At 40.0% G+C, this 128,180-nt stretch overlaps 4 protein-coding genes across 5 annotated transcripts; 1 reads left to right on the forward strand and 3 right to left on the reverse strand.

The window, feature by feature from the left end:
• Positions 1 to 24,981: 24,981 nt before the first annotated feature.
• Positions 24,982 to 56,887, reverse strand: NHLRC2 (NHL repeat containing 2). The gene is made up of 11 exons (XM_066190899.1): positions 56,439 to 56,887; positions 54,415 to 54,567; positions 50,552 to 51,007; positions 48,102 to 48,223; positions 46,880 to 47,009; positions 36,989 to 37,088; positions 36,329 to 36,560; positions 35,755 to 35,877; positions 34,470 to 34,679; positions 33,557 to 33,782; positions 24,982 to 32,701 (listed from the first exon to the last, which is right to left on the reverse strand). Exons 1-11 carry the CDS (start codon positions 56,599 to 56,601, stop codon positions 32,436 to 32,438), a joined length of 2,181 nt encoding a protein of 726 aa, XP_066046996.1. The 5' UTR covers positions 56,602 to 56,887; the 3' UTR covers positions 24,982 to 32,435.
• Positions 56,888 to 57,059: 172 nt separating this feature from the next.
• On the forward strand, positions 57,060 to 72,359 carry DCLRE1A (DNA cross-link repair 1A). 2 transcript variants are annotated; one of them, XM_066190900.1, is made up of 9 exons: positions 57,060 to 58,142; positions 59,655 to 61,145; positions 62,470 to 62,603; positions 63,726 to 63,844; positions 65,360 to 65,503; positions 66,374 to 66,519; positions 67,255 to 67,409; positions 70,831 to 70,972; positions 71,605 to 72,359. In XM_066190900.1, exons 1-9 carry the CDS (start codon positions 57,728 to 57,730, stop codon positions 71,769 to 71,771), a joined length of 2,913 nt encoding a protein of 970 aa, XP_066046997.1. In that variant the 5' UTR covers positions 57,060 to 57,727; the 3' UTR covers positions 71,772 to 72,359. The 2 variants fall into 2 exon arrangements, with proteins under 2 accessions (XP_066046997.1, XP_066046999.1); XM_066190902.1 differs by lacking the exon at positions 57,060 to 58,142 and adding an exon at positions 59,057 to 59,163.
• A 9,829-nt stretch (positions 72,360 to 82,188) lies between these two features.
• PLEKHS1 (pleckstrin homology domain containing S1) lies at positions 82,189 to 99,656 on the reverse strand. The gene is made up of 15 exons (XM_066190566.1): positions 99,582 to 99,656; positions 97,848 to 97,982; positions 97,336 to 97,427; positions 97,139 to 97,245; positions 95,709 to 95,843; positions 94,441 to 94,516; positions 93,645 to 93,749; positions 92,879 to 92,974; positions 89,725 to 89,838; positions 88,613 to 88,728; positions 87,096 to 87,302; positions 86,769 to 86,870; positions 86,250 to 86,385; positions 85,392 to 85,486; positions 82,189 to 83,412 (listed from the first exon to the last, which is right to left on the reverse strand). Exons 2-14 carry the CDS (start codon positions 97,900 to 97,902, stop codon positions 85,418 to 85,420), a joined length of 1,410 nt encoding a protein of 469 aa, XP_066046663.1. The 5' UTR covers positions 97,903 to 97,982; positions 99,582 to 99,656; the 3' UTR covers positions 82,189 to 83,412; positions 85,392 to 85,417.
• A 1,552-nt stretch (positions 99,657 to 101,208) lies between these two features.
• On the reverse strand, positions 101,209 to 122,791 carry CASP7 (caspase 7). Its single transcript, XM_066190903.1, has 7 exons — positions 122,675 to 122,791; positions 121,346 to 121,458; positions 106,517 to 106,665; positions 105,532 to 105,660; positions 104,874 to 105,049; positions 103,423 to 103,561; positions 101,209 to 102,863 (listed from the first exon to the last, which is right to left on the reverse strand). Exons 2-7 carry the CDS (start codon positions 121,456 to 121,458, stop codon positions 102,640 to 102,642), a joined length of 930 nt encoding a protein of 309 aa, XP_066047000.1. The 5' UTR covers positions 122,675 to 122,791; the 3' UTR covers positions 101,209 to 102,639.
• Positions 122,792 to 128,180: the final 5,389 nt, after the last annotated feature.

Consider the following 128,180-nt stretch of genomic DNA (forward strand, 5'->3'; position numbering starts at 1 on the left):
TGAATCAAAATTGATCTGATAGAAAACTATGGGGACTGCAAAAAGGCTACTCTGTGACTCAGTGTTTATAGGCACCGTCATTGAGGGGTCCCTAACTGCTCTCTACAACTACCGGGGAGGAGGTTGTAATAAGGTGGTTGTCAGTCTCTTCTCCATGTAGCAAAGAACTGGCCCCAAGTTGTGCCAGTGGAGGTCTAGATTGCGTACTAGGAAAAATTTCTTCACAGAAAGGGTTGTTAAGCAGTGAAACAGGATGCTCAGAGAAGTGGTACAGAAACCATCCCTGGAAGTGGGATGGTGTGGATGTGGCACTGGAGGACGTGGGCTAGTGGTGAACGTGGTGATAAATAACTGATGAACTTTAAAGACTTTTCCAACCTTAACGATTCCATGATTCTGTGATTCTAATGTCTCCATGCTTCCTCGATCTGAACTGCTCTACACAACTATATTTACTGACAGAAAGACTGTTCAGGCAGAACTGCACAGGTTCGTCCATGTCAGTCAGGCGCAGTCGCATTCTTCTTTTTCCTTTACCTCTTCTGGCAAGGCCACTGTGGAGCTGCTGTTCCTTGTGACCACGACATGGCTCTTTTGAGGTGGAAGCAAAGCCTACTCATCCCTGAGTCTGCTGTGGAATCTGTGGTCTCATAACTTAGCAACTTCAAACAGAAACAGGTATGGTCCTGCTCTTCTACCTCCAACAAAGTAAACAAGTGCCTGAATGGGCTGGGACTGGGCTGAGATAATCAGGTGCTGTGGAAAAGAACAGTGTCCTCTTTCGAGCCTTTCATTTCACTCTTTGATTTCCCAATCCCATCCACATTTCTATGTCGTCCAACATCTGATCAGTCTGTTAAAATATTTCTTGTGGATAAACAGCTCAGAGAATACGTTTTTAAGTGCTGTGAAGGATAAGAGCATGGAACAACAGACTCACCATTCCTGACGTTTCTACAGTCCTTAGCCACCTCTTGTCTTCCCATGTTTCTGTCTGAATACTGGCTTTTTTAGTCAGTCTAACAAAGTTGGAACTCAACTCTGCATGTGGTTTCCAGCACTACACCATTTTTAAATGCCCAATGTCTTTTCTCTCACTTTCCCTGATTTAATTTTCAGTCACCCCACGAGTGTTGCTGGACCAGTGAACACTGGAGCCCCCTGTGGAGGTACCACACCCTCAGTTTTTAAACTCCCCCTCTTCCTTGGAGTTCTTACTGACTACATACACGAGGCACACAAAGGAAAAGAAATGGACAAATGGTGAGCTCTGCAGTATTGTAGGATCATGTGTGAATTCAAGTCCTCAGTAGATCCTGCTTCTTCTTCTAAAATCCACTTTAATATTTTATTTTATTTTATTTATTTTATTTTATTTTATTCCTCTTGAAAGACTTTATTCAGCTCTGATGTTTCCAGCTGACCATAGCCCACTTTGTCTTTGCAGTATGAGCTGAACAAGTGGGAAGACCTAACCTGAGCTGAGAGAAAACTGTCACCTGCGTCTGTGAATCACACAAACATAATTTGCATTTCAAGCTGCCCTGGTGCATTTAGCTGCTTCCTAATGAGAAATCTACTGAAATGATGCTGTGTCTTCCTACCCAGCCCCCATGGCAAGGGGCTGATTGCATTGGGGATCAGGGTGAGAAGCTTTCTGCTGCATATTGAGATTCTTGCTAGTTAAAAAGAAAACACAAAGAAAACAAGTCTGGGCTTTTCATTTTAACTGAAATAATTGTTCCATAGAGGAAAAGGAGCAGCGTTGCTAGTCCTCAGAGCATATTTTGCCATCATACTTATTTACCCTTATCCTGCCCTTCCAGCAACAATGAAGCAGCAGGTGGCCTTGGATACTTTCAAGAGGGAAGGCATTTGGTGACCAAGAAGTCACTACATTTGGGAAACAAAGCTCCCATTTCCCAGAGGCTGCACTGTCAGGGCAGCAGTTTGGATGCCACCCCACTTCCTTATGGTCAAGGGTTGTTTTCATCTCTGAGACTTTGTTAGATTTACATTAATTCTTAATGGCTGGCTGGCTGTATTGCAGAAGATTTTTATCAAACATGCACATTTAGCAGAGGAGCTGAAGGATAAAAGGCAGGAAAACTGAACTTCCCTGTCACTCCTATTAGCATGGGCAGACAGAGCTGCCAAGAGAGGAGTGAGGTTTGGGCTGAAGGTGGCCCCAGCCAGGTCGAACAGCAGCAGACCTGAGCCTCCTTGGCTGTTCACTCATCACTCTTCCAGTAACTGCAGCCACCCAATTTCCTCCCTCAGGCCACAACCCACCGGGAGTGTGAGACGCTGAATTTGCACCTCTGAGCCTTGGTGGCACAGAGAGATGCTGAGGGAGGGCAGACACTTGCCTTGAATGTGCCAGTGCTTACAAAGGCTGAGGAAGGGGGGAAAAAAGAAGAAATCACTCAGGGTGCAGGGATACAGTCTGTCCCTACTTCTGGTTTACAACTGAGGTAGCTGTAAAACAAGAGCTGTAAAACTTCAGGAGGATGGTGGCTGAGGTATCAGTCAGCACCTATTTCTGGAACAGATGACTTTTAGGGGGACTGTAGCTTGTGTTGGTTTAGATTTTACCTCACAGCTGAAAAAGCTGAGCGGGGCTTTTTTACTAAATGTAAACACATTTTCCTTTGACAGGTTTTTAAATGAAATGTTTCCTCTTGGAAATAGGGAAACATTTTTTTTATTTTGATGTCTTCCAAGTGAAACTCACCCTTTTGAGAAACCCTACTTTGCTAAAACTGTATTTAAAAATAAATGCCTCAAAAGAGAAAACTGAGTAAACTCGATTCTTCAGAAAACAAGTTTAAAGAGGAATGAAATAAAATGTTTGCATCCCCAAAATAATGCTGCTTTAGTTTGCCCGTGATTAAACCACTTTCTTCTAACTTTTAGAATTGGGATACTGGGTGAAAAGACTTTTTATTTCACTACAGGAGTAAATGGCACCAGTAATGGTACAGAACATGAGTGGAGGTTAAACTGAGCTGAGACAGATGGCAGCAATAAGCCTTTCCAGAGACTACTGCAAAAGCACACCCTTGCCACTCTTAGATCATTCTGTTTGAAGAAAACAAAGTAAAATGGCTTGGAAAGATGATGTGCTGTGTGTCATTGGCAGTAGCAGCACGCAGGAGGAGATCAGCAATGGAAAATGTTCCTGCAGAAGAGGCTCCATCTGCAAGGGTTCTCTTCTCCTCACAAGGTAAGTGTTAATCAACACAGCCAGTGGTAAGGGCTTCACTCTCTGGGGTTTCATATGGTTGAAAAACTTACTGTAGTTGTGAAGCTGACTTGTAATGTACATGAGGAGGAGAGGGATGCAAAAGGCTGTGTGTTGTTTTTAAACTTACTAACTTACCTCAGAAAGTTTCTCCCAGATTTAACTGTGTATTCAGAGAGTTAGACTTAAGCAGAATTTGCCTTTTAATTAACCCTCAGCAGCAATAAATCATATGAAAACTGCAAGTTGAAGGCAGTGGAGTAGACCTGAGCAGGGCCAGGGAAATCCTGGGAGTCAGCCAGCCTGGCTGTGCCATACTCACTCACATTTCAGTTGGCTTGCTGTGCATGTCACATTTCAGTGAGAACAGTAAGTGATAGATCAGGAAATCTAGAGCTATAATTAATAGCACATGGCTAAAAATAAAAATTAAGCATGGCCAGTGTCCATTATGTAGGACTATAGATGGTTCAAACTCTTTTTCTTAGCAGAAGAATTAAATCACAGTGAGCCAAACAGTTTGTGGTTACTTGACAGTGTGGTCTTCTCCAGCAGAAACCAAACTCTTTTAACTGATGTCTGCTTTCCAGAGGAGAGTGTGCACTCTCCTACCTCTTGGATCTCACACAGGCCTGAACCAGACCACCAAGCACCATGAACTTTGGCTGGTGGCTGATATAAAAGCAGCCTCAAATCCAGATCTATAAATCCAGGAATAGGTTCCACCTCTGTTATTCCAGCAATCTGGGAGTGCATAAGCTCCAAAGGTTGTGGATTTCCATTATTTTCTCTAAAAAGCCTTGACAGGAACCTGGAATTTAAACACTGCTTCATATATACAGAGCAATGCAGGAGTAAACAGATTTCAGGAAGAGATCACAGACTGATCCTGATTTCTTAATCTTTATATTGACCTTCTTCTCAATTTGCTTTCTGTAATGAAAGAGAAAAAAAGATAAAACCTCATCCTCTGATCTGAGAACTTCTTGAGAACAGAAATGGGGATATAAATGGGGAGACGGGCACATGTTCATCCTTGCCTGGTTTCTGACATAAATAATCTGTTCTGCAGATGCACATCAACATGAGAATTCTTCTGAAATACAATATCTTCTTGTGAAAGGCAGGAGCAAGGTAGCAGCAGGAGCAGCCCAGAAACAGCCCTTCAGAAATCAGGTTAATTTCTCACTTGAGCTTGAGCATCACTTGTTTTCAGCCTCAGGCTTTAGAAATGTTATTGTCAGTTATACTTTCTTTTTACCAGACAGAAATGGAGAAGAAAATATGGATAATGATGGGATGAGCTCTGCAGCTTCAATACCACAGACCCCCACCCTAAAGAGAGCAGGTGGGAGCACAAAGCTCCATTCATCTGTGACCAGCAGAGTACCCACACGCAAAGGGAGTTTTATTAGGCTTCAGAATCCATGCCTGGTTGAGATGGAGTGGGACAGTTCACGCTTCTCAAGTTTTATTTCTTCTTGGCAGAGCTGGAGAAACGCCCCATCAAGCACTCAGTCACTTCAGTGTTTCTACCTAGATAGAGCCTGGGGAGGAGGAACCTCCTCCATTATATTCAGATTGTCTTCGCAACACAAAAGGATGTAAATAATTACTTCAGTTGGGCTCTTCAGAAGCCGATTGAGCCACTGGAGAAACATTAGTAGGGCAGTATCACTTCATCTAACATGAACACGTGAGTACAAATGTCCAAACAAAAAAAGGAAAAAAAAGATTGCTGAGTTTGCCTAATAAACACAAATATGTATGTTTTATCAGGGTGTTTAGATGCAAAGAACAGTAAAGAGGAATAAGACCTGGCTTTTCAAAAGGATTGAATTCAGCCTGTGATGGTTTGCAGACATATCCAGCAAATCTCCAGATAATTAAGCCTGTCTCTGGCATACCAAAGCAAAACGTTTACATCTTTTTCCCCTTAAAATCACATTATCTGGAATGCTTCCATTGATAGCAGAAGGACGAAGCTCAGAGGTACAAAATAATTTGTGCAAGACAACACAGTTGTAACAGTCTTTTCCATTCATTTCTGTGAACTTCATCCTTTTCCTTGGACAGGCTGCCAGGGGACCATCAGGCAGTTTTCAGCATGGGGATCACCTACCCCTGCTGCAGCAGCAATCTAGGGTAAGAAGCAGCTGCTTAAAAAGTACTGGTACATCTCTGTTCTCTCCCTCTGCCTCCTCAAAGCCCTCAAAATGTATTGTCACTTCCATTACTACTGAAAAGAAAACACAGGGCTTTCCTGCTTATGGAAAATTAATGTATTCCCATCTATCACAAGCCAAGCCAAAATTAGCAAGAACTTCATTTAATACCATGCTGAGATGGTTTTATTCACTGAGTCTCCTTGACTCAAGACATACTGCTGCCTCAGAGCAGAACTCCCACACATCCTGGTTTATTACCAAAGCTCACATTTTATTGGCAATTCTTAATCCTCATGTTATTTTGTTACTCAGACAAATTTATCTAAACCTATCTGCAAATTCTTGCAAATACAGACTGTGCCGTCTGAGGATGGAGGAGTTTGGGACTCACTGCATAAGGGAATCCAAAAATCATGGTTTTTATTTCCTTAGAAGTTGCAGGCCAGGAACCTCATTAAGCTGCTTGAAAACTCCCTTTGCTGCACTCATGGAGGCAAAGTCTGTCAAAATAAGGTCTATGAACCCCACATCAGGTTAATTCTCATTTCAGGAATTTCTCTAAATTTATAAAATGGAACTCCTGGTCTTTCTTCCCTACTGTTAGTTTTTAAATTTGGAAGGAAATGCCCAAAATTCTTTATAACTCAGTTTTATTACCTCTAAAATGATAGATCAACATGCATTTTTACCCTGTACCTCCTCAGATGTAGAGCATGTGACTTAGATCTCCCCTTGAGGTATGTGTTGACTTCTGGCTGATTTTCTCAGTTTACCACAGCTGAGGATCTGTCCAAAGAAGTGTCAAAATTTTTTGTTATAGCTCTTCCTTCACCAGCAATGCATCATTTAGGTGTGTCCCTCTGTTGTGCCTAAAAAAGGTAAAAAATTCTATGCTTTTTTCTATCAATTCAGAAGGATGCAGGAAGGGGGTGTTAAGAACAGATGTGAGTTGCTGTTGTCCATTTAAAAACCACCTAGAATTTCTCTGGGGTCTATCAGAAAGGTTGAAAACTCTGTCTAAGCTTATGCAGATACTTGAAGTGGAAGGCTTTCCAACATACAGATAAATAAATAAATATGCAGTGGAGAAAAAGAGAACTAAACTATTGCTTCACATTTTTTCAATGTCAACCTGCAGAAACTGCTCTGAAATTAATGGATCTGCACCTGCATGGCTGGAAGTAGAATCTAATTCCCAATCTATAATTTAAAGGGGGATCACACTGGCATCTTGCTATTTTCCACATTTTGGATTGCTCTAAAGTGCATTCTGAATCTTTAATGTGCATCATTGATTCATGGAAAAGGCATCATCATTAACGCAATTTGTTTCAGACAATTCTGTTCACCTGGAAGTTTCTATTCTTCATAGCCAGTGGGAAGAATAGAAAAAGAAAAAAAAAAAGTGTCTGGAAAATCAGGGACTTGATTTTAGCCATCACTTAATTATAGTGTGGGACTAAACCATCAGCTTTTCATCCCAGGCTTGTTCAACAGTGAAGCTGTAGAACAGCAGGAGGAGGAGAGTATGGTAAAAATAAGGATCTATATTGCAGATAGTCTCTTGTAAAAATATTCAAAAACAGTTAAGACATGGGTTTGTGTATAATCTGTTAAAAACCGCATAGGAGAATCTCAGCTCTAAGTAAATGACAATGCTCTGGGCTTTCAAATTTTCAGAGAATTATTTCTAGGCTTACATGAAAGTAAACATCATTATCTTTAATTTTCAAATGTGAGACACAGAGGTTAATCAAATGATACAGCTTTTAATTTTCCTCTTTTAAATCTCTATACAGCGCTTGTGATTTGCTATTTCATCTCTAACAGTCTGCCCACTGGGAATTGCTGCTGTGTAATGGGAGGTTGGATTCTCATTTTCAAACTTCAGAGTTGCCAAATACATACACAGAAAAGAAGCTGTAAAAGGAGAAATAATCCATCTGGTGCTGCTGCAGGTTTCCCACTCAAACTCTATAGAGATGGACCAAGAATAAAAATAGCATGTAATAACTAGTCTGGACTTCTTAGAGTAAAGAAGGGAGAAAGATCATATGAGCGTTTGAACTTCGAAAGCCTTAGGCTGAACTGCGATAAACTAGAAACAATTGAACCAAGTTTAGTCCAAGTGTGATGGAGGAAGAGGAAGCTCTCTCTCCTCTTATCAAACTCCACTTGCTCTTGTTGTTTATAGAGTTGCATCTTAGTCAAAAAATCTGACTTTAATCATCCTCTATGACTGACACAAAGGGTAGCATTTTCCTCATGTGGACTCAGACATTTCTGATAAAAAGACTGATAGGGCAAAAACAAGGAGTCAGTTCCTAATTAGTAAATTATGCTCAACTCTTTCATTTCCTGCATGTTGTCCAGAGATGGCAGTGGGGGGACTGCTCCTTCAGATGGCACCAGCCATCCCCTCAAACACACAGACGTGAGCCACGGAGCCCTGACGTGGGCACGGGCTGGATGCTCTCCCAGGTGAACAAAAGCTCACTCCGGAAAGTTACAGATGGTTTTAAGATGGAAAACTCATGGGGTGGGCCTGTCCCAATTCCAACATGGATGTCAGATACCTCTATGAGTGCTGATTTTCTGAAATGCCACTGCAACCTCCCACCTTCATGGACCATCTGCCTGCTCCTGCTGGTGAGCGCTGGGCCACCACCAGGGACAGGAGCAACCTCACAGCTGGAACACATCAGCTCCCAGCAGCCAAGAGAAAGGGGGAGGACGTGTTTTTCTTTACAGCAATCAATGCACAGAGGGTAGGAATCCTATGTGCAAACAGGCCGCTGGATGCAGCTCTGTGGATGAGCAGATCAGAGGAGCAAACAGCCCTTGACACAGCTAATGAGTCACTCTGGGCTGTGTAAAGGACAGTGGTTTTGTGGAGTTGCTATTTCACAGCTACTCTGCAGAAGATAAGATCTGCATTAAGCTAGATTTCTTTTGTTCTATGAGTCAGGGAAAGAAAAAAGTGCAACAATAAAAGGAAGGGCTGGAAAGGAGATAAGCATTCCATTCTGAATTCTGTTAAAACCTTTCTTTTTGTGAGACAGTTATTTTCTCCCTCCACAGCTCAGTGCCCGAGGTACACCTCTCTAGGAGAGCTACACCCAGGATACAGCTGGGGATTGATGCATTAATATTTGAAAAAATATTTAAATAGGTGTGAAGGACACATCTTCATATAAAGTAAAACATACACATCCCATTATTGCACTGATTATTGTTTTGTACACAAAAAGAATAGCATTTGTACTATTTTGTTCAGTGGGGTTATTCTGTATTTTCACTGTAATAAATAAGATTGAGATTCCATCTTGATGAAGAAATTACTGTAAGAATGAAAGGACACAACATCTAATTCTCACTCACTTGGTATAGAGATATATGGTTTGCCTGTAGGATAGTATCACTCCCAGGAAACCCTTCAAATGCATGATTCTGGGAAATTCAAACTTCCCTTTGTAACCACATGAATGCGTATGCTGTTACTCTTTTGGGGTTTTATTTGGAACAAAATGTCTATAGAAATGTTGCTGGGTCGTGTGACCTATAGAACTGAAGGTCAAGCCTTAAAGCTGAATTTAAGAAAGCCAATTTCAACTTGGTTTCTACTTCCTTAGAAAGCTGCCTTAGCTGATTTTTCCTCCCAAGAAAAATTGTAAAGTTCGTTTTTGATTTGTTTGTTTCTGCTTCCCTTACTGACACTGAAGGAAATTTGAAAAGAAATCATGGCAAGTTCAAGAAGAGAGGTAAATATTTCTGTCTGGGCTGCAGAACCACAGATTCTTTGGAATTGCTAGCAACAAGCCAGCAAATCCAGAAGCCAGAGAAAGAGCAGCAGTTTTACAATTTCTAAGCAGCTCTGACTATCCCTGGTAGTCAGCATTGCTCTCAAAGCAGCTGAGGATGGAGAATAGAGTGGCAATCCAAGAACCTTTGGCCATGCCATTCCTCTCAAGGTGGTAATGACCCACAAGTAAAGTGAAGATTACAAGTGTTACGAGCAAAGGGAACAAACCAGCTGTATAAAAACTTCCTTGGTAAATCTGAACTATGCACTGCTAGCTTTGATGTGAAGTGACTCCTAAAATGTGCACTGGTAAAACTTAAATCTTCAAAATATACTGTATTATTCACTGTTTGAAGTAAGAACTACCTGGAGAAAGACTCATTTCACTGGTGCCAGAACTCAGCAGTGGAAATGAAGAAGATGGTCCTGCATTGATCAGGATCACATTCTTTTGTATATTTTCTAATGCTTTGTTTAGCTTCATTTGAGCAAAGTGAATTTCCACATTACACTCATTTCCATACACCTCAGAAACAAAATATTTTTACATTTAAAACCATGCTCCAACAACAGAAAGAAAGAAACCTGTAAGTTTAATAGAAAATGTCTCTAGTGTCTAGAATATTCAAATAAAATGGCTACATTAGAGAAGTTAGTAAGGTGGTGCTTTCCTGTGCTCCTTGTAATGGAAAGTATATTTTTAGGAAGAAGGAAAAAAAAAAGGCACAGAGAGAAATAAAAAAACCAAACAGTCATAAAAACCAAAAAATCTATAACTGAGCTGGCAAAACTACATGCCAAGTTTCAGCTAAAGACATCGAATTTCAGCTGACTGGTTCATCTAATTTACTGCTTTGTTTTGGACATCAGGTTAAAATGCTTCAAAGGAAAGCTGGACCAATCCAGCTATGTCCTGAACTTTCCAAGTATGATGAGCTCAGTTTGGAGAAGGAACTGAGTATTTGACCCTACTCTGCACAATTTGGGTTCTCAATTTTCTTTCTTCCTTATTATTTTTAAAGGGTTATTAAACCATGTAACTTATCAAGAGAATATATTTTCAGGGTAAAGGTTTAAAGCTCAAGGAGGACTTGAGAGAACACTGAAATGAGGACTTGTGCTTAAGGGTGAAATTCAGACTGTGACTCAGGTGCTGTGTAAGTCTGGCCTTGGAGAGCAACCAGATTTCCTGCACCTCAGTGCCCAGCCAGGAGATATCTAAACGCCACATCCAGATTTGACTGCAGAAATCTCTACATTCATGTTTAGGCACCCATGGTGCTTGTGAGGGCCACAGTACTGAGGTGATGGAGCTCCCCTCCTCCTGGGATAGCAGACCCTGTCCTCCTGGCCCAACAGCCCAGCCCTGCTGGAGGACAGGGTCCCACTTAGGTCCCATTGGCCTTTCCTACAAGTGTATGGAGGTTTGGAAATCAGGGCCCAGGCTGTTGCCTCTCTGCTGCTCATCTCCTTGTCACAGGAGCCAAGATTTTCAGCTCCCAATGTCATAGCCAAGCCATAATGAGCAGCAGGACCTTGCAGCTCCAGTGACTTCTCTCTGCAGCTGATGTGCATCCAGCACAGGTTGGGCATTGCATCCTCAGTCCAACTTCAAGAGCACAGGACAAAGGGAAGTGAAGTTGCTCATCCAGTGATATTCTCTGCGGGCAAATGTCTTGAGGTGATAAACAGAAAAACCCAGCTGAAATTATTGGGAATGCTGCAGCATGACTGAAGTGCTCAGCCCCAAGGATTTCTAGTAACCAAACAGCAAATGATGCTGCAGATGATGACAGGTGAGCTGGCGGAACAGCCCAAGGTCTGTACACATTGTTGCCTAGCCATGTTTTTAAATCATTCCAGTTACCAAAATAGCCTAGAAAGTCTGCTCTGTCTTTCACCTTCCCAACATAAATAAAGTAATGAAAACTTTGGCTGGATTTAATTTGTGTACCTTTGCTTTCTGCACATTCTTTCTGGCTCGGAATAGGGACACTCCTCTCATTCACAGAACAGCCCCAGTTGTGGCAGCAGCAATTCAAGATTAACCAAATCTAGGTATGAAATATACTGCATAAAAATGTCTGTTGTGCTCTTTACACCACTATGCTTTAACTCAGCTCTGGAAAGACCTGCAAAAAGGCACTTCCCTTCCAATTTCCTCAGTATTTCTCCTTTCTGCAGTCAGCCAAATGCCAGTCAGCTTTGATGACATTTTTCTGGAGGCTGGCTGCATGCCCACTGAGAACAGACTGACACTACCTATAATGGATATTATACAGCAATGAAGTGGACAATTCTTGTTCCCTACTTGGGAACCTTCTGGCCAACAAATTTCTGGTTCGTGAACAAGCACAGTTTTGGCAGATGTAAGCTGAGTGAGAATGATATCTGTATGAATGAAACTCACCATATTAACCCTTCCAACTTGAAATACTCTAATTATTCTGTGAGTGTTTCTGTCCCCCAAATGCCACACACACTCTCAGATGTTTTGGTTTTACAGTTCATGGATATTGCTCCATATATATTGTAAACTCTCTATGAACTTTGCTTGTGGTCTTTCACTCAAGAATTGCAAGTGTGGTGATTTAATCAGATCCTGAATGTCATACCCACTATATATTTTCCCACAGCTTCAATATAAGTCTTTCATAGCTGGATTATTTATTTGCTTTTTTGTCTGCTGTATAATTTTATTGGTGTCACTTGCTGAAGAAGAAAAGCAACAAAGATCAAGCTTTAGCTGGAAAGCAATACAGTTTTTGAGGCACTCGTGATTGTTAGGGGAAGTAATATCAAAAGAGACAGTGAAGCGAAAATAATTTTTGGATTCCAAGGTGTGTAGAATTCACAGATCCATTCAGGTGACTTTGTTTCTGTTATTCCTGCCCCTTGAGGCTGTGGTTTTCTAGTCCACAGCAAACATAAAGTAATCTAAGTTACTATGGCCTTTGCTCAGATAACCCTGCTGGTGACACAAGCCACAAAATGGCCAACTGATCTTTCCAAGTTGCTATAACTTGACTCAGGTGTAAGATTTTTTTTTAATGCTGCCGTGATGTGCTGAGGGCTCCAGTCAAAGCTTGATCCCTGTGACACCGATTCAGAGATGTTCCCAACACACACCAAAGCTCCCAATGTCACACTCAGCCGTGGGTGAGGGGCAGGGTGACACCAAGCCCTTCACTGTGGTGGTGATTTCCAGCAGCCCCCGGGCAGTTTGCTGCTCACTGGAAGAGATTTCATTACTGTCAGTGCCCTTTAGTTCCAGTCTGAGCTCTTCAGAGGTCCCCCACAAACTGCTGACCTGTGAATGTGAAAAACTACAGCCATATCCATTCTGGAAACTATTGTCCTGGCTGTATAACCAGATTTAAGAAAATCACTGACAATAAATCTTCAGCATTTCCTTTGTGTATAAGGTGATATCTCCATTTCCCATTTCACCTCATACATTTTATTCTGTGATTTATATCCCATGCAGAAGCAAAGCTTTTTAAAATACGTAAGACCTGACAATTCCCAGCTGTTATAAAGGGTTTGCAGTTAAATTGTTGCCTCAGTTTATAGATAGCAGAAGATGAACAGCCATCCTTTGTAAATTAAATCCTTTGAGGAAACATTAAGTTGGGAATCCCAGAATTGAGTGCTTAAGTGCTTAAACCACTTAAAAATGTTTAGAACAGAGAGCTCACCTGACAATTTGGGAGCAGCAAAGTGCTCACAGAATTTGCATGGATGGAAGACTTTATGGTAGACTAGCACTTCATTGCCAGATTCCTGCTTCATACATAATTTAATCTTGAACTTAAAGCTGCTTACGTGATATCGTGACAGGGGAAAGAATTCTAAAAGAAAGGCCTCATCAAATCAGGCCTGCTCTGCTGAACTGCCAAAGTTAGCCTGCCACTTCTCCTAAGTAATTTGGAAGTTTCCGTGCAAAAACAATCTTCGTATGAAAATTCATTAGCATAAAAACCTATTCTTGGATTGAAAAAGAAATGCACCTGCAAGAACAAGGGATTTGTCCCATGAGAATCAGTAAAGAAAAGATATGTGAACAATACAAGAAGAGAGAGATCTGATAGACAAGTAGAATATCTTTTTCACTAACCAATAGAGTAATTGGCAAGAAAGGTATTAACCAATAAAGTCGCACACGAGGTCTGTAAAAACTGTATAAAACGAGTTGGGGAAATAACTGGATTTTCTTGCATGAAGAAAATGGAATCTCGGCTAACTTAGTACAATATCTGATGACCCGCCGCGATCGCGGGAGGCGACGGCCGAGCCCGCCAAGGAAAAGGACGCGGGCCAAGCCGAGCCGGGACTCGAGAGACGGAATAAGCAAAATCGCCAACGAAGAGCCCGCAGCGAAAGCGAATTCCAGCAGCGAATACACAAAGCAGCGAAAGGCTGCGGCTACAGCCAGCCCGGGACGGCACAGGACACACCAGGACAGGAACCGGGCGGAGCAGCGGGACCAGAGCGGGGAGCGCCCGGGGCCGGGACGGCACAGAAACACACAGAGAAACACACAGAGAAACACACAGAGAAACACAAAGAGAAACACACACAGAAACAAACACAGCTCCCGGGAAGGCACCGCCGTGGCGGGGGGAGTGAGCATGGACCGAAAAATGCACTGCGGCCAGCGAGGCGAGGGGAGAGAGCGGTCTGAAAAGCCGCGGGGAGTGCGCGGTCGGAACCGGAGACCTGAGACGCGATCGCCAATCGCGGGAACGGCCGAGTTTAAAAAGGGGCAAAATACGGGAAATCCCAGATCACGAATTTCAGCTGACGGAAAAGCGGTGATACGTGTGTGGGCACTTATATTGCTCAAACAAGGGATAAAACAAGACAAAAAGAACCCGCGAACTTTATCACTGTGGCGCAGAAAACAACGTCAGAGTACGTGTACAAAATGCCTTTTCTATCGAAAGGTGGGAGGAGATGGGGCAGGTTTTGTGGGCAGCGGCCATGGGGGAAGATATGGTAGCCACAAAATCGTTACCGACATGGTCTTTTATTAGAAATTGGTAAAAAAATTACAATCTGCTGAAGGGACGGCGGCTGCTGCGGCAACCGCCCCCGCCCCGCGGGCTCCAGAGACCTCTGGGTCAGTGTCTCCTGTGTCTGCAGGTCCCTTTCTGTTCCCTCTGCCCATGAACCATGCAAAAGTTACCTTCTAATGCCGTTTTGCATGTTGAAAGGACTATTTAAAAAACGTTATATCCACTTTGAAACTGCTTTCAGTCTAAGCCACGTGAAGACTCCGGCCGCACCAAAAGCCAGGAGGCGGAAGCTGTGCGTGCGCCGCTGTCAGACGGCTCCGGCGGGACACAGTGTCCCCATGGTGGCGATGCCGGGCGGCCGCTCCCGCTCCCCGGGAAGCCGCGGGGGCCGCGGTGACGGACGGTGGCCGCGGCAGCTCCGCGTGGGCGAGTTTTATCTTCCAGAAAACCCCCGAGCCCCGGGCACCGCTCGGTTCGCAGCTCCGTGCGGAACGCGCCAGCTCTGCAGACGGCAGCAAGCGGAGCACGTTTCCTGCGGCACAACTCCTTTCCAGAGGCGGTGGATTGGAGTCCAGTGGGGTTGGAAGTTCCAATCCCTTCCCTGCCGGGCTCTGCGCGGGATTTGCAACGGCCCCGCCGGCTCTGCCGGGATCGGCGGCCTCTCTCCGCGGAGCTCCGCGGGCTCCGGGGCAGGAGATGGGAGCCACAAGCGCTTTGTGCCTTCTTAACCTTCTCTGAATTTGTTTTCGGCGTTTCCCCCCCTTTTGCTATATGCGATCTTTAGAGGGGTCTTTATGTTGCTTTTCCCCTTTCTCCGCTTTTCTACGGCGGGTGTTTGAGGGCAGGCGGGGATGCAGCAGCCCCGGGAGGTGCAGAGTTAGGGATCTCATCCCTACGGATGTCAGAACAACACGGCGGCGTTTGTTTCTCCCTTTCCCCCGCGGCGGCTGCAAGGGGGCAGCGGCCGGAGTTTTCTTTCCCGTTCTCCCCCTCCTCTGTTTTTTAATTGATTCATTAACTTAAAGAGAAGATAGCCATGTGTTTCTATCGTCAGCGGGTTAAAAGTAGCCGTCTACTCGTTTGATCAGACATCAGTTGCCTCTGAGAAAATGAGACCCAGTGAGAAATGACCAAACCACTGCCCAGCCTTCATAACCAGAACAAGGTCAAAAGCAGCACTGCCAGAGCGCGGCTGTGTCTGGAGACTTACTGAGGAAACTTGTCAACCAAAGCCCTATGTCATCATCATGATATAGTGTTCCTACTGACCTCCAGCTATTCCCTCTTCCAGGCTCCCAAAAAGACATTCAGTGATATCAAAGATCAACATTTCCAGCTAATGGACTTTCTCCTGAGTCTCAGCTATTTGGACTTTAAAACAATGGTCACTTATCTCAATTTCCTCTACAGACATTGGACATTATTTTTCTCATTCTGTGAGACCCTGTGTCAGTGACATGATTGGATTTAATAAGTTTTGTGGATTGTAACTGGTTTTTTTGTGTATCTTGTCCTGTATTTAATAGATAACCGGTAATAGCCTTAGTAAGATGCAAATTGTTTTAAAATCAGAACATATGAGCTTTTTAAATTAGTAAAAGAAGAGGGAGATGCCGTGACAGGTGAAAGAATTATAAAAGAAAGGCCTCATCAAATCAGGCCTGCTCTGCTGAATTGCCAAAATTAATCTGTCACTTCTTCTAAGTAATTTGCAAGTTCCCATGCAAAAACAATCTTTGTATGAAAATTCATTAGCATAACAACCTATTCTTGGATTGAAAAAGAAATGCACCTGCAATAATAAGGCATTTGTCCCATGAGAATCAGTAAAGAAAATATGTACACAATACAAGAAGAGAGAGATTTGATAGACAAGTAGAGTATCTTTTTCACTAACCAATAGAGTAATTGGCAAGAAAGGTATTAACCAATTAAAGTTGCACATGAGATCTGTAAAAACTGTACAAAATGAGTTGAGAAAATAAAGAATTGGCTTTTCCCACATGAAGAAAATGGAGTCTCAGCTAACTTACTACAGTAAGATTATTTGATTTTTTTATTGTGTTTATTGAGGATTTGCTCTGTGAAAATATTCATATGTTTTAAAATCAAAGGAAAAGAGGAATTCCAGGAGATTAAAGATGAGAGCGTGTTAACCCCTGAGATTTAGGATGGCAGAGCATTGGACAGCAGACAATATCTTGCTTACAGGATGGAGGGTGTGTACTACCAAGCTGGCATGCATAAAAAATCTGACAATCAGCATTAACCACCTGGCCATACCACTGAAAGAATCTGTTTTAAGAAGTTGTGTAAATAAACTTTGATAGTTTGCATAACAACATATTCTTATCATCTCTGGAGCTGATGAGTTCAAACAGCAGGACACAGAGATTAGCAGCAGGAGCCTTTCTTTGGAAGTGAGATCCAAATTCATGAGCAGGCTGGAACATTTTTTGCCATGATGAGAAGCTCTCATAGACACAGACTTTTTCGCCCCCATTTTTTCCGTGTTTATTTTGCAGGATAAATGGTACCTACATGCTTAACTCAGGGCTTTTTATTCCTTTTTCACACTGCAGAAAGTTTTCATTAACAGCACAGAAAACGTAGTGCAACCTCATAAATATCAGGCTAAGGAAAAAACAATCTAGGAAATACTTTTTATGACAGGGCTATTTAAATATAATCACATATCTGTCATCACACAGGCCTGCTTATAACAGGCTGTCAGTTCTCTTGGAGAAGGGGTGATCTGCAGTCAAGGGTTTTAAATAAGCAAGTGCAGAATTTTCAAAACTTCTATAATTAACGTGCAAGAAAGAATATAGAAATTCTGGGGCAGGGGAAAGACAAGTATACTAGAAGGCAGTATATTAGTAAGCCAGTACCAACAAGGACAGTGCTTATTTATGACTGAGAGGGTATGAAACTGATATATAATCACTGAGAACTGAGTACTCTCTTCTCCCACTGCCATAAAGGACAAGAGCTGACTTGGGCTCTGTTGTGTTTGATAGCTTTGGTTATGCAGCCTTACATTCTTGACTAGAATATTAGTTTAATTAGTTGCAATTATAGGTTGTTTATTTTTTATATCTTGAAAGGTATTGTCCAACCAGGACAGGTATGTATGTGACTCTCTTCAGAGAGTAAAAGAAATAAACCAAAGTTAGAGAATCTGGAAAAAAAATCAAGATCCTAAGATAATATCTTAATTTTTGTGGCTGAATTTTGTCTTAGATGCATCTTTCCCAGCTTAATGACATGTATTAGGGTGCTTTACACTTCAAGCCCCTCCATTTTACAGAAAATAGAAAAGAGCAATTATTCCTTCCAATATTTTCCTTAGATACTCTATTACCTTTATAGAAAAATCAACTAGGGGAAGGCATGAAAGAGTTAAAAAGGCTGCTTTTATTGAAGAGCTGAGCTCAGGATTCCACACATACTAGAAAGAGGCTTTGCAAGTTAGTTTTAATAAAACATCAGAAAGCAAGGTTAGAATATCAGACAGGAATTCTTCAGGATTAAAGGTAAAAATAAACCAGACCAGGCCAGAAGATTTATGTATCGTGGCAGAACTTCCCCCCAAAGAGGGGCTTTTGACCATCCATATGTCAGGGTGGTTCCACTGGTGGTGCAGCTGGAATGTCCCGTGATTCCTCACTGACATGGAGGGATCACACAGCTCCATCTCAGGGCAAGGCTTTCCATCTCCTCTCATTGACCAGAGACATCAAACCTGGCAGATTGCTGCTCTCAGTTATTAATGCTTTGTTTCCTCCTGCCTGGGCTGCAGCTCTGCAACACTGAAGGTGAAATCACCACTTACTCATCACTTACTCCATGAACTGCAGCAAAGTCCTGGCAGTGGCAGCAGCAAATGAGAGGTCACCACATCTTCCTTCTCTGCTGAGAAAGGCTTCCCATGGAAGAAGTGCCCTCTGACTGGTGCTAACAGGGCTTTGACTGCTGCCTTTTCTCAGAACAAACAACCTGTGGCCCAAACTGCCAAGAGCCTCTCCCTGCCAGAGGGACCTGAGAGCCTGTGCCACTCTGCAGGAGCAGTGGGAGCACACACAGCAAAGGTTGTGGGGATGATGGGAAGCAGCTTCTGATGCTGAGTGGGGAGAAGTGTGGAAAGAACAGCTCATACAGAAGCGAAGGTCTGTGGCTGAGGAGATTAAATCTTTCTGCCCCAGTCTTGATCCTTCCAGTTAATCCAGGAAATTGTTCATGACCCTCCAGATGTTCAGTGCGACAAAGTCAGGTAGGTATTAAGAACGATCATTGATGAGTCACTCAGATGCCCACATAAGGTGCAATGCAGGGGACAGCCTGGTGGCTTTTCCAAAGCCATGGACTGTCGTTCTATGGGGATTAAACACAGTCACAAAACTTGCCTCCCAAAGACTGCAAATGTGCACTTTGCAGCAGCCCACAGAGGGAAGGCTCATCCCTTCCCTCACATGCGTAGGGTCTGCTGTGTTTTGGAGCAAGTCAGAGGTCACATTGCAGGATCAAACCTCACGTGTGATGCCACCGTATTTTTTATCGTCTCCTCATCCATTGGAGGAGAAAACAAGCCAAGAAATATCATGAAGGCAGATGCATCTCTAGCCAACTTCAACATTTTTCAGTATGTGATTAAACCTCCTTATTAAAAGCATGATAAAATCTTTAGATACTTTAGGATTTGAACCTGGACAGACATCCAGCTCAGCTGAACTCCTTGTGCCCTTCTGGAATTCCTGGACTAAGGACAAAATTCCCCCAGTTCAAGAAAATTTTTTAAAATTTCTTTTCCTATATGTTGCTTAAGCTTCAATGGGACAAGCAGTGGGAGATTTATCTACAAACACGTAGGCAAAATCAAGACATTGGAATGATGGAAGCAGAAATTAAAATTTTGTACAAGTCACCTATTTTATTCTTCTGGCTTCCAAATGGATTTTAAAAGCTGTTCTGCTAAGATTAAGCACTGCCAGGGAAATAAACCTGTCATACCAACTGTTATTACCATTTATATTACCACAGTTCTCAGGAAAAACTCCAAGGCACTGAGTGCTGTGAAAACACATGAAAAGAAAAAGTCCCATGTCCAGGGAGAGCTAACGCTGAGATTTTACAACTGTTGGACAACACCAGGCACCAAACGGCACAGCACAGCCAACAGCCAGTCTGGCAGCAAACAATGAGATATTATTGGTGCAGGAGTGAGTGATCTCAGTCCAGGAGAGACTAAAAGTTGATGACATTTCAATGTTGTAAGAAAGGCTTTGCCAGTGTTGATGAGGAAATCCTTTTGAAAAATTAAGGGAAGCCTCAGAGCTTAGCTGTGCAATATTTGGAAGAATAATAGTGGGTAATGGTGCAGAAAGATTAAAAAAGCCCAGAGGCTGGAGTTGGTGTCTTGAAAATGAATAGAATCTCACAAATAGGAAATGACCAGGCTGAGAGACGCAGTGAAATATGTGAAGGTGAAGCATGACTGATACCAGCAAGCAAGGAGAGCTGGCACCTGGATTCTAGAAAGTCATGTTTCAGTCACCAGCCTTTGGACTGTGAAGTCAACACCTGACAGAGTCACACTTGGGATAGGTAAGAGCAGGCCAAGATTCTGTAACTAACACCGATGTATTGCAGAAACTGAGACATGAGGTAGAAAACCTCAAACAAGTGTTCAGATTAGAGAGAGCAGAGAGAAGGTGGAAAAAAATCTGCGAACATTCAGATACTGTCCAAATGCAAGGATCCAGTGAGCTGTTTAAACTAAATGAATGCTGAACTTCTAAGGCTTCTCTGTTATCAGAATAATCTGTAACCAGATTAATTGTAATCAAGCAAAAGATTGCTTGCAAAAGGAAAGGAGTAACATGAAGGAGTAATGAACAGATGATGAGGAGTTTTCAGGTGTATTACATTTTATAAAGTCAAAGGAAGATAAATGGTAAGACTTCTTTAGTAGAAAGAGACCATTCTAGAGGAGAAAGGGAAGGCTCTGATTTCTCAGCACAGGTGGTTGAGGAACTTTGTGCCATCCACAGACAAATACGTGCAAAGAGATCAGGGAAAGAAGGGTAGCAGTCCACAGGAATTCCCACCAAACACTGGAGATGGGAAAAAGGACTATTCAACCAAGGACATGATGAAGGAGCAGTGTCTAAAGTGTGCAGAGAGTTGTAATAAAGGGAAATACAGAAGCAAACAAAATGAAAATTTCAAAACTGGAAGACTGTTTGTGTACATTGAAGGCAACTGCAGGCCAAGAAGACTGAAGATGGTTAGCAATGGATAATTAGAAACCTTGCTGAGAGCAATTTCAGTGGTCAGCATGGAGACAGCCACATTAGTGGGATGTGGTATAGAGGTGAAATAGAGGAAGCAGAACCTCTAGCAAATAACACATCTCATGAGAGTAAAAAGAAAAGGGAAGGGGATGCACAGGGTAGTAGTAATTTTTTTCTAATACAACAGCAACAAAATTGCTTTTCTTTTGAGAGAAAGAAGCTACAAGCAGATACTGGGCTGCAAGCCTTGGGAGAACTAATTACAGAGATGAATGTAGAGTGAAAAGGGTCACGTGATGGTCATTATGAAAAAAACTCAGCAGAGATTAATGAGAGGAGCATAGCAATGCAGGGATAGATACATCTATTTGCTGCCTGGGAGAAATGCATAAACTCCACTGCCCAGCTGGAAGCACGGAAATTTATTCCACCTGAGGGTTCAGCCTTCATGTGGTTTATATCAATACATATATATATACACATAATGTATATATAATATATACATATTAATGCCATCATTATTATTTATATCATTATTAATTATATAATAAGGATTTATCATATAATTAATAGTTCTAGTGGATTTTCCTTAGCTGGCAAAAACAAACAACCCCCCCAAAACAAAGTCCCAACAACAACAACCAGAAAGTATGGGATTATAGAATCATAGAATGACTTGGGCTGGAAGAGACTTTAAAGATTATCTCATTCCATTCCCCCGGCCATGGGCAGGGACACCTTCCACCAGGATGTACCATTGCTTACTGTAGTCCTCACACCGGTAAGGTGGCAAGTCAGAATTGCTTTGGGGTAACTTGATTCCTCCTTCTGAAAATTTCTTTGCTTGACTGCAAACATTTCTGAGTTTAAAACACACAAGTTTTCTAGGTTAACTTGTTGGGATTTTCTGCAAACAACAAATTATTTCTTTCCTGGGAGCACTTTAATTGTAAATACAATTTTCCTGTGAGACTGTGAGAAGTTGAGCATTAAATCCTGGTAATTTCTTGCTTGTCACTGTACAAGGTAGTCCATTAGCTTTCTGCAGGTTAGGAGAAGGTGGAAAACAGTCACTCTGACAGATTCATCTGAGCTAGGCTGTTCTTGGAAAACCGATGCATGCCTGCTGTCAGGTGCCTGTAACAAGGTAGTCTCTCTTACACTGTCAAGAAAAATGCTGTGAAATGAAGAGTCACAGAGGGTGTCAGGGTGATCAGGCCACCACTGTACGTGAAAGCAGGAAAGACCCTGTACCAAGTGTGTAAGAAAAACATACAATCTTGTGATTACAGGTGATACACTCCCGTAGACTAGAAATGGGTCTCAAAGCTGCTGAGACCTCCATCCACTAACATTTAAACCAAAATATTTTTTAAAAATCAGCAAGCTTGCTATATATTGGAAAAAAGGACACATTTCTATATAAAATATTCCAGCCATCCTATTCCACTTCTCTTGGCTAAGTTCTGTATTTCTTCTCTATTTTATGTACTTCCATGTAATCTAAGCCTCCTGTAAAGAGAATCGTTCTGTTCAGCAGCCTCAAGTAAATAAGAATTTTAATCCCTAGCTAGTTTAAATTCATAACTAATCCAGTTATGATTCAGTAAATGTTTCATTTTACACTTAGCAGTGAATTTGTGAGGCAAATTTTTGTCACTGTCTGCTAGAGACTCCATTACACCCTCTACATCTTCCTCATAAGCTCTCAGAAATTCTGCCACATGCACGTCTGATTTGAGTCTATGATAACAACTGCACTTTATAGCACTTCCACTGCTAAGAGCATGGCAAAAATGCAAATTAAATCCATCTTCTTCACTCAACTGCATAAAGGAAAGAAAAATTTAAATGATGGGTTTCTCAGTAGCCCCCAGCAAGTTTCCTTTGGATTTAACTGCCACTTAGGCATTGATGCACCTACACACTGCTTGGTGCATTTCAATATTCTATTTTCTCCTGTGGTTCCACTTTGCTGAATGTATTAAGATTCTGAAAAAATGGTTACATCTCTCATTCTTGGTGATCTCTGTGTCTCAGTATCAACCCCAGATAACTTGGAAAACATCATAGCTTTAGTCAAGTGTGTCAGTGTGCACAAAGAGGAGGAGGGAAGGCGCACAGACCTTGATGAAACCATTGCTTATGCTTGCTGCTGACACACATCAATGCTTTCATCAATGATAAATCATTATATCAATAAAAACATCAGTAAATGCTGACTCTGCTTTGCTGTGATTAAAACGTCACACTTTATGTGCTGTCATAGACATGGGATTCTCTTCACTACGGAAGCAATGTGCACTTCACTACGGAAGCAATGTGCTCGCCCAAGCCCTGCTGTCTGAAGTAGATATTAAACCTGATGTGCTGCCTTCTTGTTAGAAAATAAAGATGGTGTTAGAACAACTATTTAGTTCTCAAGGACAGTAATTGCAATGATAGCTTCAAAAATAACATTGCAGCTCCATGGTGAATGGATTTCAGAAGTTTTGCAGCACAAGGGCAATTTTTCTAGGCACTTGGGTTTAGTGAAACAAAATTTTCATTAATATCTAACTACTCCTTAATATTACAGCTTTATTCAGTGTTTGGAAAATATACCCAGAATTTACAGCCTGAGCTAGGAGCTCTGAGCAGTGGCATTACCATATAGTCTGCTTAAGGGAATGTCTGAGATAGTAAAATTATGGAGAGATTTAACTAAGGGTTATAACTTGCTAATGTTTTTCCAAAAAAAGAAACAGTATGTGCTGCTGCAGCAAGATTTTAGAAAGCTACTCCTTTACACGCAAGGGCTGAAATCCTCACCTCTCCTTTGATTTCTGTGCTTAAAGCAGAGGGCAAAGGAGCACAAACCCGCTCTAGAAAGCCCAGTTACAGCAAGGGTGGAACTTTGCTACCCACCCTGGCACATCAAATAGCCATCAGGTATTGTTTTCAGTTCCTGGTGGGACTGTGTGCACAAAATACCAGGGTGACAGGCAGAAAAGATAAAATTCAGATGAGGCAGCGGAGTCATGAGTTTGAACAGCCACAGGAAACTACTTCAGATGGGAAGGACAGGGCAGGGAGAGGAGCCGTTTAAAGCCCCATTTACCTAATCTCCGGATAAGTTGCTCTTGGCAGGAGATTGCAGAATCCCTTGCAATAACAAGAAAATATCTTGGCCCTGTTAGGGATTTTAACATGAAAGGCTCCTTTCCCTTGCTTTTAGAAACCAGCTAATTAATAGTTTCCTAGAGCAGTGACTTCGTGACCACAGAAATCTGCACCAGGCAATGCCTCCCAGGATTCTGGCAAAATGCACCAGCCCAGCTCAGTCCCACAAATGCCATTAGAAACGAAAACATCGAAGACTTGTTTGCATGTAGAATGTACAGGTCTGTGTTCACACAGGATTTCTGTTTTAAGAACACTGAGAAGTTGGGGGTAAAGGTGTCATTTCAGAGATGACAACTGAAAGCCAGTCAAGGTTCAGCTCTGTGATCGGTGGCAAACACTCACTAAGATGCTAAGAGATTGTGTGATCTGGCCTAAACTAGCTGAGTTTAGCTTGGCAGAAGCTTTTGATGAACTTTTTAGTAAAACAGAGAAATCCAGTTTGAGTGTCTGTCAAATCCAGACTTGCTGCATCAGGCTAAGCTGAATATATTGCATCTGCATGGAAATAAACTAAAGTTAGGTGAGTTTTCTACACACTACTGTTTGTATAAATATTTTAAATATTTGAACAGATTAATAAACACGAGGAATAATCTTTAGTGGTGTGGTGGGAATGACACAAATTCAACATGGTTACACTACAATTTATGAGGCTGAGCTACAGTAGATATTCCAGAATTTTTGTCACACAATGCTTTCAGTAATGAGAAATCACTGTATCAATCAGCACATGATGAACAGCACAAATAAAAGATCATCTCTGTGGGCATGTTGGTGTCCATCTCCACTTGTACTGGAGCACATGAGAGCCTGCATTATTGCCCTGTACCCACAGATTCTGGGCCAAAGCTGCAGAATTGTTATCTGAGTAAAACAGTCATTTTTAGACACTGGTGCTAAACACAGTTCAACCATAATTATAATTAAACAGGCACCCACATGCTGCAAAGTGTGGCACAGTCTAACCACAGTAACAAACATTGCTTCAAGTGGAGCTCCATGAAGAGGGATCTCTTCCTGAAGCTAAATTTGCTCTGGGATCTCTGCAATAAACTGAAGGATACAATCAGGCAGCCTGTGACTCATGCAGTGCACCATTTCTAATGCCTCTTATGTGCAGAAATGAAAATAAAAGCAGATCTCTTGTTCCCAGAGCCCTGGAGGGGGGAGTCCTCACGACTCACACTGTTTTACAGACCCTTGGTCACTGAAGGGCCGACTGACACCCACGGCTGCAGAGCCTGTGGCAAAGGGAGTGGGAAACAAACAGTACTTCTTAATTAGTGTTTTATTCAAGCTGCAACCCCTCAGAGCAGACACATTTCATAACTTCTAGATCTGTGTTCACACAAAGATTGACAGAAAAAGCCAGCCCTGAAAGAAAACATAAAATTTTTTAATGTTTATTTTTCCATGAAAAAGCTTTACAAGGAGAAAAGAGGCTGCAAAGGAGAAAGTGTACATTCTTTAATCACTGTTTATCTGTTGGTTTGATAGCCAAGGCTGACATTTCTTCTACAGTGTATTTATTTGTTCTCATAATATTACAGGACATTTGCCCTTTATTTATAAAGGATCATCATCTATGAATATTGTTAAGAACACTGTTAGGCAACACTGTCAGTGAAGAATTTACACAACCTAGATCAGCTGTAGATTAAGTGCTTTCATTTTAATTCTTCTCATATTTTGTAACAACAAATGTAAACCACATTTTTAAAATAATCAGACACGTGAAAGGCTTTGCATCAAATATAATGGAGAAACAAAGGTTTAGTGTCTCAAAGAACAGACAAAATTTTCCAAAACCTACAAAGCAACATTGAAATTCTCAAGGAAGAAAAAAAAAAATCTTATCTTTCCCCTTAAACCACCTGGAGACATTTATTAAGGTGTTAAGTGCTCAAATGTGAATTTCCTCACTACCCCTGGGACTTTCAGACATCCCAGCAGCAGAACCTAAATGAAGTTACAGGTTTTCACAATGAGATAACCTGACCCTTCTTGACTGCCCCTATGCACAACCTTTCGCTGTGTAAAGCATCTTTGCTGATTTGCAGGACAGATGAAAACAACTCCAAAACAAAGATCAACCCTCCAACCCTCAAATAGCAAGAGGCGTCACCTTTGCCCCTTTAGATCAGTGCATGTTTTGCCTTCCAGATCACTCAACCCAAAATTTCAGCAAGCTGTTTGAAGTCTCCCTGTACAAAAGAGGTAACAATAATTTCAAAAGTAAGCTCACAAGATGGAGAAACAACTGTGTTTTGAAGTATTTTGTAAGAAAAGGAGTTTGACAAATAAGCACCTTAATTTCAAATTAATTCAATAAGATGACAGAGAAGGAAAACTCTTCACAGTTTCAGAATTAGTAGAATTAAATCCCTCTGAAGCTTGCCAACCATGAAGGTCAAATACCTTATTTCAATCAGTACTCCTGTATTTCTGTAAAGAAACACTTTCAAGTATTGTTACAAAAGGCACTGATTTTTTTTCCTTCAGCCATCAAGATGTAATAAAAACACAGAATTTCTGTCACATTGGGCCAAACTCCTGGCCCTAAAGATATTCGCCACTAACCCTGGAGCACCTGGATTTCACCCAGTCACTGTTTAACAACTACCTTCTTTTTCTTTATTGATTTTCTTACAAAATCACATTGATCCATCATCCATCACAGGTTTAATGATACAATGATGAATGGTACATTAATGGTAATGACAGAGAGGAGAATGTTTTAGTTGTTCTGATGCTATTTTGAAAGTGAAAATGGACACTTCTGAAGTTAAAAGTTCAATAGATAAAACATTTAGCAAATTGTTTCTCCACTATCAATTCATTTTTAAAATCTGGAAACCAGATTTGGAAATCTGATTCAAGCAACCCTCAGGACAGACTCCTCGAACATATGGTTCAAATCGGGTATTTCAGTTTAATCAAAAACTTGGAAAATAGGCTTTTTTTTTTTTTTATGGATGTAAAGTCAAATTTTGCTTGTTTTGCTTTCTATGAAGTCTGACAATGACCAGATGGGTTGAATTTCTCAATCCTTAGTCAAAATGGGGAAGAATACAGTGTGGAATATCTCTCTTCTGAGGCATGTTGAGTACAGAGCATTAGGTTAAGGCAGATGTATGAACAGGTTTTCTTTAAACAGGATTTCTTAAGCTCAAAATTGTCAGTGTTTCAAAGGAACTAGGCAAGACTTAAAAAATACTTGCAATTCTTTTGCTTAGCCTTAGAGCCTGCAATTGGACAGAGTTCCCTGGTATGCTTGAAAGCAATGGACCACCAAAGAGGTAAACTTAGCAATATTTAATTATAGCTACACACACATTCCTCAACTCACACCCAAGGATTCCAGCTTCTCATCTGCAGCAGGAGTGCATTACCTGACAATAATTAAACAACCTGCAACAAGATAGAAAATTATATAATAGCTAAAATATTTAACCTATAGCAGCTAAAGCCTTTGATCTCTAGCATCAAAGTTTCCTGAAAGCAAGAGCCATCAGAATCCCTGCTCAAGTTTGATGGGATGCTCTGGGACAGCTACAAACAACTTCAGGACCTCAGTGGACAGGGCCAGAGGTAAAGGTAAAACTTCTGACAGTAGCTGCAACAGTGCAAAGCTTGAAGAAGCTGACCTGAGGACATCATCTTATTCTAATGCTATCTAGAATTACTTGCTGTTTACATCCCCATCCCAGAAGCAGAGGAGGGGCAAGGAGCTGGTGGAGGGAATTATCCTTCCTACTTGGATCCCTCCACAGTAACAAGATATGGGCTGCATTTCACTGTGGAAAGTACAGGAGGAAAGAAAGGACAGACCCAAAAAACCCCAACCAAAATCCCCCATAATTATGTGACAAAGAAACAAAGAAACTTGGAAACCCAGTTATAGGTGTGATGAGTCCTGAACAGGAATGAATCCTAATCCTAAATGAGAGTAGTGACTTCAACTATTAGAGTACAAAAATTATAAAATGTAGATCAGCTGCTTCTAATGGAAGACAGTAGTCAAATTTGGTTACATGAACATAATGGAATGTAAAATATGAGAATATTGTAGAATATTAGAATATTGGTTTTAAATTAATGATCCGTTGTTGAATACAAAACCAGATGCTATTTAATTAAAAAATAACGAGGTCTCACATTTTCAAAACTTATCTCCAATTACTTGTCACCATTCCCATATTTTGTTTGCTTGGGATATAGCGAAGCTCCTCTAATCCCTGACAAACCTACTTCAATGAAAATTGTAATGACAAATTCTGAATACTAGATGTTTGCTAACATAAATAAGTGATATTAATTGATTATGCAAGCAAGTGACCTGGCAGACTTCAGTGAATTACTGGGGGTGACTGATGAGCTGCTGTTGTGTGTGGAAAATTCTTAGGTAGCACAACTGCAGCCTGGAGAACACAACATGTCACAGCACACGTCACACATTCTACAACAAAGAAAACTTAATTTTGAGTTGACACTTCTGTGAGAGTATAGCCTCAACATGTCTTTGAGGTAAGTCAATGAATACCAGTGATTTTAAAAGATTACAGATCTTAAGAATGTACATAAATCTCTGCTATTGTCTGCTAAACTAAAACCATTTAAACCAAGATTTATCACTCATAACTCTATGAAGTCAGACATTTAAAGCTTCCATGTATGTAGAAAACCCTGTTAGGAATCAAATATTCAAGACAATTTGTGGTCAATAATGCCTCTACCTTTGCTAAAATAAATAGTCAATAATTAAAGGAACAAAAGGACATGGCCCTACATAAGAAGGAAAGTCTCTTCATTTTCATCATCCCCCTCCTCTGATCAAGAGGTAAGGAATATATTTTTCTTGATGTTCTCTCAACAAAACAGTTTTACCATGGTTTCAGCTACAATATTTTCCTACTGAAATAAAATCAGTGCATTAAGAATATATACAATATACTGGAAGCCATATGCACCTTTCCTCAGGATAAGCAGATAAGGCATTTACCTGATGCTATAAAACTACTTCCTCATGTATTACTCACCTGGTCTGTACTTGCTTGGTACCACACTACCACAGCATTATAGAAATATTATAGTGCTCTACAGGTGAAGATATGAGAGGTCAAACACAAACTGTGAAGAACTGCATCCTATAGAAAAGCTAAAAATAATGTAAGAATCTAACACAGAAATCAACTAAAAATATATGCATAAAATATGTGCCCATCAATAGGTTTACAAAGTCATCGTCTCTACCCTTCCCTGAACAAAAGGGAGCAAACTACAGAAAGGTATTACTGAATTCAAACAACATGAAAGAGCTATTAAAACAAATTATCCTCTCTCTTTGAAAACACATTATCTTTTTTTCTAGCCTAATAAAAAAATATTATACTGCAATTGAATAAAATTACTAAAAACATCTCATGGAACTATTAATACATCCATTCAAAACCAAAAGCTGTCCAGAAATGCAAACACTACAACTAAAAACTTAAAATGTCACTAAACTTGTTTCCATTATACAAATCAACCATGACCAATACTCTTCAGAGACTTGCTATAGCCTTTTAATGCTTTATTAAGTTCTGCTGCAAAACCTGTTAAAGCCAGTAAAAAGTCATGTTTGGAAAAGGCCTTGGATTATGAACTTTTACTGTGAGACACAAATCTGGGAGTGCTGAGCCATTCCAATCTGCTTAGAATTTTTTTTTTTTTATCAGGGAACATCAAAAAACTTAGTTCCCATACAAAGAGGTAGCAGCATCATTATATCTGATTTTTTTTTTTTTTAACAGAATAGTAAGATTTCCTATTTTTCTGCATCATATTTGGAAGATACTTTCTGGTACTTAAATTTCTTGTAGCTTGTACATGCTATTCAGTTTGCCTGTCTGGTGAAATTTATGGCACTTGTTGCTTTACTGTAAGAGTAGCTTGTAAAGCATTGGGGGAAGAAATGGAAATAGTATCCCTAAATATCATAAGCTCTAAAAACATCTGTGCTTTTCTAATCACAGAACATTCGAATATCTGTACACTACAAGTGAAATAGAAGTAGTGACTCTGGGAATGTGCATCCTTATCCCTTGGACAAACAAAACTTTATGTTAGACTATAGGATTAAAGGCCAATCACAGTGAATACAGAGACTGAGCAAGGAGAGAACATTTAGATCGAAAATGTAACTACAATATTGCAATTAAACATTATATATTATAGTTAAATAAAGTGAGGAATACAGTCTTTCCCCTACAGCAATATATTAATTGAAAGTGTCAATAACAAAACATATTTTTATTTTTTTTTTCTTTTAAATACTGGAATCAGGCATGACCTGATCTGATTGAAGTAGAAAAATATAATGTTTTAGCTGAAAATTTGAGTTGGGGTTGTTCAGCCTGGAGAAGACTGGAGAGACCTTCCAGCACCTCCCAGTACCTGAAGGAGCTGCAAGAGCTGGACAGAGACTTTTGACAAGGGCATGTAGGGGCAGGACCAGGGGGAATGGCTTCAAACTGAATGAAAGCAGACTTAGATTGGATATTGGGAAGAAATTCTTTACTGTCAGGGTGGTCAGACACTGGCACAGGCTGCCCAGAGAAGCTGGGGATGCCAGACCCTGAAAGTGCTCACAATCAGGGTGCAGCTCTGAGTCATCTGCTCTAGTGGAAGGTGTCCATGTCCATGGCAGGGGGTTGGAACAACATGGTCTCTCAGTACCTTTCCAACCCAAACCATTCGATGATGGGACAAAATGAGAGAGAAAAAATCCAGTTGATTTGTTACACGTTCAAGGTAACTGTGATGGTTTGGTTTGTTATTCTGTACTTCTGAACCTAATGCTTGTTTTTTTAAGAGCAACAGAAAATCTGCAGGCTATCTAGAAGCTGATTGAAGGTTTCCTGGCTACTATCCAAAGGTAAACAGACAAACAAAAAATTGTGAGAGACTGAGTTTTACTGAAGTGTAAAAAATAATAAAGGCCCAAATCAGTTTCTTTATCTTCATCCTTCCAACAGCATTTGCCATCTGTGAACAAAGTAGCAAAGCTTTTTCACTCTTCAAAATGGCATGTGAGAATTGAGAGGCTTACCCAAAGGAGCTGAAACAGTGAATTAGAAAAGTTGCTTAAAAACAAAAGTAAGAAAAATAACACTTCAGCCCTTGCTGACAGGTTAGATAAGAACCATTTCTGGTGCCACAAAGAACTCTCAGATAGACTGGCATTTCAATGGAAGGAAGAACCACATCAGTCCATATGGTTCCCTTAAACAAAAGCCTCTCGGGTTCATGACCAACATTTCAGTCAGCCTTTAAGTAAAAAAAAGCAACAACAACTGATAGTGGGGATTTACTGACAGGCATCAGGAGTAATTGTTTTAGGAAAGACTATATTAAAAAATCTTTCACTACTGCACTTTATAATACGTGTGACAATACTATATTTCAACTTAAAACAAAATCATCTTCCCAGAACTGATCATCATGACCAGAGCACAGGGTCTAACCCAATTACCACTTAAGCATGATGGAAACTCTTCCAGTTCAAGTAATAACCTTGCACCACCACTATCACCCTGCCCCTACTTATTATGGCAAATAGGGGGAATTCATTTGCAAAACACTCAACCACCAAGGGCAGAGTTTTGCAATAGAGTTTTAATGCATCTTACTCAAAGATTAGGTTACCAGTGTTCTAGTAAAAGATCAGAAGCTCTAAACATGAATGTAAATAATCCATTATCAAGTATACAATTCTGGTTCAGTGGCCACTGTAACAAAGCCAAGGACTAACAGTGACTCCAAAAGACTCTGAGTCAGACTTCAAGAGTGTAATATTCTTCATAATATTACGTAAATGCAAGATAGAAGTCTTCAGATTAGTCTTTGCAGAGAAATCATAAAAATGGGAGTGAATCACCCTGCTTGAAATGGTTGACATTTAATTTTTGCAGTGTAGATATTCAACCATTACCTACCACTTTCTATAAAATGCAAATTGGTATGTATCAGAAAAAGCTCCAGCACGGCTTTGTGGTGGTTATTTTATATACATATAGACATTGCAGAGAGGCACATTTTGTGTTAAAAATCAGCATGAAATTCTTCTGCGGGAACTCGAACGCTTCCTTTCACAGATGAACCTTTGCTCTTCATGTAAGGCGGTCATGTTGAGTTAAAGCAAAATGCTCAGTTTGCATAAAACTAGAGCTGCATCTAGTTTAAGGTGTATTTTCAACATACACGTGTCGTAAGTGTCATTACAGAAGAATAAGCAAGATACTTCTTTTATAGACTGGAAAAAGAAACTTCCTTTTGACATTCTATTAAAATGTAATAAGGGCACAAAAGGAATTTTGAAGTGTTAGTCCAAAATGATCTACTCTAACACTAATACAGTGCAAAGATCTTACAGTAACATCACCAAGTAACACCAGCTCTTTCAAATGGACTCTAAAAATTGTTGCTCACTTCTTAAGACTGGCAGACATCCAGTATGTTCACAATTGGCAACAGAGTCTACAGTATTACAAAGTTATTGCTGCTACTGTAATGTAAAGAAAGGTTGTGATGATAAATTTTCCCGTTAGGCTGTGGGGAAAACTACTTCATTTTACCAAGCATATTATTTCTTAGCTTTGTCATAAGCTCCAGGAAAAAAAACAGAGCAAAGTTATCTATTTGTACTTTCTCCCACAGAAATGGTGGGTAGCAAAACGAAGTGTGAAATCAGCTGGCTTTGTGTTAGTTGGTTACAAAGGTGTGTATCAGTTCCACTTGAGCTGGGCTGCCTTGGTCTGTGCCAGTGACCTGCAAGGGCTGGCTGAACGACACTCCTGCCATCATACAGGCACTGCTACCTTTGCTGCAGTAGTAGAGGCACGCTTTGATGGCCAGGGTGGCTTCAGCTGACACACAGCTCCCAGGCAACTGAAAGGGAATGACAGTTTGACAGGGAACATCCTTTATTTCTCCTGTCAGACACTGTCCTTGCAACAACCAGGTGTTATCTGCAAAAGGAGAACAGATTTTATCATTAGGTTATTTAACATCATGTCTGAAAGCCAAAGAAAACACTTATTGTACCTAGAGGACAACAAGGACGTTCCACATGCAACATTAGAGGAAATTGCCTTCCTGATTTTTCCAGTTGTGAACAGAAAAAAAAAAAAAAAAAAAAAAAAAAGGGAAAGTAATTTACAAATGTTTTATCAGTCATTTAAAGATGGAGAGATCCATTGCTTTGCATCAGTATTATAGGTGTTTATATACAATACATCTTATTTAAATGCAATGGAACTGCAATTTCTCCTATACAATTTTTAAAGGATATTAAAATTTATTCTGATATGCACAAGCAAGACTTCTTAAATTAATGGCTACCCTACATTTACATCAGAGATCTAATACACCAGGTAAGATATCTACCATAAATGCATTAAACTGTAGGTAAAATGATGGCATTTCCAAACAGCAGTGCTTGTCTTATAGGTGGGTTGGTGCAATTCAGCAATGTTCAGGCTGAGTGTTAGAATGAAACTTGAGTTTCACTGTCATTTATATTTTTGAGAGTATGTACGCTAAAAAACAACCTGTACACTACACACACCTAACTCATTGCACTGAGCCATAAAAACAATGCAGCATGGATTAATTCAAGCAAAAAGCAGTCTGCCGGGTATTTGGCTTTTTTCAATCTTTGCACTCCAGCTGTTAAATGAATCAACTGTAAATATCATGTATTGCATCATAAGGTCAAACAGGAACACAGGACGGGGAGGGACGTCTTGATTCGTCAGACTGAGATCTCCTGCACTGCAGGATGTGCTGACATAACCCACTTCCCATCCTAACCAGGACTTTACCTTCTGCTGTGATAAACCAGGCACTGGGAGCTTCTTCATTCAGTTTTGAATCCAGAGGAAGAGTCAACTTTAATAAAAACTGAATTGTCTGGCCAGGAGCTACAGTTAGTGAAGGAAGTTGAACATTTGGTGCAGATTTAGGCAGTCTTGGAAGGTTTGCTATTTTATCCTTTTGCACAGGCAAGTTATCTGGAACATCACATGCTTCTGGCTTCAGGATAGGCAACTATCAGGAGAAATCAAACAAAATATTTATTTTTATTCCTACTGAAAATAAAAGGGCTTTTACAACACAATCACAGTTTCAAAGTGACATCATATGGCTATTGGCCTAAAACTTTCTGACAGCATGCAACAATACTATGACAAAACAGAAAAAGGGAAGGAGAAAATGTTTTCTTAAAATGAAAAAATCCTGATTAATCAAAAATAAAGCAATATTTACTATGAAAGCCTTAAAAACTACAACCACTTTATAGTATCCCTTAATTTAAAATTTTTACAGTTGGACTACATTTTTGCTTTAGATAAACTGTAAATGTATTTACATCTAATTCTGGTATTAAACTGCATGCTTCAGTAATAAAATCCAGGATTTTAACTATGCATGTTGCACAGTAAAATAGAGGAGATTTTCCCAGAAAAGCCATTTTAATTACTGACATTTCTGTATTAACCTTTTCTAGAGAGTTGTCACTTTCTATTTTCATGCAAAAGTTGTCTTTCTGAAGACTGCGGCTTTCAGCTGTGCTAACAGGCAATGTTTATTTGCCTGATCATCACAAAACATCCTGTGGATACTGCTACTGTACCCAAAGTGAGCTGTCTCATTTTTATCACACTTGCTGAAGTCTGAAAAAGTAATTTGTATCAAGAAACACCACTATCAGTCTGTTTAATAAGTATTACTTGCCATGGAAAGAATTTTTGTTTCCAAATCCAGCACTTTAATCTGATGATTATTTGTGTCTGCAACATACATTAGGCGGCCGTTTTCTTCAACACACAAACCTCCTGGTTCATTGAAAGCTGACTGGGTAAAGCTGGAACCAACAACATTGCCTGCTTCTCCTGTGCCTGCCAGGGTAGCACAGTTCTTCATCTTGGGATCCACAACCTTAATCTAAGATCAACAGAGACACAAAAAGCTTCTCTGAGAAAACCCAGCAGGATTTAGACGTTCTGTATTATCTCATGTCCCACATTTCCAGTAGCCAGCACTGCTTTTTGAGTACCTTAGCTACCAGCTGTGCATCCTAGATGTTGTGTTATCCCTCTTTACCAAGTGACATGTCCCATCTTTCCCTCTCCCCACTCCTTTATGGACTTCACTTCTTCCTTTGGTCTTCATTCAGGGTTCTCTTCCATGATTTTGAAGGTTCCTAACCCTCAGTTATAAAAGTATGTTGGATGACTTGCTTTTCTAATGTTAGCTGCCTTTCTAGAAACATTTACAAAATAGTGAGAGCGTAACAAAATTGGCAGGCTAACTTCTAGATAATTTTTCTTCTACAAATAGATGTTTTGTTTTTTTTTTAAATGGCAAAAAAGTTTACAGTGTTTTATACAAGACCTGAAAGAAAATATCATTTGCCTTAAAATTTCAATGAGCATTTAGTGCTATAGACCTTATTCTTCAAATCAAACAGATTACTTCTCTTTTAATGCATGTAGTCAGTGTACAGTTAAAAACCTTCTAGACATGAATGCTTATATAACATCACATAAGAACAATCATTCAAAGCAATGTCTTTTATCCCAGATTTCCATGGAAGTAACCCACAATACTTCTCAAAAAATTAGGTGGTTTTTTTTTAAGGGAAAAACAAGTCCTCTTCTCCTGTCAGTTTTATCAAACCTGCAGTATTCCTGAGTAAGCCCTTCTAGCTCTTTCACTGTAGTTCAGCATCTTTGGGAAGGTACACAGAAAGTCTATAGTGTGAATTGTAACTTGGCACTCTAAATTCAGCTTCCCCAAGAGACCGTCATAGCAACACAGAAGAATGTGACAGCAAAACAATGGTAAAGAGAAGGATCCAGAAGGGAAGGAAGGAAGGAAGGAAAGAAAAAGAACCCACAAAGAAATTCGTGTAATTAATTTCCTCAGCTTAACAGGACCCAGCAAAATCTGTCTATGTTACTAAAGTAATTCTTTGTAGTAATAAAAATTTCCAAGTCTGTATATACTATACACTTACCTTATGATTATAGGAATCTGCCACATAGAGCAGCTTTCTTTTCTTGTCCCAGGTTACTCCCAAGGGATGCTGCAGCTTTGCATTTATGCCTGCTCCATCCACATCACCAAAAGCAAACAAATTCTGAAAAATTATTTTATTTATTTAATATATTTGGTTATTCAATGTGGACATGAATTTAAATTATTGTAATTAAATGGAAATTCACTGACTTTAAAAAAAACTAAGACAATTTCAAAAAAAGGATACTGAAACCTGAAAGTGGGCATGCCAACCACAGAAATGGAAACTCTCACATCTAAGTTATAAATATGAATCCAGCTGATCTAATGACCACACAATGCTGAATCAAATTGGCTATTTTAAGAATAAGTGAAGTAATTTTTTATCTAAGGAGCAACAGTCTGCATTACAACCTGAGCGTCACAACTGCCACACATCTGCACTTCAAGCAGTGAAGTTAAGAAGTCGATGGCCACAGAAACTGATTTACCCTCTCACCCCAAAAGTGGCTCCTCCAGGTCAGGCTTGAGAAATATTAGTGGGGCAGTGTGGGGAAGTTTGAGGTGATTACCAAAGGGTCTCTCTCTCCTCCTACAAGGTGCTTCACGGCCCCGTCCTTGAGCGAGATGGTTCTGACTGTGCTGCTCTCGCTGTCGGCCACGAACAGGCACTGCCAGGGCTCCTCCGGGGCCAGGGAGATCCCCGAGGGCTGGGCGAAGCCTGCCTTGTGTGGGTAGGCGTTGTTCCTGTTCTCCTCATTCCCACTCCCAGCAAAGCGAAGGCACACTCCTTTCTTTAAGTCACTAAAGGGAAATAGAACCCAATTTCAATCATGAGTTTGAAACAGCTCAGACAAGATGCATAAACAGAAGCGACAGAACAGGCACTTGAGTTATAAAACCAACTGTAATGCAGCAGTGAGGAATTACTCAATGCCTTTGTGCTAACTTTTATATCACCTCAGCACATCATTCATTACTAGGTAACTCAGCAAATGCAAGGAAATGTAACATTCAATTATATGAATGGACCTTACCAAATCACAGCTGTATAGCTGAAGTAGCATCTTTCATTTCATCTAACAGATATGGGAAAAGGAGGCAGACTTTTAAGCATATAAGCCTTTAAACTGAATTATTTTCAGTTTAATTTGATTATCTCTCTCTTTGGGATTTGAATGCTATTTATCAAGACAAGCAGCAATTTCACATTTCTCTTAGTAGCTGCTTACCTTCCCTTTGGTAGTTTTCCACCTTCCAACATCAGTGCCCATATCTGGTGAATGCCTGCCATTGCTATCCATAACACATCATCTTCCTGTGTGCCTGAAACTTTTAGAAAGGGACACAGAAAATCAGATTAAAGAAACCCACTTTGGAAATGTTTTGTAACACAAAGAAATCATCAAACCAACCCTGCTGTCCCCCCATCCACCTCCTACTCATCTTCCCCACAGGAGAAAAAAATAAAACCAAAAAACAGAGCAAGAGAGAATGTCCTTCATCTACCAAAACTTCCTATTTTTCTTCTTTTCTTCTCGCTATTTTATTCCCACGGGTTTAAAAATCGTGGTTTTAATATCCCTACCTGATAAAGGCAATGTTTCAAGCAAGATTTGCTCTTTGTAACATCTTACTATTGTGCCTGTCTCATGTGCTATTTTTGATTCATACCAGCCAACAAATAAGTACCTGTCTTTGCTAAGCATGGTTTTAGGGGATGCAATCTTGATCTTTTTCCACTACACTAGTGACAAAATTAGATACTTCAAAAAACTACTGAGAGTTGTTTATAGGTTTTGAAAGAAATAACTGTGGCAGTATCATTGTACATTGTACACAAAGGACATCATGTTTTAAGCCAAGGGTAGCTGCTGCTTGCTCTGGAGAGCATCAACTGCAGTTCATTCAAACACTAAATGTGACCTGGGCATTTCCTAATTCCCCCTGAAGTAACCATCCAGTTTCCAAGTTGTTTTCACTTGGCCAATGTAAATGTGGTGTCACAAATGGAAGATGCAGATCTGTGGAACAGCGACTTTCTGATCAAGAAGCGTTCAAGCATGTGTCAAGCATCTATGTTTTTTTTCAACTTGAAGTATAAAACTACTGTTCAGCAATCCAGATCTATAAATAACTACACAAAGCTTGCCCAGATAATACTTCACAAAGAAGTGGAAATTGAACAACATATTTGCACTCTATAGCTTGAAACGTAATCACAGTACAGCAGTAAAAAAATGCATGAAGGCAGGTTGTGAAAGACAATGAAAAAACTCCCAAAATCCCAAAGAAATTTATTTACTTAGTCTTTCCTGAAAATCTTAAAGAACAGAAAGTTCATATTCAAAAACTGCATTAAAATGAGGACAATGTTATCTTTTTAACATTGTCCTATGTAGTTATTAGAACACATCAATACATTTTTTTCTAAATAAATATATTAGGTATTGGAATAACCATCAGCCACTCAACAGAGAAATACTTTCAAATTGCTCACAGAAACTTCTTATTCTCATGAACTCGTAAAGCACTGTGCATCTCATAGCTGTTCCTGAAAACAATCTCATGGATAATTCTCCCCTCCCACCACCACAAATTATTTTGGAGTTTCAATATAAAAGCAATGTTAGGCAGAATGCTTGCAAGCATTTTAAATCTGACAAGTTTGTCCAAAAAATGAAATGACACTATTCCTCCAACTGAGATCCTGCCATTCTTCTTCTAATCCTAATTTTTTCTACATTATACATCACAAGAGGGGAAAAATGCCATCCTTCTTTCTCCAGAATTAATTTCCTTAAAACTGTGAGGTCTCTTCAGAACAGTACTGGTATGATTTTAACAGTTTTTCTTCAGCATTTTCTGTTTCTTGGATCAATACAAGTTACCAAGACTGTTATCATAGTAACTCTATATGAAAGTCAAACTTGCAAAGTGCCTAAATTTTTTTTCTTGATTCAAAAAGGTTTGCAAATTGAGTTGCAAAACACACATTTCATAAATTACCAGAAATGCTACCGAAGTTCCAGCAATGCCAAAATCACCCCAGTATAAAAAATGAAAACAACACCTCCCTGTCCCAATCACTTTTTCATTAGAGCTCATTTCTAAGAGATTTAAATTGAGAAAATAGATTATGAAATCATTTCACTCCTTTCTATTTAGTAACTGCTCAGCTTCAGGATTTTCTATTTCCATTATGCATATCTTGCACTTTCAGATGTTACTATTCTAAGTACCCCAGAATAAAAACTGTTAAAATCACTGGTCTATTCAGAAAGTGAGCTTTTTTATCTTGCTATGCTATGCAATTCATTCTGAGTTATCTCAGAAAGTTTTGTTAATTATTTAATATTCACTTTATCCACCAATTAAATGAAGGAGTAAGACTTGAACTGAATACTGTTGAAGAATCTGTTCCATTCATCTATCCAGTTCTCTAATACCACAGACTGAAGACTCCCCTGTGACAGCTAGATGATGAAAAATTGAAAAGGCTTCTTACTCTAATTCTGCACCCAGAAAGATGTATGAAATATGAGAAAAAAGTATCAATATTATACTCAAATTTTACTGAATATCTAAGACTGATAGAGAGAAGATCTCTTTTTCAACTAGGGAATAAGACAGTAAAATAAGTAAGAGCTCCATAACTGCCATAAATTTTAACACTTTAAATAAAAATATTTTCTACTGGATGGCCATTAGAACAAAGAGAATGGATGCAAGCATGGAAACAGCACAAGCTCTTTGTGAGATTGTGGAAAAATACATCAGAGCTTTAACAAAAAATAAATTACACAAACCCAGAAAATTAAAACTAAAGCTACACAGCTAAGGTATTTTATCACACAATAGTCCTCACATGGTTTAATGCTTTATGTTCTGATACAGAATGCAGAAAAACTTTTTCTTTCAAGATAGAACAGTTTGAGGACATCACCACTGTTATCCTTGTGCAGCACTCGCAAGAGAAGGGGGTCAGGGAGAGCCAGAATGCTAAAATTATGGTAATGCCATCATTACAATAACTCCTTATCATCCACGAATGGAAAGTATTTATTTCTAAAGAATTTATTATAAAACAACATAAGAGAGCAAAGAAATTCTCTTACATTTATTCAATTAAGCACCACATTCCAACCCATCTTGAGCTGTTTTAAAAATGCAGAGTAGTTTTTCCTTATTAGGGTATGTGCTTTCTTGTCTGTGGTGTGCCTGCATCCAAGCGAGGTATGGCTGCAAATGGGATATCCTTGTGTTATAAACATTCACTAAGAGTGAGCTACAGCTCTGAGTGCACAAACATTCCCCATTAGATGATGCCTCAGCTATTGTACAGCGCTGCAGCTGCTGAATCTGCCTCTCCTGTATCTGTGTGTTAAGAATTCACAGTCCTGTCTGTACACAGGCACATCTTCCAACAGTCAGAACACTGCTGACCATTTTGGTGAGTCAACCTGAATGCACAGAAATTACTTTGTTTGGCACCGGTCATGAGCAGAATCTGTTTGAAGGGATTCCATTCCCAGGACTGCCCACACTTCCAGCTTCCCTGTCTGGGATTGCATGCTTACTTCCAGTCTGGGAATTAAAAGCCTGGGAATCAAAGTTACATTTTGTGGCTGGCACCACTGACATTTTCTAAATAGACTGAAGTCTGAAAATATTATTCCTGTCTACTAATTTTATCTTTGAAGAAATAAAAAGAACCAAGGAAGAAGTCTGTCAGTACACTCATCCTCTGCAAATTCTCAAGGAGCAAAAAGGGCTACACAACACACCCTGAAGTTCACAGATAGGCACATGCACAGTGAATGCATGTCTCACCTGCCCTTCAGTCAGTGGAAGTTCAGCAAATTAAATGCAAATGTGACAGAAGAATAGAGAATCAGTGTTCTTCAGTGAGACACAAACAGAAAAGCTCCAAAGGAATGCTTTATTAGTGAAGCCTGGACTTTTACAAGTATACATCATCCTTTCTGGATGACTAAAAATCAAATTTTTTCTTTTTTTTTTTTTTTTTTTTTTTTTTTTTGCTTCCTGACACTCTTTCACACAGTGTTGCATCATGCAAACAGCAAGACCCTTTATGAAACAAAATGCTACTGGAATTTTCCTCCTTAGTTAACATACCTTCCCTCTCATTAAGGGAAATCCTTGGATTTAGATACCAAGGGGGTTTCATACAGTGGAGATAACAGGGAGCTAAAATTATGACTGCAATGAAGTACTTTTTATTTCTTTTGCAAGTTTTCTAACTCAGGCCTTCTAACTGTAATGGTGGTAAATATTTTAAATATTTTAAAAAAATCCCAAGCAGAAGAGAGAGTATGTGTTGGGGTACTTCATTTTAACTACAGAAGGAGCTAAGTCTGGTTACGTGTTTTACTCATTCCTAATTAAGCAAAGCAAACACACACTTCAGGGTAGTTCAGCACCACGGTCTTCCTCTACTTCCAACACCTGCATTCCATATTCAAAAGCACTTCCAGCCTCCAATGGTAACAGTTAAAAAATGTGTCTCCTTCTGACCCCAGCATGCCTGACAAAGCCTAAGACTTCTTGTGTTTTTTGCAGCAGTTTTGCATCTGAAATTAAGAGCTGATACACCAACTATTCTTTAGAAATCTGATTGTAGTTTAAGCTTCTTTATTGTGAACATAGATTTAATTTACAGAATCGGACTACAGACTGCGGAACAAAGAGAATGAGATCCAGCACTCCATTAACAAGTATGATACCTTTTTTACAGGAGCCAGTTTCAAGTCATGGACTTCAAAATGATTCTAAATTTGACACCTGTTAGGACGGCAGCTCTGCTAATCCAACTGCTTGTTTTTTACTGCAGAAAGTAATCACTGCCATTTTGCATTTTGTCAAGACTTAGAGAAGTCCAACTTAGAAAAGCAGTCTGTCAAACTAAATTGAATAAGATTACTGTTAAATATTCAGTCATACTCCCATTATCTCCTTTTGTCAAGACTTCAGCCTTTGTATGTCACAGGCATGTTTACACTAAAATATTGACATAACTACCTCATTTCTTAGCCTGTTTCTATAATGAACATGTGAAATGCTAACTAATTTTGCTACTATTACTATTCAGCAATACTCATAAACCCAAAGTAAGACTGCGTAAGGTCCTGCTTCACTGCAATCCTACCCTGTAACTTCCTAATTTCTTATCTCTCAAAAGACTTTTTCACTTAAACCAGTTTATACATAGGAATAAAATCTTATTGTAACTCTTTCACTTTACTTCACCCTTCTCCTCAATGAAGTTACTTCTTTGAAATTCCAAGAATCTAAATTTAAAAATAATGGCTATTTGCAAGTAATTTAGGAGCCAGATCAACAAGAAAAGAAAGACAATGCAGTTTTGTGTCAGTGATGTCTTTTACCGTGATTTTCTGTGGAACTAAATTTGTGTAACGGCAAAGTCAGTGGGATATCTTTGAGCTTGTGCTTAGCATAGGAAATTGTTGAAGAGATGAGCAGCCCTTTTGCATTGCAAGTAAATCCACATTGCTACATTATGAAATCATATCACACATGCAACATATCTTTGGAAGAATTCTAGCTTTGCTTTGTCCAGAAAAATGATTCCAAATTAAACCCTGATGATAGCAAAAGCAGCTCTGTTATTTTCAGATATTACCCAGGAAAATTTCTTCCACAGGACAGTGGCCAGAGCCTCAATGACAGAATGAGACCAGATTAGAAGGAGAAAGGGTGACACACAGAAGAAAGCATCCCTTCAAGATATAGACAGTTCGGACATAAACACTTCATGTATGATCTGAGCTCAAGCAGGAAGTGCAAACTTCTTGCTGCTCAAGTGACTTTTAATTTTTATTTTTTTTAACATTATGAAAGAATCACCATGAGTAATAGAGGAAACAAAAAACGTTTGCTCTGGAATGCAGTGGTACCAAACAACCCTCTAGCAGAAACACAGAGAAGGATGAAAAATATCTTACATACTTTAGCCTTTTAAGGGCTATAAAAATTGCACCAGCATGATAAGGTACTGTACTTTCATTTAAATCATATCTACATAATACTTCAATTGACGTAAAAATTTCCAACAAGTTTACTGAAAGCGTGGTCAATACTGTACTTGGGGGTTTCTATAAATAGATTACAACCATGCAGTTTAAGACCAGATTTTGGAATGTGAAACACATAGTTATGTCACCAAGTACAGGTCATTGTCCTCCTCCTTCCAGCAAGAATGCAGCTATCAAGAACATTTCATGCTCAAATCAACTGTGCATTAAAGTATCACTTGCTTTCAACACCCACTAAATAAAAATAGAAGGGCACAACAGAGAAAGCTAAAAAAGCACACAGTAATTTTGTAATGTATTTTTAAGCTGCTGCCCTCCCCTTTCTCTTTCCCACACAATCTCTGTCAATGCAAATTTCAGCACCAACCTCGGCAAAGCCAGAATTTAATCCATGGAGTTCATTCAAGAATTTTAACAGGAAGGTAAAACACAAGCTCAGTGGCCACAACTAAAGAAATAAAAAAGATGACAAGGAAGAATACTCTGTCTGAATCCTACCATCTGTTTTGTCTCATTTAACTCCCTTGCCTCAAAGGGAGACATTTGTGCCAAATTTCGTTTAAATAGTGTTTCACACTCACTTAATCTCTGCCTCAGATTTCACATTTGTATAGAACAGGGCCAGGAAAGCCTACTTAGGAAAATCCTATGTGGATACTTAAAAGAATGCTACACATTATCAATTCTGAATATTAACTTACCCACGTTCTCAAAGTTTTTTTCAGTATTTTCCATTTCTCAACCACCTACATATTAAGGTTTTAAAGAAATAATAATTTTTTCAGTTGGTCAATACATACTCTAAACCATATACAGGAGTAAACTCAAAAAATGCCAATGATAGAGGAAAAACCTTTCTCTTAAGAGCCAATCTTTCCCCTTTGAGACTTTGAAAAAGGTAAGCATAAACTGTTTAATACTATCTAGTGTAGTACATAACCTGCTTAAACATTTCAACTTCCTTTTTCTCCCTTTCATGTTCTGGATAGCATGGTGTTGGATACTGAAAGGAATCTCCCAGGAGTATCACTTGTGTAAAAATTAGAAATTATAAAAAAAACTATTTATAAAAAGCCAACTATCAATCTATCTTCTGAAACTGCACAGAGTTTAAGCTACATAGACCTAAGGAAAGTAGGAAGGTATGGTGTTATTTCCCACATGCCACACCAGTTAACATAAAAGTCAAACTTTAAAATTTGCCATAATGAACCTCCATTTGTTGAAGTGCATGCTAACTCCTGAAACTGGCACAGAGTGATAGAAGCATAGGTTAAAAAAAAGGACACTGCTGTGTGGATGCAAACAAAAGTAATTTTTGAAACTCTCATAAATTCCTTCACCCATCCAAATGCCTGACACTGGCAGACCAGTTTTAATATTCTGACAAGAGAGTATAGGCTTGTAGGACAGCACTCTGAGAGGCACCAATGCACTCACTCTATGTTATACTGCAGAGTAGCAGAACATCCCACTATGCTCCAGCAAGCTGCAACTTAGCAATTTGCAACTCAACAATGCAACCTTGGCAAACTCTGCTGCATTGCTGACAAACTATTTTGATGTCTGGCAACAAACTTAAAGGAGTCACTGCATCTTATGACAGTAAAAAATGCTTGCTAGACATGCACTGCAGCCCTGGATCCTCATGGTCTGGGACAGATTCCTGTTAATGTTCCATTCAGTATAACTCTCCATTTTTACAACTCTCTCTGGTTATAGTTTTCTAAAGAATTTTAGAATTTATTGCTATTACAGTAATGTATATTTTCCCCCAGTTTATCTATTAGGCTTGTTACCCTCTCAAAAAAAAAAAAAGTACTTAAATTAACTCTGCTCTGCTTAACTGACAGTTTGTTTTGTATTTTTTGGCAATCTAAACAGACAACTGACTAGTAGGTTCTAATTGAATATGAAAAAATCTGCACCAGTGTGAACAAAGTGCATCCAGAAGGTCTGATTTCTATGCAAATGCTTATTAAAATTCAGCAGTCAGTGTTCAACAGTACAGATGACTAATCCTCTACAGGTGACTAACTCAGTAAATACTATGTTCATGTTGATAACAATTATCATATCAATTAACATTTAACAAGCAGAGCTCTCAAAACAAAAAAAAAAATCATATATTTAACTACTGACAGAAGCAGAAGAAAGCATAATGAAAAATTAGAAGTAAAATTATAGGAAACTTTGAATAGTTTTGTTAACCAGCTCAAGTTTCTGAAGCACTGATCAGTTTTTAGTCTCCTCTTTGTTGATATGTGAAACAGCTCTGCAATAACATCCCACAGGGATCAGCTTTCTGGTTCAAGATCTCTTGAAAATGACACCATCTAGATACACAAGTCTCCTGATTCACTAAAGGAAAATCAGATTATACAAAATTCAGTAAAACTCGTGGTTGCATTAGTAGCAGCCCACATCCAGTGCGATTAATTTTCAGGTGCTCCTCCTTGCCCTTCCAAGTAGGATTCTGTATGCTTAACACAGATTGTAAGGGTTGCTGACCAGACCTTGAAAAAAGGCACTTTTTTTTGTACAAAACATGCTAATAGAAGTGCTAAATCTGAAAACATATCCTAGTTGCTCACTCAAGCACTCAAGGCTGCTGGTTGTAGCCTGTCTATACTGACAATGTATTTGTACCAGAAGATTCTACACTATCAGCATTTCTGAACCAGCTTCATGGAGCTGCTGGACCAAGGCCAGAGGAGGCCACAATGATGATTCAAGAGCTGGAGCAGCACCTCTGCTGTGCAGACAGTCTGAGAGAGTTGGAGCTGTTCAGCCTGGAGAGACCTTAGAGCACCTTCCAGTACATAAAGGGACTAAAAGAAAACTGCAGAGGGACTTTTGACAAGGGCATGCAGTGATAGGACAAGGGGAAATGGCTTCAAACTGACAGAGGGCAGATTTGCATTAGAAATTAGGAAGAAATTCTTCACTGTGAGGATGGTGAGGAATTGGCACAGGTTGCCCAGGAAAGCAGTGGACATCCCATCCCTGGAATTGTTCAAGACTGGGCTGGATGAGACTTTAAGCAACCTGGTCTAGCAGAAGATGTCCCTGCCCACAGCAGGAGGGTGGGAAAAACGGTCTTTAAAGTCCCCTCCAACCCCAACCACTCTGTGATTCCGTGTTCCCTTACATTTCAGTGTATTTTCTTCCCTCATAACTGATACAAGATTTTAACAAATGCTTCCACGTCAGTAAAATACTAAACTTGCAAAGCACCTCTAATTTCAAGATATTAGAGGTAGATCATGCTCCTTCCCCAACCTGTTCATCTGCAGATTAAAGAAATCCCAATATTGGAAGTCAATTTTTCATGTCTGAAATACCAACCTAAGGGTTTTATGCCACATCAAAGCATTGTTCTGTCATTGTTAATAAACTGGCATCTGCAACTTCTAAATTAGATTGAAATGGAAACATGAGAAAGTTGTGTTTCAACTCAGAGTCAGTAAGAGCTGAAAATATGGCAGCTATGAGATGCTAGGCTCAGATTTATTTTACCTCCTGATGCTTTCAAGGTTTGTGCCGAGGTATTCCTCTCCTATCTGACTGACTCTATAGTGATCTTAAACCTAATGATTTGATGTCACCTAAACAGGAATAAACAGAAGTCCCCAACAAAAATTATTTCCATTTCCTAAACTCAAATATTTACAAGTGGTGGGACATGTCTGTATAATCAAGGAAAGGAATGTTTAGACAATGCTCACTTCCTGTAAAATGTACCTGCTTCTTAAGTGATCCTGGCTTAAGGCACTAGCCTAACAAAAGCAACCATGATTCCCTTCTGTGTTTAGATCCAGTAACTACATAACTTGATACAAAAGAATTTTTCTTCTATCAAGTAACATTTCAGGATCCAAAGCAGAACTGCAGTTATCATTTGCAATAGAAACTGTTGTGTTTTAGGCTCAGTTTTACAGTAAATCTTTACTTCTTCCTATCTCAGATTAATACCAAAACAGGAAAACATTTAGCAAACAGCCACACATGTAAATATGAGATGTTAAAACTCAACTGATACAGTACTTGAACTTCCAAAGACCACATCCCATGGAGAGCTGATGGGCTGCTCTTCTCCTTTTGCTCCACCTTCCTTATCAACACCTTGTATCCCAATGCCTGCCACAGTGGTCACCACCTGCAACTCCAGGTCAATCTGTGTGAAGCAAAATGATACATTAAATGAACATATGAAATTAACTTGACCAAAGTTACAGATAATTTGTGCATGATGGTAAAACCAGAGAAATCCTTTTTTATGGAAATAATTAATTTTATCACAATACTTGTTAATGGACAAGGGAGTATGGGGGTGGGGATGCAGCAGGCAGCATGCAAACCATCTACATGGAACTCTGTTCCATGTGCAAAAAAAATATTAACACTGCTCTGTCAGCATTTGCTCAACAGCTGTAAAAGAAACCAGCACAAATTTCTGGATAAATAATTAGGTAAACAATGGGTGTATTTTTTTATTTTAAACTCATATAGGAATATGATATAAAAACTCACATACTGTATTTCCTATCTCCATATAAAATAATCTGTACAAAGGCACCTCAGATGCATTAAGGGTGCACCTCTAATCAAAAATGGGATATTGGTGAGGACCCAAGTCCAAGATCTTCTGAGATGCACACAATACTTTAAATAATAAGGCAATATCATATTGCACCACCAAACTAAACTTCTGATTATCCTAAATTTGACCTAACCTAATGCAGGATCCAATTCCTACTTGCTAAAGTTTTGCAAGTGTTTAATCAAAAAGAACATGCTTGCAGCCAGTTGTGGTATTAGGGCACTTACCTGTATTTGAGAGACCTAGACAGCCAAGGGAACTTTGGATATTCACTGCACCACAGCACTACAATAACTTTAGATAAGAATCTGATACTACTGGAAGTGAAACAAAACCAGTTTTGTTGGGTTTTTTTTGCTTCCAGTGCTAAGAATAGATGTTTCTCAAAACAGGAAAATAAGAGTGACTAGGAAAAAAAAAACCAAAACAAACCAAAACCCTGGTATACTTTAAGGAGTAGCCCACCTCATTTGCATTTGAAAGGAAGCACAAAAGTCTATGCAGCCCTTAAAAAAGCCCTGCACAACAGCATTTCTTTATAAGATAGTGGACCAAATTTCCTTTCTGATGTTAATTGGAGAGTAATTCATGTGGGGTAAATTTTCACCTGGGTAAGTAGAATACAGTAGAAGAATTAAACTTCGAATTTCCTTATGGAAAATTTACCTTTCTAATTAGGTGATTTTCTGTATCAGCTACATAAATAACATTATTTTTTATAGCAATCCCTTGTGGTGAGTTGAAAGCTGCCTCTGAAAATCCTCCATCTCTCCTTCCACTGTTTGGACCTATAAATAAAACACAGCAAACTCAGAAGTAGTTTTTGAAGAAACAAAGTGCATACATTTAAACCTCTAGGAGAATTACATGTTCCAAGAGCTGCTTTCACAGCACCTTGCACATTTTACATTATTACTATTTGATGTAATCTCATTTTAGTCACTGTGCTATATAATCACAATAGCCTGATTCTATTAAGTTCTGAGCTCATTCTGCACAAGTTCTCTGCTTTTTTAAGCTCATATTTTAAAGAGAAGTTTTAATAGGGTTCTAAATTGTTAAAACTTCTAGAGGAGTCCTAATAGGGTTCTAAATAGCACTAAAAGACAACAGCAACAATGGAAGACAAAAATAAAAAACTACAGTGTTTTTTATTCTTGACTACATCAAAGCAAGCCAGCAGGAAAAAAAATCCAAAGCTCAACTCCATTTCATTGGTTTAGATTTTGGTGTATTCACAAATGAAACTAATATTTCATTAGCAACATTTTCTCATTAAGAAAACTAATTAGGAAGAAGATTATATGGAACTTATTACACAAAAGAACACTAAGAATGATAGAGTGACAGCCTTCTGCATACAAGAGTAAGGAAACAGAAAGGAAAATAACAGTTTGAAGGTAAGCACTGTACTTCAGAGGAGGTAGCATTTAAAGTGCATTAGCAGGATGTGTCAGCAGAAGACATTTAGGTATGAGTTATGTGTGTACCATGATTTATGATGCAAATAAGAATTTCAACCTTTGTGCATGCCCACATTTACTGCTGCACTATCAACTTCATTACATTATTTTCTGCCCACTGAATCATTTAACTGAGTCACTGAAATACACAAACTTTTACAACCTCCTGTCAGAAATCAACTCAGACCTTATCAGACACGAAGGACTGAAGTACAGGTGTGTCAGATTCCAGCAGCTCCCCTACTACGTGAGAGGGTGCACACCCCCAGGGAAGGGAATAGCACACAATGCCCATGGAAGGAGGGTACCAGTCTGGAGCTTAGGCCACTCCTGAATTCCTGTTTAATGACTATCCCAGAACACTAAAGGGTAGCTGTAGGCAGAGACTTCCTCCCACATACCAAGCAGAAACCAAATTCTCTCATATTTGTCACAAGAAATTCTTTTTGCACATCCTAAAGGAGAAAGGTATTTAGACTAATGCCTTAATGATAAATCAGATTAACTTGAATACATAGCCTGTCTAGCCAATGCAGTGTTACTTCAAATAGCAAGAGAATTTTTCCTCCTTTCTTTAAACAGAAGAGTATTTTGATGAGATTTGTAGGATCCTGCCCTGGGGCAGGCATTAGTCAATTCCAGACTAAGTAATATAGGACACATCAGCACACAGGTCCTGATTCTGAGACATAAACAAACCATTGTTTTCAATAATTTGAGGATTAGACTGCTTCCTAAATCTGTCTATTATGGTTGTCCTAACAGTTACATACTTGATGCACCAAGATGTAACTGATCATTTTAACAGGTTAAAAAAAAGAACAATTTCACTTGTGAAACAGTAAAGCACACAAAGATTGTGGAAACTGTCTTCATTTGCATTGTAAAACACATTGTTATTTCACAAAGGCAACTATGGATGTTAGTTTTCTAAAGCTGAAATGTTACTTACATAAACTTTGTAATAAATGTAACTAAATTTAAAATATTTTCATTATTTTCATAACTTGTTTATACATTGTAATCTCAGTTTTGATGGGAACACAGGTCTTTTTATATGTACTAAGTCACCTACTGCGTTTTCAGGTGCCTGTGTACTTACTGGAATGCCACTGTTCTCAGTAATTCTCCTCTGCTTTTGAAAGCAGAGGAGATCCTAAACAGGAATGCTCTTCCATTGAAAAAACACAATAACCAAACAAAAAACACACATAAAAAACCTCTCCTAACAACACCACCACAACAATTCAACATTCACTTCTATTGGAAAGGGAGGCACTACAGTCTCTTGTCCTTTCCCTACCTTGCTGCTTGATGTAGGTGTACATCCTTTACACCAAAACCCATTTGCAACCCCTTCAGAGGAATACAAAATGCATTTTTGTAATTGGTATTGGACATCACACACACATGAAAACATGAACTTCAGTCAATGAAACAAGGAAAAACAATTAGGCATCTCCAACAACTGCATTAAGTCTCCCACTGATGGTCTTACACCATATCCCTCAAAGCAGGTAAAAGCCATTTTAGTACAAAACAAAATCCTGGCAATGCTTACAGGCTGCCAGGTCCTGTAGGAAAAGAATCAGCAAATACTCTACTCCTAAACTGAAATTGCTATAATAAACTTAGATATATATATATCCTTACCTCCAATAGTGTGTAGAATTTGTCCATTTTTACGAGTAACCAAAATCCTGTGATGTCCAGTGTCTGCTATGACCAACCTTTCCCCTGAATCATCTACAGTTACTTTGCCAGGAAACAGGAGAGGAGAAGGAGGAAGGGAGTCTCTGTACAGCTTTATTCCAATGTTGTTATCTTTGATTTGTCCTCTTTCCTTGTAGAATTTCAGTGTTATAGAAGTAAACAAAAACAATTTCTCTCTGTGTCCCTCTCCCACAAGAGAAAACAGCATATTTCCACGAGGCCCAAGGATGACCAGAGTTGGCCAGCAGGATACTTCTAGTTCATGCCACAGTGTTGCATCTGCATCATTAACTACAGGGTGGACAATATTGTACCTCAGAACAGCACTTTTAATGTTATCCAGAACTTTTTCATTTGGGAATTTCGCTGAATGGACACCAACAATAACAAGACCATCTGCAAAGAAAAATGAAGTTGTGCACTGAAATGTACTTGAATAATAATTAAAAAAAAAAAAGAAAGAAAAAAAATAAGGAAAAAGGAACCATGGTTATCTCATAATCTGACTGACTGCTTCCCAGAATGAGAGTGGATTTGAACAAACTGAAAGCAACTACATCTCAGTAGGAATACAAGTAGCTATGTACGGAAAATACTGAAACTCAGAAATAACACTTCAGTAAAATTACCAAATTTTAGGACCATTACTTCCCCAGCTGGTTGACATGAATTGTTCTCAGTTCCTGAACCTCTACATACTAAGCCAGAAAATACTTTCAAAATAATTGTGGGTAAGTTGTAGCTGTTCGACTGGTACTTGGGGTTTTTTTAAGATACTTAGGACACGTCTTTGCTTTCTGATTCCTATACACAATTATTGTGTTTTAGAAAATTCTTTTTCACAGTTTAGTAGAAGCCACAAAAATAACACCAAACTGTGGAACTACAGAATTACCTGGACATATCTACCTCTAGATGAACAGTAAAAGGTACAATGAATAGGCCTCTGAAATCAATACAGTATTCTGTATTTCAAATAAAAAAGGCAGCACTGACAACTGTGACACGTGACACTCACTACAAACAAGGCAGGCTTGAATGCAACAATTTCACAATTAAAACATTAGGAAGTCACTATAACTGTTACACTCTTATCAACTCGATTGGAGCAGAATGTTGCAGTATCAGACAGCTGAAGTTGTACAATCACTAACTGCTGAAATCCAAACAGCAGGGCAAATACTTTAACTGTAAAGGGATCAGCACCAGTGCTTAAATCTGTCCTTCAAAAACATCATTAAAGCTGGAAAGACAATTCCATAGTGGACACTTGAATGGCACAAGTAAGGGTCAACATCCCCTTGTGAGGAAAACTGCTGTGGAAATGATGGATGCTATGCTCAGAAATAACAATATGCACTCCCTTTAAAACACTTTGAAGGATTACAGCAGAGCACAACACTGGATTTATGCCAAGCTATTTCTGAATATTAAAAGGCACTTCCTCTTATAGAAGTAATTTCTGGACTGCTGATAACATGAACTGAATATGCACTGGGGTTTAAAATAACTTTGTGAATGCCACTTGAAATACAGAAATAGCACCACTGGAGATAGCAGTGAGAGCATATCAGATAAAGATGCTGGGCGACATTCAATCCTATGGAAAGCAGTTCTTCATTTTGAAACAGATCTCCTGAAGTTCCAGACAACAGAACTATGGCATATGAAATATAATGTTTATAATGATTTAGGATCACCCTAACATTACAGCCTCCTGTGTTTAAATTTCTACCGTCTGGTGATCACCACAGCTGAACTTCCAACATGTAAGGGCATCTGAACCACATTAAAACAAAGTCACCAGAGTATGTATGTAGAGAGCATGTATGCACACAATGTACAGCCAACTAGATCAAGGTTCGTTCTTGTAACTAAGAAAAAATAGGCAATATACCAACAAGTACTCAAACAAGAGATTGCAGATCCAAATGCATTGTGAGACAGATGATTTTCCCAAGCAAGATGTTTAGTTCTTCCAATTTTTATCTTTCTCAACCCTCTCAAGTCAACAAATCTCCCCTCCCCTTTCTCCTAGTAATTAGTAAATCTCAAAAGGGCTGACAAATCAAGACACTAAAACAGCAGAAAAGAACCAAAAGGGACATCTACAGTGAAAAAAACCCCAACATATTTTTCTTTTTGTTTGAACTATTAAGCACCTTAATCTCTTCCTGAATCCAACTGCTATCCTCTGCTTCCTAATGGTTTAAATTTAAGATTAATGTTCCATACACCTGTTCTTCCTTCCTTTTACCTCCACTTTCACCCCAAGCATCTCTTTTTTCACTGCAGTTTCTACAGGAACAGGATACCTGAAATCCAAAGAAAACTTGGAGGGGTAGTTCAAATACAAAAATCATTTATCATCCATCAGCAAAGTAGTAACTCCTTGTGACAGAAGTTTAATACAAGTCAAAGGAAAAAAATATGTCTCCAAGTGGACCTTTAGTTCAGAGTGCTGCAGCTTCTTCTCCACCAGTACAGAGATATTCAAGCACTTTTAGGTGGAAGCTTGTGGGGGGAGGTTGTTAAAATTAGTATTTTGTTATCAGCTGATTTTACAGTTTAGCGTTAAAAAACAGATTAAGGATATGACAGCAATATTATTACACTAGCAGTATACTATAAAATAGTTATCATTTAAAGGTATTATTCATTTTATGCCAATATAATCTTCCAAAATTATATCTCGACCATCTACCCAACATGTCTGATCCACAACAGTCCACTCATCGTTTGCCATTCACCTTCCACTTAAAACTGACTGCCTCTCAAAAAATGCCATGAAGGTTTTTCCTTGTAAGACAAGGTGCCTAATATTTGAAACATTAATTACACCGAATCAAAAATATCTCCAAAACAAACATCTAAGCTTTCCAAGGCAGAAAAATAAGTTTGAATCTTCTGTGAAGTGCTAAGTAAGCTATCTAAAGCACTACATAAATTTCAAAGATACTGCAATTTCCTTCTCTACTGAAAAAAGTAACACATGAAAATAAACACTGCCACAATTAAAACCAATCAGAAACAGTAATGGAGAATCAAACATTTTAATGTTATTTACTACATATATATTACATTTAATACAACATTTCAGGACTGAAAGCAACACTGTTCTTCATCTCCCTGTTCAGTCTATTAAAATATCTCAGATAAGTGAGTAGCTGACACTGTGTAAGACTTCAGCTTACAAGCCATCATGACAAGACACTGCATTCTAAACAGAAATTACCCTGCATTTTTATTCAGTCAGAGTGAGAGACAGACGTGACTTTAAAGATCATAATTCCCTCTCTAGAATACAAGGCTATCAATGGTGTACAACATGATGCTAATACCGAAAAAATTCTACATCAAGCTTACATATTTTGTTATTTCAGTTCCAATGGAAAAAAAGTAATCTATATCCCATTCTACCACCTTTACTATATTCTTCTCAAAGCTGGTTCATCAGTTAAAGGTAGAAAGTAACCTACTTATATTAATTTTGAGCCTGTATCTCACATTCTTAAGTAGTTTTTTGAAAGTCACCTTATTTATAGAGGTATCAGATTTGGGCTTTAAGCATATATCTTGTTTGCCTAATTACACAGACATAACAGATACTTTATTTAACCCCATTTAAAAATGTGATGGAAGTACACAGTCACCTTTTTGAGGCTACTTAAAAGACTAGAAGACTTTTTTAGACACCCCTGAAATATTGCCAGCAGTTTAGCAACCAGCAACAAAGTGACTCAGCTTCTCAGCCTGCAACAGTGCCAGGAAATTCTGTTTGGAGCCAGCCAAAGCACTTTTACCTTTATCAGAGTACTGGTGCTCTAAGGCCTGGAGGTCAGGCAGCAAGTGCAAGCAATTGATGCAGCAGTAAGTGAAGAAATCCAACACCACAACTTTTCCACAAAGGTCTTTGTGAAGAGAAATTGGAGCTTCAGTGTTTAACCATTGCAGCTCTGGAATTCAGAGAACAGTGACGGGTGTTAGGGAAGGGTAGGGAAAGACACCAACAGCAAACAATGCTCCTACTACTTTTAACTTTTAAAAAAAAAGAGTTTGAGATCCCTTTTTATGCAGGTAGAAAAGCAAACAAAACGTCTTTTATTTATCCAACTCATCCTTATGTTCCGCAATTCTTCATAATTAGTAAATGAAAGTACAATTATTAAGATTCACTGTAATATGAAAATGTAGTTTGTATCTTTACACAGGCACTTTTTAATTGAAAGAACATGTAAACCTCAAAACAAATTTCATACATTTTAAAACATGATCTACATTACTCAACCCCAAACAATGCCATTTGGGTAACAATCAATTATTTAAGACTTACATAAAGGCTACTAAATGTTTAAGTGTTAAAGTCTTAATGATTTTTCCCCACAGTTTTGTAAAGAACTGATTTCAGAGATCATTGGAATACTCTTGTGTTTATAGCTTTGATCTTGATTTTCAAAGTTTGAAATGACGGGCAACAATTAATTCTGTCATGTGGGAGGAAATACAACTTTTTCAGATATGCACAACAATACTCCTGGTCATTTATTTTAACCATTTGATGAGACGTGAAAACATTCTTTCCTCCTCTGATCTCATTAGAGGGATCAAGATAAGGAATAAATATCCTAGAATGTGGTCTGCCAGCATTATCTCTTAACATTTCTGAAAACTATAGAGGGAAAAGATAGTTACAGTAAAATGCAAAGCTAACTAGTTTTTGAACTTTCACTTCGACAGTTTCAGAAAATAAGTTCTTACTGCTCCTGAAGCTATTCCTACTCAAGTCAGCAGGAGGCTTGTCTTGTGTTTCACTAAGAGAGGACTGTTCTCTATCTCTATATACTTATAAACATAAATGGATGCATACATGTTTAGCTTTGGTGAGAATAATGAGAATAATTCAAGTATATGCATTTCTCCTAGAGTGTAGGAGTTTGGCTGTTCACTTTTCAAAAGAAAAGGGTAGATTATATATTTTACAGCATTTCTCCCCGTTTCACTAGAATTAAAATACCTTTCATAGAGATTGGCTATTTATTTGAGCTCTTTTCAGAGGAGAAAATAAGCCTTGACAGAAGACTGAAACAAATGGCAAAAGCTAAAATTCAATTCAGGGCCCCAAATTTAGACAGAGAGAGCATTCCTTTTGCTCCACTGGTTACAAGCTGTAATTCATTCCCATGGTACGTGTGATTTCAACCCTGAAGCTCACCCCCTGAGCTCTGTCTTGCAGTACGATGTGAGCTCCCAGAGCTGCAGGGAGCCTCTCAAAGGTTAAAAAGACCCTGAGCTGGACTTACAAGACTAAACCTTTGATTTCCCCCTCGGCACAAGGAGAGACACAGAAATGTGTGAAAGGGGCAAACCACCGCAGGGGGATCAATGACATCTCCAGCAGTTTGTATTACCGGGGGCAAGAGAATTGACAAGGGCGGCTAAGTCATGAGGACAGAGAGCTGGGGAACATCCTAAAGGATGCTCCGGGAAACCAAGAGAGCTCAGGAGAACACAGGGAGAGTAAGCAAGCTTCTCACTATGACCAGATATAAATACACAGCACAGATGGGAACAGATGTAGAAGGGAGGCTTTACAGAACGTGTTTCTGCAGCTAGCACCAGAGAGAGAATGTTTAAAGGGGTTCTCTTGCCTTGCCAGGAGTGACAATTCCTGTAGCTACAAGTGCCACTTAAACAGCGGCTCCTGGAGCCGGCCCTGCCCGGTGCTGGCAGGCAGCGGCAGCTCCAGGCAAACCCCACACGGGGCGAGCCGGGGCTCCGCCGCCTGTCCCGGGGAGACCCCCGGCCCCGCCCGGGCCGCGCCACCCACCTCCGCCGAGCTCGGGCACCGTCAGGTCCCGCTCGCGGCTGTCCATTTTCTTCAGGTATTGGTAGACCAGGTTCTCCTTCTCCTGGGCAGTGTCAGCGTCGAGCAGCGCGTACTCGAGCTGTGTCTGGGCGGGCAGGAGCCCCGCCAGCCCGCCCGCCGCCATCGCCTCACCCGGGCGCTGTTACCGGCCTGGCGCTTCACCGCCGCACATTCGGCACCGCCCGCGGCGCCAGGGCGGGAAACCGCGACTGGAAAAGAAAATTAAGCACAAAGCACAGACAGGCAGTCACTCGTCTGTCTTAAAGCTGGAACTCCTCACTTATTCCCTGTCTTTACGTATCCTTGGTATCCACAGCAGCACATTCCCAGTGGGAGCCCACGGTGGAGATTCCCGCGCAGCACATTCAACACAGCCCGTGTTTCCCGCCCGGCTGCTTTAGGGTTTTTAACACGTGAAAACTGAGCAGCACCGGAAAAAGTCGAAACCAAGCTCCAGTAATTTAAACGGTGGGATTCGGGGCTTTTTTGGGAGGCACACTGTGGGAGAAGCGGAGGAGCTGAGCCACGGCCGCCGTGACGAACCTGCGGAAGCGAATGAGCGGCCGCGGCGGGAAACGGCGGAGGAGGCGCCGCCCGCGGAACCGGCGGGACCCGCGACATCCCGGCCAGCGTCCCGGGACGTTCGGGAGCACCGGGACATCCCAGCGAGCGTCCCGGACACTGGGGCACCCGGGGACATCCCAGCGAGCGTCCCGGACACTGGGGCACCCGGGGACATCCCAGGGAGCATCCCCGACTTTCAGAGGTACTGGGACACACCGTGGAGCAGCACCGAGACCCTCCGGAGGAGCAGCACCGGGACCCTCTGGAGGAGCATCCCGGGACACCCCGACAACGATCCCGTAGCTGAATTCTTCCTCGTTTTGTGTTCAAATCTTTAAAATCTTTCTGCCCCCGCCGAGGCCGGGTGGAGCTTAGGATGCGGAGGGGAAGCTGAAGGCAATGGCTCACCCTGGAAGGCTTTGCAGACTCGGGCCCTGTGTCACGGGAGAAATTGCAAATGTACAAAGAGACGCTCATTAAATTACTTTTGGGATAGGATCCACCATGCTCCTGTCCCATAAGGGACTGCTGCTTGGTTTGTGGCCCAGTGTTGCTTTTTTAACATGGGCTTCTGGAGCCTTTCCTCAGATAGCAAAGAGTGGAGGGAAGAGAAAATATATTAGCGGGAGGAAAGGCAGATTTGTGAACTGTTGCTTAAAAGACAGGGGAATATTTCATGTGTTGCCATGTCTGAGGATGCTTTATTGGAAGAGGGCATTTGGGAGTACAAATCCATTAGGAAGCAAAAGCATCAGAGTAATTCACAGAGCATCTCTACTCCTGAGCAGGAAGTAAGTGATGGCAAGGGCAGGCCAAAAAGAAAGAGAAATAGGAAAAAGAAATCCACAGAGAAAACTGATACACCTCAGAAAACCAGGCAGAGCTCACGGCCAGGTCAGGATGTGGATCAATGTAAAGAAGACAGTAGTGTGCACTCCCAGGAAAGCGTGAGTAGCCTGGCAGAACAGAGCCCACAAAATGCAAAGCCCGTTCACGATGGGTTCTGTCCCAGCTGCCAGATGCCTTTCTCTCTGCTCTTGGTCCAGACACCTCAGTGGCACGTCTATGAGTGTTTGGAAACTCCAGGACCCGCTGAGAAAGGTATGAATAGAGGAAGAAAAATGCTGCTGCAAACCTGGCTTTTTAAAATTAAGCTCGAAATCTGAAATGGTAGTTGGTGTGACTTCTATCATGCTATGTTATGTTGTTACTGATCAGTCCTATTTTTGTATGAAATTTTTGCTTCTTTGTGAAGAACATGGAAATCTGACATGAAGATCTCCTTTCAGAAGCTAACCTCAAAATTCTGAGAAAGTTTCATGACTGTTTATCAAATTTTAGTATTTCATTGAACAAACTGAAGATGCATATTTGAAATAATGAAACCTGTTACAATTACTAAGTTAGTGTCAGAAAAGAACCTTCAGGCACAGGGGTGCCACTTTTGAGATCAAGATAGAGATTCTCTGTAGATATAGATTTTATTATCATGTATCCATATTGACATGTGATTTGTTCAGTTATCTGTGGACATTTGGAAGCTGAAATATGTCAATTTATTTGAAGTGTTAGCTTGTGTGCCAGTATGGTTTAGAAATTATATATAGAAATAGAGATTAACATGTCCGTATCATAAGACAACCATTTTCTTTTGAGCTCTGTAAAAGAAGAATAAAACTGACACATTCCAAATTCTGGTTTCATGGGGAAATACTATATCTGAACAGATTATCCAATTCATGTCTGTAATACACCTCATAAATTTTGTAAAACAGAAAGCATACAGACAGGAAACATGAGTAAAGGCTGTTTTAGGTAATGCAACCACTCTCCTTTTTATATTTTGATAACTTTCCTAGAGTTTCTTCTTCAGAACAATGACATGTCAGTCCTTTCATGTTGATTTTGGCAGTGCTTTTAATTTAAGGCAGGTGTTTTAACACCTTATTTCCATCTTACTCCCATAATTAACAGGTGAAAAGTCCTTCTAATGGGTTTATGCATTCACTTTAAAAGCCTGAAAAGTTAGACTGACAAACTGTCAGTGGGAAGGGTTTAGGGAAGAGCTATGTTTTGTTTTTTCCCCCCTAGCATCTCAATGCTGAATGTTTTCTTCATATAGGTAAATAGACTTTTTTTTTTTCTTAGTGTGTAATATCAGACACTTTGAAATTTCAGGTTAATTCAGAGTTGAGATTTGGTTGGTTTGTTTGTTACTTCTGTTTGAAATGTACTGGCTGTTTCTGGTGCTGCTTCCCTGAGCTTGTTGCTTGATTGGGAGACGTTTCTAAACCTGAAGCTGTGTGGTTACAGGAGCACAGCACCGAAACAGGGTCAAGTATTCTTGTGGTTAATGGGCTGAATAGCTCAGACATAGTGCTGTATGAGCAGCTGGTGTTTGGGTTTAGGCTGGAAGCATTCTCATTTCTCAGCTCAGAGCAAGAGGCCTTGGTAGCTTGAAAATTACTTTTTACTTGCACCTTCTGTCCTCCAGCAGCTGTATTTATAAGAAAAAACTCCTACGTGTTGTTTCATGTGTGATTTTTATTTTAACTGTGCCAATTATACTTCCAAAGGTATTAACATTACGTGTCTATTTAACTCTTTCCATAGAGTGTCCTGATGGTTTACTGTGCACCTCCACCATTCCATCTCACTACAAGCGTTACAGCCATTTCCTCCTTGCAGCAAACAGGGCAGGGGAGTATCTTGTAAACCCTTTGGGAACCACTGTGGAGTTGAAGATGACAGGTTCCGCTGCTGCAAAGCCCAGCTGTTCCTCAAGTTATGCAGAGGAAACCTCACGGGATGAGAAACCCTCTACTGAGATAAAGCACGTCCCAAATGATGACTGTGCATCAATGGTACGGAGTTCACCACAAATGAAGTCTCTAAATGTAATCAGTGGAAGTACTTCCTTTTTTGCAGCTGTTGAAAAACCTCAACAGACACTCCAGCTTCCTCAGACGGCAGATAATCGTTGTAAATTTGAATTTTTTGATTTTGCATCCTCTCAAGAAAGTGAAACAGGAAAAGATCTGTGTATTGAGAAAGATACAAGTCAGCCAAGTCTGCTGCAGTCAGGAGTGGACTTCAATGACTGTGAAATTTCTTACTCTCCACTAAGTACATGCGAAGAAAGTGAAGAGGAAGAAGAAGAGGAAGTAAAAGTGTCACAGAATAAATTATTCAAAGTGCAGAACTCAGAAGAGGACTCTAACTCTGTGGTATTTGAAACATTTGATGGACTTCTCTTACAGAGGAAGCCTCAGTATGAGCACACAAAAATGGAAAATTTCGTAACTAAAAAAAGCTTCTGTGAGGAAGAGAAAACACTGAACCATCCAGATCCTCAGCTAGGGTTGGTAGCCAGTGGATCCACTTTTCCTTCTAGTTACAAGGAGGCTGAACAGCCAGAATTGATTTCCTCTGCTGCCAAAACAGGAACCACAGAGTCAGAGGATGCTGGTGCTTGTGCTCTGGATTCTGGATCCATGAGTTTTACTGAGACATCATCACTGCTGGGCAGAGAAGGTGCTGGCTCTCTTCTGACACAGAAGAGTAATGTTTTGAGGGAGCCAAGTAACATTTTAACTCATACAGATAAAATGACTGCCAGTGCAATTGAAAAAACAGCTCACCAGGAGAGTTTGCAGACAGCAGTGGAGAAAAAAGGAAATCTTAGTACAGCTGCTGTGAGCTTTCCCAGCCCCATCTCTTCTAAATCAGTGCCATCTCTTTCACTAGCAACTATGAACACTAAATCCAGTCCTGCCAAAGAACTTAAACAAATGGACATTGGTGTTTTCTTTGGGTTAAAACCCAAAGCAAAGGAGGAACACAAAAGGGAGGCATGTTTGAATGAGAAAAAGCAGATACCAGGTTCAGTATCTCCTAATGGAAAGAGGCCCAGACAGCAAAAGAGGAAGGCTGAGGGGTCTGTGGAAAATGTGGAAGTGGTTACAGAAAGTTCAAGTAAAAATGAAGCCATTGCAGATGTACCTTCTGGTGGCCAACGAAGGTGGAGAAAAAAATTTAAAAGATTACCTACTGCAGGTGAAGAGCCAAGTAAAAAACACTGTCCCTTCTACAAGAAAATACCAGGTGAGAGGTAACTCGGCTTTTTGTAGAGGTTAGTTTATTTTGGTTGGAGTGTTGTCTTTTTGTCCTAATTTTACACTTCAGTATTTTTACTCTTGATAACTACTTTCTTAAATTATTTTTAAAATATATCTGGTTAATACATGCTCCTAATTTTTGAAATTAATCTTTTGCATTGCTTCAATTGTGCCTGAAAATAGAGTTGTCAATAGCAATCATTTCCTTAACACTAAGGTAAAAGAATTGAGTTTAACTTTGCATTTGAAATTCAGTAGTATTAGAGATAGGATTTATTTCAACTATGATAACAAAGAAAGAGAACCAAGCAGAAGAGTTTAGTTAAGAAAAGAGCCAAGAACTTCTCAGGGTCTCCTCAAGCAATTAGGTAAATTAAAGGATGATGGTTCAGCATCTTGAAAAGCTTCAGATGCTCACACCACTAAAGTTAGCTTTGTGTCTGGTACGTCCCAAACACTTGATGGATTTTTGGTTACTTAGATAAGGCTGCTATGCTTAGATCAGACTTGAAGTTCTAGCCTCAGTTAAGTGAAACTACTTCTAGTTCTAGAAGATCTGTGAAATTTGTGTAACATAAAATGAAAAATGAGTGCCACCAGCTGAATTAGTTCTGTGCGCTGTTTGGTGGTTTTAAGAAAGTATAATCCAATGGAAAAGGACTGTATGTTTACATTTTAAAGAAGTATTTGCAGAGAGGAGGGTTGTTTTCTATACATCCATCTTTATGCAACATCTTTATACAAATACTGAAAGCATACGATGGCAAGTCAGGCACATTTCATCTCAGCAGATAGATTTGAAGACCCCAGGTTGCTTGCTTAATAATTATGTTATTGCATGCTTTAAGAGAAATATTAAATTTAGAATAATTGAAGAATTGCAGTTTGACTGCAAAATGCAGTTCTGTTAAGCTGCAGTTACTTGTTTTGTGTTAAGACATTAGGATTAGATTTCAATCTATTTGAACTTTCAAAAATATCAGTTGAATGCAGATAAATGTCTCTTATTTGCTTAACCAGTTGCCATCTGCATAAGAGGGCAGCTGAACAGCATATTTGGGAGGCCTTTGAAAGTATTTGTTTGTGAACACTTTGTAAAATTTTTATTTTAGTGAGGGAAAATCTCTTTTTGCAACTGTTGACTGATACACAAAACATGTTAATCTTCAAATGGCTCCTTCAAGTATGTGCAGAGTAACTATTACATTTTAATTGGGAAGAAAGAAAGAACACAAAAGCAACACCTGATTAGAAATTTGTTCTGAACTGTGCATGTTTACTGATTGGCTTCTCTTCCTTCTTTGCTGTAGGAACTGGTTTTACAGTTGATGCCTTCCAGTATGGAGAAATTGAAGGCTGCACAGCTTATTTCCTTACACATTTTCACTCTGACCACTACAGTGGACTAACAAAAAACTTTAGGTTTCCAATCTACTGTAATAAGGTAAGGTTTTTCAAGATTGCTAATGCAGCTCTAATTGCCTTTGTACTGATGGAGGTAAATAAACATCTGTGGTTTCTTTATTGGGTTAGTAGGTATGTACAGAGGAAAATGCACTTTGTTTGTGAGAAATCCTTACCCTGATCTGACTGATCAAGAGGATTAGTGAAACATCCCTGGCTAGATACCATGAAAAAAAAAAACAGGTTTAAAAAGGATCTCTAGGGGTCACACAGACAAATCTCCTACACAATGTGGATCTACCTTCAAAGTTAGATCAGACTGCAGGGAGTATTTTGTTAGTCAAATTTTGAACATAGGCCAGATTTTCCCATGTCTCCTTGAAACCTGTTGCAGTGCTTACCTCTTCTGCTTTTTTCCCCTCAGCAATACATTTGGAATTTCCGGTTTTGCAAGTTGACATTGTAGCTTGTTTGTTTGTGTGTGTGCATCATGAAGAATCTGGCTCCATTTTCTGTGTATCTGTTCCAGTGATGGAAGTCTGAAATAGATTCTGCATCAACCATCAGTTTTCCATGTTAAGCAAGTGGAATTATTTTAGACTGATGCTTTGTGTCCTGTACTTCAGGCTGCTGAATGGCCACCACTGCCATTAGCTGTTGTATGTCCAACCAGCTCTTCTTTACTTGTAACATGGTAGGGCACCTTGCCTAATCAACACATCCAGAGCTTGCATCAAAAAAACTTTGATTCATTCAGGAGGTTTCCTGGAATGCTTGTGTCCTGTGCTGTCCTTGCAGTTGGAGTGACTGCAGTCCTCCATGGTAACATCCAGGGGCCTGTTACCTGGAAACTTCTTTAAAGAAGGTTTCACCCACCTCTTCCTCTTGACTTGATAGTCTGCAACAGATCTTCTTCCCCCTTGATTGCCTTCTCTCTGATTCCAATCCATAGCCTGTTGACAGGCTTTTAAAAATTTGCTATCTTAAGACAGCTTTTCTCATTTTTCTTTTTGAGAAGTGAAATGCTTCTGAGAGGCTTGATTATGCCCAGGGCCTTATAGTTTCTCTCTAAGCCAGACTGGCTTGGAGAGCTTTTTGTTTCTAAAACGATGACTGCTTCTTTTAGATTTTGTTCCTGTTTTAAATCCTGTCTGTGTTCCAGGTAACTGGCAATCTGGTGAAGAGCAAACTCCGAGTCCAGGAGCAGTATGTCCACGTGCTGCCGATGGACACACAGTGTGTGGTCAATGGGATCAAAGTGCTGTTCCTCGATGCCAATCAGTAGGTATCACTGCATTTCTTGTGGGAAATTTCTTACAGGTAGTTTAGCTTTTGAAATAGGTGAGTTGTCTTCAAAAATGATACAGGCTTTTTTGAATTTATTTTAACTTCCTATTTTTTTTTTGTATAGGTTGTGTTAAGCAGCTTTAGCTCCATAATTTTTTATATTCATTGTGAAGTTGAATGATTTTCTAGTGGTCTGGGCACTTCCTGGTTTTTGGTCTCTTCTTGGGGAACCTAGCAGATCTGGTTATCAGATATATTAGGTTTCTGTAGCTTGAACTGATAATAGGGAAATCCTGAGCTAAAGAAAAATGTAGTACTTTGGATCCTGTGTGAGACATAACCTAGCCAACATTTTGAAAATTGAACTTTGAAGAAAAGGCTGTTGAAATCTGGACAAGATTTCTATTGAATTTGGTGATAAAGGGTGAGATTTTGTCTGTTAGACTGGCACTGTGTGATAATACTGGGTTTAAAGTTTAGCAACACCTGACTTCCAGTCCTGTGCTCTTATTGTTCTGGCTCTTGGTATTTTTTTTGGCCATGGGCTAGAGGAAGACTCCCTTCTCTGCAGTACGTATGTTGAAACACAGGACTGTCACAGCTGGTTTGAACATTGTTTAGTGTAGGATTTGTTTATACTTGGAGAGATAAAACTCCATTAAGTCCCCTGAGAACCCTCTCTAGGAATGAAGGAAGCCTTGCTGCTCATGTAATTTGTATACTTCTCATTTTTCCCATTTGTCCCTCTGATTCTCTGCTCCCATTTAAAAGCCGTACATACCTTAGCTACAAAATTCAGCTTCTTGAAGAGTTCACCAATTCTGTCATTTTAACTTTGTTTCATGCCAGTTTTTCTTTTTTTGAGATTTCATTTACCCTTTGCAGATTATGTATCTAAAATAGTCCCACCCAGGTTTTCCAGTCTGAACTCTTGCCCTTCAGAAAGCTTTGGCAAGGAACTGCAGAAGGCACGATGGATTCACTGTCACCAGTAAGGAAGTTGTATTTATAACCAGGGAGTTCTGGATCTAGGGCAACATTTAAAATCTGCAAGCAGAATTTAAAAGAAAATGCTCCAGTAAGTCCTGCAGGAAAGAAGATGAATCTGTAGCAATACAATTCTGTTTCTCTTGAACAAGAATGCTGTTTCCCCTTTGAATCAAGTAATAGAATGATTGCAACTGAGGCAGGATCTTTGTCGTGCCTAGAAGGTAGCGCATCCCAAAAAGGCAGTTAATGTTTGGTTGCTTTACTGTTGATGTGGGTTTTTTGTTTCTTCTTTCCATCTCAAGTGAGAACTTAAGTCAAGCTTGTGTGTGGCCATAGGATTAGCTGCAGAATTCCTCTAGAAATCAGGAATTTCTAGCTAAATTAGTCTGCACAGTAGCTATGATTTAAAATGCTATTCTGGACGTGTTTCTACTACTGAAGAGTGGTCTATCTCTTGAAGTAGTTTGTCAGTATAGAGAGTTGACATAACTTGTGTGGATTTTTTTTCTTTTGTTTCAGTTGTCCAGGTGCAGCAATGATCCTTTTCTACCTGCCAAGTGGGGCTGTTATTCTGCACACAGGGGATTTCAGAGCAGACCCTTCCATGGAACGCTATCCTGCTCTGATGGGCCAGCAAGTCCATACCCTTTACCTTGATACCACGTAAGTTGTCTGGAAATGGATTTTTGTTGTTGTTGTTTATTCTTTGTCTTTTCAGTTTAGTAAGACTTTATATGAACCAAATAAATGTAAGTGTACATGACATTGCTGTGATAACACTTGTTAGCTCTATTTAGTTTTGAGTAAAAGCAGATATTTATTAGGAGTCCATGTATGTGTAGCTTGTTCATTGGTTATGCTGTTACATTAGAGAATGGAAGTGGGTGACAGAAAGATGCTGAAACATTTGCTCAGATCACCATATTGTTTATAAGTGGTATTGAATTCTGATTGTCAAAACTCATACATTAAGTGTTCCACTCTAAAACAAGAGGTTTATGGAACACTGGTTTTCAGTGGATTCAACTCTATTACAAAAGGAGGTGTGCAGGAGTTCAAAGGTGGAAGAATGCCAAAAGGCTGAATCAGTTTTGGGGATTTTCATTAGACCTTTCTCTGATTCATGTGTATAAAATTGTTTTTGTGTGGATGGTGACTAATGCCCAGCTGCAGACTTTTATCTCTGTTCCATATGTTTCTGTGAATGTGTAATTCTGGTTTGTGTGTATGACAAAAAATAGACATAAGGATATAATCAGGATGTGATACAAATATCTAGCTTGCAATAGCTTTTGGTATTTATGAAGAAGAAAATGTAAAATTCAGTGTCAGAGAGAAAACACTGATATGCTCAGTGTAATTTTTGTTGCAACAATTTCATTTGGGCATCTCAATGTTTCTAATAGACTGCATTTATACAGAAGAATGTCTTTTTCACTTACTGTGTACATGGAGTTTTGAGGGCCCTCAGGGTAATTTCAGATGTCTCTTATTTTTTGTAACAAAGTGATATATTTTGTTTCCATGCCCCAGATACTGTAGCCCTGAGTACACCTTTCCTTCACAACAAGAGGTTATCCAGTTTGCTGTCAACATTGCCTTTGAGACAGTGACTTTAAACCCAAGAACTCTAGTTGTCTGTGGCACTTACTCCATTGGAAAAGAAAAAGTTTTCTTAGGTATGTAGAAGAAGTGTACTGCATCAAAAAACTAACTTAATAACCAATTTAGCGTTACAAGATGGCTTTCTTGAAGATATAAAAGGTTTTTTAGTCTGAAGGTTTAGATATTGTGTAAAGAAATTAAATGTATTTAATAATCCTCTTGCTATTTTTTTAGTTTTCTAATCAATAAGTTTTGACTTTCTGAAAGAAATAGTGTTCTACCATGTTGGCAACCTTCCCCCCACACTGAATATACATGTGGCCAGTTTATATACTCACTGTATGAACCTCTTTAATTGACTGTGGTGAGAAAATTGCTAAGGGTGATTAAAAAAATAAATAAATGAGGTCTTTATGACATCTGTCATAGTCTGTCTGTCTTCAATGTGGGCTGGTTGTCACATATTCCAAAAACTGCATGTTTCTGGCATCTTTGGAATAAATACCAGTTCACCTCAGTAACATTCTACCAAAGAAATATGACATAGAATTTATTGAGGTACGTCTCCTTCTTTTTCCAATTGTCATGCAAAGTTCTGCTGCTAAAATGTAGGGGACAAAGGGTTTTAACACCCATTATAGGATTCTCTTCTTAGTGTTAGAATACAAAACACTATATCCTGTTGAATATGGATTTCTTTTCTAACAGTAAAAATGATCTTGTACAATAATCAGGACTATCTCCAAAACAAGCCAAAAAAGAACTCTTACAATTTTCTTTATCTGATTTCTTCCTGATGAATCCTAAAGCAATTGCTGAAGTTCTGGGCTCAAAAGCAAGTATGTCCCGTGACAAGTACAAAACCCTGCAGTGCTTGGAGTCAGCAGTTGTTAGTTCCCTCATCACTGTGGACTGGAAGGATACTTTGCTTCATGTTCTTCCCATGATGCAAATTAATTTTAAGGTGAGTTCAGAAAATGGACTACTGTTGATGAACCTTTTAATAAAATTCTCTTGGCTTCTCTCAGCCAGTGCTGTGTTTGGTGTTTTTTAACCTCTTGTCAGATCATATTTATTTAGTGGAGCTTTGACATGTAGCAATACATTGAAAATGAAATGCAATTAAACATTAATAACTTCTCCAAACGTGATGTGGTGCTTGTACAAGATAAGGTGAGGCTTGTTCAAAGACTGGCTCTTTGCAGGCCTTTTTGAAGTAGATTTATGTAATGACTGCCTGATCTGTCCTCTTAGCAATTAATGTATTGTGACATGGAGTTCCTGTTTTCAGCTTGTCTTTTACCTGGTCCAGTGTAGGAAAAGTCTAAAAAGGATATTCTGCCTGTGAGCCACTGTTTTGAGGCAGCCTATGAACATGGCCAACTACTGGTTCTCTAGTATTTGTCACAAAAGCAAGTAAAGCAGTTAACTTTAAAACATTATTTCATCTAAGTTGATTTCAAATGCACATATGGTTGAGATTTGAGACACTGAGTTTTTGTTGTTGAATGTTTTTTCTGGCAATGTCTTAGTTTGGAAAGATGACTAACTCCTAGGTTATTCTAAATAGACTACAAAATACTGAAGGGCAGCAAGGTAAAGCAGGAGGCTCTAGATTAAAAGTAACCTGGAAGAAAGAAAAAAACAGTGGCTGTTTATGCCTTACAGGCTTGGATTCATTTTCCTGTTTTGCTTCAGGCCTGCTGTGCCATCTCAAGCAAATCCTTCAGAGCAAGATGGTATTTAGCTGCAGGACTAGTCAAGGTTAGAGTTGACCTAAAAAGGAGTAAAAAAGGCTATATGGTTTGGATGGAGCTGCAGGAGATGGAACTTAGTATCTTAATGCTTTAACTTTGTTCCATGATGTTTTCCGTGGTAGGGCGGAAGATGAGTAATGGAAATATGTATGGATTTATTTTTAGTGTGTTGTGTTGTCTTCAGCAGTAATTATTTTAGTTTCTTCTGCAGATTTCTGGGTTGCTAAGTCACCTGTCCCAGCATGCATGGATACTCACACAGCTGGACTTTCAGGGGGTGATCGAATCCTCAAGGGCAGCTTTGCTTCCCAGAGAGAGGCAGCTGTGTCATGCAGGGTCTCACCTCTGGGATCAGGAGGCTCTAGACAAATCTATAGTGGGACAAAAGCCATGCCTGGACTCTGAAAAGGGCCAGGAAAGATGAAAAGCACAATGATCTAGTGGGTCAGAATCCTGGTCTGACAGCAGGGCCCCCTGTGCTGGGGCTGTGCCCTCAGGTGTGGAGCTGTGTGGTCTCGTGCCATCATTAGTGATGGTGTGTCCATTTAAGCTGGGGACACTTCCAGAGTGCCAGGCTGCCACTGAGGCTGCAGCTGGAGGAGTGTCTGGGTGGAATGTACTGCCAGTAAAATGTGGAGAATTTTAAATGTTTAAAGATGAGTTCATATGATCATTTATCTTACTTTTGGATTTGATATATATTAAGAAAATACTAAAAAAAACCCCAGAGAAGTGGTATTTCACTGCAGTATTTGGTTTTACCCCAGTAAAATGTAGGGATTGCTACATGTACTGACAAATGGCTGTTCTTGAATAAGCCAGATGAGTTTAAGTGGTGTTAGGGCTCGTGGTAAATTAAATATTTAATCATGTTTGAGTGTTTTCCTACCTTAGGAATCTGTTTGTGCACACTGCTGACTTTAGTGACACTCTGAATATCAGGCTGTCATGGTGATTGAAGGAGGTTGGTGTAGCAGTGAAATATATTTTCCATTCAAAAGGATGGAGGTTTAGAACAGTGTTGGCTAAAGCAATAAATGAAGAAATTGGAATGTGTATTTAAAATGGACTTGTTATGAGCAAACACTGTAGTCATTTGTTTTGGGGAAAGAGGCTGTCTTTTCCAAAATGCATGCATGGTTCTTTTGGAACAAACAATTTTTTGTGACTCAAAAACTGAGGCTTTTGCCTAACTTGACTATGCAACGGAAAATTTCAAGGGAACTGAGTTCTGTGAGTATATGAATCTATTTCATGTTGTTTAACTCAGCAAGGTTTTGTACTGGCATTGAGGTGAGACTTTCAGAAGTGCTTGTGATTGAAATGCACAAATAATTTTTTCATAAGATTGAAATTGCATCCTTAATGTCAATGTTGCACATTTGATTTATAACAAAATTCAAAAGCAGATTAGCATTGTTAATATAATATCCATTGCATTTGAAGTACTATATTTAGACTTCATTAGAGCAAGGGGAGCAAATACGTGAATAATTACCTTAATCTATATTAATCCTCCCAAAATGAAGTATGAAGGAGAATTAGACTGCTACAGTTATACTTTTAATCAAGTGAGGACTGAACATTCACAGTGTATTCAAAGTCACAGCAGTGAGCCATAATTCCTTTTGCTGAATGAAATGTCTGCTGTGGTAGGGCTTTTAAAAATTCTTTTGTGTACCTGGTTTGATAGATTCTGTATGTTGCTACTGGGCATTGTGCTGAAGGTGGTGTTAAATGTGGCAGCTTTCTGCTGCCCTGTTTTATAGTTGTCAAGTGTCTGACAGGCTGGGTAATGTTCTATCACAGCCCATCTATCCCCCTCTACCTTCCTTTTTAATCAGTCTTTATTTTATAGTCCTCTCCCTCCTGCTAATATAAAGTTTGACTTTGAGTTCTGTAACCTTTTAGGACTTTCAAATTAGGAATTTGCCTGTAAGATTTTATACAGGACACATGAAATTGATTTTCTATTTTTAACTTGAAGCAATACTGACTTTGCTTTATCCAGAAATAGGATTGTACATACTTGGAAATTTTTTCAAGGTAATTTTCTTTTTAGAGTGAGAAGATGAGAGGTGGTTCCTTCCTGTCTTGAAGAGGTGGTAAAACATGGGTTAGTGCTCAGAGCGATACTCAGCTCATGCATTGGCTTGCTGTAAGGTTTTTGGGGTAGGTTAATTAACTCTGGTTACTTCTGGGCATAAGCAGGTGTCAGGACCTCTGTGGCACTGCAAATTAACCAGATGATTTTGCACTGAAGCTGCATTTCATCATCCTCTATCTCCACTCAGCTGCTGAACTCTAGTTTAGAGGAGGAAATTAATGATTTGCAGAGCAAGGTTTATAAGAAGGTGGGATTATTCCTCATGTGTTCTAAACTGTAAAGCATAGCTGTTCATATGTGCCTAATTCAGATGAAGAAATTGAGATCCTAAGGGACAAGTTGTTTTGCAAATGTCAATGTTTATCATTAATAATTTCAAGGTAGAAAATCATTAAAATTAAAAAATACCAGCACATGAAACTAAAATGTAGTCTGAAGTCTCTCCATCATGAAATAGCCAACCTTTATTCTAATTAGCTATTTAATGGGATTAAGTATATGCCATATTTTTTTTTCCACAGGGCTTGCAAGATCACTTGAATAAGTTTTCTGAGAATTTTGATCAAATTCTGGCTTTCAAACCTACGGGGTGGACCTACTCTGATTCATGCCATTCTCTGGAGGATATCAAGCCTCAGACAAGAGGAAAAATCACTATATATGGTATGAGTGGCAAAGATTCAGTGGATTTAGTTTTGTGTGGATGCTTTTCCTATTTTTGTTCTGGAAACGCCTACTGATTTTTGTAACTGCTGTGGTAATTTTTTTGGTAACTCATTGAGAAACTGAACAGATCTCTTCAGGAGAGGTCTGTGAAAGGAGTAATCGAGAACACCATACATGCAGATTTTTACTTAAATTTTTCCCCTGTCCTTGTCATGCAAATAAAGATTTTCATCTGATACAGGTAGAGATGTCAGGGATGGAGTCTTGGCCTGACTGATGCTGGTAGCAGTGTAGTTCCAGGGCCAAGATTTCATTCTGTGTCTTATTTATTTCTGACAGAGTGTGTCTTCGTCTCAGTTCTTATTGGTGGGTGGAGCTAAATCCCTTACCATTCCTTTAACCAGGTCATTGATGTTGCTTAGCTTGCACTGATGAATAATTTGGTGACTTAATGCAAGGTAATTTTCCTAGAAGGGAAAATTGGAGAGGGGGATGTTGTTTTACCTTAGCTACAAACTTTAGATCCCAAATAGGAATTGTAAAAACCCATTTATCCAAAGTTTCTCAGCTGGGAGGCTTGGAGAAAGCTAAGTGGACTGACAGATGGCTGTGATTTGTTTTCATTTCAGGGATTCCTTACAGTGAACACAGCAGTTACCTGGAAATGAAGCGTTTTGTTCAGTGGTTGAAGCCCCAGAAAATCATCCCCACTGTAAATGTTGGTGACTGGAGAGACAGAAGCTTGATGGAAATGCATTTTAGAGACTGGATGACCGAGGGCAATAGGCATAAATAAATATAAGGAAGAATGTGTATTTCAAAGGTAGTAGGCTGGAATGGGAATTGAATTCCTGTGAGTTTTATTTATCTCCTTTTTCCACAAAGCTTTCTTTAGGGAGGTCTAAACTGCCATTCTTCGGAAAAAGAAAAAAGCACTTTGCTTTCTTGTGTATCTGCTACTTTTTTTCCTCCATAACTTACCATTTTTGCAAGTTCATATTTTGGGTTTTGTTTTTATCTTGCTCCTTTTCCCCTGTTCCTAATTTTCTTCAGGTTGTGGAGATGCTCAGACGTGTAATGCTGGAGATTAAACAGTCCAGGGTACTTTCTGAAAATAAGTTATTGTAATAAATGAGACAATACTAAACTTATGTCACATGCTGTCAACTCAGGCTTCAGAGAAGCTCATTTCATGAGGCAGAACTGACTACTGTGGTTTAAATCCTGTTTAAGAAAAACTTACCTTGTGAGAGAGGATTGACTTGGGCTCCTGCAGCATTTGTACTTTAGACAGTTGTTTACAAAAGACATTTTTACATTCTGCTCAAGATGTTCTGCTTTTTTTTTCTTTTGTGATACTTTTTAAAATAAAGAATATATCTTATGCCTATGTGTTCTTTCTTTGCAAGATGCATTTCCTTTCAGTGCCAGAGTTAGTAACCTGAACAACCTGTCTGCACCATCTTTGGTGAATGTGCTGTGTGTGTTGCTTGTCCAAAGTTGCTCGTGTCCTCTGTAGTGCCAGTTCTCATCACGTGTTCAAAGCACAGGGCTGGTTCCTCACCATGTAATCTCCACTGGGCTTTGCAGAGTTGTTTATATACAGATTTGTCACCTGAATTCTGGAAAAACAAAAAAGGCAAATACAAGTACTGGCAGCGGAAAGGTAAATTTCACTTTGCATTTTTTGCTGTGATTCCTACCAGATTATCCAGTGCTGCTTTTTCTGTATCTGCCTGGAGTTTATGTACTGAAGGATGTGGGTGCATGCAGGCACACTACTAAAATTTTAATCACTTAAAATAAAAACTGTTCCAAACTTCCAGCATGGAAACACATGTAAGGAATCATCCCCCAGCCCCTCAGAGTAGCTTGTCTGGAATCTTCATTGCTATTTTATGTTGTAAAAACATTTTTTTTAATTATCAATGTAACTATAAACACATCCTTGTCTGAGTGACAAGCTCTGTAATGTGAAGTCACTTGTTTTATTTCTGTCTTGTGAGAGAAATAACTGAGAAACTGATGGCAAAAAGAATCTTTGTACTAAAGGAATTGTGAATGAGTATTTCACTGACATACGGCATTGTTAAATGCTTCAGTTTAAATTAAGCACTTAAAGGAATCTCAAGTTTTTGTTTTACATCATGCATAATGCTAGCTGGCTGTCACAAGAACTGGAAACTGTCTTGAACTGGACTGCTCATTTGTAGGATTCCACTCCTTTTTGGAGGTGTATGAAGAAATATCTTTTATGGCTTTTGCAAATACCAAACCTGAATTAATGCCAAGTACAAATCAGAGCGAATTTGGGGATTCTATTTGGCAGGCAATTGTTCTTACCAGTTGAATCGTTAAGGAATTATCCATGGGTTTTTTGGCTATCAGGGTCTTTTTCCTGACTAATTGCACAGAGTATGAGAGGCTGGAATAAGCAATCCAGAGTGAAATCTCAGTCACAGCTCAGACATCTTCTTGCTTCCATAGTTGCATTTTCAAGAATGACAATTCCTACAGAGAATGAGTGTATTCTGGTTTGTATTTGCACTTCCACCATCTGGTTTTTGTGTGTAAGTGAATTCTGCAGCATTTAATCCACCTTCATGGTAGGAGATCTCCATCTTACCCACTTACTTGGCTTCCTTTATATGGAAAAAAATGTATTTTCAGAATCCAAACTCAGGAATAAATTGTTTTTGTTCTCTTTACAATAAAGAAGAAGATTGCTAACAGGGTTAGATTGCGTGGGAGGACGTACAAGCAGATGTGGAAAACTAAATATAACAAGAATTTTGTGGGAAGATGTGTGGCAAGACTCTTTCCCTTGTCTTGGTGGTTCCAAGGGGTATGTCTCTGATCTCAGCAGTTTAAGTCCTTGGGGGAGCACAGACCTGGGATAAACAAAATTTCAGTGTTATTGTACAGATGTCATTAATTAGGACTTTGAGTCTGACTCAAGAAGAATTGAATTTTTTTTTTCAGTCTTTGGGCAATGTTGGCATTAGAGATGGATTAATGAAAACATTCATTATTTTGGTTGAGAATGGGGGTTCTAACTACAGCAAAGGTGCCACTTTTCACAGTCAGTGGATGGGGACTTACATCTCTGTGGTGCTTTAGAAACACTAGACCAGGGTTCCCTGGACATTGGGGTGGAGGAGTCAGCCTGTACTGACACAAATATTGCCAGATTTCACTAAAGTTTCATGCCTGTGAACATCCCAGAGGCTTTTCCTGTTTGTCTGGTGCTGACAGGCTCAGGGTAGGAGGCAAAGCAAATGAAAGGGGCAGCTGCAATGCTCGCTTGATCGGCGCCCAGAGTGGCTTTCAAAGCCAACCTCTCTAAAGAATCACTTTGTATTTCCCATCAAGACTCCTGCTCTGATTACATATCACCCCAACAGGCAGATAAATGAGCTAAAAGCAACTCTGTTGGAAAAGGGTGGCAGGAGGAGAGAGGGGAGATGAGGAGAGCGGCTCCTGGCTGTGCTGACTCAGGCACTGGCTTTCAGGCTGGCTGTGATAAAGGAAAGCACCCACGGGTTGTGCCCACCGCTGGGGCGGCACGTGTGGGGCACTGCAGAATAAAATCATATGGGCAGCTAAAGGGAACTTCAAGGTGCCAGTATCTCTTTAGAGCTCAACGTGAAATAACAATTCACGTAGCAATATGTGAAACAATAGCAACCTGGAGTGGAGAAAGGAACTGAGATGCCTTTGGCATGGTTAAAGGATTTCTCTCATTTGATCAAACCTGTCTGCTCGTATGAGCTTCATAAAGGTTGTTAGGATAAATTGCCATTTAAGTTTGTTTTCTTTTTAAGGAAATTTGACTTCAGATACATCTTTCATGCAATTAGGGATTGATTTTGACTGAACATGAATTTTGAATTTGAGCACTGCTTTGGTGGCATTGTGGGAGGCTTATTTCCAGGTCAGGGTAAAGAGGCAGTTATTGCTTTGATGTGTTTTCTGTGCCTGAGTAATTTTTTTGAGTTTTCTTTGGTAGAGAAAAAAAAAAGCAGCAGGTGAGTATTGAGAACAAGAGAATGCAGCCCAAACATTTCCATCCTCCATTAGCTACAGAAAACCAGCTGCTTCTCATTTCAGAACCAAAACAAATAGGACCATTACTTTTAAGGGTGGGTCACAGGCTGCTTTATGTGTTAAGGATTTATAGTGAAATGATGAAATTTGAAATTATATTCAGTAGCCACCATTCCAAACCAAGTGTGTTTGCAAAACATTCAGTGTTAACGTTTGTAAACCACACAGTATTAGTATGTAATGGGAGTTATGACCGAGATGAATGAAATTCACAGGAAATACTGAAAGCTTGTCAGTAGCAATCTTAAAAATTGAAGATCTTGTACCTAGGTTTCATATCTTGGTACAGATTATAAATGTGCATTTGGAGTGCTGATTTTAATGTTCTCCCCAGCAGTGCAGAGAAAAGCTAGAAGGGAGATTTCAACCTCTTAAAAGATATAAGGATAAGACAGTCTGTTACTCTTTGCAGAGAAGAAAAACAGCATGGGAGAGCTGACTGCTGCCCTCCCACTGAACCTAACCAGCTCTACCTGCTGTCTGCAGACAGGTTTGATGGAGGGGCTGCAGCCCACAAAAGCAGAGCCCTGCACCTCCTGGAAGCCTCTTCTCTTTTTCCTTTCTACTCTGGACCTTTACCCATGGTTGTACAATGGCACCTTGTTATCAAAGCTCCAGCAAATACTTTGGCAGGGAAGAGGATTTTCCACTCTGTCACATCTGCTCTGGTATCTCAGAGCAGATAGTCCCTTGTTTGTGCCAGTTTCCAATAAATTCTTATATAAACCAAACACAGTTTTAAAAACCTTTAAGCTTTCCCATTTGGTATTTCAGTCAAACTTTGTTCACCTTTCCTTCTGTATGTTGTCTTGCTTGTTAGGGGTAGAACAGGAAGAAAGTTCACCACCTCAGGGAAAAAAGATACAAGCAATGCACCAGAGGAAAAGGTGACACGAGGACACAAACGCCAACAAGGGTGACTTTGGAGCAGAGTTCAGCAAGACCAGGGCTGGCTGTGGGGTTGTGCTGCCTCCTGCTGCCTCCCACCCCTCCTGCTTGTCCATCACGATCTTCCTCCCTGCAGAAGCCGTGATTTCAGTGAACTCTGTTGTGAGAAGCAAAGTTGATTTTTTCTGATCACTCCAGTCGTTTGTCAGCTCCTAGCAGAGACCTCCCCAACTAAGGCACTGCCAGCAGCAGGATCTGACCCACTTTTCAGCTGCTGTTTCAGAGACGAGATGGATTGGAGCATTTATCTCAGCAGGGCTTCTTCAGTCAGAGAAAGGCAGGCTGGATCTCTCTTGTTACTGAGGCCTTGTTATTTACTTGGCTCTCTGCCCTGCTCTTGGTCACATCTGTTGCCTGAACAACGGAGGTAAAGCTGAAATTCTACTCTTTGTGCTGCTACCCAGCGACCATCTGAGGAACTGAGCTCTACAGCACAGCAGGAACGTGGTTTTCCACTGACACCTTCATGGGCACAGCCCAGCTCCTTCCTTGGAGCTCACCTGTGGGGCCAACAGGCAGGCAGGGGCAACTGGCATCCCACAGAATCGCTGGGGCAGGGGCTGACAGCCCTGTTGGGCAGCGGGCCCTGGCAGGGATGTTATGGACTCTTGGTGCCTTCCAGGACATGACAAACATTTCCAGTAATGTGCGAAGGCTCCTGGTTTTCTGCCATATAAACCCAAAGTATTATTCTGTATTTGACAGAGGAGTGGCAGGGAGAGGAGGAATGCAGCAGGACAGTGGTGTGCAGTTAGTGACAGCTCATTAGGAAATGATTAACTACCCAACTGCCTTGGTAGATTAGTGGGGTGGAGGGCAGCAGGGATGCCCCCTGGGCTCATTTGGCAAAGGATTACCCAAAACACAGGAGAAGTCAGGCTGAGGGCAGCAGGGTGGGAGGCAAGCAGGGAATGACTCTGGAGCTGCTGCCAGCAGGAGCTGGGGGTCTGCATCCTCCCTGCCCACACCAGCACCACCGCCAGGACCCTGCCACCACTTCAGCTGGAGTAACTCAGGGAATTTCGTCACTCTAAACATTTCCAAACCTCCTTGCTGCACACACCATTCCCTGACAGTGCCGTGGCTTTATTCCACCCGGAGGACCACGGCACGACCGTGGCTATCATCTCTTCCCCCACGGCTGCTGCCCACAAAAACTGCCCCAAGTCGTCCCACCTTTCGACCGAAAAGCCCGGGAGGGAACGGCTTGGAGCCGTCAGCTGTGGGGAGGAGCTGTGAGCAGGAAACGTGCTCCGCTTGCTGCCGTCCGCAGAGCCGGCCCGTCCCGCACGGAGCTGCGAACCGAGCGGTGCCCGGGGCTCGGGGCTTTCTGCAGGATCAAACTCACCCGGGGGGAGCCGCCGCCGCCCCGCGCCTTCCCGGGGAGCGGGAGCGGCCGCCCGGCATCGCCGCCCGGGGACACTGTGTCCCGCCGGAGCCACTTGACACAGGCGCACGCACACAGATCCCGCCTCCCGGCTTATTTTTTTTTTTTTTTTTTTTTTTTCCCGGCTCCCGGTGCGGCCGCGTCTTCCCCTGCCTTGGATTGAAAGCAGTTTCCAAGTGGCTGTAACATTTTTAAATAGTCTTTTCAAGATGGAAGACGGAATTCAAAGGAGGCTTTTCCATGGTTCCTGGGTAGAGGGAACAGAAAGGGACCTGCAGACACAGGAGACACTGACCCAGAGGTCTCTGGAACCCGCGGGGCGGGGGCGGTTGCCGCAGCCGCTGCGGTGCCTTCAGCAGATTGTAATTTTTTAAAGGAAGTTCTAATAAAAGACCCTGTCGGTAACGATTTTGTGGCTACCCTATCTTCCCCCATGACTGCTGCCCACAAAAAGTGCCCCAAGTCGTCCTGGCTTTCGATCGAAAAGGCTTTTTGTACTTTACTCTGTACTACGAAAAGGCAACTCTTGTGTTGTTTTCTACGCCGTAGTAATAAAGTTGGCAATTTCCTTTTGTCCCGTTCGATGCTCTGCTTGTTCCCCGTTTGTTTCTGTGTTTGTTTCCCTGTTTGTTTCTGTGCTTTGATTCTGTTTCTTTCTGTGTTTGTTTCCGTGTTTGTTTCCGTGCTTTCCGCGGCCCCGGGCGCTCCCCGCTCGCCTCCCGCTCGGCCGCCGCTTCTAGTCTTTGTGTCTTTGGGGCCGTGCCGCGGCCGCCCGCAGGCGCAGCCTTTCGCTGCTTTGGGCATTCGCTGCTTGAATTTCCCTGCGCTGAGGGCTGTTAGTTCGTTCGCGGCTTTGTGGATTCCGTCTCTCGGGTCCTGGCTCGGCTCGGCCGTCGCCTCCTTTTCCTCGGCACCCTCGGCCGTCGCCTCCTGCCATCGCCTCGGGACATCGGCTGTCGTAATGTGTTAGCCGAGACTCCCTTTTCTTCCCGCGGGAAAAGCCAAAGCTTTATTCACATCACTTCTTTGATGCAATTTTTACAGATCTCGTGTGCAACTTCAATTGGTTCCCAACTTTCTTGCCGATTTCTCTATTGGTTACTAAAAGGTATTCTACCTGTCCGTCAAATCGATCTATTCTTGGATTGGTTCCATCTTTTCTTGACTGATTCTTATGGTACAAATCCCTTCTTACAGGTGCATTTGGTTTTCAACCCAGCAAGAAAGAGGTTGTTATACGAAGCAGTTTTGAGACCAAGATTGTTGTTTTGGCACGGGAACTTGCAAATGACTTAGAAGAAGTGGCAGGCTAACTTTGGCAATTTAGCAGAGCACGCCTGATTTCATGAGGCCTTTCTTTTAGAATTCTTTCACCTGTCACCACATTCTGTCTCTGGCATGGGTAGATTTCATGATGCCAAATCAGCTTCTATCTTCTGTTTCTCTCCAAAGAATTGCAGTGCAGTTGTAATACTTTTCCATATTCCAGCAGCACAAGGGAGAGCAAACCATTGCTGGAGATTTTCTCACCACTGTCAAGATTGGGAGTGGAAACAGTGTGGGAATTTTCTGTGATGCAGAGGAGGAAGGTGCTTTTGTTCCTTCCCTAGCAAAATCCTTCCCTCTCTCTCCAGTCATCCTTGTAAAATGCAGGAAATCTAATGGCCCTCATTCACCCGGTTTTCATACCCAACACAACCAAAGGGACAGCTAACATCACCTCATGGTGCCACAGCCCACTGAGAGGTGTGGGTCACTGGTGTGGGGCCCCTTTGGGGTTGGCAGCTGTGACCACCCCCTCCTGCAGCACAGTCATCCTGCTGTCTCCTGGCTGCCATCCCAAAACACCCCTGCACTATTCCCAGCCTTGTGATCATCAGCATTTGGGCCACTGGCAGAACATAAAAAGACAAATGGATGGAGAGGTCCCAGGGTGACGAGACCACGGTGCAGAGGATGTTTCATTCCGGTGCCAGAGAGATTCGACACATATTTACCCTGGGTTATTTCAATGTTCTAGCTGACCTTGAGGGCAGGTGCTGTTTACTGACACTTGTTTGAGGCTAGGAAATAACCTGAAGCAGATTTTAATTTTTTTTTAAACACCAAATATAACAAAAATGTACTTAAAGGAGAGAACTCCTGTTTTACCATCTTTGACATATTTTTTTTCCTATCCACAGTCCCTCTTGCTGTTTATAGTTGTTCCTTATGACTGAGTTTTCCTTCCTCTTTGTTCTCCCCCCTAACTACTCTTCCACTACTGGGGATTTCTCAGAAATGTTACGCTGCCAGAATTCACTTTTATTCTTAGAAACTGGAGCACAAGGGCAATTGCTTGGAAGCAAAATGACATCTGTGAAGAATGACTTTGGGCATTGAATAAAATAGAAGAGGAGCAAATTGGAGGACAGAAGGCCAGAATTCCTGTAGGGCACTTAGTTAGTTTAAGGACATTTAGCATATAAATGAGGTTATTTTGGCAAAAAGTGTCCTGGTGTAGAATATGTGACTAATCAGTAGATGCTGCTCAGGAGCAACTACTCAAAAACATTGGCTTCTCCCGGTTAAAAAAACTGTGCAACCCTCATCACTGATGGAGGTAGTATCCTTCCAACAGCCTTGAGGCATAAAACATGGCTTTATGCTGTGTTTTATAGGCACAAACAAAAACAGATTTCTTGGGAAAACTTACAGAGGCAGGAAATAAAAAAAACATGTAGCTCAGTGATGTCCCTACTGATGAACATCACAAACATCCAACATTTTAAAGGAAGATTAGCACCACTGATAGGCATGATCTTAATGCTCCCACCAATGCTTCAATTTCATGTTCCACTGCTGGGTTATAAACAAAACAAATTCTCAGGCACAGACTGAGTCAGGCACCCCAGGATGAAAAACTGAACGTGGTCAGACATTTGCTGTGGCAAGTCTAGTCCTGTTGCCACCACAGCAGCTTGGTGCCCTGCAGAGTGCTGGTCCTGCTGTAAGATGGAGCCACCAAGGAGTTGTCAGCAGCAAGCAAAGGGCTCCTGGTCACTGAGGATCCTTGCAATGAAGATATGGTTTAGTTTGAAGTGATTTTCCTGAATGAAAGATTTGTATCAACTTTGTCTGGCTTCTCCACTTCTTTAAGGGATGCAATAAATTAGAAGGTGATAAGGGGCCAAAAGGAACATTCAAAAGGAACATTCAAAATTCCAGTGGCATTTCTAGGAACGGCCTGGCATGCCCCAAGTTCCTCGCAGTGCCTTGCTGGCCAGCCTGCAGGAGGGAAGTGGCGGTCTACAGCGAGGCATGTACATGGAAGAAGTGTTTATCCCCAGAAAACAAACCAAAAAAGCGCTTGGAGCACCTCAGATTACCTTGTCATCACCAAGCACACAGTCAGTACATGCACTTTCTAGCCCCTGCTCTGCCCGAGGGAGCACCAGCAGGGAAGCAGCATTGTAAATATTGGTGTGTTCCCTAATGGGCCTGAAGAGCTGGATGAATCCATGTGACTGAGAAGATTTCCACAGCCCCTGCTGGTGCAGCTTTCCATGAGCAGCACAGATGTTGTGAGCCAGTTCCTTGAAGGGAAGTGGGAACATCGCCGCACACTCCCTCATGACAGAGCAACTGAAGGGACTCGGGTAAGCCAATTTCTGCAGGACATCAAGGATGGCTTCTCCCTTAGCATGGAACCAGCATGAGACAGGATCTCCCCATGGCACAGGGCATTGATGAACTCGCCCTCACGCCTGTAACATACAGGTCTGGTAGAGACATTTCCAGGAATTTCCTGGAAGCTAAAGCAATTCCTAGTATTGAATGTGGTGCTGGAGATCACATTCATGGTAAGAGACAGCATGATGCAAATGTGTCTGAAATCACTTCTAGAATTTTACTGAGTGTGTGTGTGAGGAAATGGCTCTCCTGAGGTCACCAGAAAATCTGGGACAAAACACAGATTAAGCACCTGGTGTCCCCAGCTCACCACGGATCCACTCTCTCTGCAGTGTGCAGGGTATCGTCACTCTATTGCAGTTGCTCCTCTTTGAATCCCTTTGCAGAAATTCCAGCCACACTGAAGTATGTCTGGCTGTTATTTAGATATCCCTATTAAATATATAGGTATTTATTTACATATCCCTATTACATATATAGATATCTCTCCAATCCCACAGGCTGGAGGAACTATTATTAGAGAATTAAGCATTACACAGCGCTTGTCCCTGGCTCACTTCAGGGTGGACACTGCACAGATAACATTTCCTGGCTGGACTTGTTCTCCTGCAGGACTTGTGCTCTCTTGATGATTTTATGACTCCAACCCCAGATCCCAGGAGTGTTGCCCTTGGGAGGAAGTGTGGAGGTTGTGTGGTCTGGTTTGTTCTCTCTGTTCAATGGGCTTTTTATTTTTCTTAACTTCAATGACCTCACATCAATATGGAGACTTCCCCTACCAATACTTTCTCTCTCTTTCAGGACTTGCTTTTCTTCTGGGCAATTGCCATCTCCCTAGCTAGATGCTAGAGTAGAAAGAGCATGATTCATGTTTGGGAATCTAAGGGGAAATATTAGCAGCCACTAAAGAGTGAGTGCAGCATAGGAACATGCACAAATTAGCAGCCAGGGAAACAAATCTTTATTTAAGTGCAGCTTTTTTTTAAAAAGAGCTGTTTAGTGACTCAGCTGCAGATTACTGGAAAGTTACAGGTAATTTTTGCAGGACAGGGAGGGACCATGCTAGGAGAAAATGAGGTGTATTGCAACAAACAATGTGTTGTAAAGTGTTAGCACATTTATTAATCATAAGTGGGCAGACAACTTCCCACACCCTACCAGAATTTACTGTACCAATGTAATTTCCATATTGTATCTGTGTGTTATGAATCAGCCAGTATGTGACATTAATTATCTGCATTTAGCATCGTGCAAACTGGCATAATGATCAATTATGGAGTAACACATCCATAACTGCTTACTGAAGTACAGAAGTAATCCCCCAGTTTTCTAAAATATTCTGGAATTATTCTGTACATGCTATATCTAACCAAATCCTGGTTTTGTCCAAAAGTAACATTCTTGCATGGCTGAGAGGTGTAGCATGCAGTGCTCAACATCTGCTCCAGCAGCAGGTTCCATGGAGGTGGCTCTTCTCCCACCACCACGGGGGATCTTCACTAATTCACCTCTTTTGAGAAATGTTTCTCTACAAAGTTCCAGGAAATTGCTTCATGGCTTTGGATTTCTTTTTGATGAAATTCTTTGAATTTCAATTTCTCACCTTCTTTGTTCATCCAGAACTGGAAACACAAGGTATTTGTCTTTCAGTTTGGTGTCAGGCAGCCCTTTTCAGGAACTGTTTGAAAAAATGATGGAAGAATGCAGAATGTTTGGTCTAAGAAAAAAAGAAGAGAGAACAGGTAGAAAAAATAGCTACCATAATGAAGATTTCTCTGCAGACAGTGGCAATCTAAATGTTCCTTATGCCCACTGAAAAACAGGGCAAGAAAAACTTGTTAATTTTCTGAAGCAATTGACTAGAATAAATATTAGGAAAAAATTTGGATTTTACAGAGAGATGAGTCTTGGAACAACACAGGAAAGTTTGTACCTTCCTTTTCCAAAGCTCAGAAGAAGAGCTGAGGCAAACTTTGGCCAGGAAAGGCTGAGTACAACATCCTCAGTAGATGCTCTTGAAGTAGGTGATATGTGATTTTAGGATTCAGGCCATGGGGACTGTCCTAGCAGACTGACAGAGTTACAGGGCTGGAAGAAGCCCTGTACAGTGATATCCAGCCATCCCATCCCTCAGGGGCTCCTTAGGCAGAAATGGATTTGCCGTGCTCGAAGCAGCAGTGCAGAGCAAAGGACTCCCATAGCAGCTTTGGAAAAGAGCTCCCAGGGAATGTGTTTTCTTCCATTTTCAGCCTCTGTAGTTCCAGAACTGGGAGTTCCCTCTGTATTTATGCAGAATTCAGCACAAACAGGCCTTTGAACACCACTGAAACAGAAAAATGAAAATGTGACCCTTTCCACCTTGAGAAACAAGCATGTCCCAAACACTCTTATCTCAAAAGCAGAAGTGACAGACTATGGAAACATTCAGTCTGGAAATTAATCTTTTGAACAGCAACTGAGTCTGAATAGATTATGTACATATTTGTGTTTGCCTGTTTTGAGTTACATGATGCTGTTTTCATCTTCAGCTGAATAAAATTTTATAATGATTTTTTTTAAGTCCAGCACACTTATCAAATTTACTACTGAAGAAAGTTGCACCAATGCTGAATTTTAGTGAGAGTAGTTCCTTATTGTAGTAGCCAACTTGGCCTTATTCCATTGGAGGCTGGATACATACATTCTTTGAGCCAAATCCACCTTAATCAAAGCTTATACAAATCTGTTAATATCAGTAATCCTGTGCTTGCTAAACTCAGTAGTTATTCTGGTTGTATCTGGCAAGATAAAATTACCAGTACTCAAACCCAGTGATTCTGTTTGTTGCCACATCCCTGTATACTGACACTATCTATTTTACAGCAATGTGTGCGTGCAAAAATTCCCACACAGTGTCCATGTTCATACAGGGCACAGGTATGTATTCTGCCATGTCACACCATGGTGCTCTAAGAAACAGAGGTCACTCCAGCACAGGACAAAAATCCCTTTTGGCATCCACTGAAGCACTCCTGAAGGCAGCTTCTTATCAATTTCCTTTTGGTGTGCTATCAGCTGAAAATTGGTCATGTTGCTATGGTAGCAATGCGAGGAAAGCATATCCACAAATAAATATTTACAGGAAATATCCTTGTTTGGGAAACAAATAAACACTTGCTCTGCTGCACAAGTGACATCCCTGTGGTACTATTTGGTAGCATCAAAACATTCTCTGTGAGAAATGGTGAACTCTGCATTGAGGTGAGAGCACATGCCTTCAGAGACATAATTTCTCTCTGTGGTTTTCCCAGCTGTTTTCACCAGAAACCCTTTTACAGAGCAGGCCAGCCCTTCTTTCTCCCAAATCCATTCATTCTTTTTCACTTAGGGCTTTGTTGTAACCATTTAGGGGAATGGTCTTTCACCTTTTGTTCCCTCTGGAATTTCCTCCCTACATGTCCATACCTAATTGGCTGAATGCCAGGACCCTCCCAAAATAGGAGACTAGATAGGACCCCTGTATTTTCTTTGTTCTCTCTCTTGATTCCCCTGGACCCCTTCGAGGAATAAACGCCTTGGAATAATCTGGGGGTAAGAGCCTCTTTTGGATCTTTTGTCATGTCTCTTTGGAGATATTCCTCCAAAGCCTCTCCAGAGCTAGCCCTGGGGGTGGCTGCGGGGGGAATATTTTCAGGGCTTATTTTGGATGTCAATGAACCCAAAGGTGCTCCAGACACATTCCTTTTCTCCAAACAGCTTTTCTTCCTGTCATCCCTTGGATGTATTTTTGTGGCTGTATCATAAAAGGGGCATAACACAAAAGGAGGCCCCACTGAATGACTACACAACATTTTATGTACCAGCCTTTCCTCCAACACTACAGCTCTTAGCTCACTTGAGCGTTTCTGGGCTAAGGGGAATCCAGGGAAAACACGGCTTTAGTCCAAATGCTGGTTGTTTGCCCACCCCTAACTGGTGAGGAATTCAGCAATAAATCATTGTAACTCAGTGCAAAGAGGTGAGCAGAGGCACAAACCAGTATTTTCTGCTGAAATGAAAAGTATACACAGCACAAAGGCCACATGAATTATCTGACCCTCATTTTCTTCCATGTAACAGAAATACATGCCAACATGAAATATAAGCCAAATACATGCCATTCATGCCACAAAATAAGTTATTAGGACATAAAACAAAATCCACATTCTCTATTCTTTGTACTTCAGCAACAAAGATGTCTGGCAGCTGAAGAAGATGATTATCTCTATATACCATATATCACTTCCTCCTCCCTGATCTTTTCCCTTGAGTTTTGGCACTTACTTAATCATTGAGGTCTTTTTTTTTTTTCAGGAACATGAGCAGCCTTTAGCGTGGAAGATATCTGAATGTGGAATCCTACATACAGTAAGTTTCACCTTAAAAAAGAAAAGAAATGGACATTTTTATGGCTTGTTATATCTGATCAACATTTGTGCAACTATCTGACTTGTATTTGAACTAGCTAATAAAAATTCCCCATTAAGAGAGATGAGTATATTTTTTTTCCTTACTGAGACTGACTTTCCTTTCTTTAGATGGCAATAACATCTCATGACCTCAACCTTTACAGCAGAATTCAAATATGAATGTGTTTGGATGTGGGTCATGAACCTGAATACTGAAATATGAGTTCAGAAACGCATGTCATAGATCACAGTTGGGTTAAAGAACATCTTAGAAATGTCCCACGTTCTTCAAAAAACAGTCTCACACAAGAAGATGTGTAGTGCTTGATAAGTAATAGGACGTAGGAGTCCAGGGCTCTGCCCTCAATACCCAAAACCACTATAAGCAACCACACATCCGCTGGAAGCAACGGTTTATTTCCCAAAACTTGCAATTTATATGCATTAGGCTAAAAAACCCAAGTAACTCTAGTTTATGGTTGCCTGGTAACATCTCTTGGTGTTGCTCAAACTCTTCCTCAAATTCTGCAGTGCTGGCCTTGCATTCCCCACACAGCTCAGGAATATGAGACACCACACCAGAACAATGCTGAGGAGGTATTTGGTGCTGGAGTTATTCATGCCAAACTTAGACCAGAGTAAATTGGTTTGAACTGAGCCTCTTGAAATGCAAAAAAGGAAATTGCTTTCTCATTTGGCTCAATACATTCCAGTCAAGGTGAGTCAAGCTTACCTCCTTTCTGGTGGACCTGCTGATGAAGAGGTAAGCCTCCTCCACACCCTGGGGCTGCAGATCATTCACACCCACCACGTGGTCCCCGTGGTTAAACAAACACCCCAGTCTGTGAGGACCAGTCCACTGTGAAATGCTGTGGAGGGCAGACAATAAAGGAAACACACAGGATATCCATGACTGCAGTACCTGGACAGGATTGCATTTATGGGGTTGCCCTCTGGGAATGACACACTGAGTTCAGTGACTGTAACTTTTTGATCTGGTTCTGGTTGAAACCACCACTAATTATTACCCAGCATGCTGGATTCTGTAGAGACCTTTACAACAGCAGTTGAAGCACAAACCCAAGTACACAAAGAATTGGAGTAAGTAGAAGGAATCACCGAAGTGACAACAAGCACTGCCCCTGCCTGCTCTGCCCTGCCAAAGCTGCACATGGTTGTCTATAATTGAACACTTCTGTGCCTGTCACTTATTCCCATCTCACAGGCACTGTCACAAGACATCCAGACTTACCATATTCTTCCTGCTGCTTCAGTAAGTTTTAGGTAATTGTTAATATCAACCAGGGGTATGAAAATATCCAATTTCTGCAGCTGCATCTCATCTGTAACTTGACTGTGAAAGAAAAACATCAGAGACCACAGAATCATAGAACAGCTCAAATTAGGAGGGACCCATAAGAATTATTGAGTCCAAATCCCTGCTCCTTGCAGACTCCCTAAAACTAAATGCTATGACTGAGAGCATCATCCAAATGCCTCTGGATTGTTGACAGGCTTGGCAAGATGAAACCCATGAACATGTCTGTCTTCTCTGTAACCAGCTGGAGAAGACACTTACCTGAGCAGTATAGACAAGTGAACCACTGAGAGGGGTAATGAGTTTTGCCTTCTCTGGAGGGTTGGCTGCAGGCTGGTGCTGCTTTCTGGGAACTTTGTGTCTTTGTCTGCTTCCAAGTCTCTTGGACATGCACTGTTCTGGCATTTGGGAAGGGGTGGCAGCCCATCACGTCTACTTGTGAGCTGGCATCTCTCATCCAGCAGCCTACTAAAGAGGAATGATGACAAAAATTAAGGGATTTGACAATTCCAGGCACTCTTGCTGTGTTTGAAGCTGGATCAAGCAGCTCACAATAAAGCAAAGAATAACAAGTTCTTGTAGAATATCCAGTGGACAAAATAAAATCTAAGTAAAATAAACAGTCCTTCTAAAAATGGACCATAAATCTCAAAATAAACATTTTCAGTATGCAATAACTATTTATTAAGCCTGGAAACATTTCAGCTAACAGCATGCCTTGACAAAGAAACTGAGTACAGATTGTTGGCCTTGGCTGTACGGGGTTCTGCCGGGATGTAAAGCTGTCCCTTGGGAGATGTGATAACTCAGAACTACTTGAACTCATTTTAGTTTTATTTGATAAGCCTTTTATTGCCTGGAGCTGACTCCCCATTGTGCCCCAAACAAGACTGGGGTTAGTGGCAAAAGCTGCTCTTTTTAAATTTTTTTTTATTTTTTAAACTCAGATGGCATGACCTTGTGAGGTTTTTATAACTCCCTCTGGGGGGACCCAAAGACACAGACGAGCTTGAATTAATCTGTTGGGATTATTGGTTATTGGGTCTGCATTTCCAGTTGTCTCCCTCCATGTGACCTAAGACCTGACTGTCTGTAGGTGTCAGGCCAACAGCTACTGGACACTCCTCTGGCTCAGGAGGAGCTTTACCCTGCAGACACAATTCTCTTCAGTATTCAGTGCTATATAGTGGAGGTTGTAAAGTTTCCTTGTGGCCCTACAACTGTGACACAAAGTTCAGGTCTTTCTCTGTGATGTGGCAAACATTGTCCCTTCAAAACACGCAGCATCAGAGTTGTTCTTTGGATGGCAAAATGAAAGGGAGGACATGTTCTAACTCACATAACTTCTTCATGGAAAAGTTGGGAGCTAATACCCCATCTCTACTTTTCTCTTTTAACCTCTAGATAATACTGCCTGTTTTGGAGAGCACCTGTCTGAAAGGTTGTTGGAGTTTGGCTCCAGTGACTCAGGAAAGTGGTGAGCAACAGCTTGTGAAAACCCAGAAAAAACATGAGTCAACAAAAGGTCCTGCATCGTATAATCAGAGCCTGTGTAAGTGCAGAAGTCTGCAGTGTGAGCTTAAATTTCATGTTGATGAGTTTGAATTTGACTCCAGTGTTCCCATGAGTGCTGAACTTTGTGAACTAAGACCCAACAAGGACTGATTCAAACAAGAGGCAGACTCTAGACCTTGTTATGCAAATACCAGAGATGTCAGCTCTATCTCTATTGCTGTGCCACTTTTAATTTCCAAAGCCTTAATGAAACTGTTACTTACAGTGATTTCATTGACATATAAATGTTCTCCCTTACTGGGTTGTTTTGCACTGGCTTCTCTTGCACAGGGACATCAGACTCAGCTCTAGGGTCAGGCTCTGATACTTCAGTAGTGCACTGTCAGAAACATACAGCAATATTAGACATTAATGCCATTGCCCTGCCTACAGAAGAAACCCCTAATAATTTCCCTTTTTTTTTTTCTTCAGTGCTCATGTTGTTTAAACATATTGGCTAATATAGCCTGGGTTTCCTCAAATCAGTCAATTCCCAGAAACTGGGAGCTAGAAAGGTGCTTGAAACTTAATGCTGGAATTATTGGCACTACCAGACTGGGATATGACCAGCCATATTCTGAAGTACTACCATTAAAAAAAACCAAAACAAACAACAAAAACCTTTTAATTTAAGCAGGCTGAAAAAGGAGACTTGTTCTTTGAGTGTGCTTGACTTAGAGCACTTAGACTATATGACCACATCACTATTGCTAATGTCCTTCAGTCAGATGTACAGTCTGTGACTTCTGCAGAAAACTGACCACTTATCTTCTCCTGACCACTAATTGCATGGGAAGCCTAGAGAAATTAGCCTCCCAAATCAGGAGTCAAAATTTGTATAAAATGAACAGCATGTTTCTCCTGCTGCCTTGTTTCACTGTGAAATGTTGATAGCAAAATGTACCGCAGTGTTTTAAAAGTGCTGCTTTTATGCAGCTTACTGGTGCTTCAACAGAATTACATCTCAAAATATATAAAACTAATGTACTGTTACATTCTCTAAATGAAGTTTTCACTTTCAGGAAAAAACCCAATCCTACCCCATTATACAACAGGCAAAAGCCATTTACAGTGAAACAGTCAGTTTGGGGAATTTCAACAAAATCACCAATGTTTTTGTCAAAATGCCACTTTGCCCCACGAAGATCCTTTGAATGAGTCAGTGCATTTTTTTTTTCTTGTATAAATAAAAGGTCTATTACCTATTGCTTTATCTATGTATTTCTTTTGCAAGGTACAAGTGCTTCCCCCTACCAGTTCCTCTTTGGCTCATTAAATGTCTCCTGTGTCCTCGGAGCTGTTAACAGACCAGCAGAACTCACAGCTGATAAACTACCTTTGCCAAAACATTGCTGGGAGTTTGGTAATAATCTTCTTCATCCTTTTTGATGTTTTCCTCTGGATCTGACAACAGCAGATTTTCCTCACTTCTTCCCAGAATTTTATCCTGCTGAAAGAATGGGTTTGTATTTAACAGGCTCAGTTATACAGATTAACATGCATTTTTCCTTTCTGTGGAAAAGTAACAGAATCAGCAAATATTCACAGAAAACATGATAAGATACATTTCTTCTTGAACTGAGATATGCTCAGACCCAGCCTATCTTAGAAACAAGGTTTCTATATCTGTTCTCCTGCATGTATTTTTGAAATTCAATGCATACAGAAAAAACCAGCCACTGGTATTAGTATTTCTCATAGATGGATTAGTGGTAACCAGGCTGTTGCAATTGATTTCATGATTGCAGCCCGTTATTTTGTTTAGAAATCAAGTGTTTTAAACACTTAGTGTATGAATCTGCATGAATTTAGGGTCACTTGTGTGGAAAAGATTTTCTTTTTGCATTCAGTTCTGAAGTCTTTACATTAGGAAGAAAATTTGTAGGAAATCTGTAGGGGTGAATTGGGATATATTTGTCCATTTAAGCAGCTTTTAACTGCTATCAAATAAAGATGAATTTGGGATTTCCCTGACTAGTGGAAAACTTATTATCTCATCCTTTTCTCTGTGAACAAAAAGATTCTGCAGAAGACTGGAGCTCTGACATAGAATCCTTTGTGTCCTGAGTGATATTTTGCCTTCATAAATACATTAAGTTTGAGGCAATTTGGTAAGCCAAGGAGAAATCAATCCCTCCACCAAATTTACCTTTTCAAGTCGCAAAGAGAAATTATTTATTTTTATGTCTCCTTGTTGACTTCACCATAGTGAAGAGTCGGGTAATTAGTATTTAGCTGCCTCCCAGTTCAATTCTCTGAGCCATGTTTGTGCTGCAATTGTTTTTTATCTCTACACTTGCATCCTTGGTTTCCATGGTGATCATTTTAATAATTGCTAAATCTGCCACAAATGTATTAGTGTTTTCAAGGTAAAGTAAATTAATTACTTTCTTACAAGAAGAAACTGGCAATGAATATTAATTAAGGATGATTATTGTACTTTTTTTCCTTATTGGTATAGATGACATTAAGATCAACTCATGCCATGGGAATCAGGACAAACTTCAAGTGTCTGATGAACCATAATATGGATTTACATTGGAGAGAAAGTAGACTATGGGGAAAATTTGCTGTAGCAAAAGATAGAAATGACACCTGGAGAACAACTGAGTCGTTGTTACCTATAAGCTCCTTAAGGGAAACTGTGTGTTGCCCTTAGAGAGAGGAATATGTCTTTCAAAAAATCAGGTGTGTAACAGATCCCAAGGGTGCCTTGTAGCCTGCAATACAGTAATGCACAGCATAGTGTGATGCAAGGCAGAACTCTAATTTTGATGTATTTCAGGTGTTGAAAGCTGTGTATCAAAATAGCTGATACTGCATTGCTGAGTCAGATGAGGTTTGGTAGGTCCCAAAGGTAGGTTGAAAAGAAGCCAGGTCCCCAGATCCCTCCAGGGTCCCTGCCAGCATGACTGGACTCACTGACATGGAGAATCCTGTTTGCATGAGTGACAACTACTTAACAAAGAGTTTTCAAGGTCTGGGCCCGGATGAGGGAACCACCAATAAAAAGCAGAACACATCAGATGCTTGAAATGGGGAGTCACACTGCTAAAAGGAAGCAAATACCAGGGATTAGTTAGGAAGTCAGTTGTCTACATGTCACTGAGCAGAGAATAGGTCTGGAGATGTTAGCAGATGTTAAACTTATGAGGCAAGAGGAATATTTTTATCCAGTGAACAAACATTGTTGTTTCTTGTTCTCTATACAGCAAGTTTATTTATTTTCACACATGCCGAAACAGAAACATGAGCTTTGTGCTATTCCCTCTGCTTCAGGCTAGAAAGCTAAAATCCAAATTCCTTATCTTTTAACCCTCATGGTCAGCCTGTCTTTGCCTGAACAGCTGCCTCTAATACCTGCTCTCTGAGGCATTGTAAGTATGAGAAGAATTAATGAATAAGACAGAAAAGGTATGCACAAGGAAGAGACACAAAGAAATTCTTGACATACACCCAGAGCAGGACTGGTTAAAATCAGACCAAGGGTTAACACAGTGCATTTCAGAGCTCAGACTCACAACTGAATTACTGCAACTTTATAAAGTACTATGGATCAGCTGAGCTATGCTGACTGCCTATGGCATTGCAATGTAGTTTCAACCATTCACTTCTTTCCACTAAATTTAGCTGTATTATCTCATACTTGCTGTCAGCCTATATACAAGGATGGTGATTGCAGCATGTGATTTACCACCCTGTTAGCTGTGATAGCAGAACAGATTCTTTGCCCTGTATCTCAGCCACTCCAGGTCATAGTTCAGTGCATAAACTGGCAATAAAGATGGGTTTAAGCTGCAGAGTGGTGTGGCAGAGCCTTGGTTGTGCTTTCTGTCCTCTTCATTCTGCTGCAAAGGCAGCAGTCCGTGGCAGAGGAAAACTGCTGCAGGCACTAGTTCCGGGAACACAGGTCAGAACACTTAGCCAGTAATACAAGACAACATTCATCTTTTTATCTTTCCAAATCACTCCCGCTAGATATGGAAGTGAAATTACTTGAAGACATATTAATGCTGACAGAAGGTCAGTTCTAAGATGTGCCTCAATTTAACAAGCTCTTGTTCTGTAATTTAGTTACATTGACTCGATTGCTACTGGCAAAGGCTGAAGAAAGAAACCATTTAGGAACAACTGTGGCACAGCTGAGAAATGTGCAGGGAGGGACAAATCCTCAACCAGTGCAAATGCAGAGCTTTTTTCATGTAGTTTGTGAGAGCTGCCACAAGTTGCAGTTGCTGTGCAGAAACTCTGAAGCTCTGACTCCAAAACCCCCAAACAGACACAGGTATTTCAAATTTTTAGAAGATCATTTTCAGTGGTAAACAAGAGAACAGACTAAACATTTAGGAAACTTTCATTGTGGAAATCAACTCGATGTGCTAGGAAAGTAGGTGGATAATCTATAGTCACAGATACCCAGGTGAGATAAAAGCCAATATTAACTTCTGCAGACAGAACAAGGCAAGAGTTGTTGGATTTGTTCTGCTCACCAGGCTTGGAAGAGCTCCTCTTTGTGGGTCACACTGAGCCTGATGGGGGCCAGGATCTGAATAAGGCCTGTTCTTGTCTTCTGAGGAACCATTCTGCTGTATAAAAAGGAAAAAAGTTAACTCCTCATAAAGATACCCTGGAGGTGCTTGACCCACATTCAGCTTCCTCTCACCGGGCCATTTGCACAGAGCTTTGTGACTGCAGAAACCCAGCAATTTCTTGGCTGTTATTTCACCCTGATACCTGGGCTGCAATTGCTGTGGGACAGCAGCAATGCTTTCCCTCCATTCTATCTAAATATTGAGCGGAAAGTTTGTAAGGCAGAGAGGAATTGGGTCCGAACTCTCCTCTAAGCTTTACAGCCTAAAAAGAGAGAGATAAGTAAAAGCACAATCACAAATCAGGAGGAATGTGGCTAGCAGCTGCAAAATGATCATCACATGCCTCTGCCAAGTCATGTCAGAGCAAACCTTCAGGAGTTTACTTAATGTCCACTAACATTTGCCAGTCAGTTGAGACAAGCAGCGAGTATTGTCTCTCCTTGCCTTTACTTACATGCAGACTTGCCTCAAAAGTATTTCCCTTGTGGGGACTCCATGGTGTCACCATCCAGATCCTACTCAGGAACCCCACCAGAAGAGACCACCCAGGTACCCACTGCAGAAACTCTGAACAACTTATGATGGAAAAAACCAACTATACAGAAGAAATTTCGCAGTCATGCCTAGGCACAGCCTCATTATTAAGGATGGTTAATTTGTTTACCTTCTGGTAGCTTTGCCTGTCTGGAAAGCTGGTCATATCTATAGAATTCAATAGTGGCAAAGAGGAAGGCCGGCTTCTGACTTCTGGATTTGGAAGATCTTTGTTCTAGAAATATGGGAAGAGCAGTATGAGAAAACAGGCACCTGTTGGGTGTGGGCTAAAATGTCCTGATATATCTCACTAGAGCAAATTTTATTTCTAATGGCTCATAGGCACTGTCTGCGCGGCATTTTTCAGGCAGACACATTTTCCCTGCTTGCATTTTGAGCTGCCTGGAGGCTGCAGGGATATGAGCAGTTAGTGCTGAGTCTAAACTGGTGGGCCTGGCTGGCTGACAAGGTGCAGAAACTTGGGCCTGAGCTTGAACTACCAGGGCTTCCAGCTGATTTGTAACATTGACAGACTGCTGTAAATGAACAGTAAATAAAAAACATGTAAAAGAACATGTAAATATATCCAAAATGCACCCACTAAGTATAACACACAAGTTTTGACTCTGATTCATCAGAAGTGTGGTTTATTGCAGCATAATATCAATCTTCCTCTCATTTCCATATGGCTTACTCTTCAAAGAGATTTCTTCAATGTAAAATCAATCCCAGTGCAGACAGACTGTGCAATGCCTGCTTGATGCACAAAGCCAGGATACAGGATTTATATGAAAATGAATTTTTGAATAACCAAGGTCAGAGGCAACTTGCAAGGCAAAGATCAGGAAAATTCCTTTGCACAGTTTAGTAATGAAGCAAAAAAATGCCTTTTTTTTTTTCTAAAATAAAGTACAGTAACATGTCACCTGAGGCCAGTATCCACTTCTTTTGTCCTCCCTGCAGATTGAAGATATCAGAGTGACCCAGTCCTCTATTTCCTGTCTGAAGTTGGAACAAGAAGAATGAAAACTTAAAGACAGGTAAAGGGGTTTTCCTTTTGCCTACCTAACTCTTCCTGTGGGGCCCAAAATAAAAATTCCTGAGATCAAGGGGAAAACCCTGCCCCAGCCTTTCAGGAAAGAGTGCTTGTGTGGTCATAGCCAGATGGCAAAGTCTGACTCAGAGAGCTAACAAGGCTTGGGAACGCATGTGGGCCATCAGGATGAGAAACACACCATGAAAGGACTGTTGAAGCTGTTTTTCATGCTTGGAGTGGATTTAGTTGGATTAATTCTGGAATGCTTCCCACCGAGTGTGGGCTGTGAGAGCCGTGCCCCGGGGGAAGGCGTTGGGTGCCACGCTCCGTAGCACTCAGGTATGTGTTTTTCTTCTTATCAGAATTTCAGCTGCTCTTCTGCAAAAAGGCAAAAATTCCCCTGATACACTCGTGACTGGGAAACTGAAGAGGAGATGTTGGGAACCAGCAGTACAGGAGCACTGTGACAAACATCCCTCACCTAGCTGGGCTTTGGCTGATCACCTCCACAGAAACAGTTCCTGCCCCTGTTCAGGACTCAATTCCAGCCTGAAAAAGCACGGACTGCACCACCCTACTGCAGCAAAAGCCCCAGTCAGTACTTCTGGGATCTGCTTTCCTTCGGGAGAATTTTGGCTTTCTGTCTGCTTCCCTTGATTAATAACCTAGTTTTCAGGCAATATAATTCCCTGTGGTTGATCCATGTGGAGCAGAACCTTTTCTAACTCTCAGGAGCTGCTGGATGAGAAGGCAAAGGTCTTTGCTCTTTCTTGTCCCCTAAGCAGCAGAGTTTGAAATGGCACTGCCACGCTGAGGTACTGCCACTGCCATCCCCACTCCCAGCCCTGTGCTCCCACTGCTTTCACAGGCTGGATGCTGTGACTCTGTGGCTGCAGGGAAGGTGAGCCCACCTGCTTGAAGCAGCAAAAAATTAACCCAGCCTTGAGTATGGGGGGGAAATGCCACAGAAAAAAAGCTGTTTTGCACTGGATCAGGCAGCTGGATCACCTCATCCCAGAGCCGTGCCATCAGCAGCTGAGACACAGAAGGGAAGGGAGTGGCTGTGAAGGAGCAGGACCTTTCCTTAAGGCAGCAGCATAGAGCTACATGATTTTAACAGTACTGTCATGCTGCTTTTGCACATCTTTCTATGCCCACCTGCTGTTCCCAATGAGGTAATAACATCTGTTTCCAGTGCTGATGGACATCACCTGCTCAGGAAGGCATTTAAACATCTTCCTCACCGTTTCCATAATTTCAGCATTACTTATGCCAACTTCAATACTTATGATTCTGTGAAGATAATCATATGAAACATCCTATATAACTCCACACAAGTAGGCATGCACATGTATGTGCTACATACAAAGTGACACGCATAGTTACATACAGATAGATATACACATATATGTGTGCATGTCTGTTTTTTACTCTGAGCACAGCATAACATGATGAGACTTGCAAGGGAAAAAGTTAAATGTTTTTTCCACAGAAAAATGTGCTCGAGAAAACAAATGCACACATTCAAAAGAGATGGTCTATCAACAAAGAAAATCTCCAGGCAAAAATATAAAATTAATGTTTGCAAAGCACCCAGACTATGGATCCTCATTTCTGGAAAAAGGGGCTTTTTGTTTAATTCAGAACCTTGAAAAGAAAAAATAGTAAGAAAACTTTCTTAAGGAAGTTTTTTTTAACCACTAGAAAACAATAGACTTGATTTGAAACTAATTGTATATTAATAGTGTTTCAATGGAGGGGAAGAGGAACAGAAGTACTCTTAATGGATACTTGAAGCACTTGAAGCATTATGCCATTAACTTCCAAGAAGCCAAATTATTAAAAGTAATAACTACAATAATTATGGTAATAATGTAACCACAGACCACTGAGCAAGCTGCAATATTTTTGAAAGCTTCACAATGTAAATCCTTTTAATGGAAGAAGCATAACAGCAATGTGGTGAGTGACCTCCACGCCTAACAATTCCAGGAGCCTGGGGTATTAACCTCCAGACCTGACAGGACAACATTTACATTTCCCATTACATTTTCTGTTTCCCTTGCACATATCTCATACCACCCATGGCATGGTAAAGGGTGCCAGTCCAAATCCAGTGACACTCAGTCTTGCTGCAGCAGGCACTATGCTGACAGGGAGGAAATGACCAACCCAAATGAGCCAAGCAGAGCAATTTCTTGGCAGAATAAGAGGCAGAGAGCAATCATAATCAGCCCAGAGCGTTATGAGAAAGTCAGGAGACCTTTGCACAGACCTGCAAAGCACTTTGTGAAGCTGTAAGCTGGGAAAGGGTGTGTGCCACAGTTGAGAGTGGCACAGCCTGTCCTTATTCACATGTGAATTAATGTACAGCACTGTCCTCATAGAGGTAAAATGTGTTTTACTTCAGGAACACAGCCTGTGAGATTGTGCAGCCAAGCCAGATATCTTGTTGGCAGATACATCACAACAATCACTGCCACAAAAGTAAATTGCAATAAAGCAATTCAGGATTTTCACTTCTACATATACCATAGTTGAACCCAAAGCCTACAAATCCCAAGGGAATGTTTATTTAGGCTACATACTGATCAACAGCTATGGAGCCTTTTATGTGCTGGCCTTTTAGATACTTCAGGATGTAATTCCCTGTGCTGGATTTGGACAGGACAAAAAGACGCCTTTTCCAGGAATTCTGCCAAAGAGAAAGAAATTTGTCTCTCATTAAAATTCAGCATGGCAGATATGAGGGATTGCTGAAATATGATTATCTGTGCTAGTGTACCTGTGAGCTGAAAAGCTGAAGAGGTGGTGATTTGATGAGGAACCCATGCTTGCAAACTCCACCTTCAGGGCAAAACGTATTTTGAATTCTCACTAATCAAAGAGAAATGAACAGCATCATTACTTAACTTGCTGCCAATTAATCTCTTTAAAAAGACCTGTTTGAACTGGAAATTGTTGCTTAGCACTGGGTTTCTGTGCTTAAATAGCCATTAGACAAACACAAATCAAGGCTATAAAATATAGAGCCAGGCCCTGCTTCCCTGATGTTAATGCTGACAACTGGCCCAAACTGTAAAGTAGTGGTAGTGAAAATGTAGGGGCTCAGAAAATATCATGAGCTGTCTTATTCAACTGATCTTATTTAAGTTTTAGGGTCTGGTCTTATTCAGCTTCACAATTAGTGATCTTAAATGCACCCCTAAAGAAACTAATAGATGGCATTCAATCAGCTGAGGACAGGTCATCTCACAACTTTACTACTGACCAATTTTAGTACAAGACATTTTGTACCTGCAGAATTTCTTTTACTTGTAGAAGCCATCCTGATTGTTTCTTCCACCCACATAACAAAAAGAGCAAAGATGTTGAAGCTACTTGCTTTCAGTTTGCTTGCTGCTGAGCAGCATTTCACTGCACACACAATTGCTGTTGAGAAAATAACAAAAATCTTACAATCTTAATCTTACATAAAATTTTCGTACTCATGGTCAAAATGCATAAAATAGCCATAATAACTATTAATTTAAATATATTTATAAATGATTTTATATAATATTGAATTATACACTACATTCTACATTTGTTATTTTATTATACAATCACATAATTACAAATAACAAATATTATTTATTTTTATAGGCCAAAAAGATGATTTGCCTAGAAGTGATGAAAGATGCCAAGAGAAATTCAATTTTCTTTTGCACTAGTCACAACACCTGTAACCTGGGAATACTGCATCCATGTTTGTTTCTGACACTGCTTTGCCAGGATAAGTCCTGCATAAAATTGGCATAACTTGGCCTGAAGAGTTTAAAACATATGTAGAAAACACAGTTATAATACTATGGGAATTTTAATAATTTGCAAGTTTGTTGTATTAATACAACGCCTTTTCAAAAGTTTTCCTTTGCCTTACCTCAAAACTCACATTCCCTGCAAAAATCAGATCTTGGCTGGAAGTTGTTTTACCTGCAAGGAGGGTAGAGACCCTCTTGTGCCACCTAAAGCCACAGAGCCTCTCCTGGGAAAATCTGAAGGATTACAAGAGCTGTTCTCTGGCTCTTTACTGAGAACCCTGGCTGCAGTGAGAGATTTAAGGGCTTCCCTCTGTTTCTCTTTCTTCAGTGATTTACTCCACGATGCCAAAAGTAGGCATGGTACAGTCAGGAGTGGGGTGGTCAGGAATGGGGTGGGTTACAAACAGAATTTTACCCAAGACCCAACTAAAGCTATAGACTTTCATTCGTCCTTTTCCAGGCTGTAAATGGGAATGACCCACTGCAAACTTAGGTCCATCAGAGGTTTCTGCACATTTCTGTCTGTCTTTTTTTTGAGGTTTTTTTTTTCAGGGAAACCTTTGCAATTTTTTGCCTTTTGGAGAGAAATACTTGTTGTACAAATGCTGTGATAAACTGTTATAAAATTTGCTTCTAGAGTTTTTGCTTGTTGCCTACCAGAAAAAAGAAAAGGACAAAAAAGCAATTTCCAAAACTAAAAAATGACTGTACACAAAGTCAATAGTAGGGGCACACACTTGGGGTTGCAATGAAAGGCATTGTATTGTTCTGTTCAGTGTGACTGACAGTCGCCTCAACTGGCAAACAATGCAATTACTGCAAAACAATGTTCCAAGAGTCTCTGACAGGATAAAAGTCTCTTCTGGATGTCAGCAAAAGTCAAGATTTGCATGTGGGAAGAAAAATACCTGTGAGATTAGTTGTGCTATCTCACTCTGCCTTTTGGGAAACAGTTTTTAATTGTTACATTTAATTGTCTTTTCAACAGAAAGCAACATTGTAAACAGGTTATGTCTAATTCAAAATAGAAAATGCCAATTCTGCGATTATACCCCCTCAGATTTTTGAATGCGAGGCATTAAGGGATTTGATTGCTTCAAACCTTTTGAAATGCAATGAGACACTTCAGTCAAAATGCAAATAAAATGCCTCAAATCATCATGATGAAAGCTATTATAAAACTTCAAAAATTTCCAAGATAAGGAAAACAAACTGTGTTAATACTTACAAGCAAAATGTCTTCATGGTGAAGAAGGTTTTAGAGACATACACCTCCAAGTAAACCCAGATTTCCTGTACTGCCTTCTGCAGCAAAACACGATGTGGCCTTGCCCTGCATTGTGACTGCCCTCTTATAGTCCATGTATAAATACAAACACCCTGAAATACGACCCACAAGGAAATTCCTCTTTCTGCATGGGAAGCAAACTAAAGACTGCTCTGGAAAGGGGAAATCCAGAAGATTAAAATTCACTCAGAAGCAATGAAAAATATGCACGTTTGAGGCAGGGATAAATGTCTCCTATACAGAAAAAAAAAGCCTGGAGACAGCGTGGTTTTGTTGGTTCAGCTTTCTGAAAAGTCTCTTCATTTCCCAAGCTGTTTCTAAAGCATAATATCCACCCATGGCTCAAATATAAAGCAACAGCAAGAACCCTAAGAGATCATAAAAGTACCATAAATTGAAAGCAATTTCAAATTTAAATAGCATTTAGGTATACATACAATGGTGAAACAAGATTTCTTATGCTGCCTATGTCATGTCAAGGTAATTTCAGTATTAGTCTTGGCTGCAAGGGAATTTTTGGGATTCCCTCCAGAAACATTCAGTGTATCAATAATGAAAGTGGATTTACACACTAAAACATCTGGCTAATCCTGCAGATGGCAAAGGAATTGCTTTCTGATAGAAAATAGCCATAAATTTGGTCAGGGAAAAAAGCTAAAAACACCCTGCAGCTTTTATTGGCTATTCAGCAGCCTGGCTCTGCTCGAGGGAAAGGCTCAAGGTTCCCACACTGAGTGGGTTCCTTCAGGCTCATGGGCTGGCACAGCCCTCAGGTATGCCGGTATCACCACACAGGGGTGATGGCAATCACAATTTTCCTTTGAAATAATATTAATATTTTTTTCTGGACACAATCTAAAGTAATGCTCATCTACCAGAGATCCTGGTCCTGACACAAGGGGATGTTTTTCTCTCTCTCACTTCTACTCTAAGTTAATCTTTCCATGTTATTTTCTTCTCTGGTGGTATATTCAGGTATTTGATGCTAACCTTTCCATAGCTCATATATTAGAAGTGGCTTGAAGGATAGTTCTGGAGACAGGGGAATATTCACAGAAATTTAAAAACAGGCTAAACCTCAAGCAAATAAACGCTAATGAACTATAAAGACATGGAAGAGCTTCCAGAGAAGCAAAAAATATTGAAATGTTGTCTGCCCATGGTAAACCAGGAATATCCCTAATGCCAGAAAATAGCTTGAGATGGAGCTATTTGGCAGAAGCAACAGGGAGAACACTTCCACATGCACTGCTAGAGCACTGTACAATTTACTGTATAAAGGGCAAGATTAAGCACTGTTGGAACATGCTATTTCCAATAAAATACTTCCATTAACTTTGGTTTACTCCAAGAGAGGATGTGGCCTGTCCAACCCAAGTCACCCAATGCCAAATTACATTTCTGATCTGCCTTTCCACTGACACTGTAAACCTCCTCCTGAAAAGATGCCAGAGACCACCTGCATTCCTTAAAGAGAAAGGGACTGGAATATATCTTGGTTGGTTTTTACTTTACCAGATCGAGTGACAAACATGCAGATATACAAAGCAAATTTTTTTAAAAAAGGTCTTTATTTATGTCATGCTCAATACGTCCATAAAGCACCATTTATTTAATTCAAACAACTGTAAATTTGACTCATGAAAAAAATATATGTCTCACTATGTCACAGTATTTGAAAATATTAGAAAATATTTGAAAGGTATTTGAAATATATGTCTCACTATGTCACAGTATTTGAAAATATTGAAAATATTTGAAAAAATTAAGAAAATAAACTTAACAATTTGGTAAGTTGGCTTTAACACTATGCACTTATTTTTCTTAGAAGGAGAATAGAGGAGTATAGAGTACGTTAACTGGAAAAAGCATGAACAGCTAATTCTTTATCAGTTTAACCAAATCATTAAACTTACTTTTCGATCTAGCTACCAACTAAAGTGAATATAAAAAGTAGAAATTTAAACATCACCAACATAACTCTAAAACACAAAATCAAGACCATACAGTAACTAAGAAGGCACTTTTGGTTTCTGATTCAAGTAAGCATTTCCAGTTTTGGCAAAACTCCTCACCAACTAGAAATTAAATCTAAAACATACATTTGTTACTGGAACATATAATTCTACCTTTTCAACATTAATTTCATTGCTTACAATAAAGCCTTGTCATCAACTGTCTGATGGTTCAAAAGTTCTGAATCAACAAGCAGATATTTTTATTTCTGCAAGCAGAAGAACTGCAATACCACAGTTTCAGGTTGTTCTCTCAGTCAATTGTCATTTGCAAGGCAAAATATCTTTACAATGGCACTTTAAGATGATATCATCCAAATAAAATTTGCCAATTTTTTACAAAGATTTTGATTGTTCTATTTGTTACATTTCTATACTGTTCAGGTAAATAATCTAAAAATATTGATTTTTTATACATTCATCTTATGCTAAAATGATGATTAAGTACACTGACTTTCAGATTGAGCACAGAGCAACCATTAGCCTTCATTAATATTGTTCATTAAAAGGAAATGAATGTATTAGACTAAGAAACACCCTTTTAAATAGCTACAAACTGTTTTATTACTGGACATATCCATAATATGATGGTCTTTGGAAATTTCCAAGGAGATTATGGTTCCATGAGCTAGCAGTAAACAAGGAGCGTCAAGATTTTTTGGTTCTATTCTTAATGTACAATCTGCTTTCTGGGAACAAACTTTATGGGTTACTGACTCATAACATCTTCAGTAGCCATAAGTCATGACAGCCACACTAAGGGAAACCAAGACACAATAATTAGTAAGGCTGTCAGGCTGGCCCACAGCTTCTTTAAAATATTGCCTACTGTCCACGCATCAGATACCCCAGCTTACACAACATAAAAATCTAGTGTTTTTACATTTCTGTTATTAGAAATGTGTTACTCCTGTTTACAATCACATCTCCACCTCCAAAATCATGCCCCGACCTTTCACCACAGGCTGCACTGAAATGCACTTTCAGAAGTAAAGTTCCTTAGTGAGCATGGAGACCACGCAGGGAATCTGCTTCTTCTCGCTGAAGCGCGGATCGTCCGACTGCGACTCGAAATTCGTGGCCACCACGTAGTTCACCCGTGTCAGGATCTGCATGATCTCCAGCTGCTTCCCATGCTCATTCAGCACGGAGCACAAAGACTGCACAAACCAGGAGCCTCTCCCAGGATTTCTCCAGGAGTAATAACCTGATGGGAAAGACAAGGAAGAAAATACATGGGGTTGTTTTTGCTCTTTGGTGTGAAAGATTCTGGGCAAAGATGCACACACAGAAAGCTGATCTCTTAAAAGTTTTGTCACATACCCTACTTCATTAAAGTTGAGAATAATGTATGTTATCTCTCCAAACCTCACACTGCTTAAGCACCATTCTACATTTTGGCATTTGGGAATCTGCAAGAAGTAAAATTACAGGTTCCCTTTCTGAGAATAAGTTTTGTAGTGCAACTATTCCTCTTCTGACTTCATCACACATTCAACACATCAGGACATGGAAGGGCAGGATTCCCAGAAAACAGTACTGCCTTTGCCATCTGTAATCTCCCTTTTCCTCTACAGCCAGTGTAGAAGGGCTGGATACCCAATGTACAGCCTAGGTGCAGACTTTATGGTATATTCTCCCAGGGCAAGGCCCTGGGAATCCAGCTGAGGGGTTCAAAGGATTCCACAGGGGTCCATTTCCAATCCAGTCACTAGGGATGGTGAGTTTTCAGGCTTCTACCCCCACCGTTACCCTCTCTCCCTTACCTGGCACTGTGGAATAAGCAAACAGAAAATCTGCTTCTACTGGGATTTTGTATCTCGGGTTGGCATCTGTCTCCAGGGTGTCATTGGCAGGTCCAGAGTCAGTTTGTATTCCTTCATCAAATTCAGAGCCTCTGCAGGCCTGAAAGCAGAGAATATAAATAGAATGTTTCCAATTGTTATAACAATTACAATTCATCAAAATTCTTTAATGGATTAATTTCTAATCAGTACTTTGGATGTATTAAAAGCAGAGATGCAGTTCTGGGGGATATCTAATTGTTCAGTGATAAAGTTTCTAGCTTCCCCTTTTAAAAATAAACATCCTGTAAGCAGAGGGAGGCAAAGGTGTTGAGGCTGTGCATCTCAGTTGTTTTGTCAACAAATACCATGTCAGGACTGGTTAATTCTAACCATGATTAATTTTACCAGTCCAAAGTAATTATCAGCACTCAATTATTAAATAATACCATGTCCAGTGTGACCTTCTGGACAATTTCTTGACAGTGGACTCCATGGGTGGAGACTCTGTTCTACTGTTTGACCACCCATTACAAGTATATTGCATTTTTAACATTTTTCCATTTCTCTTTGATTCTTAATTTTCTCTTAGTTATGGGTTTAGATAAAGGGAACACTGGGACAACAGTCCGGGTGGGTAATTTTCAGCCCTTGATCAGTAGCTTTGACTGAAAGCTCTTGTAAAAGAACAAGTCTGACTGGCTTATATAACACAGCTGATTGCCTTTATGAAGATAATTTTAAAGTCTGTAAAGTAACCATTTCAAAAGTGTAATTAGAAGAAACATCACTTTAGTAGTATGAAGAGTCTAAAACAGTTTTCACTTTGAGGATGAGGATTAATTGAAGGAATAGCCTAGGGAAAATGACAACTGCTACAACTCATATGTAAATAATACTATGTATTATGTAAAAAAGAGAATTCAGACCCATGATATGTCAGTTAATGCTGTTTGAATCAGTTGTCTTTTAAAGTTTAACTAATACACAATTAATTACATGCTAATCTAAAAATGCAATATACATTTTCAGGCTACTAAGGAAATGAAAAATATTTCTTTAAGCAGTAATTTGTAGAGGCAGCCTTAATTCAAAGAGACCTGGACAGTATTATTCCTGCTGAAAATCCTGTACTGTCCCTAGCTCTGTCTACATAAAAGTGAGTTTATCTTTCCTCTTTGAAGTTCATATATTACCAAGAGAAAACATGTAGAAAATCACAATGATAATATTCTTTATATCTGTGAATTGCATATTTAAATTATATTTTAAAAACAAACAATAATTTTACCCATAGGCAACATCTAGGTTTTTCACAAAACCTCTAGCAACATTCAGTAAGTCAAGCTACAGGGTTTTTCTAGGGCAGACAACCAACAGAGCATGTTTTCCCTGCTGCAGCAATAGGATGCTGTTTACCTTAGGGCTATTACCTGAATGAAAAACAGTTTGGGTTTGCCTATGAGGCTTTTACACTTGTCTCCTCGGAACAGTGCAGTCAGGCTCTTGATGGCCATGGGCCCATCTGTGCCATAGATAAGCCCTTCTTCCCCATGGCTTAGGAGGATACAGGCAAAACAAGCAGCATCACTGTGGTTCTCCTCGGCAGCTACAAGGCAAACACTTCTCAGTCAAATGGAAGCTACATTTTAAATGGAAATTATATATAGCAAACACATTTTTCTGAGGCTAAATATACACTGAGCTACTACTGTCAGGCATAAGAAGGAGTGGATCATCTTTTACAGTGTAATGAGTACTTTGAGTACATGGATGCATCCTTCACTTGACTCTGAGTTTAGCCCACTGGAATCAACAGGCTGAACTCCTTATCTAATATGACAAGGCTCTTCACCTAATACACAGGACAAGTGCTTCACAAGAATACCATACATTTCAGAATTGATGTTGGGGGATGAGGTGGGGAATTAAGCCCAGTCCATTCAGAAAAGAAATTCTTCCATACTGAAGATTGTACATGTGGGGCCTAAGCAATCTGCTCTACTTTAACCTGCTGTGAGCAGGGAGTAGTTTCAGCAACTTCCAAAGGTCTGCTCCCCTCTAAATTATTCTACAATTCTGATTTTTTACCTTCCTTCAGTACTTTTTCCATAGCATCACGGCTCCGGTCATGGTATATCTGAACCTCAAACCCCAAGTTTTTAAAACTCTTAGCAAGGTCTCCAGCATCTTTGTCGGTGCCATTGCGTGTGCCCATTCCTGCCGGAAAACAAAGAACATGGTTGACTGCAAGTCATACAACTCCAAATGATTCACGTGTTCAAAGGCAAATGTTTACGTTTGCAATTGATAAACTTAAACAATGTCTCGGTGACATGTTTTTAAAACAATCCTCTAGCAGCACTGGGAACAAATTGTGAGATTTTAAAAATAATGCTACGTTCAGTGTTAACATGTATCTTAACCTGAAATATGCTGGTGTGCCCCCAGCACCTTGCAACACAAGGGTGATCCATCTCCTTTTGGTTATGCAGTGCAACACAGGCACAAAGCACCCCACAGAAAACTTGTTGAAAAGTGTCCCTACTATACCCAGTAAAAGGAACTGATACAGAATGTTTGGGCAAAACAACCTACTGCGTTTGCCATGTGTACAGGAAAAATCCTACAAGCCTGATTATAACACAAGTATTTGTCTACCTTGAAACCACATGTGGTCTGGAAGGTTAAATACAGGAGTGTGAACAGAGCACACCTACAGCTAGTAGCTTTTGTAGCTCATAGCTGTAGCTCAGGGACAGAGAATTTATAACATGGGTTGCAGATGCCAAAGTTCAAATTTTAACAACATAGTTTTAGACTCCGGAACAAAGGTTTGGTTTGAAGTTGGTATAGCCAGGAGACATGGTTTTGAGACATATACTGAAAAGATGTTGAAAAGAGCCACTCTAACATAAGTATTAGAGAACAGGAAAAGTTTTAGCAACAACTATTTATCAAAAAAGATAAAAACATTCATTAAAATTCCATGTCCTAAAGCCAGAATACTTATTGATTAAAGAAAGTATAAAAATTCTGTGGTCTGTAAAGAGCATCATCAAAGAAAGAACATTACCTGTTTTGTCATCAAAATTTTTGTTGTTTATAATAATACATTTGCCAACTTTCTTGTAATCCATATTATACTGGAATGTGGGTGTAACAATTCGGTATTGATTACTGAGAGAGGGCTTTGGCTGCTCTTCTTCTCCATTCTTCTTTTTTCTAGGTGAACCAAATGAAATTATTGTTAGTGACCAGTCACATGCATGGCCTATTTACTGTAATTCAAACCATTTGTGCAGCCCTGCCCAATGTTTCTCCTTCTCTAATATTTGTTTTCTTCATTTACATTTCGGATCGAGGCATGAAGATCTTGTGATTTCCATGAAGTGATTACAGTGTGTGGATGGATTCTGACCAGGTGAAATAACTCTGGAGTGAACTGCAGCCAACAGCAGGACACACAGATCCTGACCCAGAGATAAAACAAATGGCCTACATGAAGTGAAGCTGGCAACAACCTTTTGCAAACCATCTCTGGACGTATTTTAATTATATATTAGAAATTAAGAATAAGAACAGATAGATTTCCCTTAATAGCTATTCCAGGGACATGAAGATATGCAGTTTACCCAACTGTGTGATGAGATTAGTTTACTGAATCACCATAATCCCTAAATTCTGTGCAGATTAAGACTAAAGCAATAGGTAGTTTCTACTGATAAGGGTTATAGATGTGAACAAGTCACGTGTTAATTTAGTCTGCCAAACAGCAGTCTGAACCTATGTAAAAACCCAAGCACATTTCAAAGCAATCATTGATACCTGAACTTCACATCAAATAAAACCTAAGAAAAAACAAAGTAAACTATTATAATAATGTTAATGGATTATATAATTATAATCCATGTTAGTGGATTATATTAATAAATCTTCTCTGGTTATATGATCATGTACTGATCTTTTTGCTATGTACAGAAGTCTTACATTGGATTAGAAAGAGATGCCAAGGGACAGCACAGACATTACTCACAGATTTAATCTAAATAAAGTATTAACACCGAACCAATGGCAGCCAGCATGCACACCTGATGCACAAGCATGAGGAAATCAGCAGTACTTGCTTTTCAAGGTGGACTTTTTGGTACAAGCAGGTGGCTTCAGGTGTGGTTAAGACTTCCTCAAGCAGAACTGAAGCCATTAAGAGCCCATAAGGATTTTGATTCAACCTTGGAACTATAAGCAAGCTTTGGAGCTGGCCCACTTAAAAACAACACTCAGGAAAGGGCAGAAGAAGTTATTAGCACCTCTCTTATTTGTTCCAGTGTCCAGCTTCCAATAGTATTTATTGCTGATGTATGAGAGGAAAATATAAACTACTTTCACAGCACAAAGAACTGTATAATACAGTTTGGTTATAACAAAATTAGATTTCTCCGATAATCTCAATTAATTTAAGTACTTTCACTATTCTCATTCTGACATCTTCCTAAAGGATTATTAATTTATTTGCTTCAATAATGACTTGTAGATACGAGAATGCTATGAATTGATTAAATGTTGTTTAGATAATGTATTTTCTTACCTGCCTGATTTAACAATGGTTGTCTTTTAGCTTTAAGTGTCCTCCTTTTTATTACTGAAGGACAAGACTAATTGGAATCCATAATAAACCTTCTTCTAACAATTCATCATGTATAAATGCTACTGCAATTCAATTTCAAAACAGCTTCTTCTTATCTTTGAGTGCCGTCATGTTCTATCATAAAGGGCCAAATTAAATAGCTGCACCTGGCAGGTTTTCATTATACTCTTTTTACATGTGACCATCTTAATATAATGTACTCTTTTAGACCTCCCTTAGAGACTGAAAAACAAGATATTGAACAGTATCTACTTGAGAATTATGTCTGGAAATTCCCCCTGTTCTTTCATCACCAGACAGTTCTTTGTCAAAGAGAGAAAAAGAAATTTCAGAACAAAAAATAACCACCCAGCTCCATGAAGAGGTGATTCCTCAGCCCACAGATTCCAGTTGCTACAGATTTATTTGGCTTCAGTGGTTTCCTGAAAAAGTTGTTCAGACAACAGTGGCTGTTAACAGACAATAAGATATTTTCAAGGGGATTGTGTACACATTTCTGTTTATGTCCAACCCATGAACAGCTGCCAACGCTCAGGGATGGACCCATTTGAGCAGTATCACATTTGCACTGTCCGCTTTTCTAAAATGCTGGAATTGACCTAACTCTAGGCCAGAAATCAGGCAGCCACGTTACCCCTCAAGAAGCCCCACTGAAAACAGCCGCAAGGGTTAAGTGGCACAGCAATGTAGCCACGCAGGTTCTCTGAAACCACTTCACTCCCAAGTTCAATAGTTTACACTCATTCATGCAGAAATACTCGTGAGTTTAAGGGATGCAATTCCTGCTGCCGGAATTCTCAAAAGCAGCCAGAAGCTCTGTGCCAGTCAACAGCAAATGCTACAAACAAGCCTTGGCAGCACATTTCCCCATTCCTTAACAGAGGACACTGGTTTTATTCTAATGATTCCTCCCAAGCTAAACAGGTTAATGAGATACTGAAAGAACCACAGCATGGTTGCGCCTATCGCTTCTTTACTGGCAGAAAATAAAAAGTTCCAGAAATCTTTTGGCATCAGTTCAAACTGAATGAATAAAGGAGCTGTGGATTATAATTGGCCTGGACCTGCAACCAGACAGAAATTCTTTATTGAAGATTCTGGTTCCCGTGCCAACATAGCACAATATGGGAGCTGCCTGACTGGCCTACACTGACAGTATAATGTCCAACTTTTCAGATCCAACAAGCAAATCAAACCTTGTAATGATAACTAAAAAAGTTATAAATAAGTAATCATCAGACCTTAAGGGAGATCTCCTGTCAGTGACAGGCTGGCTTATGACTGAAAAGCCTAAATCTTTTTTTCTGAACTTTGAACTGGACAGCTGCTAATATAAATATTTACTGCTGTTCTTACTAAGTTTTCTAATTACTGTGTTTTCTAAAAGGGTTTCCACAGATTAGTTATACAGTGTTATAAAATGTTTTAAACTATGTGCCCTCTGCTTGATTTCTTTCTGCTTCTCTGACATCTAGTGTCTTTAATTTCCTTCTTTTGGGATTCAAACTTACCTGGACTAAACAAAAGTTAAATTTCATGACCATTTACTCATTCTTCAGGTCTTAATGACAGATGTGTCATTATTCCTTACACAGAAATATTCTCCCTATTGCTGTCACGTATTTCATGTTCTCTCCCTTTGGTCAAAAGTTCAGCAAAACTGAAACTTCACTCTGGCACTCTCACACAGCTTGCGCATTTCCACCCTCACCATCTCTAAATCCAGGCCTTAGGCTTGCCAACAGCATATTTGGGAGCGTGATTTCATCAAGTCTAGACTCAGTCAGCATCAGCCCTGTGAAAATCATTATTATCAACTTCTCACTTATCAAATATGAAACTAAAGTTTTCAATTCTATTTATCATTTTGTTACTGAACTTCTAAATAGTAGCAGTTGAGTGTTTTATCAGCATGAGTGGCTAAAATTCTGTCAAAGTCCATGGAGATACCTCACTTGCATGAGGAGTGGACTTGATCATCTAAAGGACTGCTACTTATCACAACAAACCTTCTTTTCTCATATGTGGAAGTGTATGTTGCAATATGGTTCAAGACTTAAGGATAAAAACCGACATAAAAAAACCTCTGGTATCACCGACAACATTTAACTATACCTAAAGATTATTTTGAAAAAATAAAGCAGTGTCTCTTAGCAGCTGTGATTTTCTCTCCTTTGACTTCCTTTCTACTGGCACCTTTCCTCAATTCCTGATGCTACCATATATTAGCGTGACATATCAACATATTAAGATTCCATGTGTAGGACAAAGGTTTCCTTGAGCATTGTCTTTATTCATCTAGTATTCATCTACTCCTCTGCCTGGTTATTTAAGTGACTGTTCTTTTTCAGGAAGAGTTGTTCAAAACTCTAAGACTGTAAACTCTAAAAATAGTATTACAAAGGTTTTAAAAAAAGCTATAGTCCCCTTCTCTCCCAGGAACATTGGGGCCTTTTGCTGCTGTACTGAAAAATGTAAGCAGATAAAAACATTCTACAATTCTATACTATTTAATTTAAGGGAGCTGACATTCAGAGTTGGGTGGAAAAGGCCACACTGATTCCATTCATTTCTATTTGAAGTAAACCCACAAAAGGAGAGAGCTGTGTCTTACTCTGCTTTGTACAGTTCAATAAACTTTGCCTTTCCTTGATAAGGAATATCTCAAAACATTAAGACAGTTTTACTCTGCTTTCCTTCTTTTATACAATGTGCAATATAATTTTTGAATAACTGATAACATGTTTCTGTTAAAAAGAAAGTTTTCCCTTAAAAACATGGTGTCTTTGCAAAACACATCACTTCAGGATTCCTTCTGGAGTCCAAATGCCTTTTTGGCATTGGTGAATAGTTTTATTCTAGTTTCTGTCACATTCTCAGCCTTTCTGTTGAGTCTAGGCAAGATTACAGCAGTGAACAGTACAAATATTCTCAGGTAATCCATCAATGCCCACCAGAACTTCCATACACTAAACTGTTGTGAGATGCAAAGTGTCTTAAATGCAATGCTCTATAATCTATTACAAACAATTGAGATGCTTCCCTTACAACTTTTGGCATTTGGAGACCTCTTTACAGGCTTCATTTGAATGAATTTTCCATTAAGTTACATTATTGTGGAGTGCATGGGACCATACATTAGTTCTAAGGCCTCTAAAGAAACCTACATAGCCTATATTGCTGATCTATATTTATGCAGTTTGTGTGGCTCTATGTTGCTCTTTCTGTCAAAAAACCCCCACTCCTCCCATTGTTGCATGCACAGTATAAATTACATCTGTGACTACTGCTTATCACAAATGCTGTTTTCTCTCCTGGGGGAAAATCCAGGACTGGACTTATTTAAAAAGATAGCGAAAGGATAGACAGAAAACAATGAAAATGCAAATAAGATTGTGTTTGAATTCACAAGGCATCACTAAGCTATGTGTCGTAAAACTGACTGTGCTGGAGATCAATTTAGTTATTAATAAAAAGAAACTGTACAGGAAACAGAATTTATAAATTAGCCAAAACAAGATTCAATATTTTCTTCTATGTTCCCACCTTAGCCTCAATAATTAGTGGTCTGATGTGGGCTCCATAATCCATATGTCTGATGCTTTCCGATGATCATGCATTAAGATCTCTTACTTCTACATAACCTTCTCTTCAAGCTACCAGCTTTAATCCTTTTATTCAGCTTTAATACCTTTATCTGGTCTAATTTCACTGTATTTAATACACCTCTAATTACTGTACACTCTCCCCACTTCGAATGTTTTTTTTTTTTTAAATCTTGAACCCTGGTGGCAATATCAAGCAAAAGGCACTTGTTAAACCTGACTAGAGCTTTTTAGATCTTAAGTTCTCTAAGCCAGACTCTTTGTTCTTTGTCAGATCTGTTTTGGCAGTGTCACACAGATTTAGAACTACATGCAAATAACAGATTATCCTGTTGTCTTTTTCCATTAATATTGCATCAGGTTGGCAGAACAGCAACATTTCTGGACAAGAATGTTCCACTACTTGAATTGTCTTTTATAAAAATGAATATTCCTTTACTGTTAAAAATCAGAAAGCATAAATTATGTGGGATAAAGACTAAACCACAAGGTCTTGACCAAATATTAAAACTGTATTACAATACTGCATTTGAAAGTGCATACTCAGGCTTGCAAATTATTTGCCAAAAGACACACTAAAAGAAAAAGCTTAATAGTTGAAACAAAAGCCTCTTGAGGAAAAAGGGGCAATACTAATTGTATAGGAGGAAGTTCAAGTAAGCATTGCATACTTTCAATTTCTCTATTAGCAAAAGTTAGCAAAGGACTCCTGACTTTGATAGATGAGCACCAAAAAAATCACCAGGCCTTAGAAGGTTGTTTTAAAATATATTCCAGATAGGTGTCAAAAGAAAACTGAAAAAAAATTCTAATATTGAAGTCAGGATATTTTTTAACACAATAGAAAGTCTTCATTTAGCAGAAAGAAGAAAAGTGGCCCCCACAGAACTGCACACAGAAGTTCCCCAAAAAGCATTTAAACATTATTCCGCCTACATTGCTTACCATGGCACACAGGTGTCTTATACAAAAGGCATGAAAACTGATAGCTGCAATTTAGATTAGTGAACATAAACAACACAATAACACACACACACACACACACACACACACACACACACACACACACACACGCACACACACCCCAGTGTTCCTAGATTTCTGTTTCCTGTCAGGGTCTTGTTTTATCTGTTAAAGAAATCCAAAATTTCAGTGAAACATGCTAAACTGATAATACTGGACTCTGAAGTTCATATTTATTGATGACATATAAAGTCTGTGCTGCCCTTGCCTATTTATACATTGCTTTGTTGAAATGTCTAAACTTTGAAAGTCATTTTTGGGAATGGGTGGAATAAAGGGAAATGGCCAGTGTGCTTCCTGGAACACCACAGCTCCTGGGAGCAACAGGGCTGCTCAGGCAATAAAATAATGACTGCAAATGTTCTCAAGAACAGGGCCATAGGAATTAATTAGCCTTCAGTTTCTTTTTGAACTGTTCATGATTTCTTAAGGGCATCTTTGGAATCAGATTGTCAGCTGACTAAACAAAGCCACTTTGAAAGTCAACAGAGGCAAAGCCTTTTCCTTGAATGAGCCTCAAGTTAGGAACCTACCAGGACAATACCTCTTGTTCATTTGGGAACTCCTGTCACAGGCCCTTCAAATAATTGTAAACACAGTAATTTTGAACAGAAAATATTGTTGTAGTAGTATCAAAAGGAAGGAGTTAGGTAAACAATGAGATTACTTCCTTGAACTTATCAAGATAATACTAGAGCTGGGAAGGACCTAAACTATCATTAAAAAAAAAATCTTCCCATGACTGGACTGAGTTCATTCATCCAAAAAACCAATATCACACTACAAACGTACTTTTGTTCTTGCTATGACATGTAACAGTACAGTAACAGATTTCAAGGAAAACTTGCAAAATAAACCACTTCAATTTATTTAAGGAAATCCTGGCATTTCCCTAAATTTCCTAATATCACATCCAAGAGTACTACACAGAATAAAATATATTTATTAAGACCATATGCTAGCTATGCTTTGCCCAATTAACTTGATGAAAGGTATTAAACAAACCAAAACGAGTTGTGCTTCTGCTGTTGAATAACATTGGGAAAGTAACTCCGTAACTCTTGGTCTTAGTTTTCCCATTACAAAATGAAGTCTAAACAATCTTTTTTCATAAAGCAATTGCAGATCATGAGGCTTCTTTCCAGAGGGAGGGTAGTGCAAAAACTGCGGCCCCCATGTTCTAACCAACTGAGTCAATCTCAGTGGCAATCCTGTGCCCTGTGCTCTGGGATGACCCTGCTCCAGCAGGGAGCTTGGACCACTGTGGTCCCTTCCAACCTGACCTACTCTGGGATTCTATCCAGCAAAGTAGAAAATAATTTTAAAATTCACATTTTGTACATCTGTGCAATGTTTATGTCTGGAGTGTGTGGGTTAGCTTACTGACTGGTGCCTCCTGGAAAGAAAATGCATAAAACAAAGCCATCCTTACTGTAGAGTTATTGTTTACATTCTTATTGTAAACCTCCACTGTGGAGGTTTACAGTGGATCTCAGTCCAGAAACAAATTCCTAACTTTGATTACTGCACATTAATTTCGCTGAAAAGAGAAAACTGCTAGTGCCTGTATATGACTATTTAACATCAATTGAAACACTGAACATATTTTAAATACCTCATTATAAAATATTTCTCAGACCTTAAGCTACTCTGGTAGCTTTTTTGTTCCATTTTAGTTTCAGATCCATCTCCAGCTAGGAGAGACAATCTTCCCTAAAAACCTGGAAAACTGAGAAACTCAGTCCAAGACAACTCACAGTATAATGAAAGAGTTGAGCTGTTTGAAAGAACAAGCCTCAGATTACAACTTCTGGCATACTTTGTAAATGTCTTCTGAAGTTCTGACAGTTAATCTAAATGTGCCTTCCTGTCTTTTAAAGTATGTGTTAGTGATGGCTTTAACTAACTCAAATCAAAAGCACGACTGCAATTTAATTTATTATACACAAATGAAGCAGACCAAGTGCATTGGGACTAAGCCAGCTTCACTTTGGACAGCAAGTTTCAACAGACTAATATCACATTTCAAAAGAGTTAAAAGAAGACAAAAGTAAACAGAAAAGAAACAAGTAGCAGTGCCCTAGTTTTGTGCACTTAATATTTTAGGGTTACTTACAACCCACATGACAATTTTGTGGTGTGATGCCTGCGAAACAGAGTTCTAAACTCTACATCATCACTCTGTAAGTGAGATTCAGCTTCTCAATTAGCTGCATGATATCTGCAATGCAGGCCTCACAATACTGTACGCAACATAATAGCCAAAAAACATTCAAAAGGTGAATTTTTACAAATAAAGAATTTCACTTGCTGAAAGGCTTTCAGCTCATTTCTAGAAAACCTGTACATCCATACTTTCCATGGGTGTTCTGGAAACTGAAATCTTGCATGATCATACCCTAGGCAGTATAATGTACAGAGGCAACTGGCAATTATATGCAAAAAAGAGATGAAGCTTCTTTTACCTTTCAAAGGTACTAAGAGAAATTAACAGGTACATATGGATTGCTTGGAAAATGACTCAAAATAAAGCAAGCCCTCCAAACACTAATGCTCAGAGAACACTCTGGGAAGGATTAGCAATTGCAGAATGCCAGTGGAGCCATGATTAGCTAAACTAAACTGTTTTAGGGTATAAACTCATGATTTTCCCAAACAGCTGGCAGAAAAGGAAGGAGGTGAATAACACTCTACAGTACCTTGGCTCATCATCAAATGGTACCCCACACTGCATCTGAAAACAGCTTCAGCTTGTCCTCAGGAGCAAGTCTGATCTTCTGTGCTATTGCTAGGAGCCCACCATGCTCGGGCTTGCATTGCAGAGAGAGGCAGGATGCTCTGTGTGCTCAGGCCCCAGCATTTGCCTGTGTCAGCAGTGGGTCACGCTGGACTGTTCTGTGGGGCTATTCAAACCCTGGAGCCATCACCCTGCGGGCTGAGGTCATGCAGGCCTGAGCTACCTTTGCTGACAAGCAGAAAACACGCTCCCATCACTCATTCTACCTCTGCTCCTATGTAAGAGAACAGGAAAACAGATTTTGGGATGGAGGGCGGGACAGCAGACTTCACTTTGTGATACGTCCCTCTTCCTCCTGTCAAAACCTGATCCACCATTACTGCAATATTTACACAATGAATATTTCTAGCAAAATAATGAACATTCATTATTGACTAAATGTAAGATTAGTTGTACCTAAGATGTATAGTTTACAAATTATACCCGCAGTTGTATAGTTTACAAAGATAAAAGTTTACAGATGTAAAGACATATAGTTTACAAAGCCTCTCTGTACTTTAATTAGTAGAACTACTTCCTACATGTTTACCCTCAAACAGTTTTGGTTTATTAGAAATTTGGCTTAAATTTGTTTGGATTGCTCTGAAAGCTTAAGCATCACAGTACAAAATAACTGTCCTCCATATTCTGTATGATACAGCCCAGAGTTTGTAGCAATGAAGGAAATAAATTACTAAACTACAAAGCAATTAGGATACTTGACTGTGATTACTTCAGACACAGTTCCTGGATAACCCAGTGTTTGCTGTACTTCACATTAAAAAGTCTCTAAGGAGACTGGAAACAAATATTGACTGTGAATCAATGAGTTCTTGTAATATACACTAGAAACCATTTCAAGATACTTGGGCTTTTCCTATGAGGTACATCCAATAAGCACCTAAGGGAAAGTACAAGCACAGACCACAGTTTCCACTCATTGTTAAAGACTCCTGCAGTGTTCTCCAGAGGCTGAGTTCCAGATCGAACAAAAATTGCTGTAACAAAACAACAACAACCAACAACAACAACCAACAACCCCCCACCCCCCCCAAAACAACAACAACAACAAAAACTAAACAAAAAAAACCCCAAACCAAACCCAACCAAAACCACCTCTGACTAAAAAATAGTGATAGAAGTTAAATATTCCTGTTGTGCCTTGTTACAATCTCTTAATTATCTTTGTAGGAACTTTTCCAGACCATAAATTACTTCTGAAATTTTATGTTTGATGCTTTCAGGTGAACATAAACAATTGATATTTACCTTGTGCTAAGCAGAACAAACAAACTCCAAACAAAATTAAAATTATATTGTGATAGAATTTGGAGCTGTGACAGTAAAAGGAAAGATCATCACCCATTTACAGGACCAACTAAGGCACACAGTGACTTCCTTAGTGACATTAAGGAAACATGAGGCTGAAACAGGAGGTCAGCTCAGACATCTGAGTTGCAGCCCAGAACATAACCTCAGATAATGATTCATCAGCTGTTATTTGCTTTAAAGTAGCCTGCTATTTTTAGTCTAGCTAAGGATAAAAGAGATACTTTTCTTAGCAATATTTACTTTGAATGGTCTATAATATTCTGACACTGAAAAACAGAATAGAATGGACCACTCTGGAACACGTATGTATCTGCATCATTGTGAAGCTGTTCTTCATAAAAAGTTCTACCTGAAAAGCAGCTTCTTTTACAAATCAGTATAAAAATAACCTGTTGGTAATCCCCATACAGGCAGTTATGAGCTGGATTCAATGATCTTTGTGGGTCCCTTCCAATCCAGAATAAATGTGATACTGTGAAAAGTGGAGGGAAAATAGATTCCCAAAAGACAGAGGAACAACAGAAAAACTTAGCTGAAACAAAGTCAACTTTCTACACCTTCTACAACTCCAGACCTCAGGTTAAGCTGAGGATGAATCTCAAAAATGAATATATATTCTTTGAAGGACAAGTTTATTTATGTTGAGAAATATGGCTGTACTGAGACAAGGGTCATGAAGTTAAAATAGACAGCCTTTGGTAACATCTTTGCTTCCCCACTTCGATGACCTGCCACCCAAATAAACACTGTACACATGAAAAGAAAAGGTATATATCCATGATTCTTTTTCATCTAAATACTAATTTACAAACATGGCAGATATCTTGACAATGTAACTATCCCAGCCATTGAACTATAGAAGGCGAGATGCACGCTGGCATTTCCAGGAAACTTTCAAATTACTCAAAAGTCTCAAACTTTGAAGTGGTGTGGCTTGCCAGAATTAAATATCTCACAGATATTTTGGACTTGCAGTGTTAAACAGCTAAAATATTCTTGGTTACTACATGTTTCACAAAACCTCTCAAATTCCTCAGTGGGATTTTCTTACAATCCGTTTCATGTGTCTGCACTGAGGGCAATATAGAATAACACACACTTTAATTTGTAAGTAAGTATTTGTAAAGATTTAAAAATAGATATTTAAGTTGTGTTTCCTGTTTCCAGAAGAAAAGGGGAATATTGACTGTAAAACAAGACAGTAGGGCTGGAGCAGATAAAAGTAACTAGAAAACAAATGGTTCTAGACAATTAAATTAGGATAAAACTGGTACCCAGATACTACTAACAAAACTCTTCTGCATTATTTCTTCACTGAAGTCCACGTGCAGTCAGGATTTTTGACAGTGCAAATGCAAATCTACCAAGCTTTGGGAATTTCTGGATGCAGCTTTTCAAAAAAACCCCTCTGACTTTAAGTAGGATTAAGAGAAATCTTAGCTCTACTTAACACAGTGCTACCACAATTTTATTCCATTTCGTGTTACATTAGCTTTCCTGGATACTAAAATGCATTTGTGGCTATCAATCTCCCAATAAAACACAAAAGATACCAAATGAAGATATTAAATCATCCTGTGGAGAAGCAAGACTTTATTAAAAGCTTTGAAAGTGTAAGAGGAGCACACATAGCACAGTAAAAACCCCCAAAATTGTATTTAGAAAATTTGTGAGAATTTGGGAAAAATTCTATTAGTTAGCTAAAAAAACCAAACCAAAACAAAAAACCCCCACACATTTGAAATCCTTAGATGAATCTTTCTTTAAATACGTTTTAAACTTTTTTTGGTGCACAGATTTGCCAGAATGTGTCCTGATATTTTTGATTTCTGAAACATAACTTTTTTGCTCAACTGCAACACGGCTCATTTTTTTGTTCCTTTCGCTGTACACAAAATTAATACCCTCCTGCCATCTAGTGGCTAAAAAAAAAAAAACAAACCCGGAACCAAACACGGCCGGCAGATTTAATCCAAAACTTCTTCCAACTCTTTTCCCCACCGGACAGTTTTTCTCACCAACATCAGCTAAGTATTAGCACTTTTCTAAAGAGAAGGAAATACGTAGAAGAAAATTCCCCTAAATTGTTGTGATGACAGAAGAATCTGCCCAGCCTGGTCTCCTTGGTAAAGCAGCCTCAGACTGCTCAGAGAGAAATTTGCTGTAGTGAGCAAGATTTTAATTTGCTTCTAGTTACTGCTCTGACAAGGTAGATCTGCAGTCACAGGCAGAGAGTGGCAAATTGAAGCTGTGAAGCTACTGGAAACAGCTGGTCTTTCTGCTCAGCTTTGAATTTAGCTTCCCACTGCTCTGTCCTCTCAAAATTAGTGTGCTTATTTAACATCACAAGTTACTTGTTTTCCTATTGAGCTTACAGATGTTAAGCAGTAGTACATGAAATGCAGTGAAGAATTTAACTGAGAGTACTGCACACCTGGTAAAGACTGGGTTGATAAAACAAGGGACAATAAAATCGTAGTAACTCCAAAGCTTTCTAGACACCTTATTTAAGATGTATTACTTCATGCTGCCAAAAACTTTGAAACTTTGGCAATCAGGACAGAGAGCCACCCTTGTTCAATAAAAGTATATCTAGCCTGGTAGCTGGTACTGACTAGAAATGAGTCAGAAGAAAGCAAACAAAAGAAAATGGAAACAGAATATATCCTCACAGAGTCCTGACTTAGGAGCACCTTCACCAAAGATGTTAAAATCTGGAATTTTCTTCCACACATCCATCTAATCTCTTCTGAACTTATCTAAAATCTTGACATCAGCATATCCCCGGCTTTAAGTTCTACGGTGACATTCTGCTCTATGTTAAAATTACACCTTAACACTTGTTTTAAACCAACTGCACGAACTTTTCATTGGATGTCCCCTGGATTCCTTGAGAGGCGCAAAGAATAATCATTCTCTCTTCACTTTTTCATTTATTACAATCACAGTTTTAGATCAGATCCCATTTTCCTTTATCCTCTCACATTCCTCTCCTATCTTCCTTCAGGCCAAAGAGTTTTAGTTTCTGTAGGACAAAGACCTTGTTACCATGCTTGGATTTTTAAGACCTTAATTGTCAAGCACCTCATTTCTCTTTAAGCAGCTACTACTTTCTTCAAGAAACTCTGTTAGGTTTCTGAAATGTATTTTTTCCTACAAAATCTAAGTTGGATTCTCTCAATTACCTCATATTTAATCTGAGCAATTTTTTACTTCTGAAGAAAAATGTGGCAAATTGCATCTTCAAGGAGTTCCCAAAAGATGAATGCCTCAAACTGATGAATAGCCAAATTATTTGAAAAATTTCTTATAGAAAAAAGTAATAGAAATGCTGATTATTGCCTTTTCTTTGGAAATTATTAACTTTGAGTTGCATAATTTAATAATAGTATTAGCATATCACCTCTTATAAAGAAGAACAAATCAAATATCAAAACATATTTTATAAAGTTGAAAAGAAACCTTTGAAAAATATTTGACGAGATTTAGAAACAAATGTTACATTTGTCTATTTGTTAAAATTAGTAATACACATACATATCATAAAACATATTTGAGGAATGATAAAATTAGAGAAAGTACAGTGATTTGCTTAACAGCATATCAAAAGTCTTCTAAGACTAAAGCATGTTCACTTCTCTCACAAACTTGTTACCCTATTAAACTCACAGAATAAACAGCAAAAATTGAAGTATATTAGCCATGTACTCTCTGAATTATACAGCTCACTTTAATGTAAATTTCCAGTAGTAAAAACAATCAAAACCTCTCCGTAAATGCATTAGACTTTGCATTAAATATCACTTGCAAAATCTCACTTAATCCAATGGGAAGTAGCCATTTGCTGACATTCAACAGTACTTATAAACTTTGCATGTTCATTTTTCATCTTTTGCATTTCCAGTCACATTTATCCAGTGTTTTCAGGAGTACAGATGAGCAGTAAATAGTTCTTGCTTCCCACTGACTTAATGAAAGTAAGCTTATGCTTCAGTGAGACTACTATGCTTTAAAATGAAAGGCTTTCATGTGTTCTGTAAGGGGTTACATCTCTAGACTTGGTGAGGCTTCTTTGTGCTACAACCTAGACAGCACATCCAGGCTTTAAAGTAACTTAGACAGTCAGCAGGGGATTCCAGTGATGCTGGAGATTAGCTGAGCTGAGTGCAGTAAAATAGATAATTAATGGCATATTCAATTCCCAGCTCCACCAAAGGTCAGTGTTTAAGATGTGGGGCTATAATTGATGCTAAATGAACTTGGTGGTCTCTTAGCTGCCAAATAAAACTTAAGGGAGACATTATGAGTTTCCCTATAGGGAGATGCTATAAAGAAATGCTTTAAGGTACAGACCAGATACATTAAATTCATACAACATAAACCACCTTTCTATCCAGACCATCAATAACATTGTGGACATGGAAAACTGAACAACAAATCAAGCCTTTTTGTTTCTTTGATTAAAAGGGTACCATGGCAGCTAATACAACAAGAAGAACAGGAATACAAGTAGGAACTTACTTTCCAAAAAGTGAGAACCTGCTGCTTCTGTCTGGCCTGGCATCAACTAGATCATAGCCATCTTCATCACCTCCCTCTCCAGCAGGGAGACTACCACGCTGATCCTCTGACATCTACAAATAAAAGTACAAGAATTTAAGTGTCCCTCAGTGAGCACTGACATTTTAGAAATACTTCTGCGAACCAGATTGTTTATGGTCTGGTTTGTAGAAGATACATGTGAGGGTTTTAGTCAGTTTTATTGTCTAATACTTCCTCAGGAAGTGGCTACAGATTTCTGGTCCTGAATTGCTGTGGCGTTGCACATGTTCAGCCATCTCTATTTCCTTGTGGCAGTTACCAAAAGGAACTCATCTAATACCATTCTCAAAAAATGCAGGTAGCAGGAAAATTAAAAATAATTTTATGGTGAAAGATCACAGAATCATAGAATACAATCATAAAATAGAATCAGAATATTCTGAGTTGTAAGGGACCGCCTAGGATCATCAAAGTCCAACACCTGGCCTACACAGGGTAGTCCCAAGAATCCCACCATGTGCCTGAGTGCGCTGTCCACATCATAGAAGTAATTCCCAGAAAGTTTTCCATGGTCTGGATAGAAGTATGTTGGGATGAAAGCAAGGGCTCCTGTGTCTTAATTTGCATATACGCAGTCAAATGTATGCAAGTGGAAGAGCCCTGTGTATTTTCTCTGGGTGGCTTTAATTTAATCATTAAGCAGTCGGGAAACTACAAAAAGCAAGGACGGCACCACGACCTGCATCAGCTCAGCAGAGCGAGGCGTAGGGCAGACACAGGGTGGGATGCACTGAAACACCTGGCCTCTGGTTCCGGATTTCCACCAGGAAATTAGCGGTGATTCCCGCCTCTTCCCCATAGTTAGGCAGATTAAACTTGCTTTTGCCATCCGTTTACTGGGAAGAGCACACGTTTACATCGAAAACCACCCCGGACACCTGGCAGCAGCAGCAGCAGCAGCAGCAGCAGCAGCTCAGGGGCCTCCATGGCTGCACCACCATGGGGAGCGGGGCGCCGGCAGAGGTTTGAGCGCTCCCCGAGAGTAAGAGCAGCTCCCAAAGCTGGATCTAGACTCGGCTTACACACACACACACACACACACACACACACACACACACACACACACACAGGGAGGAAGCAGGGCGTGCAGGCCGCGGTGCCGAGGAGCAGCGCGGGGCTCCCAGGAAAGCGCATCCGCAGCAAGGAATGCGCACCCCGAGGGGAGGGAGGAAAGCAGGGCAGCGGCCGGGCAGCGGGGCCGGGGGAGGCAGGGGACAGGGGAAGGGCTGGGAAGGGCCCGGGGCTTGCCTTGGTGCTGGGTCCGGCCGGGCGGCAGCCAAAGCGAAAGTTCCTTAGATCGAAAGCGGCGGGCCGTGCCCCCGGGGTGGCGCCGGGGCGGGGCGGGCTCCCCTGGCGTTTCCCCGTCCCCATCCCTGACCCTCGTCCCCCGTCCCCATCCCTGACCCCCTCCCTGACCCTTATCCCCATCCCCGTCCCCGTCCCCGTCCCAGTCCGTCCCCCCGGCAGAGGGTCTCGGGCACAGCCCCCGGGCCCTCCTCGCTCCCCAGGGAATGACAGCCACATCACAGCGAAACCCGAATTACCACTCTTTAACAGCTGTGCTCCGGCACACCCCCGCGAAAGAAGAGCCGAAAGTTTCATGGTGACACGAGATTGTCTAGATCTAAGGGAATTTTTCCCCTTATATAAACTTCAGTGGCATTTCCTTATCCTCCCAATTATTCTGCGTGTTGCATCTCTGCTAATTACGATATCCCACTGTGTAGCCGTAGCATCAGGCCCAGCAGTCCAGTCCATGGACTGAAGATTGGCACAGTCTTGCTAATTACTCCTGGATGCGGGCTCCAATCCTGCGAAATCATACACCCACCCAGCGGTGCGTGGTGTTTAACATTCACTACCTGAAGAGATTTACATCAAAGAGACATTTTTCAGTGTAACTGCCTCCTAATTGGCACAAAACACAGGCATGGTAACAAACAGGCTTTTGCTTCCCGACAGGTCAGCGCCTGGATGTGATGGAGGAGCTCTTGCCGTGTGTCTGCCCGCTGCTGCTGGGACTGCTCCCTGCTTCCTGGGATTATGCCTGTGGCTCCTGGCTGGATGTGTAGCCAAAGTTTTCTCCTGAAAATAAAACTAGCAGAATCTCATGGTTCCTCTAATGCCATCTGTTAGCTGCTGCTTTTCAAGAAGACAACATCACTTCCAAATCCATAATGGGTCACCATGGACAGCAGAGACACTGGAAATGTATAGATCATTTATCTGGAGGAGAGGAGAGGAGTGGAGAGGAGTGGAGAGGAGAGGAGAGGAGAGGAGAGGAGAGGAGAGGAGAGGAGAGGAGAGGAGAGGAGAGGAGAGGAGAGGAGAGGAGAGGAGAGGAGAGGAGAGGAGAGGAGAGGAGAGGAGCCTCTAATCACCAGCAGTGACTGGCAGTGGCACCTGAAACTCAGAACATCCAAATATGCTTTTCTGATGATGCCTATGGGTGTTGCCCAGGAAATACAGAAACTGTTTGCTTCTATATCTTGATGAAAATGTTTATCCGTTGCAATCTGATCACCACAGACAAATTAGCAGACCTAGAAATGTTTTTTGTTTTTGTTTTTTTTTTTTTTTTTTTTTTTTTTTTTTTTCTAAGCATCATTGTATTGCTATCAAAAAAGTGGTCTGATAATGCTTGCCAATTTTCAAGAGTTTACTATTAGATGTGGTTATGGGGAATTTCTGACTCAAACTTTTGATGAAACTTCTATTTTCTTTTCACATTGGTTGCTGACATTCACAAAGTTTGATTCCTCAGTGTGCTGCCATTCCTTCCTTAATTTTAATGCAATACAAGGTGCTAGACTTCTTTTTTAGAAAATCTTGCTTGTTGTCAGTATGGAGTAAGGGGAAAATTAGAAATATAGTAGAAATAGAAGGACATATCTTGCTTCAGAGCATGGAGTGATTGCCACCTAGGAAAGGGTCAGGAAGGAAAAAAATTCTCGTGTAGAATATGGCACAGCTGGCTGTATGCATTAGTGGGTAGGGGGAAGAGCCAGCAATGTGATACCTACAGCATCACCATTTCCCTCCTTTGCCCTGGAGACTCACTCTCCTCCTTAAAAACATTAGTAATGTAGCCTGTAGACTAGATATTTGCATTGGGGAAAATAAGTCTTTAACCAGTGCATGCAGCTGCAGGATGAAAACGGGGCATGTCTTTGGGAAACTGAAAGGTGGATGGCAGGTACAAAGGCTCGAGGCAACTGAATAGTACCTGTCTGGAATAATGACTGCGTCCTGTGTTCTGCACTACATCTGTGAAAGCAAGGATGGGGTTTTGTGAGACCTGGGAGGCAGGTGTGGGGATACTTTTAGGATGGAGGATTTGAGTGTTTCACAGTGTGTTCCCTTCTCAACAACAGTTGTTAGATTTTCCCTTATTTTTCAAGAAAGGATGGATGGTTTTGATATGCTGTGAGGAATATGGGGATAGGGCAGGGTGATTGGGCACACCACAACTTTCTGGAATTCTGTAGAATAACGCACTTCAGTCAGCTTGATGCATGTGTTTTGTTGGGATTTCTCTGTAATCAGGCAGAGATGGTCTGTTGCACATGCCATATTTTATGAGTTTTAAACTTGAGTCTTATTCGTGTCATGATACACAACAAATGGGCATATTTGGACACTGGTGGTCATGTGGACTCTGTTCTTCATGCTTTTCACACTTCAAATTTTAGCTTAGAGTGTAGCACATCCTCACCAGTTCTTTCTCTGCTCTGTCACTGTGATATCTTCTTGGCCCCTTGCTTCTTTTTTAGATTTCTCCCTTACTTTATCTCACTCTGTTAGAAGCATTTGTAAAATCCCTACACTCTCAAGTTTTCCTGACACTGGCAACAAGGGGAAAGTGTAAGCATAAACACTTTAATAATGAAATATAAACAGTTGTTGGTTGGTTTCCAAAACAGCAACAATGGAAGAAGCAACTCTACAAGTTTGGAAGGTGGTTCTTTAGAAGTTTTTATTCAAGTCTTGGGAGATTTTGGTGTTGATAAATGTTTTCCAGTTTTCTTTCAATATTTTTCCAAGCTGGATTTGCTACTATGCCAAATTTGAGGGAGAGACTGTATGAGGCAAAAGGCCCTGAGCCCAGGTAACTAATTAACCACAGGGTTCAGAGGTGAACATAGACAAGGCTGGTTGAATGCTTGAACTTTTACGGGAAGCTTTTATCAGTGCATAAAACTCTCACTCTGTGTAGTGAACCAGCACCTTTGGGCTTATTTTGCAAACAGAGGGAAAATAGAGTTGTCATAATTTGTGCTGTCTGGCTTCCTTGTTCTTCATGCGGTTGGAAGGGCACAGCTTCAATCCAGGAGCAACTGGGGAGGTGACCCTGACTTGAATGTCTCTGAAGAAGTTACTTTGTGTAACTAATATGTGCTCTTTTTGTAATCAGATTGAGGATGCAGTCACACTTCAAGTTTTCTGTGCAGTTAATTCAAGGAATCTAAGGAGGCTGGAGAGGTAACAATGTTTCTTCCCACTAATTTGCACTTTCAAGGTGCTGTCTCCTTGTACTTTAAGGGTAACCACAGTACTTTTAAACCACATTGATTAAGGTTCTACTGTTAAGTAAAGTCTTTTAAGATTTTCATTGATATCAAAAAGCCTTTATGAGGCCTTTACTAAAGGAGAAAAAAAACCAAAACCACAATGAGCTTTTAACTGAAGAGAAAATGTCTTGCTAAGATTTGTCAAGATAACAAACTTGCACTGGTTTTATGATTTAATTCCTAGCATGATCAAAATGCAGGATGTACTTTGTAATGAGACCATTCAATGTTTATTTTTTAATAAACTCCCTTTTCTGTTAGTAACTTGGCTTTAATCCAGGGTGGTGAGGAACTGGACGTGTTTGGGGTCCTCAGAAAAGGGAAAATCTTTGAGAGATGCCAGCAGAACTGGTGCACAATGGATGTGAGAGAAGCAGTGTGGCTGGGAAATACAGTAGCTGTAGAGAACATTGTGTCTTACCACACTTCTCCTCTTAAACATGGTGTAACTTGGGAGAAGCAGGAGAACTTGGAAAATGCGTTTGCTGACTTCCAGCCAAGCTGGTAGTACCTTTCACTGTGAAAAAGGAGAAACAGACTTTGTATATCTTGAAATGAAGTAGGATTTTTCTGTGAAATAAAGGGCGTTGTCTGTCTGAGAGGCCTCTTGGAAGGAGCACATGCTCTCATCGTCTTCAGGGATGTCAGTATGCTCTGTGGGTACACAGTGTATATGGACAGCATGATGATGCATGCTGGAGTCCTCTCCAGAGGATCAGTGTTTAGGTGACTCCAGGATGAATTATTTGTTCTTTAATTGCCAAGTCTTTATGCTTTTGTGTAGTTCAGGGATGTCCTGCTTTCACCACCTCTCTGAACTCATTTCAGGAGGGTCTTAAGGGACAGGAGCAGGTCATGCACCTTTATTCTTGTTAAAGTGTGGGGCAAGGGCTCCAGCATGGCTTCAGACAGCATGGAGACAGCCAGGACTGTCTGGAAAATATACAGTATGGTGACTCTTGGAGTAGATGGACACAAAGAAGTGACAACTGGTAGTGTGCCAAATGCTAAACAAGGGGGGGACATCCTGGCCACTGTGACCCTAATACAGGTCACTTGCATAAACAGAATGGCAATCTGGGACAAGATGCAAAGCTGTGTGAGAAGGGAACTGGAAGCCTTCCAAACTATTTTGGTTCACAGGTGTGAGCGGGATAAATATTATTGTGATGTAACTTGGTTGACATAAATCTCTCTTGATCCCAAGCAGAATAACATGAAGTAACTCAGCAGAAATTTTAATATACAAAATTATGTTCTGGGGACATTTTTAAAAAATGAAAATGCATCTGTTTATATGCTGATATTAGTTACTTTGAAAGGTCTTAAGTGTTTTCAGGACTTTGTGCCACTGCTCTTCAGATTAGAGACTCTATTTTCAGCGCACCAGTTGCTGACAGAACATTGTGCCAGTACATTGTCAGCATTCAGTAAAAGAAGCAATAATAAGTTAAGCAGAACTGCATATCTCAATAGAGAGATGAATAGGAGGCTCTCTAAGCATACCCAGAAGGTTTAGACAGAAATTATTTTGATGGAATTGTTTGCAATTTATAGAAAAGGGAAGTGCTTAGCAATATCCCAGGGTCGCTGCAGGCAGTGGGCCAGATGCGTGGATGACTGAGTAGACTTTTACTCAGATTGAGATAACTCTTAGCTGTGTCCCAGGGTTATGGAGCCCTGCAGCTGGAGGTGTTATGACTGGGTGAGATGTAAATCTTAAATCCTGACCATTTGTAGCTGGTAGAATTTAATAGCTTCTTTTGTTCAGAGCAGACTTCACAACCCTAATAGCTTGCTTGAATACTAATATCAGACATTCCTTATCATTTTTTGGTGAAGGAATTTTTATACTCTGATCTATTCCAGTCTACTCTTGGTGAACACTGTTAAATAGCTGCTTTGTTCATTCTATTCAAAAGTAAATGGTTCCTTTCTGAAGTTTCTCCTGTATGAGGTAGAAGTCTAGATTTGTACCCATCATGTTTAGAACTCTCTGAGATAAGAGGCTCTGCCTGTTTCACAGTGCATCCTCCTACACCTGGAGATGGAGTGACAGGTGGATAAAACAGGAAGATATGAGAAAAAAGTGTGCTCTGCTCTGATGACATAATATACAAGGTGAAACTGAGCTGGCACCAAGGGAAAAAAAATTAATGACTTGTCTGGGACAATGACAGTGA

Source organism: Chamaea fasciata, unplaced genomic scaffold (genome assembly GCF_029207755.1).
Source record: "Chamaea fasciata isolate MVZ Bird 193981 ecotype frontalis unplaced genomic scaffold, bChaFas1.0.hap1 SCAF_9, whole genome shotgun sequence".
Lineage (NCBI taxonomy): Eukaryota > Metazoa > Chordata > Aves > Passeriformes > Sylviidae > Chamaea > Chamaea fasciata.

Coding starts and splice junctions, on each gene's coding strand:
- DCLRE1A (XM_066190900.1), top strand. CDS start 57,728: ATGTCTGAGGATGCTTTATTGGAAGAGGGCATTTGGGAGTACAAATCC. Junction 66,520..67,254: donor AAAAGAAAAAGTTTTCTTAG/GTATGTAGAAGA, acceptor TGAATCCTAAAG/CAATTGCTGAAGTTCTGGGC. Junction 70,973..71,604: donor AGGAAAAATCACTATATATG/GTATGAGTGGCA, acceptor TTTTCATTTCAG/GGATTCCTTACAGTGAACAC.
- PLEKHS1 (XM_066190566.1), bottom strand. CDS start 97,902: ATGTGGGTGGAAGAAACAATCAGGATGGCTTCTACAAGTAAAAGAAAT. Junction 93,750..94,440: donor GAAGTGGATACTGGCCTCAG/GTGACATGTTAC, acceptor CCATATTTCTAG/AACAAAGATCTTCCAAATCC. Junction 88,729..89,724: donor CCAGCAATGTTTTGGCAAAG/GTAGTTTATCAG, acceptor TGTTTCTGACAG/TGCACTACTGAAGTATCAGA.
- NHLRC2 (XM_066190899.1), bottom strand. CDS start 56,601: ATGGCGGCGGGCGGGCTGGCGGGGCTCCTGCCCGCCCAGACACAGCTC. Junction 54,568..56,438: donor GGTGCCCGAGCTCGGCGGAG/GTGGGTGGCGCG, acceptor TCTGAATTCCAG/AGCTGCAATGGTTAAACACT. Junction 37,089..46,879: donor TGTGGTCTTTGGAAGTTCAA/GTACTGTATCAG, acceptor CCTTTCTAAAAG/TTTCAGGCACACAGGAAGAT.
- CASP7 (XM_066190903.1), bottom strand. CDS start 121,458: ATGTCAGAGGATCAGCGTGGTAGTCTCCCTGCTGGAGAGGGAGGTGAT. Junction 106,666..121,345: donor AGGTTCTCACTTTTTGGAAA/GTAAGTTCCTAC, acceptor TGGTTCACCTAG/AAAAAAGAAGAATGGAGAAG. Junction 102,864..103,422: donor TGCTTATTCCACAGTGCCAG/GTAAGGGAGAGA, acceptor CTTTCCCATCAG/GTTATTACTCCTGGAGAAAT.